The sequence below is a fragment of the Rattus norvegicus genome, chromosome 3 (genome assembly GCF_036323735.1).
Source record: "Rattus norvegicus strain BN/NHsdMcwi chromosome 3, GRCr8, whole genome shotgun sequence".
In the NCBI taxonomy this organism is placed as follows: Eukaryota; Metazoa; Chordata; class Mammalia; order Rodentia; family Muridae; genus Rattus; species Rattus norvegicus.
In genome coordinates, this window is record NC_086021.1 from 90888895 (window position 1) to 91033073 (window position 144179).

Consider the following 144179-nt stretch of genomic DNA (forward strand, 5'->3'; position numbering starts at 1 on the left):
AAGATGGAAAAAAATCTGAACATCTTTGCCTATGCCAAATAACCTCATGCTTAGTTGTTTATAAAATCCATGTTCATATATTGGTAAAAATAAAACATAATTATAAAACAGAGAATCTGATTGCATCTAAATTTAAAGACAACATATACAATGTTACATGAATTAATTCTGTAATAAGACATTGGTCACTATTCATTTAAAACTTTACACTTGTTTTTTATTTGTTTCTCCTAAAACTTAAAAACAGTAAAAATAGTGTCCCTTTATAGAATCATCTATCTATTCAACTAGTATTCTACTAAATTAAAACATTTCATGTAACTTTCTGTGGAATGAGACTGTGAGTTTAATTTACATTGACCTTTGTTATGATTAAACCTTTAACTTCATGGCCACAGATGAAACTTGCTTTTGTGGGCTTCTGGGTTTCTGCTTAGTTGGTGACTGAGTGGAGAGGAAAGGGCAGAAGAACTAACACTCAGCATTCCTCATTGATGACTACAGTCACAAACAGGCATCCAATTGTTGATAAAAGTGCAAGCTTAGACTTGAATGCAAGGATTCATTTTTTTCTTTACAACACATATTGAGAGTCAAGATTAGCAAGTTTGCAATATCCCCACTGATTCTCATATACTTGATGCCTCATAATCCAATGAGCAAATCTGGACATCACCTTATCCATCAGAGTTTGAAAATAACCCACAAGGAGGATAGATTGACAGGCACATGGTGACCATGACCCAAGAGACAACTCCCCATATCACTCAGTCCCATTGCTTAGGCCTTTATAATGCAGAGCATCAAATCCCTGTCTTGATTCACAGCTGATTGGCACTTGATTTTAGAGCATTTGTTGTTGATAATTTTGTCTGTCCTTCTGTGTGCATGTATTTTATGGCACCTCCCTTCCAGCATTGTGAGTTTCTGTCTCTTATGCCATGGGAGAGGAATATTCATGATTATGATATATGTGTGGAGATTTTAACATCCACAAAATGGTCATCTAATAGAGGAAGAGGGTTGATTACACACCTTGTCCAAATGAGGGAGAACGTACCAGAATAACTTGTAGAATTCATCATAGTAACCAGTTTCTACTTTCATATCTTTCTGTTTACTTTTTAGCTAGCCAGGAAAATGACATTAAAAAAAAGGTCAGTACCGAAATACTATACATGGACTGACCCAGGGTTCCAACTGCATATGTAGCAGAGAATAGCCTTGTTGGGGCACCAGTGGAAGGGGAAGCCCTTGGTCCTGCCAAGGTTGGACCCCCAGTGCAGGGGAATATAGGGGGGCAGTAAGGGGGATGTATGGGGGAATACCCGAATGGGGGAGGGGGAGGGGTGGGGATGGGGGCACAGGAAACCGGGAAGGGGAATAACATTTAAAATGTAAGTAAAGAAATATATCTAATAAAAATTTTAAATAAAAGAAAAAATCAGTAAAACTGATTATGAACCAGATTATAAACAAACAGTTTCTACAGAGGCCATTTTTCTTCATACATAACCCCCAAAATGGTGGCTTCAATGGACACATTTTATATACTGATTGTAAATTCATTTGAGATTCTCCAGGGCATGTCCAGCTACCCTGAGCTAACTGCATGCTATCCCCTGAGCTTCATTGTCTGACAACTACTCTGCTAGCCTCCACCAGGCCCACATTAAAAGGAACATCCAGGTCTGCTATACCAAGAACATGCAGTCCAAAGTTGCCCACTGGAGGACTGCTACATGGGGAATATTCACATTAGACTTGCCTTCTGGATACCTGCTATACCAAGGACATCCGAGGACAACCAGATGGCTAAAGACCAACATAAGAACACAAACAGTAAGAGTTAGGGCAATATGACACTAAACCAAAGAGGATGTTGTGGCTGGACCTAGGATGCAGTAGCCTAGGTGTACATGTGTAGCCAATGTGTTACTTGAACTTCATGTGGGTTCCCTTACAATTGGAGATGGGGCTGTCTCTGACTCTGTTTCCTGCCACTGGATTCCTTTCCCCTAACTGGACTACCTCCTTGGGCTTCAGTGGGAGAGGATGCACTTAGGCATCCTGCAACTGGATATCGAGGGTTGGGGTAGTACCCAAAGGGGGGGAGGACTTTCATTTCTCTGAGGAGAAGGGGAAGGAAAAATGAAAGGAGGAAGAATTTGTAAGGGTGGGACTGGGAGGAGAGGAGAGATGGGGCGAGGCTGTGATCAGGATGTAAAAATAAATAAATAGATAGATAGATAGATAAATAAATAAATAAATAAATAAATAAGAAAGTGGAGTTGTTGAATGTACATGAGGTTGTAATACTGGGACCCTAATGAATGAGGACTATGTCCTTATAAATTACATAAAAAGCCTCTATTCCCCTCTCTTCCCTTCCTTTGCTGGTGAAGCTACCATGGGAAGTTTTCAGTCTGCATCTCAGAAGTGAACCCTGCCAGAACCTAATCAAGCTGATGTCCTAATTTCAGGCTTTTACTCTCCAGATCTGTGAGGAACAAATTTCTGTTGCTTAGAAACGACCTAGGCTATAGTAGCTTGTTATAGCAGCCCAGACTCTCTGAGACTGAAATTTTTACACAGAGCGAAGGGCATCTGTTTCAAGTGTTTAAAAATAGGAAAGCAGCTTTGGATGTGGGTAGTGAATAGATGCTGGGCAAATTTTGAGGTGCTGTTTGAAAAAGTAAAACGATTCACACCAGGACTGATAGAGATATGGAAAAATTTTATTTATTCTTGGAGCTTAAGAAACCATGTATTGGCAGAAAAATGATGGCAATGATGTTCATGAAGAAATGCCTCAATGTGAATTTGAAAGGGACAGATTTACCCCCCTAAAGTATTTAGAGGGCAGTGTATGGAGACAAAGGAATTTATTTCCCAGACTTAGGCTACCAGAGCTCACTTCCCTGATTCAATACTTTCTTTGGGTCCATTACCTGTTTCTTATTTCCATTCCTACTGTTCCAGAGAAGGAATTGCAGTATGAATATCATTCTTACCACTGTAGGTGTGTGTGTGTGTGTGTGGGTGTATGGGTGTGTGTGTGCGCGCACGCACGCACGTGTATGTGTGCTCCCACGTGTGTGTATTTATATTTCTGATCTTGTGTAAACCAGCATCTTTATTGGTGTTCTTATTAAGAATATGAGTGAAGCATTACTTACAAAAGGAGGACGACTCAAAGGCAGCTGTGTCACTGCAACATCCTGGTTGTTGCTTCTGGGCAGCTTGGATGGTTCAAGAGCCAAGATGGTTATACCTTTTTTACTTTACCCAGAAATTGTTATTTTGAAAGCACACAATTAGAAGTTTGTCAGATTTATAGTTGGAAAAGCTTTTTTAAAAGAATAAATAATTTATTGAAACTCATCTGGATGTCCCAGGGTGGGGTGGTACTCAAGGTGAGGGGGGCAGACTTTGGCTCCTCAAGTGAGTTCTTCAGTTAAAAGTCAGGTTCTTTCGCTTGCAACTCAAGCACTTTATTGAACTATCAATCAATCCCCCCTCTTTTCCAATTCTGAATGAAGACTTAAGTGCCTATAGTAATATGCAGGAACTGTTGTTGGAACTCATAATTCATGATCTGCCATCATGAGTTTGTTGTAGGTGAGGTCTAGGTAGTACATAGTCTAACTCAATGGACACATTCAACTCTCTGTGTATATGCTTTGTTTACTGATTTTGAAACAACTATGTAAAGGGTATAAAAAATGGCTAAACAGTTTGGAGCACTGGTTGCTCTTCCAAGGACCTGGGTTTGCTTTTCAGCACTGACTTGATAGTTCACAACCACCCACAGTGCTAGTTCCAGAGGATCTGAAGCTCTCTTCTGGCATTATAGGCAACAGATATGCCAGTGGTGTACAGTCTCACATTAAGGCACACATAAAATATAAGAATTAGATTAATGCATGACTGGTAGATTCCTGAAAAGAAATAAACATGGAGGGTATAATAATGAGTATTTTGTCTTAACAGACATTAAATGGTTAGAGTTTTGTATATGTGTCTATAGTAGGCTTATCATATAATTTCATCAAGATGTCTCCTGAAAAACCATTTGCTTCGAGTGACACTCTACTGTTTTGCAGTGGGTTTTTCCTACAGATATTCAGATCACTGGTGTGAGGTACAATATGGTACTAAAGCTTTTCTGCTAATGGTTGATTTTTGACTCAAGGGGTTCTTTGGTTCTACCATAATTTCCACCAAGTTTCTGTAGTTTATAGAGATTTATCTAAGGAAAGAGATTCATATGCCTTCAAACTGGATATTTACCAGTAAGTTTTAAGATGACTTCACTTAAAAATTATTGGAGAGAAATAGGATATGCTCCCAGTAGTTCCTTTCCCAAAGATGGGGATAATTAAGAGGATGATCAATAATAAAAAAGTACTTTCAAGTTTCAGGGAAAATAATACATGTAAATATAGAGCACAGATGATAGTTTCTGTAAAAATGATGTTTTGTAGATAGGAAGGTTTATTTAACATCAAGATTATTTACAATAATTTGAACAGAACTGGCAATGGATATCATAGTAAATAATTTAGAGAACCGTTTAAAGAATGGGTATATAATGATCATTCATTTTGATAATGGCAGTGTACAAGTAGGAATTTTCCATGTACTTAAATACATTTGAAATAAGAATTTTTCAGACAAACATTTACTTCTTGGTATTTGAATAATCTCTGTGAATATACTTCTCATCAGAAGTATGAGATATTTTCAAATGTTCTAGGGAAGGAAGAGTCTCTGGACAGGATTTCAAAGATCAGTGTTTTCAGTTTCAGCATTACTAAATAAGCTACACTGATGGTTTGTGGACATCCTGGATGAATAGTCATCTACTGGATAATATGATGTACTGAATTTTAATAATTTAAATCCAATTTAAGGAATTTTTTCCCTGTGGCTTTTATAGCATCTTTGACTTCCTTGTTTCTCAAGCTGTAGATGAGAGGGTTCAGCATGGGAATCACAATGCCATAAAACACAGAGGCCACTTTCATGTTCTCCTCGGAATTGTCCGAATGAGGCTGTAAGTACATGTAGGCCAGGGTTCCATAGAAAATGGTGACTGCTGTCAGGTGGGAGGCACACGTGGAGAAGGTTTTCTTCCTCCCTGCAGTAGAGGACATCTTTAGGATGGCGGCCATGATGTATATGTAGGATAAGATAACGATCAACACAGTGAATGTCAGGTTAAATCCAACAAAAACCAAAATTAGCATGAAGTTAATATCATTGTTGTAGCATGAAAGAGTGACAATTGGGGGGATGTCACAGAAAAAGTGATTGACCTTTGACTTACAGAAGGACAGTGAGAACGTAAATCCTGTGTGTACTGAGGAATTTATTGATCCCATGAGATAAGAAATAGCTACCAACTGAATACAAACTTGTCGAGACATGATTATGGGGTAGCGAAGGGGCTTACAGATTGCCACATACCGGTCCACTGCCATAACAGCGAGGAGGTAACAGTCACTGGTTGCAAATATAGCATAAACAAAGAGTTGTACTACACATCCCTTAAAAGTTATTGATTTATCTTCTACCATGAAGTTCTGCAGCATCTTGGGAGTGATGGCAGATGTATAACAGATATCAACAAAAGCCAGATGCTGTAAAAAGAAATACATGGGGGTCTGAAGTCTGGAGTCAGTGTTGATGAGAAGGATCATCCCAGTGTTGCCCACCATAGATATCACGTAGATAACAAGAAACACGATGAAGAGGATACACTGAATATCTCTCTGGACTCCAAATCCCAGAAGATAGAAGTCAGTGACTTTGGTGCCATTGTCTTGTGCCATAGCTACCAAGAGTCTATAGGTGAAAAAGAAAAGGAGTAAAATAAGAAAGAATTGTTATCAGATTTAAGAATATTCTCTTATATATTTATTTATTATCAATTTTCACATTCCAGATTTTATTCCCCTCCCGGTCCACCCTTCAACCGTTCCACATCCCATACATTCTCCCTGTGCCCCACATCTCCACCAGATTGTCCCTCCACCCATCCCACCAGACCTTTAAGTTCTCTGGGGTTTCCAGTATCTTGAGGGTTAGGAGCATTTTCTCTGACTAAATCCAGATTGGGAGTCCTCTGCTGCATATGTGTTGGGGGCCTCATCTCAGCTGGTGTATGCTATCTGGTTAGTCATTCAGTGTCTGAGAGATCTTGCAGGTCCAGGTTAATTAAGACTTAATTTTCACTTCATTCTTTACTTTGATATTCACAATAACGACATAGATAAGTTTGTTGCTTTGCACGTGTATTTTAGTAATAGATTCATCTAAATGACTTCATAGAAAAGTCAACTTTGAAAATACAACTATAAGAAACACATATGTCATACTTTTCTACTCCATTATATAGGCATTTGTGTTTGTGCATGGCAATACACAAATAAAATGTTGACTATGTCAAGAAGCCTATATAATTTTTACAAATTTATTTATTTATTTATTTATTTATTTATTTATGTATTTATTTATTTATTTTTGTTGTTGTTGAAACACTTTATTCAGAGGTTTGGGGAAAGGTTGTAGAAGCCCATGCTGTCTGCTGCCTGTACAGGGCAGACTTTAGAGATATCCCCGTGGCTAAGAGCCACATTTATTTTTTATTAGTTTATTAATTGTGCTTCAAACTCTTGAAATTAGCAGACAAACCTTTTTTTGGGACATTTATAAAGTCTACACAATTTTGGTGGCTTCATGATGTTTTTGTACAACTTAGGTGATGATTGAACACTGTAACTTTGTGAAATGTTTCCAGAGGTAGGCTCTGGGGAACACAGTGAGTTTAAAGTAGTTCTCCTTCCTAGTGTATATTTCTTACAGAGTACTTGACGTGACTTATAATTTTGTTGATTTATGTCACTGAATTTTAGGGATTTTCATTTTTATAAGTAGTTTACTTCTTAAAGATTTTTTAGAAGCCCTTGGTCCTGCCAAGACTGAACCCCCAGTGAACGTGATTGTTGGGGGGAGGGCGGTAATGGGGGGAGAATGGGGAGGGGAACACCCATAGAGAAGGGGAGGGGGAAGGGTTAGGGGGATGTTGGCCTGGAAACCGGGAAAGGGAATAACGATCGAAATGTAAATAAGAAATACCCAAGTAAATAAAGATGAAAAAAAAGGTTTTTAAAAATTAATTTTAGTGTGTGTGTGTGTGTGTGTGTGTGTGTGTGTGTGTGTGTGTGTGTGTGTGTTTGCAGAAGCCAGGAAAGAATTTTCAATCTCCTGGAGTTTGAATTACATGCACTTGTGAATTCACAATATAAGTACTGGAAACCATACTCATGCCTTCTGAAAGAGCAGCAAGTGCTTTTAATCCTGGAGCCATCTCTCTAGTCCTGGTCTGTCTTATTTTAAAGTGGTGTTGTTTCAATGAAATGTACAATAAAAGTTTTTGAATTAAAAGTCATAAATATATGATTTTGTAACAACAGTATACATTTGTACCTCAAAAGATGGAATCAGTATTGTTGATTACTGATTTATGAGCATCAAGAAGATCAAATGCTAAGCCAGCTGTAGAGGAAGCTTATGATTGACTACATTTATCTTGTAGAATTCCTAAAGTGTTCAGGGATTGATATTGCTAGTTCTCCCCATAGAGGACCAGAAGAAGTACTAAAACTATCAGCATCAATTCAGAGCCCTCTGAAAAGCAGATCACTCACAGACTATCAGTTACCACAGACAACAGAGCTTCTGTTACTTACCGTGTAAATACTCAGCACTGGTCACTAGATATCCCAAGTCTGAAGACAGAAATAAACACCACGGGAAAAAGCAGGAAGTATGATTAAAAAGCATTATCTTTTGACTCAAACAACTCAGCAAACCATCAACACCTTCTCCAGATAATAAATGGAGATATAACTACTGATGGATATATGCTAGTGTCAAGATAATTACTGAAGAATATATGCTAGTGTTGAATACTATTATTATTTTCATTCTGTAGCATACTCAACAGAGTTTTATTTTGTTCATATAATTATAATTCAATAGACTTTTATTAGTAAAATGTTATCCAATTTATGTAATCAAATAATCATATATTCAAACATATATTTATATTTCTACAATATATTATATAAGTATACTTAATATATAAAATATAATATATAAATATTTATTAAATTTATAATATATAACATAATATATAAACATTTATAGTAAATATATTTACATATACAATATAATTATAAAATTAAAGGAATTCCTTATGAATGAACAAATTTTACTCTAAGTACACAAACACACACACACAATACATAAGTGCAACTGAAATATGTTCCTGCAGAATACATCAAAATTAAGGGTGAAGTAAATATTATGTAGAAATTTGATTTTTGACTTATCTTGAATGACTTATTCCTTAATGTCAGATATAGATAGCATGAAAACAGAAAACTACTCCCCAGAATATCATGTCAATATGAAAGCAAAATATTTAAAAAACCAAAATATCAAAAGTTTAATTTGGACACAGATACAGAATTACATACACAATCAAGTAAGATTTAGTCTATGATTACTCTCTGATGTGGGAACCAATCAGTGTAATCAAATACATTCACAGCAGAAAGAAGAAAAATAATCAAATAAATTTATGGATAAAGACATTTGGAAAAATTCAACACTTCTTCATTATTGTATGTAAAACCTCCTAATATTTCTTACTCAATGCAAAAAACCTACAGAAATTATCACTGATGATTAAAGACTAAATGCCTTCCTCCTAAGATCAAGAACAAGGTGACTATATCCTCACTCCTGTTCTGATATTCATCATATTTCGAAAAGTTCTACCCAGCAACACATTTCAGGAACTACAAAACAGTACCATCCTAGTTGCAAAAGCTACATTGCTCTATGTTAAGGAGCTGAAGAAAGTTTACAATAAAGGTGACCATATGAACAGCAATAGCATTTTTATACTGACAACAGACTTTCTATACTTGCCAATCCCAGTGGCTGCTTGTCAAAGACTGGCAATTTCTGGCTATGTGGGTTATATGCCCTAGTATAGTACCTATCACTGTTATTTGCAGAATTGAAATAGTATTAGAGCAATTTCCAATGGCCTACCATTATACCCTTAGTTTAATGTATCCCAGGTAACTTCTCTGATGGTCAGAGAAGTTTCTTTATTCAGTGGATGGCTAGCAACACATCCAATTGTCAAAGGTCAGAGGATGAGAAATTATAGAACTCTCAGCCCTAAATAACACACCGCCACAATGACCTCTCCTCCCATGGCTCTGGGATTGTCAAGAAAGAGGGAGCAAAAGAGTAAGAGCCAGAGGCAGTAGATGGTAATGAGGAAACTGTTTTGAGACAACGTAACAGTTGTACATACGAACTAACAGCAGTTGTGATACAGAAGCAAAGGACCTGGGGTAGCTTAAGCCAGACAAAGTCCCAGCATGGAAGCAGGGGTTGAACATGAAGTCAACTCTTAGTTGAGGAGCTATTGACAAATGGATGGCTGCTGAGAGCGGGACAGTCAGTTTTCTTTATGGCTGTGGCCCCTAGCAGGTTGACCATATTCTACTAGATGACTGCACATGCACAAGTATTTGGGTAACACAAACTGGATTTAATGAGTTTTACAAGGTGTATGTGTGTGGGGGCAAGGTTAGTAAAAAGAGGTGTGGATTTTGGAGGAGTTGGGGGAGAGGCTAAAATGTTAAAAATACATTGTATAAAATTCTCAACAAATGATTACAAAATGAAGAAAAAATTGCATGCAGCACTCCACTTTTTTCAGGACTTTTTTTTTCTCTAACTCCTCCATTGGTGTCCCCTTGTTCAGTCCAATGGTTAGCTGTAAGCATCTGTATCAGTAGGGTTCTGGCAGAGCCTCTCAGGAGACACCCATATCTGTCTGGCTCCTGTCAGTAAGCACTTCTTGGCATCACAATAGTGACTGGGTTTGGTGGCTACATATGGGATGGATCTCCAGGGAGGGCAGTCTCTGGATGACCTTTTCTTCAGTCCCTGCACCTTTGTCCCTGTGTTTCCTCCTGTGAGTATTTTGTTTTTCCTTCTAAGAAGGAACGAAGCATCCACATTTTGGTCTACCTTCTTGAAGTTCATATGATCTGTGAATTTTTTCTTAGGTGTTCCAAGCTTTCAGGCTACTACACCAGACTTCTCAACAGATCCTGGACAGATGTCATACAGACCCTAAGAGAACACAAATGCCAGCCCAGGCTACTCTATTCAGCAAAACTCTCAATTACCATAGATGGAGAAACCAAGATATTCCATGAGAAAAACAAATTTACACAATATCTTTCCAGGACATTTTAAAAAATGCTGCTATGCTAACCAACACTCCAATATTGGAGGAACAGGCACATAATAAAAGCACATTAGGGCTCCCAAGGGTAAACAACACAGGTGTGTCCATTAGATTTTGATTAAGATGCAAAATCACTGAAAAATAATACTGCTAGATTATTTGACTATCATTAGGATGATGATGTATGCTCAATTGAAACAGCATACTACATAAAAATAACTCCACATACACAATATGTTTAAATATACAAATGCAGTCATGAAAACTTACAAAAGTAGTGTGAGTTTTATGTCCTCCAGCTAATGAAGAATTCCATGACATTCAAAGTAAAATAGATAAACAAAAATAAACAAATAAATCCTCAAAATTTAAAGTTTAACTTTTAAAAAACTTGGTTAAGAAAATGAAAGCTTTAGTGTGGAGTTGCTGAAAAAAGGTTTTATATCTAAGCCAAATAAACCACTATTCCACAGAGAATAAAAGAAAAACCAAACTAGAAAATAGAAGAATATAGGAAAAGACTATTGCACCGGGGGAATATATGTATGAATTCATGAAAACCACTCAGGCTTCATTAGCCATTAAGAAGGTGTGAATTATCAACATGATGGGTATCATACCAGGCATGGAGAGATGTTACTGCTCAGCCATCACCATTGCTAATGTAAAAACAGTGGCAAAACTAAAACTGGCAAAGACTTGGTGCTACGGGTCTTTTATAGATTGTTGTGGGCATGTAAAATGTCATAACTATTCTACAAAAATAACTTGGAAGTATTTAAGGAATCCAAACACACAGTCCAGTCCGTGTACTCACAGCCAATTTTGTTTACACAAAACTTATGCTTATGTCAAAATGTGCAAAAAAATTTTTTTAAAAAGCTTCATTGGCAATAATTTAAAAGTGCCAACAGCTAAAATGTTCTTTAGCAAACTGTTGGTTAAACAAATCTCGTTATATTACTCTATGAAACAGCACTTAGAATCAGAGAGAGAGAAACGTGGACAAATGGTGACTCTCTATGGTAACATCTAATTTGCAAAGGTCCTATAGTATATGATTTTACTTATGACCTTTTCAAGGTGGCAAGATTTTAAGATAAAGATGAGACTAGTGATTGACTTGAATTAGAACTAGTAGGTGGTTGGGGTAGTGTTTTTTAAGTGGCAGATGAGAGAGATCTCTGTTGGATATTTGATGTCTTGGCTAACATGAAGGATCTGGAAATCTATCTAAAGAAGTGAGAAAATGCCATATAACCATATGGACACTTTACCAGCATCAAAGCTCTGGTTATTATGCAAGCCTAGGGTTATTACGTAGGATGAAATCGTTGGGGGAGAATCAGCCAAGGGTATGGGTGGAATTTTCTGAATTATTTTTAAAATATCCTGTGACTCTATCAGCATGTAAAACCTGAAAAGAGAGTTGGTAGAAGAGCATAGAGCCAGCTGTGTTTGTTGTAAGCACCACACAAGCAAATTTATGCAAACTTCTCAGCACAGGACAGGCACTGAGTGAGTTCACCCAAATGGCTGTGATAACACATGCCAAACAGTGATGAGTTGACTCAATTATGTTTCTTTACCTTCTTTCCCAGGAAGTGCTCAGCCAGATGAAAGCAAACCCCTTCACCCCTGATGGAGTGCATCCTCAGAGCTTTGGTGAGACATGCCGGGGCCCTGCCTCCGTTCCGTTGCTTCCTGTTCACACCGCAGTGATCACAGCTGATGTAGAGAAAAATGACTTTTGATTTGTTTTGTTTCGTTTTACTCACACTGGAGTTGCTTCTGGATTTTTCTCTCCACAGTTGTGTGAGGTCACTGTCAACTAAAGCTTCTATGTTTCTTCCTCATCAGGGAGTTTATACCTGAGGCCTAAGGGATCTATACTCTCTTGACAATCTGAGGTCTCCAGGGCTTACTAGGAATTGGATAAACAATAATCATTAGTGATTACAAAAATTAGCATATATTAATCATAATAAAGGATTTCATTATGATAATTTTATATAAACATTTTGATTATGTTTGTTCCCTATTAACCTCTCTTGTCCCCATCGACTCCTTCTGTTTCTCTTTAATTTTTTTAGTCATTTCAAATTTATTTAAGTATTTGCATGATTGTGTGTGTGTGTGTGTGTGTGTGTGTGTGTGTGTGTGTACCTTCGAAGATGCATATGCCAGTTAGTGAGTAGAGAACAAAATGGAGTATCAGGTCCCTTATAGCTTTAGAGTCAAGTGATGTAGACTTCCAGCTTATTATGAAAGGGCAAGACTCTGAACTTTTCTCCTTATGAGCAAGTGAACCTAACTGTTGAACTATCTTTACAGCCCTCTTTTGCTCCTAGATAAGTCATTTTTGACTAGTGATTTTTTTCTGTATAAGGCCTTTTAGTTAATGATACTTTATTTCTAGAGAGGACAAATCTTTCTCATGCTTGTCTTTAACAATAGCTTATAATCTGTGGTTATGAATCAGGTTCAGTATCCTTTCCTGTTCAAGGATCTCTATTTATGAAGATATCAGTGTAGAGATAAAATACTTGTCAATGTAATCAGTGAAAACATATCAAAATCTAATCTAAATCTCTCCATTTGGTCCCCATTGTGACTAAGAAGGAAAGTGCTTTGTAACATCACATTGAATATTTGTATTTATTTTTAAAATCACATTGCTTCTTTCATTTTACCCTAAAAGGTTCTTTTTTTTAAAATTCAGCTTTATGGAAAGACATTTTTCTGCCTGCACTTAAAAAATACTTCTTTTGTGATTTTAATATAACTTCATAACTTCTCCCTTTTTCTCCTTCAAAATTTTTCGCATCATGTACCCCTCAGTGAATTTCTATAGATATTACTTGTCTTGACAGCCATTATCTATATGACTTTCATAAATGCATAATAGTTTCTAGACATTTACTTCTCTATGTACTTTATATAAAGGAAGTTTTCTTCCTAGGGCAAGAAAGAGATGGAATAATAATGAATAATAATGAGGGCAATTATTGAAATAAATAATTGCTCTGACGTGCTAAGAACGTAATACCCATGAGAATGTATTGGGTAGAAAATATTACCTGAACCATAAGATAATATTAAATAATAAATGTATTTATGTGTAGACTTCTGTAGCAATTAGAATCAAATTTATGATGGACTCCATTGTAGAAGATTTAGGAAGATTTTAATATTAATATTGATTATATAGAATCAGATGATTTTTCTGTCCATAAAATATGTGAAACAATATTTTTAAAGTTTTATGTATATTTCTTAAAATTTCAAATAATGTCTATAATATTTTTCCCTGAGAAATGTAAGTTTCTTTTTAAATGATGTTAAATCAATAATAAGTTTTAGGAGTAGGTCTTTGGATATTTTCCACATTCTAAGATATTACATATTGATATATGTAGCGCTGGTTCATAGCTGACCATGTTTTTAGTTGTGAAAACTGACTGTTAATACTCTGTAAATTTTAATTAATGCTGGAAATTAATAAGGTAGCAGTTATTCTTTAACCGGCTAGTACTCCAAATAACCACACAGACCTTTTTTTTTTTTTATGGGTGTTCCCCTCCCAACCCTCCCCCCATTGCCGCCCTCCCCCCAACAGTCTAGTTCACTGGGGGTTCAGTCTTAGCAGGACCCAGGGCTTCTCCTTCCACTGGTGCTCTTACTAGGATATTCATTGCTACCTATGAGGTCAGAGTCCAGGGTCAGTCCATGTATAGTCTTTAGGTAGTGGCTTAGTCCCTGGAAGCTCTGGTTGCTTAGCATTGTTGTACATATGGGGTCTCGAGCCCCTTCAAGCTCTTCCAGTTCTTTCTCTGATTCCTTCAACGGGGGTCCTATTCTCAGTTCAGTGGTTTGCTGCTGGCATTCGCCTCTGTGTTTGCTGTATTCTGGCTGTGTCTCTCAGGAGCGGTCTACATCCGGCTCCTGTCAGTCTGCACTTCTTTGCTTCATCCATCTTGTCTAATTGGGTGGCTGTATATGTATGGGCCACATGTGGGGCAGGCTCTGAATGGGTGTTCCTTCAGTCTCTGTTTTAATCTTTGCCTCTCTCTTCCCTGCCAAGGGTATTCTTGTTCCCCTTTTAAAGAAGGAGTGAAGCATTCACATTTTGATCATCCGTCTTGAGTTTCATTTGTTCTAGGTATCTAGGGTAATTCAAGCATTTGGGCTAATAGCCACTTATCAATGAGTGCATACCATGTATGTCTTTCTGTGATTGGGTTAGCTCACTCAGGATGATATTTTCCAGTTCCAACCATTTGCCTACGAATTTCATAAACTCGTTGTTTTTGATAGCTGAGTAATATTCCATTGTGTAGATGTACCACATTTTCTGTATCCATTCCTCTGTTGAAGGGCATCTGGGTTCTTTCCAGCTTCTGGCTATTATAAATAAGGCTGCAATGAACATAGTGGAGCACGTGTCTTTTTTATATGTTGGGGCATCTTTTGGGTATATGCCCAAGAGAGGTATAGCTGGATCCTCAGGCAGTTCAGTGTCCAATTTACAGACCTTTTTAATATTTCAAAGCTTAGGCCTTAGCTGGCAAGACTCTCCACTAGCTTATTTATGTTAACTCTATCATCTCTCTCCTTGCAACCACATGGCTAGCTATAACTTCCAGGTCCATAGTCATGTTTGTCTCCTGGTGAAAAGGACTTCCTCTTTCTTCTTCCCAGAGTTCCTTTCTCCCTCCCAGGAAGTCCTGCCTTTCTCTGTGCCTAATTAGAGGCTTTAGCTTTTTATTGACCAAATAACTTGGGAAGCAGGGTTTGCACAATATTATGAGAATTTGTTTTTGGAGTAGCCAGATCTAGGGGTGCAGAATTTAGCATTTGAATACCTCATATAAGAGCACCAACCCCAACATTTAGTTTCAGAATTATTAAGTTGTAGAAACACATGTTCATGAGACACTTTTGTGGTCCCTGTATCAAGGATTTGATTTCATTCTTAAGAACCTTCTGCTCATTGCTTTAAAACCTTCTTTGACTTCCTTGTTTCTCAAGCTGTAGATGAGAGGGTTCAGCATGGGAATCACAATGCCATAAAACACAGAGGCCACTTTCATATTCTCCTCAGAATTGTCCGAATGAGGCTGTAAGTACATATAAGAAAGGGTTCCATAGAAAATGGTGACTGCTGTCAGGTGGGAGGCACACGTGGAGAAGGTTTTCTTCCTCCCTGCAGTAGAGGACATCTTTAGGATGGCGGCCATGATGTATATGTAAGAGAAGATAATGACCAACACAGTGAATGTCAGGTTAAATCCAACAAAAACAATAAGTAGCATGATATTAATATCAGTGTTCGAGCATGAAAGACTGATGATTGGGACAACATCACAGAAAAAGTGATTGATATTTTTGGAGTTACAATAAGACAATGAGAATGTAAATCCTGTGTGTACAGAGGAATTTATTGATCCCATGAGATAAGAAAGAGCGACCAACAGTAAGCAGACCTGTCGAGACATGATTATCGGGTACCGGAGGGGCTTACAGATTGCCACATACCGGTCCACTGCCATAACAGCGAGTAGGTAACAGTCACTGGTTGCAAATGTGGCATATACCAACAATTGTATTACACATCCTGTGTATGATATGGAACAGTCTTCTACCATGAAGCTCTGCAGCATCTTGGGAGTGATGGCAGACGTGTAACAGATATCCACAAAAGCCAGGTTTTGTAAGAAGAAGTACATGGGAGTCTGAAGTCTGGAGTTAGTGTTGATGAGGAGGATCATCCCAGTGTTGCCCACCATGGATGTGACATAGATCACAAAAAATACAATGAAGAGGACACACTGAGTATTTTGCTGGACTCCAAATCCCAGAAGATAGAAGTCAGTGACTTCGGTGGCATTTCTTTGTGTCATGGCTACCAAGAATCTGAAGGAAACCTAGATAAGAGGGGAAAATTAGGACTTCCTGAAGTCAAAGGATTCGGATATTTTACATTGCTTTCTAAAAGGCTTTTATTTACTTTATTTTCTATACATGAGTATTTACCTAATGCATGCATGCATACTGTATGCACACAGTGCTCACTGATGCCTGATGAGGGTGTTAGAATCATCAGAACTGGAGTCATAGACAGTTGTGTGCAGATCTTTGCATGCTGAGACCCTAACCCAGGTCCTTTGCAAGAGTAGCAAGAACTCTTAGAAGCTGTGTTCCCAGTCCCTAACATTACTTTTTTGACCTAGGTATTTATGATAAATATCAGCAATTTTGATCTGTATCTAGAATAAGAGGCCATTACATGGTCTATGTATTTGAGCCAGGAATTCATTTTCAAATAAAACATATTTGATAGAAGAATGCTGACTTTTAATGCATAAATCTAAAAAAAAAAATCTAGGTTGACATGGCTTTCTCCTGTAATAAGTAAGTTTTTATGCTTATATAAGTTAATACCAAAATGTTATTTTGTTCTTTTAAAATAGTTTTTCTTATTCCTTTCCTCTTTTAATCATTTAATTCTGCAATTAGAAGGAGTCTATGCAAAGAAAGGTTTTGATACACATTCATGTTCCACATTTTAATGATTTCTATCACAAGATTTATTTTTATCTTTTTCCCAACTATCATCTAAAGAGTTTGCCTCACTAATGGACATAAGATAGATAAATTGACACTTCTTATGGCATTTTCCTTTTAGGTTTAGTGTTATTAAAAAAATCATGTGGCAACAGTTTAGTATTTATGGTACTTTGTTTTAAATAGTAACAATCTTTTTATTCCTCTATTGATCTGTTAAGTATAGAGCCTTCATGCATTCACATAGTGTGAAACTTCAAACTCTGTGATTCAGTGCCATGACACTTTTTTTTTAGTTTTGTTTTGTTTTTTTTTTTTCTTTTCTTTTCTTTTTTTCGGAGCTGGGGACCGAACTCAGGGCCTTGCACTTGCTAGGCAAGCGCTCTACCACTAAGCTAAATCCCCAACCCCAGTGCCATGACACTTAAACTTCCCTTAAACCCTCCTCCCATGCCTGGAGGATTCAGTAATATAAGTCTAGCTGATGCTGTAAGCTTTCCTTATAGCTGGTTCAGTGTTCTTTCTCCTTGTGTTTGAGAAGTCAAAAAGACTTTTGACACCATGTAGTACTGAACTCAGGAATACATATGCTAGACAAACACTTTATCCTTGAGCAATATTCACAACCCCAGGCTATTAAAAACTAGCTATTAAATTACAGCATGGACAAACACATGATTGAATTTTTGCTTCTCCAGTTTGTTATTTTTTTGTACATAGAATGTACATAAAATGTGACACAATGTTTCCTCAGCACATCAGCAGAGTACTCCAATACTTTTCCATCAGTACTCTAAGCAGTTTTGTATCATCACAGAGAAAGTGATCAGGAACAATTTACCCTTAATGATGGAATGTGGAAAACTATGTCAGTGTTCACATTGGCTTCTCTGGTACATTCCTCGGGAAACAAGCACTAGAATATAAAATGAATGAGGAAGGCAATGATACTTTCAGCTCTAGTTTAATGAGGGCTGAGAATGGGTAAATTCTAGGGAATTATTTCCTCATCCAAATGTGTCAGAAAATAAGCAAAATAGCGTCCTTCAAAGATTGTTCCTTGGGAAGAAAAGTCAGGACCAAACATATCTAGACAGGTTTGTTTAAAGTACTCTATAGTCCAGATGGGTGGGGAAGTAGGAAGGAATTGGGAAGAGTAGAGGGAGAGGAAGCCATAATCATAAAATAGTGTGTGAAAAATGTATTTTCAATAAAAGAATAAAATATAAAGCATAATGTAGATAGAGTGATACTGTTTACCACTTTTGTTTTAGTCACTGTGTATTCTAGTAAAAAGATATAAAGTTACAGACACATGTTCAAGGACTAAGACCAGTCTTCCCACCATTTCACTGTTAAGTCATATGGGTCAAGGAACAATAGACCCAATATGAATTATTTATTTTGTGTGTATGTGTGTGATGGAGACATTCTTCAATAGAATACAATAAGAAAATGGGCCATTATCAAAATATTTTAAATAAAGCCAATCTATTACTAATCTTAACACTTAAAAAACAGTGCATATAATTTAAAATCACCCAAAAATGAAATACATAATTTTGTATTTATTTGTGTAGTTTTGGAATGCTGAAAATAGAAAAAATAGTGGGAAAAAAAACCCCTGAAAGATCTAAACACAGAGACAAGCCGCATTCACGTGTTAGGAACTCAATGAAACAACACACCATACTCTGAGACACAAGTATAACACAATTTGCATCAAATCATGCAAGATTCTTTTTGAAATATAGACCAGAATATTTTAAGATGTATGTGGAATAGAAAAGTTGTTAGAATAGCTAAAGTAATTCTGAGAAAGTAGAATTGTGACGATCAATCTACTTGATATAAATATCTATATTCTAGCTATTGTGTCCAGTGTTAATGTTAGTGGAAAGATAGACACATAAAGCAGAACAGAGAGCTAAGGTATATACATTCACAGGTTCAGCCCTCTGACTGAACAAAGCCGCAGAAATCTGTGGGAGAGAATAGTGGTGTTTGTTCATTTTAACACATAACTCTGGAATATCTGGCCATCCACAGGAGATGTGGTGAACTCAATGCAAATATATTACACTATATACAATAATTTAACCCAAATAGTACACATATATAAATGCAAAATATAAAGCCACGAGAATTCTAGAAAGGAGCAGAGGACAGCAAGTGTGTCCCAGGGCTCAGCGCAGAGTTATTAGACATGGCACTAAAAGCAAAATTCATTAAAATAGACAAATACATTAAACCTTATTAAAAATCATATTTTGTCCCAAAGATCTGGTTCAGAGAAGGAAAAGGCATGCTATAGTCTATGGAAGATTTTGTAATACACATATATAATGCTAAACTTCATATTAAGGAACTCTCACCAAAGTTCTTTATGCATCATAAATAAATAAACGGAGTGTTTCCAGTTTCCTATCATGGACTCACAAATTGTGAATATGATAAAATCATCACACTAATAACATCTTGTATCACACATATTATGATTGCCGAAACACACACACACACACACACACACACACACACACACACACACAAACCCACAAGATCAATACAAAGCATGATGCACAATTACTAAATATCTCAGCATTGTTGGTGGGACTGCAACACAGTAAACCACCTGAGGAAAAGTTTAGTAGTTTTCCGGAAGTCTAAATGTATGGTAACCATGTGGCACTGCTTCTGTTTTTCGGGTTTCTTTTGCACAAGACTTACTCCACAGAAAAACACATAAGCAAGTTGTCATAATATGTACTTGTAATGGATCCCGTCAACTCAAATCCTTAATAAAAGACAATTGCAAAGCAAATACTGAACAACCACCGTGTGGAGTAGTACTTAAAAGAAAGAAGTTTTACACTGTTGGTAAATGAAGCGATTTGTATAAACCTCAGTGCTGTTTTACTGAGTCAATGAAAAAGCTTATGCCCAATAGTCACATATTGCATAATTTCAGTTTTATAACATTATAAAAACTGCAAAATTATAGAGGTGAGGAATACATCAGTGATTAGTAGGACTTAGGAATACAGATAGGGAGAGGTGGCATGTCTATGTATGGTAACGAGAATAGTTTGTATGGAATACAAGATCTGTGATGGAATACCCTGTATATTGATCTATATGGTGCTTGTATGAGTTCACTCAAATGAGAATCTGGTAGCCTCATTCACATATATAGCACTGTGGTATCAGAGTGTTGACTACGATGTCATAGTGCAATATACGAGATGTTAACTATTAAAGAGAACCATGGGGTTTGTAGAACTCTCTGCACTAGCTTTGAAACTTTCTGTGCATCTAGACACTTTCAAAATAAGAACAAAACAATAAGAGGGCAAGATTTTTTTAAAGCAGGCTTTACGGGGATGTAAGGTTCATTTGAGCAGGGTATTAAGTTTCCAGAACAGGAGTCCACACCAAATGAATGCTCACCAAATGGCTAAGCTAGCACACACTATTGATTGTTTGGTTAACAAACTGGAAGGTTCACCGTCTTATTCCCTCATGCACTGTCTTTAACGAGTGATACTCAGCCAACTCAAGCCCTCACTGCATTCCATTACGTCACCAGGGATGAGTAGCCTTCTGGACTTGAGAGAATCAGGCTGGACCCTGCGTCTGACTTGTTGTATTTGCAGTTTCTTGCTCACACTACACAGGTTGTGCTGCTGATAGGATTTGCCTACCTTGCTGGCCTGCAGAGTCCTTTTCTGCAGCTGGCTAAGGTAATTGCCCACCTAAGCCTTTCTCTGTGTGTCTTCCCAGCAGGAAGAGAATGGTTTGAGCCTAAGGGATTAGTACTGAGAACGAGGTGAGGCTCCAGGGGCTGAGATGGAAGTGCGTAAACAGCAGTTCTTCTGCTTTTCCCTGCAGAAAATCAGAATGTTCCCGCGGGGACACAGTTTGCTTTTGGGTTACTTTCATTAGGGTCTGTTTGCTTAATTTTCTATTTATTTTGATTTATTCTCCTTTTCCTTCCTCCTTCCCGCCCTCTTTTCCACCCTCCTTCTTTTCCTGTCTTTTTTCTTTAATCACTCCTCTTCTGCTTCATTCCTCTCTTCCCTATCCCGTCTTCTTTTCCTCCTTTTCTTCTGCCATCCTTTCTGCATTCCTTCCAATTTCTGTCACTCTTTCCTTCTTTCTTTCTCTCTGAGTAGCAAGTCAATTTTGAAATGCAAAAGTACATAGAATAAAAACCACACCCTTCTCCAAGATTGATTTCTAGTCTTTTTTTCTTCTTGGAGAGCATCACTGCCCCTACATCTTGTTTTTTTTTTTTTTTTTTTTTATTATTAACTTGAGTATTTCTTATATACATTTCGAATGTTATTCCCTTTCCCGGTTTCCGGGCAAAAATCCCCCTCCCCCCTCCCCTTCCTTGTCGGTGTTCCCCTCACAACCCTCCCCCCATTGCCGCCCTCCCCCCAACAATCTAGTTCACTGGGGGGTCAGTCTTAGCAGGACCCATGGCTTCCCCTTTCACTGGTGCTCTTACTAGGATATTCATTGCTACCTATGAGGTCAGAGTCCAGGGTCAGTCCATGTATAGTCTTTAGGTAGTGGCTTAGTCCCTGGAAGCTCTGGTTGCTTGGCATTGTTGTTCATATGGGGTCTCGAGCCCCTTCAAGCTCTTCCAGTTCTTTCTCTGATTCCTTCAACGGGGGTCCTATTCTCAGTTCAGTGGTTTGCTGCTGGCATTCGCCTCTGTGTTTGCTGTATTCTGGCTGTGTCTCTCATGAGAGATCTACATCCGGCTCCTGTCGGTCTGCACTTCTTTGCTTCATCCATCTTGTCTAATTGGGTGGCTGTATATGTATGGGCCACATCCCTACATCTTGTTATTCAGCAAGCTATAAGCTATACATTGTGTTTTAAACATATTAATATTTATATTTTTATGCTACTACTCACAGATGACTGTTCTTTGAGGTGCTTTGCACCTTGCATTTCACTTATTATTCTGATTGATTTAAGTATGTCAGTACAGAGAGAGGCCTCAATCTCTTTTGTGGCTGCATTATATTTTTCTGAAAACCAAATTTCTGAATCCATTTAATTTGCTCTTTCTCCATTGTCGGACATGTAGACTGTCTCTATCGTTTTACTAAAATAGATGATGATAAATGTCACCGTGCTTCTACAATTTTGATAGCTGTTCCTATATGTCATACTTTTGTATTCCTAATTTCTGTTATTAATCCTTTAAAAATGCATGCCTCGGGGCTGGGGATTTAGCTCAGTGGTAGAGCGCTTACCTAGGAAGCGCAAGGCCCTGGGTTCGGTCCCCAGCTCCGAAAAAAAGAACCAAAAAAAAAAATGCATGCCTCTTTTGTATCTCAGCATTCAATTATCTTATTTTTCTTACAATCAATAGCTATACATATAATAATCTAGTGATAATTCAATTTAAATTATTCTTGACTTTATTTACTTTACTCCTAGACAAATTCCTTCTTTATTTTTCTCAAAACTTCTAGGTTTCATAGGGCTGAGGATTGAACCTAGAGTCTTGTACATACTAAACAAGCATTCTACCACAGAGTTACATCTCATCCCTTCCTCAAACATCCTTACTAAGCTAAGAATAATAATCATTCTCATCAACTCATCAGTCTTTTAGTATCTCCTGTGTGTGCTAAGAACACAAATTTTGTCCCCTTAACATTTTAAAAGACTAATTACTGACTTAAGACATCTATGAGTATAATACCATGTTGCATAATGATGAGGAATGGATCATGAGGTAATTTCACTGTCAGACAAACACCAGACTGCAGTTACACTCCTGTGGCTGGTATAGTTTGCCACATACTTGAGCTACATGGCCTAGCCTACTGCTCATAGGTTACAAAGTCATGTTACTGAACTAAATCCTTTTGTAAACTGTAATACATTATAAAAATTTGTGCATATAAACCTATATAGAAAATACATTAAAATACAATACAAAATCAAACATGATAGTTTGCTGTGATGGCTAATACTGGTTTTCAACTGGAGGAAGGAGTCTTACTTGAAACAGTGTTTCCTTTAGATTGGCCTGTAGGCATTTTCTTGACTTTTAATCTATGTATGAGGGCCAGCCCTCATGTATGTAAGGGTGGGCCTGGTTATTTTAAATGGTCTCTGAATGTGGTCTAGGGTGAAACAATTTAGAAAACATTGCTCCTGTATGGTCTCTGATTCAGCTCTTGCTTGAAGTTCTTCCTTTGGTTTCTGCCAATGGTAAATTGTGAGCTGGAAGTGTCAGTTGAAATAAACTCCTTTCCACTTAAGTCAGTTTGGTTGTTGTGTTTATTATAAGAGCAGGAAATTTATAAATTTATTTAAAACAGAACAGAGCAGTCATCTGTGAGTAGTAGCATAAAAATATAAATATTAATATGTTTAAAACACAATGTATAGCTTTTAGCTTGCTGAATAACAAGATGTAGGGATGTGGCCCATACATATACAGCCATCCAATTAGACAAGATGGATGAAGCAAAGAAGTGCAGGCCGACAGGAGCCGGATGTAGATCGCTCCTGAAAGACACAGCCAGAATACAGCAAACACAGAGGCGAATGCCAGCAGCAATTCATATTTCATAAAATAAATTTAATGTATTTTCTATATAGGTTTATATGCACTAGAATATTTACCATGAAGTTGCTTTAAGTGAGTCATTGAATGTAAAAGTCCTAAATGTTACTCCTACTAGTTCAGAGTTTATAAATATTGTATAATTGGGTGAGATAAATTTCATTGAAAACAATAATAATAATTAATGATAAATTAGCTTACTGTAATTTTTATTTTATAAACTTTAAGCCTCTGCCTCTTATAATATTATAAACATGTTATAGCCAAAAGAAAATTTTTTTATAGATTTTTCTTTTATAAGCCTTTTTCTGTATGTTTTTATCCTTTCAAAACTTTTAATCAAGAACGAATATATGAATTTTGCTTCCAATGTCCATGGAGACTACAAAAGAAGTAAGAGAATAGAAGATATCATGCAACTAAGAGGATGGGAAAGAGTGATATAAAACTTGTTTCTACAAACGCTGTGGCCATTGCAATCATGAGCATGGTGCAGCTGTGGTTACCTGCATAAGACCTGCATGAAAAACTAAGACATGAAAGGGGGGTTAAGGGATAGTTAGGAGGAAAGGAGAATCAGCACAAGGAAGAGACAGACAGACAGACAGACACACACACACAGAGAGAGAGAGAGAGAGAGAGAGAGAGAGAGAGAGAGAGAGAGAGGAATTATTATGAAGATCATTATGTGTTGTTCTACACAAAAACTAAAACTTAAAAGGTGTTCTAAAATTGAACACACACAGGTACACATATGCACACACACCTAAATCGACAGAAGGTAGAAATCATTAATATAGTTGTCTTCTATCTCCACAACTTATTTTCCCTGAAAGATCTTTTTTTTTAAATTGGATATTTTATTTATTTACATTTCAAATGTTATCCCCTTTCCCAGTTTCCCCCGTGGAAACCCCGTATCCCACCCCTCCCCCTGTTTATATGAGGGTGCCCCCCTCATCCACACACTCCCACTTCGCTGCCCTGGTATTTCCCTACACTAGGGCATCAAGCTTCCACAGGACCAAGGACCTCCCTTCCCACTGATACCAGGTAAGGCCATCCTCTGGTTTAGTCCCTGGGAGCTCTGATAAGTCTGGTTGGTTGATATTGTTATTCTTCTTATGGGATTGCAAACCCATTTCATTCTTTAAATCCTTTCCCTAGCTCCTCTATTGTGATCCGTGTGCTCAGTCCAATGATTGGCTATGAACATCTGCTTCTATATTTGTCAGGCTCTTGCAGAACATCTCAGGAGACAGCTGTATTAGGCTCCTGTCAGCAAACACATCTTGGCATCTGCAATAGTGACTGGGTTCGGTGGCTGTATGTATATGGGCTGGATGGGGCAGACTCTGAATGGCCTTTCCTTCAGTCTATGCCCTGTACTTTGTTCCCATATTTCCTTTAGACAGGAGTCATTCTGGGTTAAAAATTTGGAGATGAGTGGGTGGACCCATCTCCCAATTGGGAGCCTTGCCTAACCTCTTGGTATGGTCTCTACAGTTTCTTCCTCCCCTTCGTTGGGCATTTTAGCTAACCTCATTCTCTTTGGGTCCTGGGAGCTTCTTGCTTTCCTGGTATCTGGGACTTTCTAGTGGCTACCCTCAGTTCCCCATTCCGCATTGCTACACACTTCTGTTCAATTTCCTGACCCTCTGTATATCATTCCTGTCTCCTCCCTTACCTGATCATTTATAGGGTTGGGGTCCCATGTCTGCTCTACCACAGGGTTCGGGTGCTCTGGGAGAGAGGATACTGGAAGACTGGGAGAGTGTTGGGCTGTAGGGAAGCCACAGGACACTGCTCCAGGGGTGGGGAAACACAGTCTGAGTTGCTCAGGGACCTCCTGGCCTGTGACAAGGCTTGGGCCATCTGGTTCTCAGGCTCTAGTACACCCAGGCACTGTTGGATCTAGCCCGGGGCAGGGGAGATGAGGCGGGGGCAAGGAGAAGGGAGCTCCAGCTGGTCCTGCCAGGATGGAGTGGGGGTATGTTGGGAGGGTAATGGTGGGGGAGAGTTCTTGGCTCAGTGGTGAGAGGCCATCTCTGTGGCTCCCCATGACAGATCCTGATGAAGAATCAGTCCCTGGTTTTATTGTCATGGAAGAAAGTAGATGAGTAAAACCATTACCCCTTCTCAGGGTGGGCCTGAGCTTAAATACATTTTGCAGGTAGGAGTGTCTGGGAAGGAAAGTTTATTGACTAAGCCTCCTCATTAAAATGGAGATCTGTGTTGAGCCTATGTGACATGTTCTCTAACTGTGGAGGGGCTTGGGACAGTGCAAGGATGGCCACAAATCTATAGAGGGCTGCAGCTAGTAATAGGGACCTGAAGGATCTTAATGGGCAAAATATAGGTGGAACACAACTGTTATTTTACGTGATAACCACACCCTGTTATGGAATACCTCCTTAGAGACCTCCCCAAGAATCTTCATGGGGAGGTGTGATTCTTCAGAAATATCTATCATGGGCTCCCATTTCTCCTCCATCACATACTTGTACTCTGGAGATTCTATTAATGGAATCTAAAATTTCTATTAATGGAAAGATTTTGCTGTTGGGATCCATTTTCCCCACCTCAAGGAGTTTGTTGAAATCTACAAGAAACATCTGATGGGCCTTCAGTGTGAGTCTTTGGGTTATTTTATTCTGCTGTGCCCCTTACTCTCGCCTCTTCTTCAACTGCATGTTCCTGTTTCAGTGCCAACAGCGCCTCGGTCATCAATTCCCTAAGAGCCATACCTAGGAGCTCCTTAGCATCGCCTTCATCCAGGTTCTGGGTAAACGTGTTTGTTACCTGAACTATAGCCTTGATGAGTTTTGGAAGCTCCTTGATGAAAATTCAGAAATTATGAATAAACATCTCAGCATCTTCTTTGGGGAACATTCACATGCTCTTTGGTGACATTAGCAGGAGTCCAAGTAAGGTTCTTGGTGCAGTCACTGATGCAACAATCCTTCCAGAATTGCAGCTATGTTCTTTCTGTGTTGTTCACTTTCAGCAAGGAGTCAAGGCGAAGGACATTTCGGAGAGTATGCTTGGCACATTAGTCCATTTATAAGCAGTGAAATTTGAAGGAATTAAATACTACTTTGATATTAGAATGAAAATCATTAAAATTAAAAATGTGTAGAACATTATGCTTAAATAAAAATTAGAAAGGAATATTACCTTCCCAACAATATTTCTTAGTTTAGTTGAGATAGAAACTTTGAGGAGCATCGTGGAAGAGGATCTGGGTCAGTGCTGTTTTCCTCCTGTAGTATCCATGACTATTTATGGACATGTAAAAGGACTTGAGAGATTTCGTTGTTCCAGATTCCAGAATATCAGTTTGTAGTCTGTAACAATAGCCACAAATACATGTGTCATCTTACTCCTGAAGCCTTGAAACGTGGTATTGCCTTGGTTTCCTCATAGAGGATAGCCCTGCGGGACAGTCATTTCAGCACAGGGAGGTTTCAGCACACTGAAGTATTCCTCTGCTAAATTATTTCCCTTTCAGCAATGCTGCTTTTCAGCAGCACTTGCAGTCATACCCCTCACCTTCACGTTGGGCAACGCACAATAACTGTTGAATGACTGAAACCATTTATCTTAGTAGTGAATTCGATGCCGTGGCCAGACGCAGCCTTTCCAACATCAAACAGTGTTGCTATGGCTGTGACCCCTGTGGTGCTGAAAGAGATAACACACATGTGGCTATGTGTTCAGATCAGCTCTTCACAAGGGTTTTGTATGGATTTAAGCCTTTCCTAACAATTGACTAGTTTTGTTTCCAACAAAGTAAAGCCTTCAATAGTTTCTATCACTTTGTTCTTTCTAAAAAAAGTTTTTCCTTTTACTGAAAACATATTCTTTTTTTCATATGCTATATCCTGATTAAAGTTTCCTCTCCCTCTAATCCATTCAACTCCTCCCCTCTTCCCCTCCCATTCAGATAAACTCCCATACTGTATCTCAGTAAAAAACACAGGCTTCTAAGAGATAACAACAAAACATAGCAAAATAAAACATAATGTCAAAACTAAAAGTACCACATCACTTTTGTGGGTCTATGTAAATTTTAGCAATTGCTTATTTCCTTTTCAGTGAGAAATTCATTGGGGTTTTTATGGTGACATGTGAAAACTGTAGGTCACCTTGGAAAGTGTGGGCATCTTAAAAATATTCAATATTGCAGTTCACAAAAAAGGCTTTCACATGATATTTCTTCCAGACAGTAAAAAAAAAGAAAGAAAGAAAGAAAGAGAGAGAGAAAGAAAGAAAGAAAGACATGCTTTCTTTCTCATTGCCATGGTCACATATTACATACATGTGTATTGCATGTCCACTGATGTGTGTTTAAAATTGTTTTAAATGAGGCTTATCCTTGAACTTCTGTAAGATAAAATAAGTGTTAAAAAATAAAAATGCAATATTGCAGTTATGTATATCTATGTGTGTACATGTGTACATTGTGTATGTATATGTATGTGTGTTTGTGTATATGCTTATGTGTGTATGTGTATATGTGTATGTATGTATATGTGTATGTATGTATGTGTGTGTATGTGTATATGTGTGTGGGCATGTGCATGTATGTGTATATGTATGGTAACCAGAGGTTGACATTATGTTTATATCTCATTATTTTACACTATATTATTTTCTTAAAGTGACATAAAGAACCTCTTATTGAATTTTTGACAAGTGCATGCATATTTGAAGTATACTCTGATTATGGTTGTAGTTCTTTAGAGAAAGTCTTTGTCTGTGTCTATATTTCCAGATGTTTCTTCAGTGTTCTTTTCTATCAGTTTCAGCTATTACATTAAGGATCTGAGCAATTTGTAACTGACTTCTCTATAGGATAAGAGACGGAATCTGATCTCATAATTCCATACGTGACATTCAGTTTTCCCATCACCATTTGATGGTCATCTTCTCTCCAGAATTAGACTTTTGGCATCTTTGTAAAAGACAAAAAGCTGATCTTCCTGGAGAAAGACTATTTGTCAGCATTCTTTACTTCCCTGTAGTACTTTGTCTATCACTGAGGCCTTCTGGTCTCTCTGCCTTCCAGGTAAGAGACATTATAGGAATCAAGCAGGTTTTATATGTATGGTGTGTGTGCGTGTGTGCGTGCTCGCGTGATGAATTTTAGAGAGCAAAGTAGGGATGTGAATCATGGGACTATGGTACATGGGAAGGTTTAGAGGAAGGACAGGGAAGGGAAAATAAACAAATAAAAATATACCAAAAATCAGGTGTCGTTGCTTTACATGGTTATTCCCAGTCCCCTTGAGTATTCTCCTGTTGTACATGCCATGTTTTTCATCATCTCCATACAGTATTGCTACTATAGCTCTGTAGAACATCTGAAACCAGATATTTCATTACTTCAGTACAGTTGTTTTCACTGAGGATTGCTTAGGCTATTCAGCCTTTGTCCTTCCAGATGAATTTAAGGATAGCCTTTTCCACTTATGTGAATAGCACAATTGGGATTTTATTGGATATTTATTTATATTTCAAATGTTATCCATTTTCCTGGTTTCCACTCCAGAACACCCATTCCCATTCCCAGAACCCCTGCTTCTATGAGGGTACTCCCTGCACCTACTCTTGACTCACTACCCTAGTATTCTAGTAGGCTGGAGCATCAAGATTTCAGAGGACTAAGAGCCTCTTCTCCCATTGATGACAGACAAGGCCATGCTCTGCTACATATGCAGCTGGAGCCATGGGTCTCTCCATGTGTATTCTTTGATATCTTCTGTTAGCTTCGCTGTGTCTCTGTTTAATTTCTGCTTCCATGATCTGCCCATTGCTGAAAGTGTGGTGTTGAAGTCTCCCACTATTATTGTGTGAGGTGCAATGTGTGATTTGGGCTTTAGTAAGATTTCTTCTATGAATGTAGCTGCCTTTGTTTTTGGAGCATAGATATTTAGGATTGATAGTTCATCTTGTTAGATTTTTCCTTTGATAAATATGAAGTGTCCTTCCTTATCATTTTTGATATCTTTTGGTTGAAATTCAATTTTATTTGATATTAGAATGGCTACTCTTGCTTGTTCCTTGGGACCATTTGCTTGGAAAATTTTTCCAGCCTTGTACTCTGAGGTAGTGTCTGTCCTTGTCACTGAGGTACATTTCCTGTATGCAGCAAAATGCTGGGTCCTCTTTATGCATCCAGTCTGTTAGTCTATGTCTTTTTATTGCTGACTTAAGACCATTGATGTTAAGAGATATTAAGAAAAATTGATTCTTGCTTCCTGTTATTTTTGTTGTTAGAGGTGTAATTATGTTTGTGTGACTATCTTCTTTGGGTTTGTTGAAGGACGATTACTTTCTTTCTTTTTCTAGTGTGTAGTATTCTTCCTTGTGTTGGATTTTCCATTTATTATCTTTTGTAGGGCTGGATTTGTAGAAAGATATTGTGTAAATTTGGTTTTGTCATGGAATATCTTAGTTTCTCCATCTATGTTAATTGAGAGTTTTGCTGGGAATAGTAGCTTGGGCTGGCATTTGTGTTCTCTTAGGGTCTCTGTGATATCTGCCCAGGACCTTCTGGCTTTCATAGTCTCTGTTGAGAAGTCTGTTGTAATTCTGATAGGTCTGCCTTTATATGTTACTTGACCTTTCCCCCTTACTGCTTTTTATATTCTTTCTTTGTTTTGTGAGTTTAGTATTTTGACTATTATGTGACTGGAGGAATTTCTTTTCTGGTCCAATCTATTTGGAGTTCTGTAGGCTTCTTGTATGATAATAGGCATCTCTTTCTTTAGGTTAGTTTTCTTCTATATTTTGTTGAAGGTATTTACTGACCCTTTAAGTTGGGAGTCTTTGCTCTCTTCTATACCTATTATCCTTAGGTTTGGTCTTTGTGTTCTGGATTTTCTGGATGTTTTGCATTAGGAGCTTATTGCATTTTGTATTTCCTTTGACTATTGTGTCAATGTTTTCTATGGTATCTTCTGACCTTAAGATTCTCTCTTCAATCTCTTGTATTCTGTTGGTGATTCTTGCGTCTACAACTTCTGATCTCTTTCCTAGGTTTTCTATCTCCAGGGTTGTCTCCCTTTGTGATTTCTTTATTGTTTATACATCCATTTTTCGATCCTGGATGGTTTTCTTTAATATCTTCACCTGCTTGGTTGTGTTTTTCTGCAACTCTTTAAAGGATTTTTTGTGTATCCTCTTTAAGGGCTTCTACTTGTTTACCTGTGTTCTTCTGTATTTCTTTAAGGGATTTTATTTATGTCCTTCTTAAAGTACTCCACCATCATCATCATGTGATTTGAAATCTGAATCTTGCTTTTCAGATGTGTTGGGGTATGCAGGACTTGCTATGTTGGGAGACCTGTGTTCTCATGATGCCTTGTAGCCTTGGTTTCTGTTGCTTAGGTTCTTGTGCTTATCTTTTACCATCTGGTTATCTGTGGTGTTAGTTAGTCTTGCTTTCTCTGACTAGAGATTGGCTCTTCTGTAAGCCTGTAATCTTAGGTGTTTCAGCAGTTCTAGGAGACCAATTCTCTCTGGGTAGTAATGGGGTACAGATAATTGTGATATTAGGTATGTCAGCATTCCTGGGAGACCAGTTCTCTCTAGGCGGGCTTTGAGTATAGAGAACTGTCACAGGGTTGGCTCTGGAGCCCTGATGGAAAGTGGAAGTATCCTTTCCCTGGCTGCTTTGCAGTTCCTGCACCCTGTGGGCTCTCGGTGGGTCCCTCTTTGACCGGTTATTGGAGCAAAATGGTGGTCTCTTCTGTGAACTTACGAGTGACAGCACTCCTGGGACACCATCTTTCTCTAGGCAGGCTTTGGGTAAGGAGAGCTGTGATTCAGGCTATGTCTGGGGCACAGATGGAGACTGGAAGGCCATAATTGGGATTTTATGGGGATTGTATTATATCTTTAGGTAACTTTTGGTAATATAGCAATTTTCTATGCACATGAAAAAGATTAAATTTCTTCATTTAATATTTACAGTTTTTTTCTTGGTCTTTCACTTTCTTTGTTTGGTTTGTTCCAATATATTTTTTTCTTTAATTTTTCTTTTATTTATGAGTATTTTGTCTGCATATATATCTGTGTAGCACATACACTACCATTTTTGGTGTCTTCAGAGGCGGGGGAGGAGTGCTGAACTCCCTAGAATCAGAGATAGAGATATTTATCATCTGCCATGTGGGTGCTGGGCTTCTTGCTGGAAGAGCAGGAAGTGCTCTTAACCATGAAGCCATCTTTCCAGCCCCATTTTCCAGCAGTGAGTGAGTGAATGTGTGTGTGTGTGTGTGTGTGTGTGTGTGTGTGTGTGATAATTTGAATGGGTTGTTTTCTTGATTTCTTTCTCATCATGTTCATTATTAGTGTATAGAATGTTACTGCTACTTTGAATGTTTATTTTTGATTTTGCTACAGGAAGTAAGTCATTAGAATCCCTGTGGTTTGGGATCATGTCACCTGAAAATAGATATACTTTGAGTTAGTATTTTTCCCCTATGTTCATTTTATTTTCTTCTTTTTAGCTAAGACTCCAAGTACTATACTGAACAAAATGAAGAGAGTTGACATGCTTGTCTCAGTCTTGATTTTATGGAAGTGTTTTAATTTTCTTTCCATTGACTTTATATTGAAATGTGTTCATTCTAATGCTACTTTGTTCAATGTTTTAAAGTAAAGTGCTACCCTCTTGGATATATCAGAGACCTGGGAAGTGAGAGATGCTCAGGACTCAAAGGTCCTTAAATGAAATGCCCTACAGTGGAGAGAGGGAACTTGTAGAGTCTATCCAGTAGAAAGACAGGGAATCAAATGGAGGGATAGCATTGCCATCCCACAGTCAAAAAACTCTGATCCAGATCTGTTACTGTCTAAAAGAACTGTAGGGACAAAAATGGAGAAGAGACTGAGGGAAAGGCCCAAATTCAGTGACTGACCCAAATTGGGATCCAGCTCAAGGGGAGGCTCCAAGGCCTGACACTGTTACTGATGTTATGGTTTGCATATACACAGGAGCTTAGCATTGATGCCCTCTGAGAGGCCCAACAAGCAGCTGAAAGAGTGAGATGCAGAAACTTACACCCAACCAATGGACAGAAGTTGGGGACCCCGAGGTTGAATTATGGAAAAGCTGGAAGAAACTGAGAAGGGCGACCCCATTGGAAGACCAGCAGTCTCAACTAACCTGAAACCCCAAGATCTCTCAGACACTGAGCCACCAACCAGGCAGCATACACGAGCTGGTCTGAGGCCGCCCACACAGATACAGCAGAGAATTGCCTGGTCTCGCCTCAATGAGAAAAGATGCACCTAACCCTTGAGACACTTGAGGTCCTAGGGAGTGGAGAGGTCTAGCAGGGTGTAGGTAGCGGATAGAGACCTTCTCGTGGAGATGGGGGAGAAGGAATGGGATGAGAAATAAAGGACAGACCAGGAGGAGATAATGACTGGACTATAAAAATGTTTAATAACAGCAGCAGCAGCAGCAGCAGCAGCAGCAGCAGCAGCAGCAGCAGCAGCAACAACAACAACAACAACAACAACACAAAGTTGACTGGACTTTGTCAAAGGTCTGTGTCTATGAGATTATCATGTGATTTCATTCTGTGAATCTATTTGTTTACTTGACTACATTTATTTATTTAGGCACAGTGAATCACCCTTGGATTCCAGAATAAAACTCACTTGGGTATGATGAATGTATACTTTTGAATATGCGGCTGAATTCAGCTTGCAAGTATTTTGTTGAGAATTTTCATGTTTATCTGTCATGGAGGTTTTTCTATAGTTTTCTAGTGTCTTTGTTATTAGGATAAGTCTTTACAATTTTTGTGCCATAATTTACATTTGTTCTTGTTCCAGTATTTCTGCTGTGATGAGATACCATGAGAGAAAGAAACTAAGGGGGAAATGTTTATTTTAGTTCACAGTTCCTTGTTAGAGTCAATCAGTGCAGGAATGAAAGCAAAAGAAAGTCAAATCAATTATTCACTATTCACATCATGTCCACACTCAGGACAAGAGAGAGAGAGAGAGAGAGAGAGAGAGAGAGAGAGAGAGAGAGAGAGAGAGAGAGAGAGAAAATTATGAGTTTTCTATTTGTGTTTAGTCTCCTCTCTACATGTATGTAGCTAGGAACCCAACCTGGAGAATGGCATCCTTTACAATTGGTGGGTCTTTCTACCTCAATTAACACAATCAAGACACTATCCTCCCAGATACGCCCACAGTCCAACCTGATTGGGACAATGCCTCACTAAGATTCCCTTCTTAAATGTTTCTAGAATGTGCTAAAGTAACAAATTAACCATCCATAGATATTTTTGCAGCTGTAGTTATTTTAACTTTTCTCCTAATGTCAAGAGTGAGTCATAGATTCCTATTATAGTAGTGGAATATTCTGTATATAGGCATACACTGCCTTTACCAGAACTGTTCTATATTTCACACATTTTTGTGTTACTAATTGAATTTATTTAATTTCAATCTGAATGAGCCAAATTTTTTGTAAAAAAAAGTCTACCAGTGATGAACTCCATAATTTTTGTTGGTATTGGAAAGTCTTCTTTTTCTCTTGCACTTCAGAAGGACAGATTTCCTAGGTAAAATATTTTTTCTTTTATTGGATACTTTTTTAAATTTACATTTCAAATGTTACCTCCTTTCCTGATTTCCCCTCCAGAAACCCGCTATCTCATCTCCCCTCCCCTTGTTTCCATGAGGGTGCTCCCCCACCCACTCCCTCCAGCCTCCCCACCCTGACATTCTCCTACACTGGGGCATCATCGAGCCTTGACAAGATCAAGAACCCCTCTTCCCACTGTGCGGACGGAGCCATAGACCCATCCCCGTGTTCTCTTGGGATGGTGGTTTAGTCCCTGGGAGTTCTGGGGTTGTGGGGGGACTGGTTGGTTGATATTATTGTTCTCTTATGAGGTCCCCCTCAGCTCCTTCAGTTGTTTCTTTAACTCCTCCATTGGGGACCCTGTTCTCAGTTCATGGTTTGCTGAGAGCATCTGCCTCTGTATTTATCAGGTTCTGGCAGAGAGATGGCTCATCCGTTAAAGGCTAGGCTCACAACCAAAAATATAAGAGGTAAAATATTCTTAATTTGCATTTCCCCTTATAGCAGTTTGCATTTCTCTCCTCATTCTCTTTTGCCCTGCTTCTGCTGAGAATCTGTTGTGGGGGGTTCCTGTATATATGATATACATGTATATATGATAGCTCTTTTTATTACTATTGTTAAAAATATTTGTCTATGATTTCTGACAAATTGATTATATAATATTGGGGAATTTGTATTTGGGTTGTGTGTCCTGAGGGAAATTGAAACTTCATGGACCTTCACATACCTTCATGCCTATATATCTCCCTAGATTTGGGATGTTTTCAATTTTTTCCTAATCACCTTTCTTTCTCTTACTTTCTTCTGACTGACTCTTCAGTAATCCACATGTTAATTCTCTTGATGGCATCCCACAAAATTCCTTAGGCTTCCACTCCTTCACAGTCATTCTATTCTCTCCATTAACAGGGCATCAAACCTATTACTGATGCTATTGTTGTGTAGGCAGACAGGAACCTAGCATGGCTGTCCTCTGAGAGGCTCTACCAGCAGCTGAGTAAGACAGACACAGATACTTATAGTCAATGATTGGATTGAGGTAGGGTAAGGAACTGAAGGGGTTGGCAACCTCACAGGAAGACCAACAGTGTTAACTAACCCAGACACTTGAGAACTCCCAGAGACTAAGCCACCAACCAAAGAGCATACATGGACTGGTCTGAGGCCCCTAGCACATATGTAATAGAGGATCACCTTGTTTGGCTTCAGAGGGAGAGGATGCACCTAATCCTGTAGAGACTTGATGCCCCAGGGAAGGGGGATGCCTGGGAGAGAGAAATGGGGAGGGGGTGAGGGAGTTGGGGGCACCTTCTCAAAGGTGAAAGGATTAGGCAATGCAGTGAAGAACTCTGAAAGTGGGAATTGGTAGGTGGGGCAACATTTTGGATGTAAATAAAACAATTAAAACAAAAGATAAGTTCAGATTACTTATCCACTGCAGTTTTCATTTCATTAGCTGTATTATTCCTCTATAGGATCTTGTGCATTTAAGGACTAGCTCATACATTCAATTATTTTTATGTTTTATGCTTATTGTCATGTTCAATATATATATATGTATATATATATGCACACACATATTTGAACACAAACACACACACTCCACACACATACACACACGTACACACACGTACACACACACACACACACACACACACATATGAATCCATTGTTTGAATATCAAGTGATTGACAATTTTTATTTGTGCTTCTCTTGATTGAATGGTGACTTAACTAATCATTCCCTGGAGGGCCAATCTGGGCTAATATGGTAGGAGAAATTGGCACTTTTCAAACTGTCTTACTGCTTTCAACCATCCTACCAAATCCTATCTCACAGTTCTTTATAAAATTCTCCTATTCTCTGTACTTATTATTACTACAATTATTAATTATTATTATTTTAAAACTACTAAAATAATTATTTTGAGATAAACTGATACCATAATAAGTTTACATGTTCTGCAGTGCTTAAATTAGTATCTTCAACATGTCTTTATTTCATGTACTATACTTAATTTTTTGCAGCGAAAATATTCTAAATTTATTCTTTTAGCAATTAAATGATTTATGACTGTTTTAATGGTGAATATTTTCAGTGCTCTTTTCAATTGGACAATAAATTTATTTTTCATATTGAACTTAAACATTGTCCCCTGAACCATCATCTCCATTTTCCCTACTTATCATTCCTCTGTAGCATCTTGTAATCAACAATCTACTTTCTATTACTATAGATTTAACTTGGATCTTATATATAAAGGAGACTATGTGTTATCTGTATTTCTGTGCCTGGAATATTTCATCTAGCATAATATTCTATAGATTTGTCCACAGAATCCCAATGGACAAAGCCACATAATATTCCACTGTCCAAGTAGACTTGAGAGATGTAGGGTATGTTCACAATTACTCTTTTACTTGGGCATGCTTTAGAATAAATTAAAGTTTTCAATCTTCCTACTGAGCTTGATGGTTCTTTCCCAGTCTCCTTACTCATTGAACTTTTTGAAGTGGTTTTGGAATATCTGTTTTATGTGCTTTCTATTTTCCACCCTGTAGCTATTGTGTCAGTTTATGTCTTTCTTGTTTCTGCTTCTCAATCTTCTTTTCTTTTACCAGGCTCTCTTTTCACAAACATTGACCCTTAAGTGCACAGTTGATGATCTCTCTCCTGATTCAATTGTTTGCATCTTTCCCAAGGTCTCTCAGCATAAGGGTGAAACACTTTTGCCCCGTATGCAGAACCCTTCACAATTTTCCTATTACTGATTGCATTGTTTTTTCTCAAATTAAAGCATTTCTTTTAATGCACTCTGCTTGCTTTCATTTTCATTCTCACCTCTCACCTTATGGTTAATCACTACTTAGCCTTTGATGCTTCATTATTGGAGATGTACATTCCTCACTCTCCATTTATTTCCCATAGATTATAAGCATATCCATCCATAGTTCCTAGGTGATGATTGGTAAGTGAATGATTTAGAATTAGAATTCTAGATTTAGAGTATTTAGATTTAGAATGTTTTAGAATATTCAATTATTAGAGTTGAGTATTATTAGGCGCCTTTCAGGCAAGTAAAGTTTTATGTAACTTTGTGTGCCTGTGGAGCATTGTAGTGTGTCTGCAGCTAGTATCTTCATAGAATAAGAAAGAAAATACATGGTTTGCGATAGATAAATACAAACTGATTTTTAATTTTTGATGATAACAGCTATGAACTAAAAACTAATGCCAATAGTAATAACAGTAAACTTTAACAAGATCTTAAGATTTCAACGTCTTACAATCTGAAATATTTATATGCAATGTTTTGTTTAATACATAAGCCATAGGGTGTCATTCGGACTGCCATTATCTTCATCTTACATATAAGAGATCTGAATCTCAAAGACATTTGAAGGCACCAGTCAAAGGGATTGTTTGTAGTGCTTTAATATGTTAATCACTCTGTATCGTAAGTATTATTTGCATCGGCATTTTATAGATAAGGGAGCTGAGACTCTGACTTGAAGTAACTTGCCTATGTTCACAATGATAGCACACATCAAAGCTAGAATTTAGGAACTTAGCAAACTAATCAACGCTCAAATTTGATAACACTAGAGAAAATGCTCCAAGCAACTGGTGACTGCTGTGAGACAGGTAATTAGCCTTTCTTAAGGAATGGATCCCTTATAGGTTGTCCAAGGCAGAGTGGCCAACCTTGAAGCAATAAACATATAAGCAACAAAATCAGAGCCAGCAACTTGCATATATATATATATATATATATATATATATATATGGATTTTATAGATAAGAGATCAAAGATTCAGAGACATATTAAGGAACCTGTTTGAACGGATTGAATTGTTTTGCCATCTTTAATATATTGACCACTATGTGTCATAAGAACTGCTAGTATCTGAATTTTACAGGTGTTTGCAACAACAATATAAGGCAAAAAAAGAGGCTATTAGATTGGGGGACATGGGAAGAATTCTCAAGAATATAACTGGGAGGGCCTGGAGAAAGGAAAGGGATAGGGAGAGTAATGCAATTCTATTTCAATAAAAAACATAATAAAATAATAATTTAAATAAAAAGCATTCAGATAGCTTCCATTTATCTGAGCAAGAACATAAAGTCAGTAAATCCAAGCTAAATACTTCATGTTATAGCTGGATCTTGAGGTAGATCGATTCCCAACTTACTGAGAAACCACCATATTGATTTCCATACTGGTTGTACAAGTTTGCACTCACACCGAAACTGGATGAGTGTTCTCCTTATTCCACATCCTTGCCAACATTCCTGCTACTTGTGTTATTGATGTTAACCATTCTGATAGGTATAGGGTGGAAACTAAATGTAGTTTTGATTTTCATTTCCCTTGTTAAGGATGTTGAACATTTATTTCAGTGTTTCTCAGCCATTTGCGTTTCCTCTATTGAGAATTCTCGTTAGATCTGTACCCCATTTTTTGTATCTAGGTTTTTGAGGTCCTATAATGGCTGGTTTTGTATCAACTTGACAAACAGAGACACTTGAGTCACCAGAGAAAAAGGCGCCTCTGTTGAGGAAATGTCTCCACAAGATCATTTTTTCTATTAGTGATTAATGGACAAGGGCACAGTTCATTGTGAGTTGTAATATCTTTGGGCTGGTGGTTGTAGTTCTACAAGAAGCAGATTGAGCCAACCAGGAGAAGCAAATCAGTAAGCAGAATCCCTCCATGTCTTCTGTCTCTGCTCCGGCCTCCAGGATTCGGCTGTTTGATTTCCTATCCTGACTTCCTTCAGTGATGGATCAAAATGTGAAAGTATAAGCCCAATAAATCCTTTGCTTTCCAACATGCTTTTTAGTTATGGTGTTTCATTGCAGCAATATAACCCCCAATTAGATAGTTATTTTTATATTTTGAATATTAGCCTTCTATTCGACATGGACTTGGTAAAAAAAAATCTTTTCCCATTCTGTAGGCTGTCACTTTGTCCAAATGATAGTATCTGTTGTCTTTCAGAAGCTTTTTGGTTTTTGAGGTCTTATTTATTAGTTATTGATCTTAATGCCTGCATTATTGGAGTTGTGTTCAGGAAGTCTTTTCCTGGGTCATCGAGTTCAACAGTATTCCCTACTTTCTTTTTATAATGTTCAGTGTATCTGGCTTTATGCTGAAAATTTTCATCCATTTGAAGTAGAGTTTTACACAGGATGATAGCTATGGATCTATTTGCATTCTTTTACATGCAACCATATATGCAAAGGGTGCTGCATCCTACCACAAACACAATTGATCAACCATGTTCATTGCTGCTTTATTCATAATAGCAAGAAACTGGAAACAACTTGGATGTCCCTTAACAGACAAATGAATAAGGAAAATGTGGCACATTTACACAATAGAGTAATTAATATATATATATATATATATATATATATATATATATATATATATATGAAGGCAATCCAAGTAAGTCTCCTAAAAATAGGAGGAGATAAAGTCCCATCTGGCCATCTCTTGTCTCCAAATGAATCTTTAGTACCAGGCTGCATTGTATCCTGTTGAGTTGTTGGCCAAGTGAGTTCCATTGTCTTAAGGATTACTTCATGAAATGGAACCAATACCTGACATTTCTAGAATGATTAAGAATCAGAGACTAGATGGCCAAGAGACCTATGGTAAAATAAAATACTACTAGCCTACAAAAAATATTTCCTATACCCAGATCAGTTCTTTATTCAGTCATCCTCAAAAAAATCTTTCTTCTGCAGCATATAAGAGTAGATGTAGAAACCTACAGGGACAGAGTTCTTGGAACACATAGCTCTAAATAGGATATCAATTCTCTCCCCTCAGAGCTCATGGAACCCCAGGAAAGAGGAGGGAGAAAGACTCTAAGAGCCAGAGGGGATGGAGGATACCAGGAGAACAAGGCCCTCTGAACCAACGGGTCAAGGCTCTTATGAACTCACTGAAATTGAGCCACCAAGCACAAGACCCACACAGGTCTTCACTAGATTCCCCTCCCCCATCTCTCATGTATATTTATAATAGTGTTCAGCTTATTAGTTTTATAGGACTCCTGAATGTGTGAATGTGTAGGCTCTGATTCTTGTGTCTACTCTTTTCCTTCTGTTGGGTTTTCTTGCCCAGCCTTGATGTGGTTGTTTTTGTTTTATATATTACATTTTATGTGGTCCTGTTTGGCTGTTATTTTCTGGAAGCCTGTTCTTTTCTAAAGAGTGAAGAAGGGAGTGGACCCATAGGAGATGAGAGGTGAGTAGGAACTGAGGGGAACAGAGGGCAGGAAAACTATAATCCAGATATATTGTAGGAGAAAAGTATCTATTTTTAATAAAAGTGAAAAATGAACAAAAGTCATGTTAATACAATACATAACAATTATTATTGGTATCAACTATATGCCAGGTACCAGAAGAAGTAGAAGACATGTATGTATGGCCGTGAGTTCTACCGAGTTTGTATTCTATTTTATGAAATAAAATATATAAACAAGGAAAGCTATCATTGGGTATTCTAGTTTGAAACATGTTGCTGTGGTAAAATATGTGACTAAAAATGTCTTAGGGACAAAAAACCTTATCGGGCTTACATCCAGGTCACAACTATCATTGAAAGAAATTAGGATAGTAGGAACTCAAGGCAGAAGGAACCTGGAACCATGGAGAAATGCTGCTTTCTGGCCCATATTATGACTGTCTGTCTATATTTCTCTCTTTCTTTCTTTCTTTCTCTCTTTCTTTCTTTCTTTCTTTCTTTCTTTCTTTCTTTCTTTCTTTCTTCCTTTCTTTCTTTCTTGTTTTTCCTTGAATAGATAGTTTTTTTTAATACAGCTCAGGAATATCTACTGAAGGAATGATATTGCTAACAGTGGGCTGGGGTCTCCTATCTCAATATAACCAGACAATGGTCCATAGATAATCCCATAGACCAACTTGATTTAGGCAATTCCTCAATTGAGCCTTCTTGTGTTAGTAGCTCTAGGCTGTGTAAGTTGATAATTAAAGCTGAGCAGGACACTGGGTTATATAATTTCTGGGAGGTACAAGTTCTGTATTAACAATGATGTGCTATGAAGGATCAGTGATTGAGGAGAGACACAACTGTAGCTAGACTGTAGGGAGGTAGCACACTGGAAAGAGCAAATGTAATGAAGGGGAAGATAACATGAAATAAAGCATAAACTGGATAAGCTTAGTTTGTGTTTTCTCAGGAAAAGCAGACAGGCTTATCATGTACATTGTGCCAGGAACCCAAGCAATGGCTTTCCTGGGAAGGTTGGATGCTATTTTAAGAATGATAAGGAACTGTGTGTAGGATAAGAGAGGGTAAGGACACCAGATAAGTTATTGTGTTGGGGAAACTACTGTTGCTGCTGACTAGAGTGTAGATGTAAGAGCAAACATGGAAGCCAAGATCATTTACAGGACTCAGGCTATCATTTGCTTGAAGAGTATGGCAGCCAGAACTTGAAGAGTATGAAGGACTAGAGACCTGATGGCTGATTACTCCCAGAAGATGGCCTTTATCATTCAGATTAAAGTCAAGGAAAGAGAGAGAGAGAGAGAGAGAGAGAGAGAGAAAGAGAGAGAGAGAGAGAGAGAGAGAGAGAGAGAGAGAGAGAGAGAGAGAGAGAAAGAGAGAGAAACTTTGACTCCTAGATTCTCATTCTAATCATTCATGTGTTAGTGCTCTTTAACTGTACTGGAAAAAATGGAAGGCAGGTCCTGAAGCAAGCGCCCTTCAGAAATCCCAACACAACCAGTGTCTTCAGCCCTTCTGGGAACCAGACTCCAATAACACCTTTGAGGACACCACTGAAGAAAGGGGTGTGAAGCAGCTGGATATTTCTCAATACGGTTGGTGCTCAGAGGTAAAGAGGAGGAGGAAGACTTTAGACACAGAAGTGAGAGAAAAGCCCACCAAGGAAGAGGTGGTTTTTGAAAATGCCACCCCTGACTCTGGGGCTGCACACAAAGGCCCCTTCACAGAGAACTCTGGTCCATCTAGGTGCACAAGTTCAGGAGAAGGGGAGGGAACTCAGGCAGGGATGGGGGAGGGCTGCTTTCACCTTTTCTACTGCTGGTGCTGCTCCTTTCCACCGCTGTTGCTTTAGTTGCTCTGGCCTAGCTGAGCCAGCAGGAGACTGACTAGTGAGGGGTGCAGGGAGCTTCTGGTGTAATTTTGGGAGAGCAGATCTCTTCCCCAAGAAGCGGTGTTACAGCTCTTATGACAGAAGCTCTCAGATGATGGAATAATTCCTGCATACCTTTAATCCTTCTGAACAAAGTTCTTGAATACAGTTTTGGATAAGTCAGCGTCTAACAGCAGGTACTTCCTATTGGTTTGGTCTGAGAGCTTGGGAAGATATCATCTACATATTTGGGGGTGTGGTCCTGCTTCTGCATGACTGATCTGTCTTGAGCCTAAGGTCAGATCCTCACCTGTGGAGGAGGGGCTTGGGGCATTGTCCTATATGATTGATCTGTCTTGAGCCTATGTAACCTGTGGTCACATCCTCATCTGTGGAGGATAAGCTTGGGGTGTTGCCCTACATAACTGATCTGTCTCAAACCTCTCTACAGGAGGTTGTGGGGGGGCTGATGCTACCTGAGAAGGGCCTGATTTCCTAGGAGACTGGGAATGCTCCTGCTATCCCTTTTAGGGTCCCCGAGGATTCAATGTATGGCAACCAGGAATCAGGGTACCTTTCAGAGCTCACCGCCCTACACCTGACTATGCTGCTGGCCTGGTGTCCACACAGAACCTTGGATCTCTGAACAGTGAGACAACACTGCCCTCCACAAGTTACCTGCCCTCTATACCCAGTGTGGTACCTGCCTTGTCTTACATCCCTAGCTCTGAGACTCCCCAAGCTCCACTCTTGAGCCATCCCACCTCCTGAGGAACCCAGTACCCCAAGTTCCACACTGCCAACACAGTTTAAACAAAGGGCACCTATGTATAATAGTGGCCTGAGCCCAGCTATACCAACACCTGCAGCACCTACCTCATCTCTGCATCCACTACTCCTACAGCTGTCACTCCCACTGCTCAGACACCTCCAGTGGTCATGGTGGCCCCACAGATCCAGGCCCCAGCCCCCTTTCAGAAGTAACCCAAGAAGAACCTGTCTCTCACGAGAGAACAGATGTTTTCTGCCCAGGAAATGTTCAAGACAAACAAGGTCACTTGGCTATAGAAGGCCCTCATCCTGGGCTTCATGACTGGCTCTTGAAGTGCATCTAAGCTTGAGAGGTGCCTGACCTCCATGGGTTGGGGGATGGTTTCATTGGGCTTAGCTGGGATGTGATCCAGATCAAGCTCAGAGAACACACAGAGAATCTGCCCAAGGCAGATGGACAGGGCAGTACCACCATGCTAATGGACACAGTGTTCGAGATGAACTATGCCACAGGCCAGGGGATGAGCTTCATGAAGTACAAGCCTATAACCAATGTGTCCTAAGTGCCATCTCTGCTGCTGACCCTTATCAGACCAGAGAACAATGTTTTTTGGTTTTTCTAAGTTTCCTGAGCAGATACCAAAGGATGTGCTTCACCCAGCACCTGTCATCTACAGGCTTTTGGGCCCCAGTCATTTCTCTGGGGAGTTTAGGCTTAATATTTTATATCTTAATGAGTTAGTTTTTTTGTGTGAAAAGATACTTTTTTGGATTTAATATTATGTTTTGAATGCAAACCAAAAGTTACTTCATAATTTTAGTGCCTATTAGACTTTTACCTTTTTTATTTCTTCTTTAAAGAGGCTCAGATAGATGGTTATATAGTATTAGTGGGAAATAATGGTCTGTCTCCTCCATGAGTGGACTAAACTTGATTTAGATATTCTACTCTCTAAAGGAGGTTGTTATATGTGAGATACAATTAAGAGTTGGGTGCCTGAGGCCAGCATCTTGGCAGGGGTGGGGGGGTTCTTGTTTTTGGTTCTTCTTGAGGCAGTGGAGCTGGGAAGAGCATCACAGGGGGTAAGACTTGGTATTTAGAGTTGCTGTATAAGAATAAAATGTTTACCTGTCTTAAGTCTAAGTCATTTAGCTGTCTAGCTGACCTGACTTCTGAGTTCCTATGAGGCTAGAAACTGTTTAGTACCTCAACATAAAACAGCAGGGGACCAAGTGAAAGGATTTATTGTTAGTGATCCTTTCTTAGGTGAGTCAGTCAGAAGCCTTTCTGGCTAAGCTAGTTAACTATTTGTTAACCTGAGAGGAAGGAAAGGAAACAAATTAAGATTCTGTATATAGGTCTTCCGCCAGGGCAGATCATCAGCTTTTCCACCCCTCTGAAGACCACATAATCTGAGAGCTTCACAAGAGATCTGCTGCAGCCAGGACCACAGGTCTTCCAGGAGACCTACAGCAACACAGGCACACAGGAGGCAGGCTTTAGACAGAGACAACTAGGCCAGTTAACACCAGATAAACCAGATGGTGAGAGAGGCAAGCACAAGACCATAAGCAACAGAAGCCAATATAGTTGGCACCATCAAAAACCAGTTCTCCCACCACAGCAAGCCCTGGATACCCCAAAATGCCTGAAAATCATGATGTTGATCTAAAATCCTATCTCATGAAGATAATAGAATTCTTTACAAAAGATATAAATAACTCACCAAAAGAAATACAGGAAAACATGGATAAATAGGTAGAATCCCTTAAAGAGGAAACAAACAAATCCTTTAAAGAAATACAGGAAAACACAATCAAACAGGTGAAGGAATTGAACAAAGTGGATCAAGACCTAAAAATGGAAGTTGGAACAATAAAGAAAACACAAATGGAGGCAACCCTGAAAATGGAAAACCTAGGAAAGTGGTCAGGAGATATAGATGCAAGCATCAACAAGAGAATACAAGAGATAGAAGAAAGAATCTCAGATATAGAAGATTCCTTAGAAGATATTGACACAACAGTTTATGAAAATACAAAACACAAAATACTCCTAATCTGAAACATCCAGGAAATGCATGACACAATGAAAAATCAGACCTAAGATTAATAGGAACAGAAGAGACCAAAGATTCCCAGATCTAAGGACCAGAAAACATCTTCAACAAAATCAAAGAAGAAAACTTCTAAATCATAGAATAGAAGCCTACAGAACACCAAATAAATTGGACCAGAAAATTCCATCAAAACACTAAATGCACAGAATAAAGAAAGGATATTAAAAGCTGTTAGAGAAAAAGGCCAAGTAACATAAAAAGACAAACTTATCAGAATTACACCAGACTTCTCAACAGAGACCGTAAAAGCCAGAAGAGCCTGGACAGAGGTTATGCAGACCCTAAGAGAACACAAATGCTAGCCAAGGCTACTATGCCTTACAAAGCTCTCAATTATCATAGATGGAGAAACCAAAATATTCCAGGACAAAAATAAATTTAAATAATATCTCTCTACCAATCTATCCTTACAGAAGATTCTAGAAGAAAAACCCCAACACAAGGAGGGTACCTATACCACAGAAAAAATAAATTATTCATGCAATAAAATCAAAAGGAGAGAATCAAATACATATATTGCCACCTACAACAATGAACATAACAGGAACTAACAGTTATCTGTCTTTATATCTCTCAATATCAATAATAAAAAAATACCCCAATAAAAAAGACATAAGCTAACAGACTAGATATGTAAGCAGGATCCAGCATTTTTTTACATACAAGAAACACACCTCAATGACAAAGATAGACAGTACCTCAGAGTAAAGGCTGGAAAAATGTCTTCTAGGTAAATGGTCCCAAGAAACAAGTGGGAATTGCCATTCTAATATCCAATAAAATAGACTCTCAACCAAAAGTTATCAAAAAAGATGGGGAAGAGTACTACATACTCAAAAAAGAAAAAAAAATTTACCTGGACAAAGTCTCAATTCGGAACATCTATGCCCCAAAGGCAAGGGTACCATCATTTGTAAAGTCACTAAAGCTCAAAACACATTGAACCCTTCAACAATAATACTGGGAGACTTCAACACTCTACTCTCACCAATAGACAGGTCATTGAAATAGAAACTAAACAGAGAAACAGTGAAACTAATAGAAGTTATTAACCGAATAGATCTAACAGATATATACAGAACATTTCACCTTAAAACAAGAGAATATACCTTCTTCTTAGCACCTCATGACGCCTTGTCCAAAATTGACATATAATCAGTCACAAAAACAAGACTTAACAGATAAAAGAAATTAGAAATAATCCCATGCATTCTATCAGATCACCACAGACTAAGGAAAGAATTCAGTAACAACAAAATCAAAAGAAAACTCACATACCCATGGAAACTGCACAACTCTCTGGTCAAGGATAACTTGGTCAAGGAGTAAATAAAGAAATTAAAGATGGGACTAGGAGGGACCTATATGGGAGAGGGGAGGGGGAAGGGAAAAGGAGAACAAGATCAGATTTGGGGGAAGGAGACCGGGAAGAAGCCATGAGCACCAGCAGAATGAATTGAAATATGCAACCTTGGGGTGGTTGGGAGGTAGGGGAACCCTCTAGAAAGTACCAGAGACCTGAGAGGTGGAAGATTCTCAGGACTCAAAGGAGGGATCTTAGATGAAAAGAAGAACAGTGGGGAGAAGGAACTTGAAGAGTCTACCTCCAGTAGAAAGACAAGAAAGACAGGGAATCAATGGGAAGGATGGGGTTGACATCCCACAGTCAAAAACGTTAATCAGGTTTCCTGGTTATGATCATTCTGATATCACTCTTTTTTTTTTTTTTTTTTTTTTTTTTTTTACAGGTGATTGTCTTGATTTTCTTCTACTAACGTGCTGGTTAATAGTTTTCTCCATTAGAGTGACTAGAATACAAGCTCCCATAATTTGCTTTTTTTTTCACCAGAGTCAATACCTGATCATGCCAATAGATGTTCAAGAAATGTTGCTAAATGAAAGAGAATTATGTAGATATATGCATATATCATATGTATGTAGGTACATATATCATTATAATTATCATATATATAATACATAGATAGACACATGAAAACTTAAACACACACATACACACATACACACACATATATATGAAAGTTTGTGCTGCACTGAGCTAACTGATCCTGCAGAGAAGGCAACTACAATATAAGTTTTTTAGAAGTAACAATGCAATATGATTTTTATGAATTGTTTACTGAAAGAGATAAAATATATTATACTTTCTGAATTACTTGAAACTAATTTTTTTAAAGTAGCCACTGGAAATTTACTTTGAAATACATAAAATAGAATGGGTTTGTGAGTATACTGAGAAGTGGTTAGGTAGAGAGATACAGGATAAAGAAGGTTACTAAAATATTGATGTTGAAATCATGTGATAGCGACAGAGGGGTTCATTGCAAAAATTCTTCCAAGGTTTCTGTTTTCAAACTTTCATAAGCAACTTTAAAAAAGAGAAAGTATTCAAGTATATTCACATTTTCAACAGAATTTAAATTCAAGATTTTGTAATTTCTGTACTTTATTTTTTTAAATATTTTTTATTACATTTCAAATGTTATTCCGGCCATAAGCTCCCTATCTCATGTCCCTCCCATTTTTCTATAAGGGTGTTTCCCTTCCCCAACCATCCCCCCTTCCCGCCCACACCGCTGACATTCCCCTGTGCTAGGCAGGACCAAGGGCTTTTCCTCCTATTGGTGTCCTACAAGGCCATCCTCTGCTACATATGCAGCTGGAGGCACGAGTCTGTCCATGTGTAGTCTTTGGGTAGTTGTTTAGTCCATGGGAGCTCTGGTTGGATGGTATTGTTGTTATTGGGCTGCAAGCCTCTTAGCTCCTTCAATTCTTTCTCTAATTCCTCCAACATGGACCCTGTTCTCAGTTCAATGGTTTGTTGCTAGCATTTGCCTCTGTATTTGACTGAGACTCTCAGGAAACAGCTATTACTGTCACCATTCACTACTTGGCATCAGCATTATTGTCTGGGTTTGGTGGCTGTATATGTGCTATATACCCAGCTGGGGCAGTCTCTGAGGTGTTAAAATCTCCCACTGTTAATGCGTGAGGTGCACTGTGTGCTTTGAACTTTAGTAAAGTTTCTTTTATGAATGTAGGTGTCCTTGCATTTGGAGCATAGATATTTAGGATTGAGAGTTCATCTTGATGGATTTTTCCTTTGGTGAACACGAAGTGTTCTTCTTTATCTTTTTCGATAACTTTTGGTTGAAAGTCAATTTTATTTGGTATTAGAATGGCTGCTCCAACTTCTTTCTTCAGACCATTTGCTTGGAAAGTCGTTTTCCAGTCTTTTACTCTGAGATGTATTTACTGTATGCAGCAAAATTCTGGGTCCTCTTTATGTATCCAGTCTGTTAGTTTATGTCCTTTTATTGGGGAATTGCATCCATTGATGTTAAGAGATATTAAGGAATAGTGATTCTTTCCTATTATTTTTGTTGTTACAGGTGGAATTATGTTTGTGTGGCTATCTTCTTTGAGTTTGATTGTAAGGAGATTACTTTCTTGCTTTTTCTAGGGTGCATTTTCCCTCCTTGTTTTGTAGTTTTTGGTCTGTTATCCTTTGTAGGGCTGGATTTGTAGAAAGATATTGTGTAAATTTGGTTTTATCATAGACTATCTTGGTTTCTCCACCTATGTAAATTGAGAATTTTGCTGGATATAGTAGCTGGGGCTGGCATTTGTGTTCTCTTAGGGTCTGTATGATATCTGCCCAGGATCTTCTGGCTTTCATAGTCTCTGTTGAGAAGTCTGTTGTAATTCTGATAGGTCTGCCTATATATGTTATTTGAACTTTTCCCCTTACTGCTTTTTAACATTTCTTTGCCTTGTGTGTTTAGTGTTTTGACTATTATGTGCTGGGAGGAATTTCTTTTCTGGTCCAATCTATTTGGAGCTCTGTAGGCCTCTTGTATGTTTATGGGTATCTCTTTCTTTAGGTTTGGGAAGTTTTCTTCTATAATTTTGTTGAATATATTTACTGGCCCTTTAAGTTGGGAGTCTTCACTCTCTTCTGTACCTATTATCTTCTCATCATGTCCTGGACTTCTGGATATTTTGGGTTAGGAGTTTTTTGCATTTTACATTATCTTTGATGGTTGTGTCAATGTTTTCTATGTTATCTTCTGTCCCTGATATTCTCTCTTCTATCTCTTGTATTCTGTTGGTGATGCTTGAGTCTATGACTCCTGATCTCTTTTGTAGGTTTTCTATCTCCAGGGTTGTCTACCTTTGTGATTTCTTTATTGTATGTATTCCCATTTTTAAATCCTGGATGGTTTTGTTCAATTCCTTCACCTGTTTGGTTGTGTTTCCCTGTAATTCTTTAAGGAAATTTTGTGTTTCCTCTTCTACTTGTTTACCTGTGTTGTCCTATATTTCTTTAAGGTAGTTAGTTATGTCCTTCTTAAAGTCCTCTATCATCATTATGAGATATGATTTTAAATCCAAATCTTGCTTTTCTGCTGTGTTTGGATATCCAGTGTTTGCTTTGGTGGGAGAATTGGGCTCTGATGATGCCAAGTTGTCTTGGTTTCTGTTGGTTAGGTTCCTGTGCTTGCCTCTTGCCATCAGGTTTTCTCTCTGTTAGTTGGTCTTGCTGTCTCTGACAGTGGCTTAACCCTCCTTTAAGACTGTTTGTCAGCACTCCCATAGACCTGTTTTCTTTCAGCTGAATCTGGGAACAGAGACCTGCTCCTGAGTTTGTATTACCTGAAGCCTCCAAGTGGGTCACTTGGAGAAGAAGAGTTGGTCTTACCTCTCCTCTCAGGCACTCCTGGTTACTGGCTTTCAGCTCTTGGCGCAGGCAGAAACTGAAGAGTCCTACCCCTGACTGCTCTTAGATACCTGTACTCAGAGGGCACAGAGAGCAGTAGGCAAGTTCCTCTTGGGTCAGGAATGTGGGCAGAAGTAGTTGTCTCCTCTGAGTTCTCAGGATTGTTTGTACAGTTGTGCAGAGAACTGTTGACCGGGTCCCTTCAGGTCTGGGTGGTGTCTCTTTTTGAATTTCAAATCCAAAAATAATCTTATATTTCACTGTATGATGGTTGGTGTTTGTACTTGATATTATTTTCATGTTTAATTGTTATTTAGAGGTAGAGAACATAAGCAGTTTTTGCAACTTCTGACCAATGATCACTAAGTTAGAATTTAGGAGACTGATTCTGTAGGTAACTTTATTTCTGCCCTTCATGGGATAGAGATCTGACACATGGGTAAAAAAAGTGAAAGTGGCTTAATTATCATGGCTTCTGAGTCTTTAAATAAAATGACCTTAAGAGCTTTATTAAGCCCTACTGCTTAGTGGATTCCCAGTACACTCATAATAAAGATTATTAGCTCTTCCACTTTGAACCTCTCTAGTGCTTGATTCTGCTAATTTTTTTAAAAGTTTTTATCCTTTGTTCTCTTTCCCCCACAAGGTCTTTTCTTTTTATCTCAGTGTCTGACCTGTTCTATCATCTCACATTTTACCCAGTTGAGCTGTCATTTTCCTCCCTCCTTACCTTGCAGCCTTTCCACAGACTTCCCTCAATCCTCAGTTTCATTTCTATAATTCTTTTGGTTTCTTTTCTAACTAGTCTTATGAATTAGCAGCCAGCACATACTTTAGCGTGTATATTTATGCAACCCACAGAAATACAGAGGATCACAGCAGAACATTATAAAAATTATATGTCAACAAACTGAGTAACTTACAAGATATGTATAAATTCTGACAACAACACTGTTGGGTGGTCTCTTTATGCACTGTGCAAAAACTGTCTTTGTGTTATTCAAATGCTGATTTACATGCAGAGAGTTGATCGCACACCAGTCGTTGACAGTTTTATTCATATGGCTACATCGTATTTTGTACTTTCCCTCTCTTACCTCCTTATTGGTTTATTAAAAGGTTGATGACCTATTACAAAGGAGAAGAGAAAAGGCAGTATAGTGGCTTGGCGTGACGCTGCTTGTATTTAATGCTAATATTGAGTCCCTGAGACCTGGTTGTCCCAGAGATGAGACTGCATTTAGATTCAAGTACTGCTATGTAACCTTGCCCCCAAGTTATTTTTGACTGGTAAATAAAGATGCCCACAGCTAATAAATGGGCAGAAGAGACATGTGTGGGGTTTTGGATTCTTCTCTTAGAGGAGAGCCAATAGAGATGAAGAAGGTAAAGGAGTTGGAGACGCTGCCCCTGGGTTAGGTGAGTCATGAAAACACGGCCCCAATGGCTGGCCAATTGGAGTTAAGAGCAGCCAAAATGAAACATAATAAGTAATAGCTTGGGTTATTGATAGGAAAGTAGATTCTAATAGCATAGAAAGTAGATCTCTACCCAAGTCTTGTACTGTTTAATGCTTATTGTAAATATAAGGTTACATGTATCTTGAACTGAATGATCAAGGTAGGGTAGAAACCTCGGATTGGGATTAAATAATTTCTATACTAAGGCAAGATTTCCAAGACAGATAGGAACTCTAGAATAAAAATCAGGTGCAGGGGAAGATTCGCCAGTCAGACTTGGCAGAAGAAGCAGTCTAGGACTAAAGGAGTGGTAAATAACAAGTCATGTGGCAGAGCATAGATTACTGTATTTGGGTTAATTTAAGTCATAAGCACTAGTTGGGGACAAGAGCAATCTAAGGCTTAAAGTTAAAATTAATAAATATGTAAGTTTCTCAGTCTTTATTCAGAACTAGGGTAGACATAGAAAGTTCATTAAAATTATACAACAAAAGTTAGCAAGATAAATCATGAAGAACAGAATCAGACTAGTAAGAAGCAAAGAGCTCCGAGTAGAGTAGTAATCCAAACCTCCCAGAAAAGAAAAGCTCAGGACTAGCTAGATAGATCTGCTTATTTATTTAACTACTTTTACATTTCTCAGTATAGTCTCTCTACATTGCCTAATATTTCATAGTAATGAAATGTCTGTAGAATTTCAAAATTAGCCATATATTAATACTGACTAGGAATTCCTTTGCGGTAATTAGATTTGTGCAAAATTCTTTGCTATTACCTAGTCCCCTGTACCCCCTCCCCACAAAAGAGCAGAGCTTGAGACCCTACAGGAACTGGATCAGGAACAACTAGAGAAAGTCACCAGGTTGCAACTTCACCCATATGCAAGTCTGAGTCCAGGTAGGAGAAATCACCTGTGTCTCTACTAGCATTAAGAGTAATCACTGAGTAGACAGAGCTCTGCATCCTTCCTATCCTCTGCCCAACTTCCCCTTTGGACATTATGACCATTTTAGCATCTCTTCTCCAGGGAGTTTGTCCTTATTTTCTTAACTTTTGTCTGTGTATTTGTGAAACCTTTGGAACAGTGACTGATTAAATGTTCTGTTCTTTGTCAGCAATTCAATTAAAATGCAAACAAACCTATAGTATTTTTACAAGCTTCGGGACAATGAATGAATATGTACTGAAGACTTCAGGCAACAGATAAATCAACAGGATTGCTTTGTTGAATGCTATGGAAGAAAGCTTTGCTCTTACACATTTACTTCTTGAAAATAAGGTCATGTTTTATTATGCCTTCATGGAATAGCTTTAAAAAAAAAGAAATTAGTGTGGTACTGAAAGTGTTCATCCATCAGTATATGTTTTTAAATAACCCACAGTCAGAATATTCTAAGAGATCACTACAAACAATTACCAATGAATTAGAGAATCTGTGAAATGAAGATACATTCTTTAAAATATGTTGTAGAACCAAGACTGAACAAAAAAGAATGGAAATAGAGATCCATTGTGAAATTTACTCATGAGAGAGAAAATGGCTAAGACCAGCTTAACTTGCTACTAAAAAATGAAAAAAAAAAAAAGACTTGCTATAGCCTATTGTTCTCATTATAGAAAATGGAGCTCTTTCCTTCATTCAAGTAGAATTCAGTAAGAAAAACTGCGAACTTTTGCTCTGCTACATAAGGAGTAGGAAACTTAATTCTATACTCAAGGGACACTATTCTTCAGTTAAATAGAAACACTGTTAAGCAGATCTTTATCAGTTGCTATTTGAGTTGGACTCAGGGGAATTCTTTTGGCTGACTGTAGAAATTCTAATTTCTCCATACAGAAACACTTGCATATGTACACTAACAATACACGTTTTATTTGCAATTCTGCAAGTGCAAAGTGAAGACAAGCATTTGAAGATATTTTAATGTTGATTATAATTATTTTTGAAGTTCACCTATTTGAAAGGAAATAAGCAAAAATTTGTACTTCAACAGGAATGTCTTAAATAAACAATGCTCTTTTAAGAACAACTACACTGACTTCCAACGAGCTCAGTCAGAGGTCTTTACTTTTCTCACTTCCACTTCTGTCCATATCATATTATACCCCTCACAGAAACAATTTCACCAAGGTCTATTGGAACTAAGTCCAAGACCCTAATGAAAATGTGAAAACAGTGAGCTAGTGTCTTCCCTTTGTGATTCTGACAGAAGTCACTTTTCTGTTTCTTCTTCCTCTCAGTTACAGAGAAGACCTTCAGGGAAAGGTTAATATGTGTCCTTGGGACTCACATTCCTGGGACACTCATGTATGCCACTTTTGCCAGTTAATTCTCAGTTAATCAGAGAAAAGCACATGCACAGCCACCACCTTCTTCAGAGATATTAATAAATGCAAGGCTCTGTATCATTCATAGTAAGCATCCATCCAGAGGGCAGCAGACTTCTTCAAGGACCTAGAGAAGAAAACAAAATTGTCAGAAAGTGAAACTCAGTGCAAAGGGATTCTCCATGAAACATTTATCAGATTCACTGCTTCTTTTAAGACAATATAGTTTCTAGTCATATTTGAAAAATGTCACTGTACGTGAACCAGGGAAGAGGAACAAATGCACTGAATTGCTTTTAGCAGATAAATTTGCCTTTCTTTCAGGGAAAAGGTTTAGTTTTCATTTTATTCTTTTCTATACCATATACTTAAATATAAACTCATACCATATTCACCTACCTACCCTATTTCATAATGTTGAACATGTATTTCTAGGATTTAGGAACATAACATCAAAAGAGACAGAAATGAATTCTGGCCATACAGACTCTTCCTCTTGAAAGATAAGCATTAAATAATTGTTTACTTAGCAAGCTGTTTAATTAAGGTTGTGATAAGAACTGTGATAAGGATAGATTTAATCTTGGGATGAATGAAGGCTGACATAAGGGAAAAAATTGCAATGAGCCTTAGAGAATGATTAGGAACCGAGAAGGTGAAAAAATTGTAGTTTTTAAGAATGTTACAGGTATAAGAAAAAGTGGCAAAAGGATAAGATGCTCAGGTACAGGGAGTTTTCAGCAAGTGGAGGTAGACCAGATGTGCATATGACAGAAAGGAAGAAGAATGTAGAGAGTCTGAAGGAGCCAGATAAAATCAGATGTGGCCATGGTGGCCTTCACAATATTCCCCTAATTTTTTTGGGGGGGGTTCTTTTTTTCGGAGCTGGGGACCGAACCCAGGGCCTTGCGCTTCCTAGGTAAGCGCTCTACCACTGAGCTAAATCCCCAGCCCCTCCCCTAATTATTTTTAAAGAGAACATTATTAAACTCAGACAAGTGGTTTTAAATTTGTCCAGTACCATATCCTGCAGGAAAATGTATGTGCATGGATATGTATTTGTTCTTAGATTAGTTACAAATGGCTTATTACCCTGACTGATTCTTGTATTACATACCCCTGCACATTAATGATTTCCCCAATAGATCAGAAGAGTTGATGGTCTTTCATACTATGTTAAATTCTAAAACATGTCCAGAGGTCTATGGGGGAATAAATACAAAGACAAATCTTACATACCTATGATTTCAGGAAATTTGAACTATGGAGGACACTAGAGTACTTCTACTGAGAAATATCCTAGAATCAAGTAGGTAAATGGTAAATATTTGTGTCTTTATTACTGTCGATACTTATGTTTCTTAACAAGAGGTTGTTAGATGAAAGATTCAAAAGCTGCTGAAGTTTAGAAACCGGGGAGAAAAGAAAATGCCAGCCATGAGCAAAGGTAAGTTGTGTTATTACCTGACAATGTCTCCAAATGCCTTCAATATGGGCTTATTTATATACTGCAATCCATGCTTGGTGCACAGTGACTTCACCAGAGGTGCCACTTTGTGGTAATTATGGCGTGGCATTGTGGGAAAGAGGCTAAGAAAACAAACAGCAGATGTGAAACTTAAACATAAAGAGAAATGCAGGAGTTTTATTTCTTTTATTTCTAAATAAAACAGTACTAGGGATGTAGACCCAACCTTGACCTTGTGTAAGCCTTCTAGTAAGCCAAATCTGAAATCTGTTACCCCTAAACGCTTATGTTTTAACATCTCTATAAGCCATCTGGATGGCAAGTATTTGGGAAATGCTAAGAAAATAAATACTAGCCATTTAATATGCTTATTTTGGTCAGGTCAAATGAAAATATGGATAAGGTAGCAATTAAATTAATTATGAATTGCTTAAGAGAGCAGATCATCTCTCCTTCATTACTGCCTCTCTTCTGTTCTTCCTATCTCAAACATACTGTTCAACAGCTAAGTATTCACTTAGGTCTGACTGTTACATTTAAGAAGAAGGTCTCAGATTGGAATTTAAGGGAAGAAGTCTTTTATCCAAGGTTTGGCACATAGCAGCCCAGTAATTTTTCTTGACCTGAATATTTTTTTAATAATATGTAACTCTTCATTCTTCCTTTCTAGGGTGACCAAGCATTTACAAAGAATAAAGAATTAAGAAAACAACATTAAGACCATAAGAGTTCTTTTGTTCTCTGGCTCTTAGATGTAGCTTCACAGAAGGAACCATGAGAACCATCTTGTAAGCATTCTGGGGAGATCAGATGTACAAATGTTACCTTCTATTTCATTATTGTATGTCCACTTCACTGATTAATTGGAAGATTATTTTAAGATTTACTGGTGAATTTCAGAAGTGACTAGATTTCGTTATTGGTTATTTTATGACTTTGGTCCTAACCTGATAGTTACATTAAATTGTACTTAAATTTCAACCAAACTTGGTTATATAAATGCTTTAATTTTTATTTTTAGATTTCCCCATGGGCACATGAACTTCACATTCCACACACCTCTTCCACCCCACCACAGACATCACCTGTTCTTAAAGCTCAGAATATATGGTAACTAAGTTACCATTTCTATGATTCTACTTAACTTTCCACAATAGTTAGGTGTTCCTTCTCACCAACTACCCCAACTATTAGTGCTGATGGACAGCAGTCTTTAGAGAACCCTGGTTAATCTTTTTAATTTTCTGAGATTCATAATTAAATGGTTGTGCCATATTGGATGGTATTAAGGGTCAGCCATTGCTTCATAATAGACCATTTGCATCACTCACTGGTGTTCAATTTGGAAATTCAAATGTCCAGTGAACCAGTCATTGAAAAATGACTGTTCAATATTACAGGTGGCCACAATCTGCAGAAGACAAAAAGCTTGCATTAGTTATAAGTAAGCCTAAGTGTCAAAGAAAATGCTAAATTTTATGTAAATCTATCAACACATATTATTGTTTACTTTTTGTTTTTTAGTAACTATGTAACTTAAGTTACATAGACATAGTTCCAGCCTTCAAGAAGATTATCATTTAAAACATACAAATATATTTTACTAAGAAGTACCTATAAAGGAATAGATGTCAAGGGGTATTAGGATTGAAGGAGAAAAAGCCACAATCATTCCTCAGACACAGAAGGTTGTGTTGTCATGAATGAGGAGTTTGACTGATGCAGGTAAGTTTTTAGGACTGTGGTGGAAAACATATGGTTAGGGTAGAACTTGGTTGAGTGCTTCTGAGTGACATGAAATAATAAAGTATTAATGTAGTCCTTCTAGAGTAAAATTACAGGGTTAAGAACCAAGTAGGAAAATGTTTATAACACATATTATGGGCAATGTTTTAAAAGCCCCACTTTACAAGATGTTATCCAAAAAAATATTTATGCTTACATAAAAAGGTCAAGGGTACTGGGAAACAATTCACGTAAAGTGAAATGTATATCCAATGAGTATGTAGAAAACATGGAATCTAACCGATGACTAAAGAAATGATGAATGAAAACTAAAAGATGTGGAAGTAGCTTTCAGGGCAAACACCCGAGGACCCTTCTTCTTTACTCTAAAGGCTAAGGGCTCTCTGATTGCTAGGGTGCAACTCATCCTATAATTTTAAGTCTTAGATTCACTTGAAAGACTTTGTTATATCGAGTCATTAGAATAGAAAGTAAAAACATATTTTCTATAAATTCCCAGATAATAAACATTTCTTTAGACTATTGTTTTAAATACATAGAGTTACATCACTTTCCCCTCCTTACATTCTTTCCCAAGTATCCTCCTTCAAACTCCACCCATACTTTACACTGTTCTCAAAATGATAGCCTTTTTTTATTACCATAGTTACATATATGTCCATATATACAAAAGTATATAAATATAACCCCTGAAGTGTTTTTATTTTTGTGTGTATATAGTTTCTGGCATGATCACTTTGTATTTAATAAAGGAATGGGTTATAGTTTTAATAGTAAAATCTTTTAATTTTGTCATCAATATTACATTTTGTTATAGCATCAAAGTGGTTATGGATAATATATAAACAAACAAACATGACTATGGTCCCAGTAAACCTTTATATATACAAACAACCAGTGGTTCAGATTTAGCTTTTGAGTTTTAGCTGACTGATTTTACTTTGCGGACAAGACTCTATAACCAAACTGCTTAGGTCTCAAGCTTGGTGCCATCACTTACTAGTTGTGTGGCCATGTACAAGTTACCAAACTTTTTCACAAGTAGGCTTTATAGTGTTGTAAAGTGAGAATAATCATTGTGTCCACCTTGCTTAGTTGCATACAAAACACTCCGAGGTGCCTGTCCTCAGGAAATTGTTTTAGGAAGGTGAGTTATTATTATCATTATAATAGATGTATATTACAGTTAGCAGCCGTAAGCCAGTCAGGTTGGAAGGACTGTCCTCAGGAATGCCATCATCACCTGAGTGCTGAGCCAGTCCAGGTTCTCTTCCCTGCTCATTTTCATCGGTATGTGGCTCATCTGGGTAACATATGCAATCCAGGGGCTCTCAATAAACCTGTGGAGGAACAAAAAGAGGGAATGGCAACTCATTTAATATGTTTTAGGTGCAATCACTGAGCTTGCTTGCATGACCTCTATTTGAACTGGCCAAATCCTGGAGGAAATGAAAGTGGCTCAAAGAGTCTAGCTACTGTCTACTTCCTCTTCAAGTGCTATTTGTTTTTTGTTTTTTTTTTTAAATTTTATTAATTTTTATTAATCATTTGATTTGTTTACATATTAAATGATATCTCATTTCCCGGGTACCCTTCTACCCCCCCATCCAATCTGCCCTGTCCCCCATCCCATTTGCCTCTATGAGGGTGCTCACCCACCCACCCACCCACCCACTCCGGCCATACCACTCCAGCATCTCCCTACACTGGGGCATCAAATCTCCACAGGACCAAGGGCCTCCTCTTCCACTAATGTCAGACAAGGCCATCCTTTACTACATATGTATCTGGAGCTACAGATCTCTCCCTGTACACTCCTTGATTGGCGGTCTAGTCCCTGTAAGCACTGTGGTTCAGCCAGCCAACATTGTTTTTCCTATGTGGTTGTAGTACCTCTCCACTTCTTCAGTCCTGTCTCTAGCTCCCCTATCAGGGTCCCTGAGCTCAGCCTGATTGTTGGCTGCAAGCATTGGGTATCATTTCTATCTAGTGTTGGCACACAAGCATTTGATGATATGATTTGTCCCATTTCCTAATTCAAAGGAGCACTGCCTGCAAATAGACACAATAGTCTAGAGTAGACACAAGCATAAACGATCCTGGGGCTGAGTGCTTGCCTGGCATGCAGGAAGCTCAGTTCAATCCCCAGCATAAGGGGAAAAAACCAAACCAGGTTCTTTAAGGGCATTTGTAAAGTAACTGACAGTTTGTCATCAGATAGAGCTGGGTTCGAGGTGTGTATTGGCAACAGTCTTTGCCCTTACTTGTTCTGTCGCCATAGGCAAGGCATTTAATCTCTCATGCTTCCATTCCTTGAGCAGAAAGAAAGAAGATGATACTATCTACATTGTAAGGCCTTGTGGGGATTACATCAAACAAAACGATGACTGTCAACCCTTAACTGATTGTCTGATCCATAGTTGCTCCCATTATTCTTACAACTAATAGGGGTTTAGTGTAGCAATGCAACTGAATGAAATATAAACAAATTATAAGTTTGGGAAGGGCTATTTAAGCAAAATAGGGCTTTAAAGCCATTTTGGTTTGGTGAAAAAATTCTAGTCATAACAGAGCTTAACATTTTTTCTTGTCCTGTCATGATTCTTGGCAGAGTCCATGATGTCAAAGCAGCTTAAGTTATTCTGGCCTTCAAAAACAACTGACATGGAAATCTAAGAACATGGTGGAAAACTGAACCTGGGCAAATTCTTCTTAGGTGGAATTTGTGTTATTCAATCACTTGAACTGTTGCCTTTCATAGGAATGAACCACATTGCCTTGATATTTTGCTAATTACAAGTAGCTCTAGTAAAAGAGGTTATAGAAATAAGAGAATATTCTTACTTGACCAAATATATGAGCAACACTGTTCCAAAAATTCCATAGAAAGGGCCAAATGTGATGAAATAGCGAATGTAAAAGCTGCTGACCCACACAATGTCCTGCAGGGATAAGCATTACAGTGAGAAGCCTTGAACACGTTTTCAGATCCTGTTCTTTGAGCACTGTCTCGCTCTGATGTCCTGTTACTGACAGAAGCTACACCTAAGAACACTAAGCGCTTTCAACTCATTTTCTATCTGGTCTAGGTTTAGAAAATGGGATGAGTGACTCACCGTCCAGTACTTTCGAAGATACATCACTTGCATGGATTGCAAATTAAAGTAGACAGGCATGAGGAGGGGGAGTGCAACTGAAAAGATTAAAAAAAGGACAAATGAGCCATGTGGACCCCAGTATATGCCAGCAGGTATTGTGGACCCAATACAAGCCAGCTGGTATTTGAGTCTTTTGCATACCCCCCCCCCCCGCCAGAGTGCTGGCCTTGAGAAAGGATGCAAGGAGGACATTCAGAATGACATCCTGGACTTTGAAACCTCAGAGACTGGGGAAGGAATTTGGCCAACAGTTCCAGGTTCAAGTTTCCTGAAGTAGAAAATGAATGCTGAGTTCCTCAGAGTGGGGTTCTGTTATGCTACACTGGTATGACAAGAATTATGCCAGTATACTTATTTCTGAGCTATCCACCCAACTTTCTTACAGTACCTACAAGACCTCCAAGACACATAAAATTTCAGAGAGACCCTTGGGCTTTGAGCAAATACCTTTTCCCTGACCAGATTTTAGTTTTGTTCCTTTAAGCTTTGTTCTCAATTAGATCTCGACCAATGTGGATTGCTAATTGTGAAGGCAAATGATTTCACCCATACCAACTGTAGCAGCTCAACACAGAGCACACCAGCCTCCTTAAAGTTCGTGCTTGGGAAAACCGAGTGATGTTTTTTCTGACGAGAAAAACCTAGCATCACTTTTCTTAGAGAATTACCTTAGTCTACACATGACTGCATATTTCTTTTGAGATTTATCTTCTATAACTCAAAGACCAAAGAGACTTCCTTTGAAATACTATGAAGAAGAAGAAGAGGAAGAGGAGGAAAAAGAAAAGGAATTGGAAGAGGAAGAGGAGAAGAACAAGAAAAAGAACAAGAAGAATAAGAACAGGAAGGCTCATGTTTCCTAGTGGTACCAAAGCCTAGCATTAATAAATACATGTCTGCAAACACAGATGCTCTTATTTTATCATACTCCTTTCTCTTTCTCCCATTCAATACTTTTGAATAATTTTTTTTAGTAGTTTGATGGTTTAGTAGCTCTCACCATTTGTTTCAGCTGAGTTAAGGTCAGTTGGTACTGAAGTTTCTCTCTCATTTTGCATTAATCTAAATAAAATTTCTCTAGCCATGTTTGACAAATGTATGGCTATGTTTTTCTGTAACAATTTGAGCCTGACTTATTGTTACCTGGGAGGCTCTCAGTTGACATTTCAAGGAAAGGTGCACCAAGAAACTGTTGAGTATTTGTGACATAGGCATTCTGGAGTGAACTTATAACCTATACTCATTCAACATAAGCTAAAGGGATACTTCATTACTACAGAGACATGGCATTAAGGCATATTACTTAGTCAAGTTCAGTAATAAAAATATGTGTGTGTCACTCAAACTAATAGAAGAAAAACTAGGGAAGCATCTGGAACACATGGGCACTGGAAAAAATTTCCTGAACAAAACACCAATGGCTTATGCTCTAAGATCAAGAATCGACAAATCGGATCTCATAAAACTGCAAAGCTTCTGTAAGGCAAAGGACACTGTGGTTAGGACAAAACGGCAACCAACAGATTGGGAAAAGATCTTTACCAATCCTACAACAGATAGAGGCCTTATATCCAAAATATACAAAGAACTCAAGAAGTTAGACCGCAGGGAAACAAATAACCCTATTAAAAAATGGGGTTCAGAGCTAAACAAAGAATTCACAGCTGAGGAATGCCGAATGGCTGAGAAACACCTAAAGAAATGTTCAACATCTTTAGTCATAAGGGAAATGCAAATCAAAACAACCCTGAGATTTCACCTCACACCAGTGAGAATGGCTAAGATCAAAAACTCAGGTGACAGCAGATGCTGACGAGGATGTGGAGAAAGAGGAACACTCCTCCATTGTTGGTGGGATTGCAGACTGGTAAAACCATTCTGGAAATCAGTCTGGAGGTTCCTCAGAAAATTGGACATTGAACTGCCTGAGGATCCAGCTATACCTCTCTTGGGCATATACCCAAAAGATGCCTCAACATATAAAAGAGACACGTGCTCCACTATGTTCATCGCAGCCTTATTTATAATAGCCAGAAAATGGAAAGAACCCAGATGCCCTTCAACAGAGGAATGGATACAGAAAATGTGGTACATCTACACAATGGGATATTACTCAGCTATCAAAAACAACGAGTTTATGAAATTCGTAGGCAAATGGTTGGAACTGGAAAATATCATCCTGAGTGAGCTAACCCAATCACAGAAAGACATACATGGTATGCACTCATTGATAAGTGGCTATTAGCCCAAATGCTTGAATTACCCTAGATCCCTAGAACAAACGAAACTCAAGACGGATGATCAAAATGTGAATGCTTCACTCCTTCTTTAAATGAGGAAAAAGAATACCCTTGGCAGGGAAGGGAGAGGCAAAGATTAAAACAGAGACTGAAGGAACACCCATTCAGAGCCTGCCCCACATGTGGCCCATACATATAGAGCCACCCAATTAGACAAGATGGATGAAGCAAAGAAGTGCAGACCGACAGGAGCCGGATGTAGATCGCTCCTGAGAGACACAGCCAGAATACAGCAAATACAGAGGCGAATGCCAGCAGCAAACCACTGAACTGAGAATAGGTCCCCCATTGAAGGAATCAGAGAAAGAACTGGAAGAGCTTGAAGGGGCTCGAGACCCCAAAAGTACAACAATGTCAAGCAACCAGAGCTTCCAGGGACTAAGCCACTACCTAAAGACTATACATGGACTGACCCTGGACTCTGACCCCATAGGTAGCAATGAATATCCTAGTAAGAGCACCAGTGGAAGGGGAAGCCCTGGGTCCTGCTAAGACTGATCCCCCAGTGAACTAGTCTATGGGGGGAGGGCGGCAATTGGGGGAGGGTTGGGAGGGGAACACCCATAAGGAAGGGGAGGGGGGAGGGGGATGTTTGCCGGAAACCGGGAAAGGGAATAACACTTGAAATGTATATAAGAAATATTCAAGTTAATAAAAAAAATATGTGTGTGTGTGTGTGTGTGTGTGTGTGTGTGTGTGTGTGTGTGAAACTACATATGATTTAGGCTGATGGAATATGTTTTGGAATGTGCCTTTTGGAATGTGCCTTTTGGAATGTGTTACAAAAAGGGTCTATTAATGGGTACAGGGTGTAAAGGGTGAATCCAAATGTGGAGGAGAGAACTGGGATGGGTAGCTCCACTTGACAAATAATTCATTCAGTGGCCATTTTCAGCAAGTATGTTACAAGTGGCTACTAGCTGCCTATGTGGGCAAGTGAGAGCCTTTGTTGGTTTCTCAGTCTCAGAAGTTTCAAATTATATGGCTAGGTAATCACTTATTACGATGGGCTACTCTTGTTCATTGTAGGATTTTCGAAATCATCATCATCCCTTCTATACTGAGAGGCAAAAATGTCTCTAGATCTCATTCAAATGTTCCCCATTAAAAAAATATCCTCAGTTGACAACCTCTGGTATACAGGAAGTGTTTGTTTCCTTCTCTGATGTTGGTTTGTTTACCAGATGTACAAGTCTGTTTCACATGAATAGACTTTGGAATTACTTTAACACATGTTCATACGTTACCAGGTTGTTGATTTTGCTTAATGATGATGATGATGGTGGTGGTGGTGGTGGTGGTAGTGTCAGAATTACTCAATTAAATGGTTTTGCTTAGAAGCTTGGCAATACACTGTTCTACCTACCTATCTCTACCCATCTATCTATCTATCTATCTATCTATCTATCTATCTATCTATCTATCTATCATCTACCTATCATTTATATATTACCTATCTATCTTTTAATGTAGTCTGCATTCTATGTATGTATGCATGTATGTATGCAATGTATATATATATCACCTATCAATCTATCAATTGTCTATCTATATTAATTTACCTATCATCTAACATCTATCTATCCATCTACTATATATACCCTGTTACCTATCATTTAAGCATTTGATGTGTGTCCATATGTTACAGCTGTTTGCTGATTTCAGAAGGTACAAGTTTTCTTCCATGTATAAACTTTTTCGATTCTCTTTATTCCTGGGTAAATTTTCTCTCGTATCACACTACATATGTTTTTCAACCACTCTTCTCTCTAGAAAAATGTTATTTTTCTTTTATCTCGATATTGTAAAGATTTGCTAAGACAAGAATGTTTGACAATATGATTAGAAGTCTGCCTTCTGACTTTCTTTTAAGTATATCTTTTCTTTTTTGCCCAATACCTAGTATGATGAACACCTGTTACAAATGCCTATTTACTTTGCCTTTTTCATTTTCATATTTTCCCACCAGCAAGTCTAAGATGGGATCTGTTTATTTTCTCATTAACAAATCAGATATGGGTTGGTTTCTGTGAGACAGTTCTAGTCATGCCTTCCGCTTGACTACTGATTACAGAAGAGTGGCTGCAGGAGACTCACCCATGTAGAAGTACAGGTGCTGCTTCTCATAGTCAATGTATTTTATTTTCTTCTTGCCATACTAAAAGGACAGAGAATAAAAGAGCCATTATTCTGTAGCGTGTGTGTGTTTGTGTGTGTGTGTGTGTATGTGTGTGTGTGTGTGTGTGTGTGTGTGTGTGAGAGAGAGAGAGAGAGAGAGATAGAGAGAGGGAGAGAGAGACAGACAGACAGAGAGAGACAGACAGACAGACAGAGGGAGGGATGAAGATGAAGTATGATTTTAGGACTCCACCTGTCAAACTTGAGACAATAGAAGAACCAGAACAGGCCTGTAAGTAAATAATGTGCTTTAACTGTGGATAAGTCTTGTGCAGGTGGATTATTTTATTTTATCATATGGAGTTTATTATCATTAAAACTTCTAATTTATTAAAATATAAAATTATTTTCCTTGTGTGATTTTTAAAAAAAAACTTTGAAATGTTATTTTCTTCATGTGCAATGTTAATGTCAAAATATATATTTCTGTGGAGCTTTTAAGCTTTTCCTAAATCTGTAGTGCTTAGACTATGGCTTGAATATCAGGTACTATGTCTCTTCCTTCATCTAATGGACGCTCATTGTTTTTTTTTTATTTTTTATTTTTTTTATAAAAGGGATATACATGCTTCCTCCTATCTCTTTTTTCTTTTATATTCCCATTATGGATTTCAGTTTTACTTTAATATTTTTAAGACATCATAATAGTATATATAATATTTTATGAGTATTATATATATATATAATTACTCATGATGTGTAACTATAAGATTCCATTCATAAACTAGAATTTGATTCACTTGCTGGGCTTCTCCTTGGTCAATTTGATCTGTGTTCAGGATATAATGATAGCAATTACTTTCAGAAAGTATAGCATTGATGGTTGTATTTTTCTAGTATGCAGCTGACATTTATTGATAAATTATGTGAGAGAATGATAATTCCCACGCACTCTGTTCTCCTTCTGATTCAGACATCAGAGGATGTGTTACACTCATTTTATTCAGTTGTTCCACCCTCTTTTATATATAGATATCTTCATTTATCTAGACAATGCCATTAATATTTTCTTTTACTTTAAAAATGAAAAATTATGGTGATGAAATAATAGCTATTTGTAATTGCTCTCATGTCTCTAAAAACCTAACTAGTGAGAAACAAGGAAAGGGGATGAGATAGAAGATGCTTTGGACATGGTAAACATAGTCGGACTGGTTGAGAAATACCCTGAAGAACAGTAAGTCTCTCTGACACAGACAGAAGATATAGAAGATTCATTCAATGTGGGTTAAGAACACTCTGGAAAAAGGGTCAGGAAGACTTTTAGGAAAGAGATATGAAAAGAAAAGTTCATAACGCACAGGAAACACCACTGTACAATTGCAGCACTGAGTTTCAGAGGTAGAATAACTGTAAGTCATGCTCTATACTGTAGTGTCTGTGGCTTCTGTATTTGTGATGTGGCATCATGTATATTAAGCACAGCTTTCTAGAAGATGGTTTAGAAGAAGTAAGACTGCTTCATGGACAAACCCCTATGCTCTTTACGGGACATCAGAGACGTCAACATATCACTACCACAATCAAAGATTTTGTAGAACTGTTGTCAAAAGCAATCAATTTGTGATAATAGGTAGCATCTTTAACACATCGATTAGCCAGAAGCTTTGTTTTCTACTTTACTTGGGGCAGAAAATAAATCCCTATAAGGTGAGAAAAGAAAATTTTCTAAAAGTTACATAATCTTTGGGTTCTGTATAAGACAGATTTAGACAACAATCAACAAGGATGGAAACACATTTCCTAACACACCAAAGTTCATCTAGAAGACTGAGACATGTTTAAAAGTATGTGACTCTCAGGAGCTACCTCTCCTAGAGGACGGATAAACCTTTGCTCTAATCAGTATGCCTATTTTGTTTAAGAAACACTCTGTTTCCTATAAAATTCAGTAATTTAAATAGTCTTTGAGATGACAGACTCAAGTTGAGACTTTAAAGAAAAATCAGTGACTGAAAAAATTCGGCATATCACTTCTACCCTCTAGTTTTGTTTGAATGTTCAAATTGTACATGAGGTTACAGGCATCATTGGGCAATGTGGATCATATAAATCAAACACACCAAAATGAACATGAACTAAAATAGCATTGTTTCTTTTAACTAGACAAGAATGAGTTGAGTTAACCAGCATTTAGATGTTTTCAGCCTTGTCTTAACCAATGCAATGTGTTATTTTCTCTCAGTGAACATCTCTACATCTTGCTTTGGAAACTAAAGTTGTTCCTCATTGCCTGATTCTACTGCTTGAGAATCGTTTATGTTGCCATTAGGTAAATAAGCACTAGAAGTGAACCTGTCATTGGGGTTGCTCAAGTAGGGCGACACAGGTTATTATGTCATTTGCTCTAGGAGTCTGCACTGGGTGACCTTTATGGTCAGAGAATCATTATTCTTCTTTTATACTTAAAATTTCAGGTCCACATCTGGACATTAAAAGGGAGAGAGGTTCCGAGATCCTTTGGGATTCCTATCTTTCTATGGTAAGGGGCTACTCCAGGAACATTTTCTTCATGTTGATGGGAGTTAAATGCACCTTGATAGGCTGAGTATCTCCAAGCAGAAAAAGTGGGCCTACATCAATGTCTGGATCCTTGGGGTAGATATTTGGTTTTACATGATGCTGGAAGTGTCGATAATTCCACCAATCAGCTGACAGGCCCTGAGGAGAAGAGAGAATTCATTAACTAATAGAATTTTTTTCCCAAGTAACCGTCAGAGTTAGAGTATACTGTATCTTCAACGTGAGAATAAGAGATTTGGCTTCTCTAGTTGATGGTGATGCTGGGTCACAGGATGACTTATTAAAAAAAGGTGATCAGAGATAAGGAAGAAATACTTTTCTAATTCAAGAACATACTGCAAACTAAAATGAACTCCTGAGAATGGAAACATAATCTATTACTCTGGAATGGTTTTCTAGCCTTCCTTTATAAGAGCCTAATCTAAGAAATTATTCTGAAGGTAAAGATAGAGTGAGTCTTATTCCTATTTGTCATAGGAGCCTCATACCCAAGATTTTAATTAGTTCTGGGGAAAAGCGGGCCCTATGTATGATACTTCAAAGAATCATGAATCTGAAGTATTCTCCCTGGAGAACTCTGCTCAGATCATTGTAAGTCCCAGCTCAATGCTTTCCTATAAAAATAAATGAGAATAAAAACATTTTAGCTGGTGCCAAGTTAGAAACATCTTTGATTAAGCTGTTAGTGATGCTTTCTCTTTTACTGTAAGCTTGAAAGTTTTAATAAAACAAAAGATTTGGAGGTCTCTCAATCTGCTTTCATATACTAGCTTTTAAATGCTGATACATAGGTTTGGTAAACCACTCATCTTCATTGAAGCTCAAGAACAACTGAACATGATGACATTTAGTTCAATGGATAGCTCAAGGAGATATGATATGCTGGATCTAAAATATTGGCTCTTTGAGAAACCCAATTTCTTCTCTTTTGTATTAATTGGTTATAGAAAAATGAATAGTTATATTTTATTGCATATTTACCATCTCTTAATAATTAATGTATACATATTATAGAGCAGCTCTGTCCAATATAGAAGCTACTAACTATATGTGGCTAGATAAATTAAATCTCAAGATTCACATTGAAGAATCAATATAAAACATAAAGACAAAATATTTCACTAATTTTTATGCTGGTTACAGATTTAAGTGATATTTTGATTATCATATTATTGCTATAAGTAGGCATTTTAAGTATGACTATATAAAATTTATGATGAAGTATATCATTAATTTTTTTATTTTGGGAATTTCATACATCAACATTGTATCTATCTACATCATATTAACTCCCTAATTACTCTTGTGCTCCCTACTCTCCCTCCCAAATTCATTCTTTTTAAATTATTATTGTTATATACAAACACATGTACATATATGCACATCCATACATGTATATACTCATATGCATACATATATAGCTTACTCATTCAATTTAGTGTTACTCATATGCACATGTGTTCAGTGCTGACTACTTGGGTCTGAATAACCTATGAAGGAGCTTCTCTCTGTAGGGAACTGATTCTCCCTCTCTCAATAGCCCTTGATCATCTATAGCTCTTTATCTAGGGGTAAGATTTTGTAGAATTTCCCATGTCTATGTTGGCATAGCCACTGGAGTTATCATTATGCTCATCTTGTTTAGGTAACCTTATTGTTGAGAGTCCATCAATTCAATTTTCTTGCTATGCCTAGGGTACACTGTCTAGCAGCAGGTCCCTTGGTCTTATGATATAATTTTAATGTAGCTTATATATTATTTCTGCTGGGAATGCTGGTGTATACACTGTACATCTCAAAGAAGATGAGAATGATTTGAAAAACTTCTTTCTGGAAGCTCTACTATGAGACATAACTATTATCTACCACCCACAAACATAAAGAATGGGATGCGGTTTTCCATTTCCCTCCAACACTTCATAACACTTTTACAGTGGGGTTTCTAGCTCCAATTTATATCTGTTTCCTGACTGCCTTAGCAATCCCTTCTCAAATATTTCCCTCTAGGATAGCTTACAGTTTCTCAGACTTGTGTCCCTTTACACTCTTTCCTACTCTTGTGAAGTTATCCTCTTCAAGCGGTACATCACTCTATTCTTATTCATCCATTTCTTATTTACTCTGAAGCATATCAGATTCTGATCTAGGCAAGTACCTGTGATGCTATGTAAGACATGATGTGAGAAGGTTCCCACACCAGCTATATACAATCTAATGGGAACAGTTGACAGCCAAACTCAACATGATAAGAAATGATTCTCTTTTAAAATTATCTCTTCCCACAGCTGATATTTTGGCCTCTTCTACCAGCTGACTCTACACTTTTAGGCAATGACTACCTGTGATAACTGGTAACATGGGAGACAGGTTTTAATGCATAGTAGATCAGGGAACAGATTTTAATACCACAAAGCCCTAGAGGTTAGAATGGTGGATAACATAATGATGGGTGTGATCTAAACAAGTTCTACCTGAATCCCTATGTCTAGAAAACACTCTTACCAGAGATGACGGAGAGTTCTTTGTGAGCAAGGGAGAATTTTCACCATCATGTGTGGCTACCCTGAGACAGTTCTACATGGGTCCTTCTTAGGCCATTCCTTATTCCTAAGTTATGCCCTTAATTCAGTGCAGAAAAAAACAATCTAGTCTTTGGACTGAAGTGAATTGGAATTTAAATTTTTGCTCGGCCATCTATTAGGAGTGTGACTTTGGAACTCTCCTAAACCAGGAAATGGAGGTAAGCTCTGCAAGTTACAGGAAGTAACTGCCTGGAATCTCTTCTTCCCTCCCACCAAAGGTTTTAGGATATAGTCATGGGCTGTAGTGAGGCCAGGTCTTAATCCCAAGTTTCCTGCCCCATCGTCTCTACTGTCATACTGTATTCTTACTATTTGGAAATGTTCACATGGGAAGATCCTGAAAAATGTTGCATGTCCATCTCCAACATCAATGTCTTTAATTTCATTTATAAACCTCTTTGGAATATTTCTTCATGTACAATGAGATATGAAGATGAGAAGTAAGTCTCAACATAAAACTCATTTGTCTCATATATACCTGCAGATAAATTCATTCAAAATTTTTTATTCCTGGCATCATTTGGCATTAAAAATATTTAGATTTTTTTCTTTTCTATTTTTTGGAGCTGGGGACCGAACCCAGGGCCTTGCGCTTGGTAGACAAGCACTCTACCACTGAGCTAAATCCCCAACCCCAAAAATATTTAGATTTTAGATTTTTAAACATCTCATATTTAGTATTTGGATCTTTAAGTTAAGAATACCTGATCTTTAATACATGAGAATGTAAAATATATGTATTTGATGGTTCATTTTTAGACAGGATATTTGAATGTCTATTTACTGTGTATACTAGAACACACATACTCATACACATACATATATTTATACACATAGGCACACATACACACAAATACATACATGCGCATGTGCATACACATAGACACACACACACAAACACACACTTGAGAGATGCTGAATATTAATTCCAATGCTACCCATGCTTTTCTGAGTTGTAAGGGGAACTGAGGTTAAACCTTGTTTTGAAATTTAGAATTATAATGATTGTAAGAGGTGGGGATGTCATCTCTTTTCCACCCCCTTTACCACCCACAAGTAATTTCTCTCCTGTACGTGTTGAAGCCTACATTTACTTTGTTCATGAATCACTCACTGACTTTGCTTGTAAAAAGGCAAAGCATTCTGGCTCTGCTTTTAGAACTATTTCCCATTTTCTCATTCTAGTCAGGAGTCACCAAAAATATACATTTTGAATCATAAAACAGATCTTTTAGACACATAGTATAGAAAGACTTATGTGCAAATATGGGTTAGTGGAAAAGCATTGGCTTTAGAAGCAGCCAGCAAGGGTGGAACTCACTGGAATTAATTGGTACCAAACCTTGATAATTGGTGCCAATTACCTTGAGGACAAATGACTTTTAATTCCTTTGTCTCCTGAGCACAGGGGAGCAAACACGTACACTTCACTACCTGAAACTCATAGTGATAGGGAAAATGCCTTTATTTTTATTTTGTGACATTTCAAAGTGAATTCAGAGAATTGATCTCCTTAGCAATGGTGGCTACAAGTGAGGAAGAAAATATACCTAGAAATTTTTTGATTAAATAAATCTTTTCATACACTGTAGCAATTACTTATTTATTTTGAGGGACAGACATGTTTTTAGCAGGAACTCAAAGTTCAACTCCATTGCTTAGTATACTTATGGCTCCAGCAGCTGAATTATAGAGACAGTGGCTAAGAATACATGGTTTTGGTAAACTGATCAGTCTGACTTACAGTCTAACCTGTTAGTACTATCATGATCAAACATTTTTCTTATTGAGTCTGGATCCTTATTTTGGTTGTGAAAATATTGTTCCTAATATTAGCAGCAGCTCATGTGACTGTTTCTGGGTATTGTGTTACACATGATACACAAGTATCACATATAACACATAATAATCCCACAGGTCGAAGCTTTTATCCATCCATCTTCATTTTCTAGTCAGTGAAGAAACTAAAGTCCAATCGCATTAAATAACTTGCTCAAAGTGACCCAGTTCACAGGAGGCTGAGTTTCAATGCAAGAAGGTTTGTTGTTGGAACTGTAGTCCTTAGTACTGGCATTAGGTTAGAAGAATCTGAGAAGCTTCCAAAGAGCCTCACCCTTACTGACACCCAAACACCACTGAAAAAAAATAATCAAATTATCTTTAATAGTCTAGGCATGCCTACTTTTACCAAGATTCTCAGTGTCTTCTAAATGCTAGTTCAAACTGAGCAGCCCCACTCTGGTGAGCATTATTCAATACTGTGGTATTAGTTTCTCTAATTAACCACTTTGTAGACATTGGCTTAAATAGTCAAGCTCTTTGAAGACTCATTTTATCTGAAAAATAGGTATAAGGTAATTCCCATCTCATGAGTTTTACATGAGTCCTACAAGAGCCTCAAGGGAAATAGCTCTGTACTTGGTATCTGGCAATTTTCATCATCAAGTTCCTGCCCATCATCCATTATCCCTTGCTGCCCGTGGCTGCTGCTCATTGTTTTCCAATGTTTTGACTCCAGCATTCCTTTACTCTATTAATTAGTTGTCTATTTTTAGTCTGGGAAACCAAGAAGTTATCTTTGGGAAGTAATCTAAAGAGACAGTATGTTAGGAAAGAAAAAGCAATCTTAATGGGTTTCTTGCTTTTCCCAGGAGGCTTTAGCTTGAATAGAAGGTTTTGTTTGAGATGTCTTGATTAGAGGACATTTTTCTCACCTTCTGAGCCAGAGTACACAGTAAGAAAAATGTACATAATCAAAGAAAATCAGAGATGTAGCTTATCTCCTAATGATACAGGATGCTAAAGGTCAGAGACAGACATGATGGTCTTTGGATGGTATACTGAGCACTGTAAGGTCCCACATCCCTCAATACTGCCATCCTATCTCCTTGGTTCCTTTGTTCCTTCACTCCTCTACACACAGAAGCTTAGTGAAGAACTATGTTCAGGAACTTACTAGGTGCTGCATAAAATAACACATCCACCCTTTCAGAAAATAATGTCAGTTTCTATTATCAATTTTTGCTTTTTGCAGAAGTCTGAAGTTTGTTTTTGTTTGTTTGTTTTTTTTGTTTGTTTTTTGTTTTTTCGGGGCTGAGGACCAAACCCAGGACCTTGTGCTTGCTAGGCAAGCGCTCTACCACTGAGCTAAATCTCCAATCCTGAAGTCTGAATTTTGTAATCCTCCTTTTCAATAGCATCACCTAGCCTTCCCCAGCTACTCTTTTTATCTTATTTGGTATTTGTCTTCTGACATTTTAAGTCTCAACATTTCACCTTTTAATTAGGTCTGCTGAACTCTCCAAAGGAAAATCTTCACATCCATTCTAAGAAGATTTCTATTCATGGTTTTACAGTGTATATCTAGATTTGAAGGATTTGTGCACATTCCTTAGGGCAATGTGAATTGAACCAAAATGTTGATCAGAGTAATAAAAATAACAACAATAAAAAACCTTAAACATTTTCCTCTTTAACTTTAAAATTTGATTTTGCTATGTATTTTATGCTGTTATATTAAATATTATATATATATATATATATAACTTAGATTATAAATATAAGTGAATGCTATAACATGTTTTGCTGCTTTGAGTACCTAAGCAAGATAGAGCATTAGGGACAGTACATTCAACAATCTTCATCACACTTCCCCACATCCTTTACCTTGAGATGACACATTACAAATTTATGCATCAGATGGTTCCACTTGGACTTCTTGAACATGGAAAGGTGTCCTATGTCATGTTGTAAAAATGAACTTTGAGCCTGAGAAAGAAAAGGAAGTTAGAGAAGTCACAAAGAAGGAGTATCAAGCACACAAGTAGACTTGCGGGCCTGACAGAGACTACCCAGAGACCTCCTTTGATCTCACCCAAGTTTAGTTTCAATCTCCTTTATACATTACCATCTCCATACCCTCCATCTGCAAGTGGTTTTTCCTGCCTCAAACACTTTCATTGTTACCATTTGATGTCTTCTGTGTTAGAGAATAAAGACCATGAACATTAGTCTCTGTTTAGTTGGGATCTTCAAGAACTGACAACTCTGCTCAAGTTAGACAGTAGTTCTGAGCCTCAGCAAACTGATTCCCCCTGGGTATAATGCCAAACTCATAAGACTATGGTGTACTTTATTTTCTGTAAAGTGTCAAGTTAATGCTAGGCATTGAATGAATATTTGTTTCCAAAAATTACATCCTAAAGAGTAAAGAAGCTTCACTTTTCAAGAAATATATTGATGTAAAAATTCTGGGCTCTGGAAACATTATGCTTCCATCTCTGGAAAGCCTTCCCAAGTCTCTCCACTGAGAATGAATTTTCCTTCCTGTTCCAGGAGCATATGCTTTCTCTTGCCATTGGTGCTTCCCCCCTTTTATGATACAGTATATTCAGCTGAGTGGTTCTCTCAGTCCTGAAGGACTCCTTGATTCAGGACAAGGAGTATGTGAATTTACCTTTATATCTACACACAGACTGGGCTCATATGAAGGCACATATATTTGGACATGCATATAGAACTTAACAAAGATTTATCAAATACTCTGCTAAGTGCCAGTTGCTGATGTTATTTATGCTGAAGTACCTGTGCTATTTATTCTTATACATTAAGATGTAATTTTCCCCTTGAAGAATTCATGGGTTGATGTATTTATAAGTGCTAATGGATTGATTAATGAAAGAGTAAGATTGATTTCTTTTTTATTGCTGAGGATAGAATTTTAGTTATTAAAGTCATTATAAAACAGGATAAATAATATCAATTGCCATTTATTTAACCATTATCATATGATAGATGCTGAGCTAGCTTGTTTATAGATTAACCTGTTTAGTTTTTTTCAGAATAATTTCATATTTATTGTCCTCACCTAATAGATGAGAGAACTGGAATCCAACACTTTGGAAAGCTATTAAAATTCATGAGTAGTATGCCAAGATGTACACCAGCACATCAAAAGAAGATCAGACAATATTACAGTGGAGAGGACAGAAAGAATGTAGGAAATAAAGGATGAACAGGAGAGCTGTGAACTGCTGTTCTCTGGATATGAAATACATGTTACACACACAGCACACAGCAGCTATGGTTAGAGCAAGTACAAGATGAAGCCAGTTAAAAATTACAGCACTACTCTAGGTGCGAGGCTACTGGCTTCTGGGAAAGGGAGAATAAATTTAATTTGTGGGTGTGGCCACTGGTAGTTTTCAAGTGTTCCAGTGGCTGATTCCACACTCCTGTGCATATCGGCAGCACTAACTGGACTTCGTGTGCTAAAAAAGGAGGACCTGAAGTTGACAGGAAGATGCAGTGAGCGGGGACTGAGTGCATATGATCAAGCTCTGTTGAATGCATATGTGACGTTTTCAAGTAAAAAAAAAAGGATAAAAAATCTCAAACTTTCTTCAAAGGCCACTCTAGTAGCTTAGGGCAGTTGCTTACCTGAGAAACTGTAAGAAGAAAGGAAATAAGTATTGTAACAATCCAGCCACTGCTAAAATGACGTAGTATTAGCCATGCTAAGACTTCCAAAATCAAGATCTGGGCAAGGTGGAGAAAGAAGAACCACAGGTTGGCACTGAACATATTCATGTCCTCTAACGTCTTGCGCAATTCACGGAAATCTTCCACCAACTGCGGCTGTGAAGTGAATAGTAAAGGTTGGAATTAGTTCACTCAGGGAACTGGGAAGATAAATGAATCCAAGTAGCCACTTATCGAGTTATTAATAAATTACTTTAGCAATATGAATATATTTGATTAAAATTTAAAACCAATGACCATGAAATTTAAATGAAATGGTAAGAAGTTTGGGGTGCAGTGAACGTGATTGTTGGGGGGAGGGCAGCAATGGGGGGAGGGTGGGGAGAGGAACACCCATAAAGAAGGGGAGGGGAGGGATTAAGGGGATGTTTGCCTGGAAACCGGGAAAGGGAATAACATTCGAAATGTAAATAAGAAATACTCAAGTTAATAAAGAAAAAAAAAGGTTGGGGTGATATGCTTTATGGGCGTGAAAGAATGAGTTGCAATGTGAAAATCTCTCCCCAGCTACTAGGGAGAGCAGGTAAAAGCAATTGTTTTGGGGCTCGGGGATGGCAAAGTGGGAGCAGTTGTGGTATGTGTAAATCCAACAGTTGCTGTTGAAACCACTATTTCAATTGATGACTGAGTTGAACTCTGTTTACATTTGGGAGAACATACTGTTCATGAGAATATGTATTACCGTAGTTTTTGCTACAGTGTACAAGTGATTTTCCAGTCATCTCTGATTTACTGTATACAAGTGATGCACTTATAGATTGAGGTCAAGGCAGAACAATGTGTTCTGGGTAGATTAGCTTGAGGGATAAACTTTCAGAGACCTTCTCAGTGGATTCCCTCCAGAACAAGACTATCAGCTTCAGTGTGTTCGTTGGTTAGCATGGTCTCAGCATGGTCTCAGTACATGCATATTATGCATGTGCAGGAGTAAGATACGAGCACTAGTGTGCAAACTTGCCATTGTACTGGAGGTTGACCAGAAACATCCTTTGGATTAATGAGTATAGTAGCTTGGAAATCAGAACAGTTCAAAATGTGAGTGGGGCAGGAGAATAGTAGCAGGTTTTAGAGATGTATAAATGGAATGTGGAAATGGAAATAAGAGATCTGTAAAGGAAATTCCAGACACCAGAAGTCTCATTTTAAAATCCATTGGTGTAACTTAAAAATACGAATTTATTATTACTGTACACGTGGGACTGGCAAATAGGTCCTATGCCTGTGGAGGTCAGAGGACAACCATCACAGAACTGTTCTTTTTCTCCTTGCACATTTATGCTGGTTCTGAGGATCAAACTCATGTTGTTGGGTTTGCTCAGCAAACTCCCTTGCCTGCTGAGCCACCTTGAAGGCCACCAAAGACATTTCAAGAACCATATTATCTACTTATGTATGAGTAACTGGTGCCTAAAGCCATACCTTTACTATTGGATAGAAATAAACTTGTTAACACTTTTGTTTACTTATGGAAAATTCAATGAAATTCACTTTGAGGTAAAGAGTTAAAATTAAAAGAAAGGATGTTTGCCTAACATTTCATTCACATTATATACCTTTATTCTCATGAAAAATTAACAATCAATAGATTTATATTTCTGATAAGTGTAGGGTTTGGGTTGTGGAATTTTGCAAGGGAGATCTTACTTGTAACTCTTAGAAACGTTTAAGTTGGCCTTAGTTTTCTATTGTGCTACAGCGTTCAGACTTGCATGGTTATCTTCTGTTAAAATTTAGAAGTCAACACATTTCATTCATACACAATGTGCTGTCATGTCAAGAAGCTTCACATTTAAAATTCTTTTTTTCTTACATAAGGAGAAAGAGGAAGATATAAAATGTGGGGAAGAAGGAAGTTGGAAGATGATGGAAGTTTTTAAAGGATTCCGACATGTGTAAATGATTACATAATTGACTGCCTTATCCACAGAGAAAATACTCCAAAATTATCAATGTATATCTGAGATAAAAGATAGTCCCATCTCATAACCAAGAAGACTGTAAACGTATATGTGTAGGTGATCACAATTTGAAAATAAAACAAATAAAGAGATTATTCTTTACATACTAATCAGAGTAAGTGAAGGCATATGCACTTGGGTTTTTTTTCTATAATATTTAGGGAATGTTTGTGAACTTTGATCATGATAGTTCATTGAACTACAGGAAGTGAATCTTGGGTAAACGAGGGGTACTGCACTGTTTTCAGCAACATACAGTATGTACCCATTTCCCTGGTGAGTATTTTTCATCTAGGTATGAAAAGCCTCTTTGTGGGGGAGACAGATAGATGAATAAGAAGTATCACAGAACCTAGGTTCTGGGTTACACAATTACCAAGCTGTGCAATTACCCAAGTAGCTTATGGTGCTTTCTATAGGCCATATTTGTTTAAATATATTTCCTAATTACTTATGGCTATTACATTCTTTTATGCGTGTGGGTGTACTTGTGACCAATGGAACTTTTAAAGGACCCACTGTCAGCCCAAAGTGCTCATAAGCCTATATCCAACTCCCATTAAACTTGGAATTCTGGTGCCCAGGGACAGTTTTAATTAGTCTCTGATATTAATTTGTCTCTAGGATTTTTCCTAGTCTTTTCTTTTTCAGTACAATTAGACAGAGTAGAAGGTCACTGAAATTCAGAAGAGCAACTCCCTCAAAATAATTAGCAAGCCAGTGACAGATGCTGACGTAAAGCCCACACCTCCTGACACTCAGTTTTACCGGCTTTCTATAGTAGTAGCTCCAGTAGTTACACAGATATTACTTCATAGTCAACCTTAGCTCTCATGGAAGAACAATAGTTTAGACAGTGATAATAATCCTTCCGCTCTCAGAAGTCATTTGAATTTGCTTTGTCATTTGGAAACTCTTTAAGAATAACAATTAACCTTTGCTCTTACTTTAAACATAGGTTCACCCGCTGAAAGTGGTGGAAACATTGTGGAGGTTCGTGTGTTTTAGTACCACCATAACTACTATGTTCATGATAATGTTAATATCTTTATTATAGAGCATTTACTATGTTTTAAACAGTATTTCAAAAACTTTTCCCCCAATTATAGTCCCAATAATTCAAAGATGTGGTGGTGGTATCACTATTTTACATGAAAAGATACTGGGCCACAGTGAAGTTTGAGAACTGTACTAAATGGGTCTGAGATGAACAGGGTTAGGATGAGACTCAGGTCATCCAATTTCAGAGTTCAATCTTCTAGACAAAGAGGTTCCACCAGGTACATGGCTGTGTAGGATGCATGTGTGCAAAGTGAAACCAAGCATTACTCCCAGATATGAACAAAGCAACTTTATATCCTTAAAGTAGTCTTGTTTGTTTCCTGAGTCATCTCCTCAGTTCTTTTTTTTTTTTTTTTTTTGAGCTGAGGACCGAACCCAGGGCTTTGTGCTTAGCGCTCTACCACTGAGCTAAATCCTCAACCCCATCTCCTCAGTTCTTAAAGAGTGAATAAAACTTTTTATCTACTTCATAGCACTATATGGCTCAGCACTTTTTATAAATGATTTATTGCATATAAGACAAATTTGTTTCTACAAACATAAATTTCAAAAAGAGTGAACCATTTGTTATTAAATAAAAGCCCTCTATGTTTTATGCAAATACACCTCAGCAAAGTTTTAGTCACAAAGAAACATTAGAAGAGTACATATAAAACAGCCAAACTATTAAAGAAAAAAATAATACCTATTTTGGGGAATAGTTAAGAAAATGGGACTAGAGAGAAGTGAATTCAAGTCTCATTTCTTTGATAACGTAGTTGTATACAGAAAATAATTTATTCTTCATGAATGACAATTTCCCTAAACATAAAAAGGGCAACAGTTAAGATTTCTTTGCATCTTTCATCCAACAGCTAATTGTTGAGATTTTGTTGCATGTCTGATTTTATGTAGGCAGATTGGAGAACACAAGGCTAAATGAAGTCGTCTTTGTTCCCATAAAACTTAGCTTAGCAAGACTTCAAACATGTAATTAAAAGCAGCCACAGAAATAAAGCCATGTCTACGTTGTCTGGCATGAATGAATGCTTAGAGACAAAGAGCTTGAATTGAATGAAGTGCTATAAATTCCATTGCTTTGTTCTGAGAATAAAATATGATCACATTTCATTATATGCACGTATAAAATTATAAAAAATAAAGAAAAGATCTTCCTAAGAAAAATATGAGTTTTGAAATATGTAGAATCTGCTTATTTAGAGATGAATAAGCAAGTCACAGCTCATGTTGGCAAGGATATGGAGTAAGGAGAACACTCCTCCATAGCTGGTTGGAGTGTAAACTTATACAACCAGTAGGGAAATCAGTGTGACATTTCCGCAGGAAGATGGGAGTTGATCTGCCTCAAGATCCAGCTATGCCATATTTGGACATTTGCCCAAAGAATGTTTCATTTATCACAGAGACACCTAATTAGCCATGTTCATTGCTGTCCTATTCATAATAACCAAATGTTGGACATTCTAGATGCCCTTCGACAGAAGAATGGATAACAAAAGTGTGCTACATTTACACAATGAAGCATTATACTGCTGTTATAAAAAAGAACATGGAATTTGCAGACAAATGGATGGAACTAGAAAAAAATTCATCCTGAGTGAAGTAACCCAAACCCAGAAAGATAAATATTCTAAGTACTTACTTATATGTGGATATTAGTCAGCGATAACCAAGCTATAATCTATAGAACCATAGAGGGTAGTATAGAGTAAAAGTTTAGAGAGAGAATATACATATTGCCAGGAAAGGGAAATAGAATAGATAATTATGATTAGTGAGCATAGAGCTGCAACAGGGGGATCAAGAGAGAAGAGCAAAGGGGGTTGTGGGAGGAAATATGGGGAGATACAGCTAAAATTAAGGAATATTTCAAGGGTAGTATGGATATCAATATATGAAGATGATTTAAATGAAATTGTCAAATAATGGGAAAAAAGGTGTCCCAAATGACCATCTCTTGTCATCAGTTAAACTTTCCAGTACCAGGATTGGGTTACTGGGCAAAGGAATCCAATGGAATCTCAAAATAATCATGACTGTTGCCAAGACAATAGGTTGCTCTCTATACACTGACAGCAAGGTCTCATTCCTGAAGAAAATGCCTCCATAACTCATTGAACATGGAGAGGCTGAGCTGGTGCCTATTTTAGAGACTTCATTCCCTACATAGTAGCATCTTTGGTACAGGAAGGTGCTCTGAACACTACCAAAAGAGAAATATAAACATAAAGCTAGTCAAAAAACTTTTGATCTATAATACTGTCCTGCCTGCAAAATATGCTAGGGGCAGTGGTGGCACAGACATTTTGAGTTACCAAGCAATGTCTGATTTGACATAAGGCCCCTTCCACAAGAAGGAACCCACATCCAATACTGCTTGAGTGGCCAAGAACTAGAGGCGATATATCCCAGAGACCTAGAGTAAAACCAATATTATTGATCTAAAACAAAAGCAAAAATATAAAAATATAGTGATAAAATGACTCCTAGTGGTATTCTGCTCTACTCAGATTAGAATCTTGTTCAGCCATAATCAGTGAATCTTCTTCCTCCTTGATATGGGAACAAATATAGAGACCTACAGCTGGATATTACACAGAGAATGAGAGAGGTCTTGGGACACTTAGCCCTAAATGGGATGTTTACACCAAATTCTTCCCCTCAGAGCTCAGGGAACCGTGAGGAAGCAAAGTCAGAAAGTATTTGAGAGTCAGAGGAGATTAAGGATATCAAGAAAACAAGGCCATGTAAAACATTTTAAGTAGAGCTCATATGAACTCACAGAAACTGAAGCAGCATGCACATATTCTGCATGGGTCTGCACCAGGTCCTTTGAATTTACATTATGATTTCTAATTTAGTATTTTATGGGACTCCTGAGTGTGGGAATGAGTGGGTCTCTGACCTATGTGCCTTCTCTTGGGTTCTTTTTCTTCTGTTAGTTTGTCTTGACAATTTTATGAAATGTTTTCATTCTGTCTTATTACATTTACCTTGCTATAATTATTATTATCTCTTAGAATCCTTAAAGAGACAGAAAGGGATTGTATCAGGATGGGAGAGGACATAGGGGAGGACTGGGAAAAATAGAGGGAGGGGAAACTAGAATCAGGAGATATTTTGTGAAAGAATCCATCCTCAATAAATGGAGGAAAAAGAAAAAAGAACAGTGTCCCTGTACTTTATGTGGTTTCACTTTTAGTTATCTTAAATTAAAATAGAAGAAAGTTCCAGAACTTACAATTTATGCATTTTCTGAGCATAATGCTGGAATGTCCTGCCACTGTGGTCCACCTTCTCTTTAATCTGAATTGTTCCTTCATCTGCTGTATACATCATGGATATATGGCATTCTGTGCAGTTAGTTAGCCCCATTCTGATAGTCTACTCTCCCAAGTTTACGCTGCTGCAGATACCGCTCATATTATCCAGTACTTTAGGCGTCTACTTGGGAAAAAGTTTGACGGTGGAAACCTTGAAGACAATAAGGACCTACTGGACTTTACTATGAACTCAAATTCTTACAGAAAACAGTATTCTTGAAATATACCTTATCCTCAATTCTTCTATGTCCTTAGATCCTGAAGCTCTACTTACATTTTTGTTTTTCTCCTGGCTGGGTTCTTCTGGAGAAAGTTCTCCAATGAGAAGTGGTTTAAGATATAGCTGCACAATGCTTGGATCCAGATGCATAGCCCTGAAGGCATCCTGTAAACCAGAGATACTTGTTAGAAGCTTGTAAAAGATGTGTTTACTCTCAGCTAAATACCTTCCTTGCCCATTCTGGGCCCAAACTTGCAACAGCACAGACCCTCCCCACAGAGCATTTGCTTATAATGCCATGTTGATGTTCAAGATGAGGCATCAACTTTATTCTTGAGATCCTTCTACAAGGGTCTAGGTCAGGTACTGCTTGTCGAGGGACAGGCAATTCCTAGAACATTGATTACATCGTTGTTTCTTTTTATTAAGCATTGAAAGGAAGAGCTCCTTGAGTTAATTAGCCATGGTGAGTCTTTTTTAAGTCCAGTATCAAGTTTCATGTGAAAGTTTCTTAAACTATCTAAGGCATGCGGTAAAGAAGACTCTCTACACAAATTACATTTTCTATTGAGGGTTCCCTTTAGTCCTCTTGACTAAGTCTCAGAAGAATGAGGCCACTTCAATTAGTTATTCCAGAGAATAGTAGATTGAACTCGATAGCAACATCTTAAAATAAAGACACGAATTATTGAGGGAGTACAGTCGTTGAGCCGTGGGCTGCATAAAGCAGTATACTCTGGGCTATATTCATCATTGAAGGACTCTCATCACTCCCTACAAATGATGTTGCTAAGTAGTAATTCCACATCATGCAAGACAGTGGATTCTTTTTTTTCTAAGAGAGAAGATGTACATCTTTAATTGAAGACATATGTAACACAGAGACTTGGCCATCTTCTGGAGCAGAGTCCAGCACACCAAGGAAAACGCCTCTCACTGGACTGATGGATACTGAAGTCTGCTACACTATAACCCCACACTCAGGAGGGAAGTGGAGTTAGTATCTAAAGGAGTTACTGGTCATTACTGATCCAGACACATCTTTTTCCCCTTAATTCCCACCCCTAGCTTCAGCATCTTCAAAACACCTTCATTTTCAAGGAGAATGTGTGGCAGAGTTGTAGAGACAGGCCCCAGGACAGATGGAAACGACCCGTCTGGATTTCCTCTGCTCTACTATTGCACTGCCTGTCCCCAGACTGGCACCAAGCAGCAGGCCTGGGAAAGATTTGAGTGCAGAAAGACAGTGGATTCTTATATCTCATGTATGTTTGCAAGTGAAAGACTTTCTTCCAAAGTGTTTTTATAGTTCTTTTGGGGGGTGGGGATTTTACAAGATGGAGATGATTAGCTTCCTGTTGTTATGATATTGATGTTGGACTGATTCAAACTGAAGAAATATAAGAAAAGTTTTACCTTGAATAAATATATATATATATATATATATATTAAAGGGTGGGGTACTGTGGAGCAGTGTCTTTTGCACAGTACTGGTTGTAAAAGAAGGACTCTGGAGCTACCCTTCCTACACTTCAGATCTAGTTTTGCTATTTTCTGACTGCATAACTCTGAGCATTTTGTGTCCTTGCCTTACATGCATTCTATATTTTCTTGACGGTTGCCACTCAATTCAGAAGTCAATATAAAGTTAGGATGAATTAATTGGGATGCTGATTGGCATACACAAACTATACAGTACTTTTAAAAGCAGATTTTATCACTGATTATTTTTATGGATATTTATGGGTATTTGCATATGAGTGTGAGAGCCTGAAAAGGTGGATGAGGAGCATGAGGTCTCCTGGAGCTGGAGTTACAGGCTGTTGTAAACTGCTGGACATGGGCACTAGGAACTGAGTTCTACATAAGCGATAGGTACTTGTAACCACTGAAGCATTTTCTCAGGCTTTATTATCCAGTATTTGCTAACCATCTTTGTATGCTCCTCCAGTGATAAAATCTCACACCTTCTCTTTAATGTGGCAATTCAGGCTTTTATTTAAATATTCTAACCATCAGTAGGCTCTGATTATACAAGTGAATTTATTGAACCCTGGATTTTCAGTGCCATGGAAATTTGCCTAGGCCTTCATGTGATAAGGTACATATATGAAGAATATGGTGATTAGAAGTATGCAATATCAAGTTTGTTGATTGACTTCAGCAAAGGGACCATAGAAAGAATGCTAGAAGCCTCCTGGACTTTCTGTTCATTCTACTGTGCGCACTTCTCACAATACCTTTGAACAACAATGGGCTACATTTTTCAAAGATGTTTTATATTTTTTACATTTTGTGATACTAAAACTTAGCTCTCCTAACCAGGCAAATCATTATTCATTGGAAGGGACTGATTTATGCATCTCATGATGATCTATATTGATTAAATCATCCACCTTCTGTTTCTCAGCAGGTTTGAATGGGAAAGCATACTGGTGGATCAAGTGTCATGGTACAGATGAACATAATCTAATTTCAGAACATGTAGCAAACATTATAATAATGTAATCTAGCATGATTTCAAATTGTGTTGATAATCTACTCTTCTGGTTTCCTTGTCACTTTTGAGCCTGAGGAATGATCTAAAGTCTGTGCTCTGGGGACCAACACTGAGTAGCCACTTAGTTTTAGAGTAAGCATGCCGATTTGTGGAGTTCTTTTCATCATAACATTGAGGGAGCCGAACAAAGGAGTTCATTAATCTTAAAGTACTCAGTGCTTTTCTAATAGAATCCATATACTAAATTGTGAAATCCCTCCTTGGAAGCTAGCAAAAACAGGTTCTGTTACCCACATTCTTGGGCAAGCATGTTCTTGCTGAAGGGTGTGGAGTAAAGAGAAGGAAGCCTGGGAATGCCAGTATTTACAGAATTCACTTTAGTAAAAAGGATCATACTGGCTCGTAGCTACCAGCTTATTCCTGTGAAGATTTATTGCTTCTATTGTACAGAGAGACTTCACGTTTTTAGGAATATGAGATGGAAATGTTTTTCCTACATACTACAATGAACAGCAGAGCTAATGTTTGACCTCGGGGATAAATAGAACAATGACACCCTAAAGATCTAATCCAGCCTTCAATACCTATAATCTTTTTTTCTGGGAGAATACTTTGAGATCATCTTGAAGTAATATTAAAATCAATCAGTGTCTTCTGGACAAATGGTGATGGATTCCTTACTGTAGGCTTTAGTCTCATGAAGCACTTGCCTCTGACTTCAATTTGCCTCCTTAGGCTGACCCTTAATGAAAATCTCTACTGAAACCTTGTATTGAATAAAATTCTGTACCTTTCTAGAACTGAATGGTTACAGATATTATACTCTTCCCTTCAGTTACTTCTTCCATTTTTCTCTACACAAAGGTCTTTCTTAGAATTTGATACCATTATTAGGTATTTGCCACCCCTTGCACATACAGCAAAGCTATTCATGACTATTCCTACAAGTTTATAACATACATATACACATATACATTTGCTTATTTATTATTTGTTTGTTTATTTATCGAGTGTTGGGGTACATGCATAGATGTTAGAGGACAACTTATGGGAACCTGTTCTCTCCTTGTACCTTGTGGTTGGTTCATCACAGGGCGCAAACTTAGGTCATCATGGCTGGCAGCAAATTATCTTTACCTATTGAGCCATCTCATTGACTATAAAGCTTTTTTTTGTATTGTAATAACCCTTGTTTCTTCTTCAGTGAGTTTGTGAAACTAAAGCCATGTACCAGTTATCAATTAATGTAGACCTAACATCTACTATTGTGCCTCAAATACAATGTGTAGTGAATACACCCTTGATGAGTAAGGGAAAGATGAAAAACAGATGGGCAGAACAGTTCTGCATGAGGAATTGGGATGATTGAAGCATGAATAATAATATGCTGCTCCCACTTTTCCTATTCTTGTTTTGACTCCCTCTTCAATCATCTCTGCTCTTTAAGTTTACCATAAATTGCATAACATTGCAGTGCCTCTTGAAACAGATTATTTCCAAAGTCATATCAACAAGACATGAATACTGAAGATTATTTTACATTTACAAGTATTTTGGAAACTGCTAATTCATAGCTATTTTTTACTAGAGGCTGTAGTTGTTAAGAACTTTATTATAAAAGCAATAGAATACCCACTAAAAGAGAAGAGTAAAAGTATGCAAAATCAGAAGACCTTAGACAAAATTCTAATTGTGTAGTTTAGATACTGTTGTCTAGATTGTACCCTGCACAAAGCCACCAGGTCAAACAGGGAAAGGAGGCTTGAAATGGAGCAAGTACTCTGTTTGACAAACCTGGTGTCTAGGGGACTGCAACCACCCAGAGACAGTTTGTTTCTTCACCTCCACCATGGGCAGTACATGACCTCGGAGAGTTGGGCAGCTGCATGTTGGGAGAGCTACTTCAAATTTAACAAGTTATTTGTTGTTGTTATTAATATGAGTAAGTATATGTCTATGTGTGTGAGTCTGTGTATGTGTGCCTGTGCATGTATGATTGTGTGTGCATGAAATGTGCATGATGGGTCAGATATGGAAGTCACAGGACAGCTTATTTCATTAATTTACTAAGGTACTATACAATCTACATAGAGTCTAACCTAATGACTCAGAGCTTAGTCTTTGCAACCAGATAGCAATACATTTATTATTACTATCATCATCATCATCATCATCATCATCATCATCTAGGTATCAAACTTATTATTATTTTATTATTATTTGCAGGTATCAAACCTGGGACCTAGCAGTTAGTTTGATAAGGGTTGAAATTTCCCAAAGGATGTTGATTAACCAACAAACATAAAGTCATGAGATACCAGCAGGCTCACTATCACAGAAGAAGGCATGTGGAATGTGGTTTTTCTCACACAGGAGCTCACAAATGTATAAGGAAAGTCAATACTGGGAAGCTGGGAAGTAGAGCCAAGAGGTTATTGTTAGCTATATAGTGAGTTCCAGATAGCCTGGGATACATAAGACCTACACACACACACACACACACACACACACACACACACACACACACACACGTATATATACACACATATAAGTATATACATATATATATATATATATATGTATATTCCATTGAGTAATTTTCCTTCTCTGTTGCTTCCTTTTCAGAACTTGTATGTGTCTAGGCTGTGCCTAGCACAAGAGTCCTGACATCCAAACAGAGAGTGAGTTGTAAATAGACTGAGCGCATCTTTGGCCTTGCCTTGGAGAGAGCAGCAGCCTGGGAGGGTGCCCACATGAGTCTCCACCAGAGTTTCTAGCCTCACTGGAAGGCCTTCATTTTATGCTTCTAGGTGAACTCCAGCCTTTTCTCCCTGTCTGCATCCCTCTTTCTCTCCCCTCCTCCCTTTCCTTCCATCCTTTCATTCTCCTACCTCACAAACCTTCTGATGTTCTCATCCCATCATGGGCACCTGGCTGGCTTATTGAGGTGCCCATGTAAATTAAGACTTGCATCCTCCTTGTTTATCTGGTTATCCATCAAACATTAAACCATGTCTCCACAGTGTTACTCCCACTCATCTTCTCTTTCCAGTTGTGTTGTTCGTGCTCCATTTGGACTTTCAACATGTTCCTGGGACTCCATCTTGGTTCCCTTCCTTTTGATTGTCTCTTCGTAGTTCCTTACTTAATTGCCACACTGATCTTTGAGAGTGGCAACATTTATCCTTTTATGTTCCATTTTCTTCTCTTTATGTTTTTGTAATTAATTTTTACTAGCAGATGGTAATTATACACGCTAATCAGTATTATTATGGCATTTTCACATAAATACAATTTCTATCTATGTTATTACAAATATATAATTTTAATTACAGTTATCCCTTGTTCTTCTCCCACTCCAGAAGATTCTCTTTGTCTTCCCTCCTGTCTGTCTTTCTCCTTTTTCTCTCTCTTCCTCTCTCTTTCTCTCTTTCTCTCTCCTCCACCCATCTCTCTTTCATTTGATGACCTAATGAATTTCATTAGGATTGTTTTTATGAGTGAGAGATTATTTACAGAAGCCTGGATTCCTTAACTGTGGCTATACTACTGAAGAAAAGATTTCTCTTTATCCCTAGGACTATTAACTTTCTATGGATACTCAGGAAGGATGAGGCCTCACGCACACCTTCTTAGCTGCCATGGTCTATTTTTATCTTCTAGAACCCGGAATGTTTTTGTCTGTTTTTCTAAGACATCAATCAAGTGTGTACTTTGCACAGTATTATGCTAAACAGAGGAAGTGGATGCCCATGATGCTTGGATACTTAATCATGACTAGTCACATATTTACACCTTGTTTTCTCACACTTTCTTCTCTTTGCCCTAGCCTTGCCCCTGGCAGCTGAGTTCATCCTAATCCACATGGTTTCTTCCTTTTGCAGTTGTACATGGTGCATTGTCTCCCCAGCAGCACTCCAAAGAGTTGAGAAAGACTCACTTTTATGTTAACATCTATCATCTCTACCATGTCTATTCCACATTTAATATATAAAAGACTTGACTGAATGTGTTATATTTGTGTGTATGTGTTCATGTGAGTGTGTGTGTGTACATGTATGTGGAGACTGGACATTGAAATCAGGCATCTTGTTCAGTCACTCTCTCCCTCATTCTTGGAGATAGTGTATATCTCTGGATAATACCTCTCCCTGCCTTGGTGACCATTAATTGTGCTAGGCTGGCTGGCCAGAAGCAAAGTTCAGGAATCTGTGAGTGCACTGAGAGTAAAGACTATCATTTGATTTGAAGGTCTCCAGCACTGGGACCACATGCTGCAGTGCCCAGCATTTTAAGTGAGGGCTGAGGATCCAAATCCAAGACCTCATGCTTGAATGACAAGCACTTTACTGACCAAGCCGTAACTTCAGCCCTGTCACTGCTTCTTCTAAGGTGTGATGTTGAGAGATGAACAGACTGACCTGCGCTTGCTTTTATTATTTCAAACGCTGCAGCCTCCGTGTATCTACCATCATGATTATATTGGAACATATCAGTGTGTAGCATAAAACGTATGGACAAGTATTTATTCATAGGTGTGTATTATCAAAATGTTTAGCAATCTTCATTTTAGAAACTGCAAAATAGCCTATCATTATGAAATTAAATGATAACCTTTACAATCTAACTTTTGCAAACTTACTACTTATTGGCTTTTCCTCAGTAAACTCACATACATGAAAAGTCCTGGGCCCTAAGCCGTTTATTGGCACTGTTACATTAGCTTGCAATTACATAGCTTAAGCAACCAAGTAACGCATGCATGCAATAGCAGGAGCTTATATGATTTTGTTTTACTGGTTTATTAAACTACTGTGTGGAGCATTAAAATCCATCTCAGGAGAATGAAGGGATGATCAACTACAATACCATCATTGTTGAATATTTAATCTCACCTGAGCACCATAGTGGCCATTTTATTTAACCTCCACTGATCTTTATAATAAAAACCAAGATTAAATTATTATTCTCTCCTTTAATAAATAAGAAATGGAGACTCCAAGAGCTTAAACAGTCTCCTCAGAACCTCCTTAATAAGTGTGGATGCCAGATGTCCACTGAGTCTATTCCATTCTGAAACCTGTAGTTTTAAACATTAGGCCAGATTCCATGACTTAGGTATCGCTACCCACCTTGTAGGAGGCCTAGAAAATAGTTTCTTTGTAACTGAGAGAAGGGTACCTATCTGGGCAAGTGCAGCCACTAGTCTAGCATCTATAATGCAGAGATTATCCTGTGGTCTTCAGTTGCCAGTCAGGAAAAATTGTGCTAATACTCCTTAAGCTGTAAAGTGAGCATTTGGCCTTGGGCCTTTGGGCTTAATGTTTTGATCCCAAGTAAATGGTACAAACTATAATTAAAATGTCTACGGTGATAGTAAACTATCTGAGAGTAATAATCATACTTCTGAGGATATGCATGCTATAATTTGATGAACTTTGTCTTCAATTATACTCTGCACTATACACACATTCATTCCATTTACCATAGTTTAGGCATTCTTTTGTAGATCACTGAATTGAAACTCTGGGCGTTTCAATAGTTTCCCTAAATTCACACAAGAAATCTCAGCATACGTGTTCTCCATCCTCTGAGTAGGCAGGGAGAATTAGAACTTCCTTGACTCCTATCTCTCTCTCTTACCATTCATTCCTGAACTACCTTCCTCTTGAGAACCTTCTATTTGAATGATTTTGGATATATTTTTCTTGAAGTATATGGTTGACCAAACATGAATTTTTTCTTGATCTGTCCCAATACTAACAAGGTAGTCTTGTTGTCGCTAGTGGTTTCTGTCAGAGTAAACATTTCCTCCTTGATAGCTAGTCTGGGAATGACCACTTCCAGACACCTGTGGTATTAAAAATTATTAGTAGACTTCACATCTATCACCTGGGCTACCACAAACTGAGTGAGACGGTCAGTAATTTTCAATGTGATTGAAAGCTCAAGTCCTGGCCAACATATTTTTGAGGCAATTCTGTGATTTAACCTAGAAAACCCTGACCCAGGCCAAGTGTGATGATGTATGGCTATAATCCCAACATTCTGGAGGTGGAGGTCAAGAGTTCAAGACCAGCTTGGCACATTGGAGATCTTGTTTCAGACAAACAAATAAAGCCATCTATTTCCTGTGTGCTGTAGGAACAAGGGGATGGACTAGCTAGGGAGCTGTGGCTGCTTTACTTTTGTGGTGTTGTCTTTTTGTCATTTGACATTTGCTAATTGTTCTTATCTTATTCTCATAAATACTCTGCTTTGCTCTGAGTGTGCTTTTCTGACACCTATAATACCTCTTCCTTTGCTACTAAGAAAGAGTGAACATTGTTTAAAAAGCACGTCAGGGGCTGGAGAGGTGGCTCAGAGGTTAAGAGCACCGACTGCTCTTCCAGAGATCCTGAGTTCAATTCCTACCAACCACATGGTGACTCACAGTCATCTGTAATGGGATCCTATGACCGCTTGTGATATGTCTGAAAACAGCTACGGTGTGTGTGACACACACACACACACACACACACACACACACACACACACACACACATGAAACCATATCAGCTATAACCATGCCTGATTGGAAAAACATTCATCTTATTGAAGGAGGCATCAAAGCAGGAAGATGACAAAAGATCAAGAGATAGACAGCGAAAAAGGGTGAAAAATCAGGGAAAAACTGAAAGTTATGGGAAAGATGTTGATGACATCAAATCTAAACTTTAAAATCCTTCAGGCATCTACTGAATCCTATTTCTAGAACCTACCATCTGCATACAGATGTCTGTGGTCCTGAGAAGAAACCTGTTTGAGAACTTCTTTCCTCATGTGTGAAATAAGGGCAAAAATATCAGCCCCGGCTTAAATTCCGGGTTTGCCACATACTGATTTTCTGACTTGAGTTTGTTTAGGTTCTCTAACTCGGTTTCTCTGTACTGTGACAGAGAATAGCACTTGCAGAGTGAGTGGGAGTATACACCATGCACAGAATATTTAAAGAGAGATTTTAAAATCATACTATGTAGTTTTGACTGGCCTAGGACTCTCTGTTGTAGACCGGACTGACCTTGAACTCACAGAGATATGCCTGTCTCTGCCTCTTTAGTGCTGAGGTCAAAGGGGTGCATTGCCATGTCCAGACTGAAAAGATCCTTGAGTGAACGCAAAGTATCTGGCAGACTTCCTTATCAAACACTTAGTGAAGTTTAAAATATCTCTTTGCATTACTTATGTATTTACTGTGTGTGTGTGTGTGTGTGTGTGTGTGTGTGTGTGTGTGTGAACTAATGCATGTGGATGTCAGAGGACAACTAGCAGAAGTTGGTTCTCACCTTCTATCAGGCAGTTCCTGGTGGTTGAGCTCAGATTGTTTGGCTTGGTGGCAAGTGTCTTTACCTGCTGAGCTATTTTCTGCCTCTAAGTTTTATCTTATTTTATTTTTAAAGGAACCAGATATACAGGAGTTTATGGTTAAGACTAAGCAACCTGGAGCCCAGAATTATCATCATCAATCCTGCTATGCACATGGCTTGCCTCTTTGAGCATCAGGAACTGTGATGTGGGAATAATGTGCACGCCCCTGGCAATAGTAACTAAGGCAATGCCTTTGAAGGGGTCTCTAAGGGAGAATCGCATCACCCTTGTCAAACTGCTTGAGCTACACTGTGCAGAAGAAAGCTGTGAACTTCCCAAGTCCTAGAAGCTCTTGGCTTTCACTGTTATTAATATTTGTTGTCTGTGAAATGAATTGTTATCTGTAAATTCCTGTTTGAATTAACCACATGCCTTCCCCAGGTATTACCTATTTGTAACTTGCTGTTTATAGGGCAGCTATTCTACTTTAATGAGGATAAATAAAACACTAAACAAACAAACAAAAAACAAACAAAAAACAAACAAAAAAACCCAAAAATCCACAATGCAAAACCACAATCTTCACCATCAACATTGGAAAGTATCCCATATTGGACAGCTAGACCTTGAAGCCCCATCTGCTTCCAGTTTCTTGCTAAATAGGAATCCTAAAAAATTGGTCTTGGAGGAGATAGTGATAGTGGAGCTCAGGCATGTATTTCATGTACTTCAGTGTTTTGGGGGCAAAAGCTAAGATCTCAGGCACCCAGCAGCATTGGGAAAAGAGTAAGGGATGGAGGGAAACAGGGAAGGGAGAACGGAACAGAAGAAGGAAAGGGGAGGGAGGAAGGGGAAGGAGATAGGTCGGAAGAGAGAGGGAGGGAGGGAGAGAGAGAGAGGGAGGGAGAGAGAGAGAGGGAGGGAGGGAGAGAGGGAGAGAGAGAGAGAGAAACAGGAGCTAGCATGTGGGTGTCCTTACCGTTGCATCTTCCCCAGCATAGTGGTTGAGAACCCGATGCCCACCTGGATGCTTGCCTGCCCAGTCAGTCACATTGTAAACCTTGCGATCAATCACCAGCCACTGGTCGGTTTCCTGATTGTGTTTCTGGATCTCCTGCCAGGTGTACAGGTTGAGACATTTCCTGAGCCTGTCACCCTTGCCATTTGCCTCCTGCTTTTCATAGACTTCCACGTTCCCATTTGCTCTCAGATTCCCATTAGCTATATGTTTCCCGTTTGCCTGATGCGTGTCATTGAGACACGGTCGACTTTTTCCAACAAGGCTCTCATTGTGCTCAAGCTTTTCCTCCAACTTCATTGCTCCTGGATCCCTGAGATTCTCTAGGTTGATGCCTAAAATTTCTAGTTCTCTAACTTGGCCATAAAATGACTCCTTTCCTCCTATTTCATTCCACTGCAGTCCTGGTGCCCACACAGCCTTTGGCTAAATTGCTCTTCAGAGCCTGACAGCGAGCACCTGCCCAGCTGGCCCTGTTTTGGTCTGTAGTTAATCTTCTGCACTGAGGACAACTGGACTACATTTCTTTCTTCACCTCTCTCCTTGCAGGCTATTGTCTTAGCCGCATCTTCTTTCAGCATTAAATGTCCCAGAGTACAGAGCCCGAGCCAATCACCCTCTGGATGGAATAGAGCCACTGGGAGGAGGGACTAAGATCTGCTCTCTGATTTTTCCAGTGATTTCAGAGTGGGTTGGGTTTACCTGCTCTCTAAGACACCCCGCCTTCAAATGACAACCTTTAGATCTCTAAATTCAACATATGAACAAAAGCTGTCAGAATTCCTGTATGACTGGAGTCTATTGCTTGTATTAGAGAATTGTTCTCTGGACAGCTGTCATTTCACCAGAGCTTTCAAACAGGTTTTAAAAAAAATTAAGTGTCATTTTCAAAAGAGGGAAGAAAGCTTAAGTACACGATGCAAATGACTCCCGCACCCCACTACACCTCAGTTAAATCTTTCTGAATCTCCAAACACTTCTAAAGGCCACATGAGTGACACATCCTTAGAGTCCCTGTCACATGTTTTATCTCTTAGTCCTGTCATCCCTCTTTCCGGGGGAAGCTTCTTAGTGCCCCATTTTCCAGCTTAGAAAACAAAGAACTGAAAGTCCAGGAAATGTATCACCCCATCATAGCCACCCCGTGGGTGAAAAGCAACCCAGAGGAACCCAGATGTGTCCACCTCTAACTCCAGGTCTTTTTTTGTTTCTCTGCCCACATCTGGATTCTAGATTTGCAGCAACTAAATGAGATTGTTTGGAAGCAAAGCAGAAGAGATTCCCAACTGACTGGCAAGAGTGAATTTTGAAAAAAGTGATAGCACAAAATAACAAGAACACAGGTTTGCGAGACTGAACCAATTCAACACAATTCAAAATTGTCATAAAAGGGGATTTATTCTACTGACATTTGCAGCTGCTAAAATTGTTCTCAGTGGTCAGCTCTAAGAAAGAAGAATCCATCTGTTTTGAATATTGGATGTTTTATTTCTATTTTTATTAATTAATTATTTTGTTTATTTACATCCCAAATGTTGTCCCCCTCTCGATTCCCTCCCACCTCTCCCCTTCCTCTGAGATGGTGCCCCTCCCAAGCACTTCCCTCCTTGGGGCATCAGGTCTCTGGATATAAGCATTTTAAAATCAAAGTTCACAGAACTTTTATTGGTAGGCACTCATGACTGCAATATTATTAATACAAAGGAAAAAGTATTCAACAAATTATACGTTAAAGTAATTTCTACTAAAAAAAATCTAATTTGTATTTGCTAAATAACGAATGATAGGAAGGAGATAGGTTAAGTTGTTGGCCTTGTTATCTTTAGAAACTTATGGCACTTTTCAAATTTTGACAAATTGCTGGGTGCAGTTTTATAATTTTAAAATGAAAAATTTAAAGGAACCAAAGAAAATAAGGTGTAGGTTTGGACACTAGATAGAATCATATTTCATCCATTTCATTTACTAGCTATGGGACAATCCTTAAATGATGTCTTTGCATTTAAGTTTTCCACTGATAAATGAAAGGAGAAGCAGCACATTTCTCATTACTTCATTAAACCAATCCTCATGCTGTGATCTTACACGAACTCATAGTTTCCATGGTTTCTAAGTAGATGTTTCCCAAACCCACAAATGTGTGTGGACTAGTTGCAGATCATATGTATAAATTTAGGAAAAGTCAATAATTTTGGTAATGATTTCGGTATGGAAACAAGCACTTAACTTGAGGCTAGCATGTTTTATAAGATGAAGAAAGTATCATGCCAGGCAGACACACCACTCAGCAAGGTATCTCAAGGCCTGTATAAACTTCATATCCATCCTTCATACTCCTCTCACCTGCCTGGGAGATTCAGAAGGAACTGGTATTAGGGATTTCGTAGCAACAGTTCTCATAAATGTTTTTTTTCTATTTTCAGAGTGGATGTAGGTCTGTCAGTATATGTATGAGGATATTTGAGCTGCTTGAATCCTTTTGAAAATTGGAGGGTCCTGTCCCAGACATACAGAGAACTGGCCCCCTTTTCATTATTGTTCTTGACATTATCATAACATTCTCACCCTCCACTGGGGAACAATTAAGTAAAAGCTTCATCGTAAAGGCAATCCTCAAGTTGATTATGATCATAAAAAGATAGGTACAACACGAAGTCTCCTGTAAGGATAAGATCATGAGAAATTAATCCTATAAAGAGATTTTTGAAAGCTAACATAGTTGTCAGGGGAGGTGAGTCAGTTGTTTATTTTCAAATCCATCCAGCGAGCGAGCGTGCATGAATTGAGCAGCTTCTGTGAGGTAGCATTGTGCTAATCCTGAAAATCAACTGACTCTGACACCATCACTCAGCGGGACATGGCTGAGCAATGCCAGGTTCAGAAAAGGCTCAGATAATATCTCTAAGCTCTTTGGGCTCAACCTTCACAGTACCCATTTTCCTCTCAGCTCAGTAGTCTTTGTTTTTATCTTTATTTTCTGTTTATTTGGAGACAGGGTTGAATGAGTCCTAGTTGACCTTAGACTCCCTATATAGCTAGGGATGGCCTCTAAATTCTCATCAATGCTTCCACCTACCGAGCTAAAGTTACAGGCCTGTGTATGCTGCTGTCTTTTAGTATATGTGGTGAGAGGGATTGTGCACATGACATAATTACTCTACTCAATGAGCCACATCCTCATCCCTTAGCCCAGAGCTCTTTAGAGGCATCAGAAAGTATTTTCCTGCCTTTAAGAAAATTCTCTAATTTATTGAAGATCCTCTGAGAACTTAAGTGTTTTCTAGCTGCCATCTTAGAGTTGAGAAATGAGCCACACTTTCATAATGTTTTACAGACAACTATTTAAAACAGAATAAAACAAATTGAAATAAAGCTTCATTTTTGAACTTCAGCTTCTTTGTAGAGCAATGGATGATCAAATCAAGGACTCCTAATGGTATAAATCTGGAAAAATTCTTTAACTTCACTCTGTCTCAATTTAATTAATTAATTAAGCTTAATTTCCTCACTTTATTTCTTTTTCTTAAATTTTTATTAGTTATTCTATTTGTTTACATCTCAAATGATATCCCCCTTCCCAGTTACCTTTCCAGAACCCCTGCCATCCCATCTGCCCTTTCCCGCTCCCCTTTGCCTTTATGAGGGTGCTCCTCCACCTACCCACCCATTCCTGCTCCACCCTTCCAGCATCTCCTCAGGCTGAGAAGCACCTAAAAAATATTCTACATCCTTAGTGTTCAGGGAAATGCAAATCAAAATGACCCTGAGATTCTAATAAAAAAATGCAGGTGACAGCAGATGCTGGTGAGGATGTGGTCCTCGCTTTAGAACATAGATGATAGAGGTGGAGACATTGCTCAGTGCTTAAGAGCATGTACTGCCCTTCAGAGGAACCTACCTTGAGTGGCTTAACTGCCTATAGCTTCAGCTTCAGGAGATCCAGTGCGTCTATCTTCCTTAGGCAAATATGTGTGCGCATGCACACACACACATACACACACACACACACACACTTCAAAAGAAAAAAAAATTAAAAAAATGGATGAAACTACTAGTGATATTATTTCATAGTTTTTTCTTTGTGGCAGTTAAATATGCAAATTCATGTGAAGTGATTAGAGTACGGCTAGAAATGTTGGTTATTGGTATTCTTTTTTTGCATGTGTATATATGCATGTGTCTGTTGATGTGCAGGTGTGTGTGTGTGTTTGTGAGTGTGTGTGTGTCTGTGTGTATTTGTAATACATAGAGAAATCAAGCAGAAACCAAGCTCAAAACTTCCTCCTAGGTTTCTGTGATATACAATGTTTTAGATCACAGGAGCTGGTGTGACCATTATCCTATACTCTTACATTGCAGAGAAAGTTTAAAGTTCCCCCTACTGACTTTTCTGAAGTACATGATTAACTTTATTCCATTGTAAATACTCTATAGTGATTACTCTAATCTACTTGTATGTGTTTACCCATAAAACACTTTTTCTGTTTGATGCTCCTCACTCCTTCCAGCACCGGTAAGCACCGGTGTGTGTCTCACTTCTGTGTATCACAAAGCATCCTCTAACTTCATCAGTGCTGCAAACACACACGCACGCACGCGCACGCACACACTTTGACACACAAACACAGTGAAGCATCTTGCCTTATGTACTAACATCAATGTATATTTTGTTTGCTTCCACTTCTGTGCTATTGTGAATAGAGTTCCAATGAGCATGGGAGTTCTTTGACCTACTGATTCTCCTTCGTTTGGAGGAATTCCTAGATCATAAAGTAGCTCTATTTCTTTTTCTTTCTTTCTTTCTCCTTTCTTTCTTTCTTTCTTTGCTTTCTTCCTTTCTTCTTTCCCTCCTCCTCCTCCTCTTCCTCCTCCTCCTCTTCCTCCTATTCCTCTTCCCCTTTCTCCTCCTCCTCCCTGCCCCCCTCCTTTTCCTCCTCACACTCCTCCTTCTTCCTTTTGGATATTTTATTTACTTACATTTCAAATGTTATCTCCTCCAAAACCCCCTTATCCCCTCCCTCTCCTCCCGTTTTAATAAAGATGCTCCCCTACCCACCCTCCCACTCCCACCTCACAGGCCTAGCATTCCCCTAAGGGCCTTCCCTCCCATTGATGCCAGATAAGGCCATCCTCCGCTACATATGTAGCTGGAGCCATGAGTCGCTCCATGTGTACTCTTTGGTTGATGATTTAGTCCCTGGGAGCTCTGAGGGGTCTGCTTGGTTGATATTGTTGTTCTTCCTATGGGGTTGCAAACCTCTTCAGCTCCTTAAGTCCTTCCCCCAACTCCTCCATTGGATCTCCCTGCTCAGTCCAATGGTTGGCTGTGAGCATCCGCATTTATATTGGTCAGGCTTTGGCAGAGCCTTTCAGGAGACAGCTACTCCTGTCAACAAGTACTTCTTGGCATTAGCAATAGTGTCTGGGTTTGGGGCCTCATATGGGCTAGATCACCAGGTGGGGTGGTCTCTGGATGGCCTTTCCCTCAGTCTTTGCTCCACTCTTCATCCATGTATTTCTTTTAGATAGGAGCAATTTTGAGTTAAAAATTTGGAGACGAGTGGGTGGCCCACTTAACCAGGGACCATGCCTCACCTCTGGATATTGTCTCTATAGGTTCTCCCTTCCCTTTGTTGGTCATTTCAGTTAATGTCTTCCCTGTTGGGTCCTAGAAGCCTCTTGCTTTCCTGGTATCTGGGACTTTCTGTTGGCTGTTTCCCAGTTCCCCATCCCTCATTGCTATACACCTCTGTACAATTTTCTAACCCTCTGTATATCTCCCCATCTCCTACTATACTGAATCTGCCTCCTTTTCCTGCTTCCCTTCCTCTCTTCCTCCCTAGTCCCTCCTACCCTCAATCTCCTGTGACTATTTTGTTCCCCCTTCTAAGTAGGACTGAAGCAGCCACACTTTGCTCTGTGCTCCTTTCTTTTTTCTTTTTTTCCCTTATTTATTAAATTGGGTATTTTTCCTTTCTATAGTGGCTGTGCTAATTCGCATTCCTACCTGCTACAGATGAATCCTGACCTTCCTCCAAGACCTCAGCTGTATCTACCTCTGAGTTAGCATAGTACACAATGATAGCATATACTTAAAGAACAATTGCTTCTGTCAGGTAGTGAGTCCTTAGAGTAATTTGATTTTCCTACAGGATATGTGAGGATAGACAGCCAAATGAGCAGGACAAAAGAAAAACATGCTCGAGTTTAGTGAATAAATTGATGGAAAGAGCAGCAAGTGTAAGTCATAGACTGGAGGGTTTGTTGTTGTTGTTTGTTGTTGTTTGTTGTTGTTGTTGTTGTTTTGTTTGTTTTTTGTTTATGTTTTGTCACCAACACAGGGTTGGTTTTCTGAACCTCAACAGCATCACTATGAATCACTATGGAGACAGCTTCTCTCTCCTTGCTCCCTTTTCTTTCTTCTTCAGCACATCTTAGTTGTAAAAGATAATGGGCTATACCATGGCATTTCTGTGTGTATTGGCCTGTGGAGACCAAAGGACAAAATCAAATATTATTCCTCAGGTACAGCTCACCTTTCTTTTTTTTTAAAAATTTTTTTATTATATAGATTTCTTTACTTACATTTCAAAGTTTATTCCCCTTCTTTTTAAGGCTGGATCACACTGACTTGGGGCTTACCCATTACTTTAGGATAGCTGGCTAGCACAGGATAGGTAGCTCTCTGTCCCAGGCCAGAACTGTAATTACAAGTGTGCATGGCCACACCCGACTATCTTTTGGTAGGTTCTCTGGCTTAAACTCAGGTCTGCATTCTTGTGTGGCAAGCACTTTACTAGCCAAGCCATCCATCTCCCTTTCCCCCTCATTGTGCCATTTTCAAACATATATAAAATGCATTTTGGTTCTAATCATGGCCCCTTTACCCTCTTAGATTTATTTACTCTTTTCTGGGCTTCCGGCTTTCTCCCATGAGTCCTGCTCCTCTTTCTATTTTACTTTTGTTGTTTAAATGGAGATCAAATCAATATGATTGTTCCCTAGTTCTGCAATGTCCTAAGCCAACCAAAGAGGTGACACTCGTGACACTCTTGTAGTCATGCTTTACAAGTGAGATTATCATTCTTTGGTGTGAAAATGAAAGTCACATCATAACCTACAGGAGATTCAGACACCAGCAAATGCTACCTGTAGGTACAAACTAAACATAGCAGGGGAAAATCTTTAGCTCTTTTATGCCACTTCTTTTTGAAAAGCTACCATGCACAGTTCCAGAAGCTCAGTTTGATTGTGTAGGTTATCCATGATGTCATCCCTAAGGGGTTATTGTGAAGTTCACAAGAGATAATAGAGGTACAGATATGATCATTACATGGTAATCGTAATTTTATAATGAGTGCACAACTTCCTGGTTCTCAGTGAGAATTATTTCAGTAGGGTGCACCATGTCACCTAGAGAAAAATGTAAATATTCTTCTTAACCACAGAACTATAACGAAAGTTGGACCCAGTATAAGGGGATTCCTTCTTCTGTTGATTTATGGTCTATCTACTTTCCTGTTCAGAACTGTGCTTTTAGTACTCTGAGGTCTGTCCTGTATGTCTGAGTGCAACTGTCATTATAACTGGCCAATCTACTTTCCATATGGCTTCCTTTCACCAGGGCACGCCCTGAATCTGTGAATAAGCCACTGTGCAAAGGGCACACCCATTTTCCCTGGGCAATTTTTCAGAAGCACTACTCTATCATTTTAACAAAATATGTTTGAAAAAGACTGCAATTAGCTCTTAGTGCCTGAGGTGAAAACAACGTCATTGTTTTGAGGCTGACATTCAGGATGGACCACTTTAGCTGGTCCCTCTGAGTCTTTCCGTGGACTGGTGAGCCCTGCTACTGCTCAGGCAGGAATCAAATGAGGCAACAATATCCTTTCCTGTTGTAGTCACAGACAATGCCTTATCTCACTCAGGAAAGCAGAAATGAAGGCTTAATCCTGTGAACACCCACAAGTGTGATTAATCATTTAATAAATGTTCAAAGTTGTCAGTATCCCCCATCTACACACTTCCTTATTTTAAGAAACTCCTGATTCAGAATCTCAGGTTTAAGAGACTTTGTGTGATACAGTTTGTCTTCCATAATGCAGTGTCACATTTGAAAGTATTTACACAGCGTCCTCTCCCATCCACCGTGAGCATATAAGGTCAAGTTTGTAAGTAAATATGACTGCAGTGTGATTTCTTGAGACAAAGCCCAACTCCGCAACTGGTGTCTTGATCTGTCTTCTCTCCTTGCTCCTCACTCCTTAGCCTCACCTTTTCCTTCTTTCTCCTTTCTTCTTTGTCCTTATTTTTATTCTTTGTTTTTTTTGTTAGCCTTGGAGAAGATAATAAAGTTTCCTCTATCCTTGTGTTTCTTCAGATAGATGAGAGCACATGTTTCTCAAGATATTAATTCCACTTCCCCTTAACTCATGTGTAAGAGTGGTTCTGGTTTTGCATGTTCATGTATAGTAGCTGGTGAGAGAAAGTGGCAGAAACTGGCCTAATAAGCTGCTCTCCTGGTAAATTCTAGGCAGATATTTGTGTATTAAACAAAGAAACCACTGTGATGATTCATTTGGCTTAAGAGTAGGAGATTTGTATTTATTGGAATATTTTAACTTCCAGTATTTTTGAATCTCATTTTGAGCAGAGTTACTATCTGTAACATAGGGTTGGGGTACAGTGGTAGAGTGCTTGGCTGGCCTGCATAGGGCCTTGGGTTCAACTCCATGATTGCAGACACACACACACACACACACACACACACACACACACACACACACACACACACACACATTCTCATATACACAGATAATTTGTTTCCATTCTTCACAATGCATTGATGAAATCATTTCAAGTAAATTCCTATTCATATTGTTCCTGTAGGAAACATGCCCTGAGTGGGATGTTAAGTCAGAGAGCTTAACTGTTGCAGTTACTGACAGTATATTTTTCAGAAATTGCACTGTCTTTCATCCTTCCAGTAAAGTTTAATAGTAACAAAATCAAAGGAGGAAACCTTCTACGTGTCTTGACTCACCTGCCACTATTCTGCTTTCTAGAATTTTCTGTCTTATTACCACATTTCTTCAATGTTCTCATGAGATCCTGGTGGGTTTGTGTCTAGTGATACTTTGTACATTGCCCAGACTAGATTGAATGGAATAAATGAACAAGGCTTCATTATTTGTTGGCTAGGAAGTTATATCTGGGTGGCATTTCCAAGAGAATACTAGTCAATATGATTAAAGGAACCAATAAGAGAGGACTGGGGAGATGGCTTGATGCACATTGGTGCATAAATCAACAGGAGGTATTGGGTACAGATCCCCAGAACTCACATAAAATCCCAATGCTTCTGTAGATCTAGCATGGAGAGTGGTAGTAACAGTTTGTCCTAGTCACTCTAGCCAGTTGAAGAACATTAAGTTTGGTGAAAGATTTTCTCAGAAATGAAGTGAAGAATGTCCTGTCTTCATTTTTGTTATGGTAGAAAAAATATCTTGGCAAAATCAACTAAGGGGAGGAAGGTTTTTTTCTTAATCACTGAGCTTTCTCTATCTCTAGATGACAAGAGCATTCTGTTTTAAACATCACTGTCATATACTATTGAAACACACACAGAGACTCACTGGAAATGATTTTGGCTGTTTTGTACAAATGTAAATATGCACTTCCTACGAGAATGACCCAGCAAGTACAATCCTACATATTTATCTCAGAAAAAAATTAAAATTTCTTTCACAGAAAAACTGCTGGGGACAGCATATGATAACAGGGACTGCCAGTGGTAGGCCAGAATGGAGACATCTCAGAAGCTGGCAGCAGCTCCTTGTTAAAAAAAAGTTGTTCCCATTTCTCCTAATCTTAGCCCTGAACAACAGCTGTATAGATTCCATTTGTGTGTGACTGTTTTTCAGTTGGCCTTGGTGTACATAATTATTCTATTATATTTGACTTTCCTACTTCTTTCTTCTTCTCTGGTGAACTCTGTGAAATTAGATGTTCTTTAATGTAATGATTCTTAAACAATTGGAAATTGAGGCATAGGGGCACAGCATAGCACAGCCCTAATGGCCTAGGTGCAGGCTGTGTGTTCTCATCTTGGAAACAATGTAATAACTGCACAATAGTAGTTCTAGATTAATAGTAGCTCTTGACTTGCAAAGAAACTTTGAAGAAATTATTAGAAAATGAATTAGAGCCAACGTTGGGACCCCAAGAAAGGAAAAAGTTATTGAAATTTGAAGTTTGGAAATAAGTTTTACATAACATTTGAGAGTGGTTCCTAGATAAGGATGTATAGAATACATAAAATTATATACTAATAAAACTAAAACAAAATACTGGGACTCTTACGAGAGTCATTGTGTGCAATGTAAAGGAACAGAAAGTTAGCGGAATTACTGAGTTAAGGTTTAACTTGATTCTGTCTGGCCACTGCCTGGCAGGTTTGCCCATCATTAGAGCTTCACAGGAAAATGCAAGTAGCTGCCCTCGGAGCTTTGAGGTCTGAAGTATAGTAAGTCAAAACTGAACGTTTAAATAATGATGTTTGCAATTATTATTATTTTGGCCATAGGCTTGGGAATAGGGGAAGCTCGAAACTTTGGGGAACAATTGTAATTCTTAATTATTTTGAATTTGAGTTGGCAGGGTTATACAATGACATTTTTCTAACTGCTTTTGGACTATCAATAAAAGACTGTGACAAGAGAAAGGCTAAATAGTGAATGAGAGAGCACATGAGGGAGTGAATGTGAGAGCAAGTCTGAGAGTGAGTGAGAGAGTAAATGTGTGAGCAAATGTGAGAGTGAATGGGAAAGCAAGTGAAGGAGCGAATGAGGGAGCGGGTGAGAGAACATGACAAGAACCTGGGAAGAGTGAGTGAAGAGAGACTGTGAGGTGTGTATGAAGATTATGTGTGTGAGTGAAAGGAGAGTGCATGTGGTGTGTGAGACATGTGTGAGGTGTGTATGAGGAGCGTGTGTGCGAATGAAAGGGTAATGAACAGAGGTGTGCATGAGTGTGGGAGCTCAAGAAAGGAAAAACTTAATGGAGAAAAGCAGCGTGCACAAGAGAATGCAGAGTGTGTGCAGCCTCAAGCTGCAAGAGAGAGAGAGAGAGAGAGAGAGAGAGAGAGAGAGAGAGAGAGAGAGAGAGAGAGGAAAGAGAGTAACTTTAAGCCTTGAAATCACCTGTCAGTTTGTACCCAAAGAGTAGTCCGTGTATATTTATTATGTGCTTTCCAGATATCCCTGCTTCCAGTTGAGAACTCCGATCCTGTGTTGAGGCTGGACACTGACAAAAAACTTTACACAAAAGCTTGTAAGAAGTTTATTTAGAACAGCCTTAAGTTGGAAACCACCCAGAAGTTTTCCAGGAAGAGAGTGATTGAGTAAATGTAGGACACACATATAAAGGATACTACTTATTGTTGAGAGGCAATAAATATCAACATATGCAGCAAGAAAACTAAATGACATTTTTCTTTTAGGCATTCACCACTATGTCCAGCTTAAAATTACTCTAAGTACATCATGCTGAAAAACAAAACAAAACAAAAAACAAAAGGAAAAACAAAACAAAAGTCTTTCTGCTCTGTAATCCACTTTACATAACATTACTGAAAGGACATTATAGCAGAACAAACACATCAGTGGTCACTGATGAAGGTTGAGGAGGGCATAACTAGCAAGGATTAATGAGAGTTTCTTTGTGATCAGAAACTGCTTCTTCATTATGATGATTAATTGGACAGCTTTAGTAATAATATTTTAATAAATCCCAGCACAGAGTTTCTTTGTGCCTTAGATCACTTATGTCCCCAGATGAAACACACACACACAGCCTTATATTTTAATAAGCCTTAAACAGCATAATAGCTGGGCAACTGCCTAACCTCCATGTTGTTAGAATCTACCTCCTACCAATAACTTGACCCAGTTGAGCAGCCCTTTGGGCTGTGTTCTTTTGGCCTTTTACATAGTGCTCTGGTTTCCCATCCTGTACACCTTCTCAGGCATGGCAGCTTCTGTCTTCTTCCTTGTGGTTCCAAGCCCAGGAATTCTAAATTCCAGGAACCCTAAATCCTGCCTATGTCTCTCTTCCCATTATTGGCTGCTGGCATCTTTATTTACCAAACAGAATTAACTGGGGGCAGGTTTCCAGAAGCTATGTGAAGACCCTCCTGTGCAAACAGTTTTAACATCAGAATATAAGCAGCTACATCTATAATAAGGTAAGGTGTCATTAAATTGTACATCAAAAGGAGAGACATGGCAGAGAAAGATAGTGCATGTCAACACTGATGCAATCCAAATTCTATCAGCACCTGAATTAATACTATCACATCACTGGCTATTTTGATTATTAAATATCTACTATGATTACATTGGATAATTATATGGGTAGCTTAGGGACAAGTACAGGGAGATTCTTTATTTTCAAGTCTTAAACTGTTTTAAATAAAAGGCAATGTTTGAAATCATCTCTGTGTTTAGATTCAAGCTCCCCCCTCACATCTAACATTTGCCTCTGGGATTTCTGTCCCAGTGGTTTTGGGCCAGAAAGGAGAGAGGGCATAAGATTATGATGTTTGTTTTATAGTTGCTCTTAGTGAGGTGACTGCTGTTTTTCTTTGTTGTAATTGCTATTATGTACATCATTGTTTCTCAGCTTGAGCATGATTTACCTTTTGAACAAGATCATTTCTTTTGGTCCCTACTCACTAGATCTTAGTAGAAACTTCTGCCTTCTCCATCCAGCCAAATCACAGTACTTAGACTATTTCTAGATATTTCCAGTTGATCATTTAAGTACAGACATCCATAGTTGAGAATCAATGTATTACATGTGATACAGAAATTGAATAGGAGGCCATACATTGGTCATACTGAACTTGTCTATGAGGCTCAATAGACCAAATCAAAGGGAAATCATTTACGCTAAAAATTTCAGATAGCAAATCAATTCTAAACTGTTTCTCTGTCTTTCTGAGAAATTAGGAGAGGGACTGGAAGCAGCCAGTTTTTCAAAAGGCTTCCTGTACTCAGCATAGAAAGGATGTCTTGCCTGCTTTGCCCTTTTGTGACAGGGAAAGAAAGTCCAGGCTCCTCCATCTTATATTTTTGTTGAAGCCATTTCAGGATTAATTATAATTTGATCTCTTTTATGAAAAATACCCTGAAAAATTACCCAATGCTGTTCTAGGAACCCAAGGTCAAGATACCCTAGCTAACTCAGTTTCTTGTTCAGAACTCCTGCCAGCTATCTGCTTATCTTAGCTTCTGTTAAGCTGCCTGCTTGTGCATCCGATATTTCTGTAGCTCCAGAGCAAGATACCAGTATTTGTTTTTTGCCTTTAAAAGCCTTTTGGTCTAATTGTTTGGGGGCTACATTTAGGAACTGAATACTTGAGTGTAGTCCCAACTGGCTTGAATAAAAATTTCAAATGGCTATGAGCTATGACTGAGTGGTCATCTTTGGAGGATTATCTGTAATAATTTAAAAGAATGTAATCTTGAGGTGACCAATCTAATTTTTGTTCAGTTTCTGATCTCCTTAATTTGCTTCCTTCTGGAAAATCAGTTTCCTTGGCTCACTTCATCAGCATACCCACTCTAAGTTATAAAATGAAGTAGTATTCAGTAACAGAATTACAAAACAGCCAAGTAAGATTACAGGATGTGCTGGTGAATGTCTTTAATCCAATACTTGGGAGGCAGAGACAGGCAATTCTCTATGAAATCTAGGCCAGCCTAGTCTACGAAGCCAGTTACAGGACCTCAAAGAGTACATAGAAAGAATACATCCCCCTCCCAAATGGTATAAGCATGGTTTGTTGTAATTTTGGCATAAGCTTAAATGCACAATGACAAGGTGTGAGGGTAAGTACTGTATGGATGAAAAGACTCCTATAGGCATTAGTGAAGAAACAAGACAGAATCTGACATTTGTCTGCAGCCTTGGTAAACTGATAGCTCATGACAAAGTGATGTCCCTATACTACACTAGTGTGTGCCAAATCTTTAGCACAGAATTTTGTCTCCCTGTCTGATTCTTCTGATCCTTATAGGATTCTTCTTTACTGAAGGGATAGAAGTTGACTGTTTTATTTTATCTTTTTTTCTGTCAATGCCACACCACCATGTTATGTTATAAAAAAAAGTAAAACATTTGTAAGTATAGTGATTGAGGATAAAAATAATAAAAGGTAATCTAAGTGGTAAATTATCAAGTCTATTTTTTCCAAAAATGGTTGTCCCCTGTCACTTCTCTGTGAATCTCTGTTCTTCAACACTCTCTAGGATCTGAGTTCTGCACTTACTCAGTAGTTCCTAACTACTGAATACACAACAAGAAACAAGAATATGGAGAAAGTCAGATGAAACCAAGCAGAATGGGTTCAAGAGACCTCAGAGCAAGCTTTTGGGGGAGTAACTAGTAGACTTAGATATTCCTCTTAATTAAGTGGTGTGTTATTGGTAGATTATTGGCAATATTGTAGATAAAAGACAATTAACTATACATATAGAATCAAGTTCAAATTCTCATTCCATGTTGAAATTTTCCCATATCTGATCTTTATTTACACACTGGACATGAGGACATAATATAGCACTTATTGGGGAGGTTGATTGAGACATTGTATTTGAAATGTTTATGACAGCGCTTGCCTCATCCTAAACTCATGACCATCCTCACTGTCATTTCCTTCTCGTGTCAAGTGTTTTGGAGTTTGGAAAATTCGTTTATGCACATTTAATCTTCTCAACCCACAGGTGGCTTTTTGAAGCAGGTGCTCCTGGTATTTCATAGATGAGGTAACAGTTTCAAAGAAGTAAAGAGACTCTTCTAAACCTACACAACCTTTTAACATGGGAAGCAAACACAGGTCTTCAAAAATGTAGACTTGTGCATCTCCCCCTAGGTTTCCTTGCTCCCAGTTAAGACCTTTCTTTCTTCATTGCTAGCCCATGGATTTGCATAGAGTACATGCTTAATAAATATCAATTCTCCTGTTGTGTCTTGTGGGTTTTTCTATTTTCCTTAACAGCACATTAAGTTAAAAAAATCCTATTATGTAGAAGGAGAAGCCCTTGGTCCTGCCAAGGCTGGAACCCCCAGTGTAGGGGAATGTGGGGGGGGGCAGGAAGAGTGGGTGGTTGGGGTGGGGAACACCCTTATAGAAGAAGGGGAGGGGGATTGGATAGGGGACTTATGTCTGGGAAACTGGAAAAGGGAGTAACATTTGAAATGTAAATTTAAAAAAATCTAATAAAAAAGCATTAGCACTAAATATTAGTTAGTTGACTGAATTAAATATTGTAACATTTGGTTATAAATTAATTTCTGATGACTATCGGACTGAGTACGGGGACGCAATGGAGGAGTTAGAGAAAGGACTGAAGGAGCTGAAGGGGTTTGCAACCCCATAGGAAGAACAACAATATCAACCAACCAGACCCCCTCCGACCCCCGACCCCCCCCAGAGCTCCTGGGGATTAAACCACTAACCAAAGAGTACACATGGAGGGACCCATGGCTCCATATGTAGCAGAGGACAGCATTGTCTGGCATCAATAGGAGGAGAAGCCCTTGATCATGTGAAGGCTTGTTTCCCCAGTGTAGGGCAATGTCAGGGTGATGAGGTGGGAGTTGGTGGGTGGGAGTGGGAGCATTTTCATAGAATCAGGGGGACGTGGGAGGGGGATAGGAGAGGGGGAAAGCAGATAACTTTGAAATGTAAATACATAAAATATCCAATAAAAATAAATTAAGAAAAGAAAAAATCCTATTGTGAAAACATTTTCTTTCTCAGGAAATCAAATAGATCATACACAAATAATTTGGAGTTGAACCAACTGCTTGTTTTACATACATATTTGTTTACATAGAGAAGCTGGAGTAGCCAAGGGGAGTATGATGTAAGCACTGATCCATAGGAGTCTTATTATTCAAAGAACTTCAGAGACATCAAAAACAGATGGAAATGGAGCAAAAACCAGGGAGACAAGGTTGGGTAGATAATTATGAGTCTGGGGTTCAATCTGGTACACAGATTCTGGGCAAACAAAACAACACAAGGCAGTGGGTGAAAGAGCAGAATCCTTGGGATAATGATGATACTTCTACAAGATGTGAAGAGGAATAAACTTTTACCATAATACTAGTGAAAATTATGTTCTGTGTTGGTGCCAGATAAGTAATAGCAAGTAATAAAGTTTCAATGAGGAGTTGAAATTTACATAACCTTTCTATTATTTTTCGAAGGAAGAGTCACATCTGTGCCTTGAGCCAGAGATACGGAAACTGAAAAAAAAAAAAGAAGAAGAAGAAGAAAGAGAAAGGCTTGGTCAGAAGAACTGGAAACAAAGTCTTTGAAGAAGAGTGGGCAGTGGCATGGAAAGAATGAGAAAAGCCAAGATGAAAGATGATGCTAGTACCTTGATGGAGATTGTGTTTAACACTGAATTACTCATTTTTGAGAAGTTGTATGCTTAAAGGAAAGTATTCGATTAGAAAATGTTCAGGTATCATTTATAGTAAATACTGTGCAGGAAGGTCTCCAAGAGGAATTTGAGTAGAGTGAACAGTATGAAAGCTTAGGTGATAGTTGAGGCAAGGGGAGATAGAGAGATTAAAAGGACAAGCCATAGAAATGGCAGATTATTCAATTAAATTAATCATGCTGGATTCTATGTTGAGATATTGAGTTTTTTTGTTTTGTTTTGGCTTTTTTGGTGTGTGTGTGTGTGTGTGTGTGTGTGTGTGTGTGTGTGTGTGTGTGTTTTAATAAGGAAAAAGTGTTTTGAGTAGTCAGCTTCTTGGTACATGTGTGAAACCATGTGGTTCAGTACAGCAAATAGACATAAGCCAGCTGAACATGTACTTGCTGAGTGTCTGCCATACATACATGTCTTGTGCTTGTGTAGTTCATATTACCTTGCATGTATATCTCTGTCTGGATTTGATGTTATACTGGGGATGCTCCTAATCAGAGGCAGAGATCACAACCATTCATTACTGTCAACCACTTGTAGAGTTAGAAAGGACAAAGTAGAAAGTGCTACTTTTCAAGATTGCTCATGTTTTGGAAGGTTGTTCTGGAGGAGAATGGTTAGATTCTGGTTAACAGTCTCCGTGGTCGGGTCCTAGTGAATGATTAGTCGACTTGGCAAGAATGTTTTGCAAAACAAAGTGAATGGCTACCTTGTGATTTTCACCTGGGCCTGCTGCTCTGTGGGATACAGATTTGTCTGAAGTGAGATCACAAAGTGATTTTCTTTATTAATCCTGTGAGATCCTCCATAACCTCACCAGCCACCTGAAGCATGTGATATCTAAACACACACGTACTCTGGGCTAAATCCAAATCAGGATGACGTTAGCATAACAGGAAAAAGAGCAGGCTGTCCTTTCGAAAGTAAGATTGTCTAAATACATTTAGGCACTGTACAAGTATTTGTAATAATGATAAAAATGGTACTGAACAAAGCAGCATTAGCATATCATTTTCTAGTGCTTCAGATGTGCCAGAATGACTGTAAACATTTCAAATGCATCAGGAATGTTAATCTTCACAATAATCCCATGAGCCGAGGAGAGAATATTTTAGGGACTTGCCCATGATTACACAGCCAAGAGTGGTAAGACTGGAAAAACTACTTCCCCTTCTCTATTCAATCATTTCTTTATCCCTTGGCAATGAAACGCCTTTATTCTTGGCATTCCTTGAACTTAATTTTTTGTAGGTTTATTTTCTTTATTTTATGTGTACAGTGTTTTTACTTGTTTTATACATATACACCATGTGTGTACAGTGTCAATGTAGGCCATAAGAAGGTATTGAATCCCCTGGAACTGGAGTTAGAGACAGTTACGAATTCCCAGGTGAATGCTGGAAATTGAACCTGGGTCCTGAGGAAAAGTAGTCAAAGGCCTTAATAGCCACTGAGCCATCTTTCTATCTTCTTGACTTTAATCTTATAATATATATTTTGTATTATATGACATCTTCCACAATGTTACAAATGTAAAACTTTTAAAAATCCATTCAGACCCACTATAGAATTCTATAAGTTTATATAAATTCTCCTTATCTTTCTTTGGTAGTTATCATGTAACTATCATATTAAATTATCACTGTATACTCATATGGTGGCCTTCCTCATTAAACTTTGTTACTTTATGGCCCAGTTCTCTCTATCATCATTTTCTAATGGTATTGCTGCAACATTTCTCCAAGGTTGTGGTTCCATTGGAAAATCCATGTTCTTATAATGCTAGCTTTTTCTACAGCTCACAGGGATCACTCCAGAAAAATCCTGCTCATCAAAAATAGCAAATGGCTATTTTTTGCATTTTTATTGGATATTTTATGCATTTACATTTCAAATATTATCTTATTTCCCATTCTTCCTTCTCCCATCTACCCTCCCCCTGCTTCTATGAGGATGATCCCCTTTCCACCCACCCATGCCCACTTCATCACCCTGGCATTCCCCTATACTGGGGAAAGGAGCCTTCACAGGACCAAGGGATTCTCCTCCTATTGATGCCAGACAATGCCCAATGGCATCCTCATATGCGACTGGAGCCAAGAGTCCCTCCATGTATACACTTTGTTTGGTGTTTTAGTTCCTGTGAGCCCTGGCAGATCTAGTTGGTTGATATTGTTGTTCTTCCTATGAGGGTCGAGCTCATTATTTTAACTAAGAAGTTTTTGCTTTGAGGACCAACTGAGTTTATTTGGCAGAGTAGGTAAGCATCAGTGTTACCTGAAAACATTTTTAAGTGTTTCATTCTGTGCCGAAAGCCTCTGGGAATTCTGATTCAATTAGTTTGGGTTGGGGTTTAAGAGTCTTGCACTTTCCAGAAGGTTCTTAGGTAATTCTGCTGTCAGGCTTGAAGGGTTCCATAAATTTCCACACCCCATAGTTCACTGCTGCTGTGTCTCTAAATTATTTATTGCATTAACTTTATATTCTGGCAGCATCAACGTATTTGTCATTCAATGAATACTTCCTGACACATATATGCATTACACAGCCCAGAGTACCTGCTTGTTCCACCCTTAAGATTTCCTATCTCCTTCCAGTTAATTTGTAAAAGTGATATTTTGTTTATGCTGAGAAGTTTGGGTTTCCATCTCCTTACAGCATACCTAAAAGTCTCTTCTGTAATTATGGAATCACAAGGCCCATGCATGAGTGTGGCAGGAAAAGAAATCTATTTTTATTACCCTAAATTATAGTATATTATTCTGACTTGTTCTACCTGTTTTCTCATGGGTGGGGCATAAAACTAATCCAAGATAAACCAGAAACTGAAACTCTCACCACAAAGCTAATTGCACCATTGTCAGGTGCTAGATGAACTCCAACCTTGGGTCTGTGTTTAAAGACTGGAGAGTGGATAGCTCACTGCTCAGAATAGTAGCTGTTGAACTGTGGTGCATGAAGCATTGATGTGAGAAGCTTGTGTTCTTGTTCACATCTCTGAGTACATGAACACAGTGACTTCCTGGGTCTTTGTAACTTTTTTTCCTATTGTAGATATTTCATAGATATGGAATTAGAAGCCCAAACCAGTCAATTTAGACTATCATTTGATGCCAAGACTTAACAAAACCACAGAGAAAAAACTTGAGTGTTAAAATTATTCAGACCACACAGCGAGTGATGATAATTAGGTGGATTCCCTAACATGTATATTGTTTCTATAATCCTAATGAAAAATTTGATAGAGTAGTTGAGGATATTATGCTAAGATATACTTTATTGGAGAAAAATTATCATGGGAGGCAGAGGGAAGGAGAGAGGGGAGGGGAGGGAAAGGGGGAACAGGATTAAATATGGGGGAAATAGGAGAGAAACCTGGAAGGCCAGGAGAATGGAGGGAAATATGCAGCATCTAGGGATGGGGGTAGGGGTGTGGGGGGACCCTCTAGAAAATCCTAGAGATATGGGATGTGAGAGACTCCCAGAATTCAATGAGGGGGTGACCTTTGTCAGAATGCCCAACAGTGGGGAGAGAGAACCTAAAGAGACTACCTCCAGTAGATAAACAGAGACACAAATGCAGGGACAGCGTTACTGATCCACAGTCAAAATTTCTGACCCAGAATTGCTTATGTCTAAAAAAAATGCAGGGACAAAAAATGGAGGAAAGATTGAAGGAAAGGCTGTCCAGTGACTGGCCCAACTTGGGATCCATCTCATGGGCATCAAAGCCTGACACTATTACAGATGTTATGTTGTGTTTATAGACAGGAGCTAGCATGGCTCTCCTCTGAGAGGCTTTACCAGCAGCTGACTAAGACAGATGCATATACATATAGCCAACCATTAGACTGAGGCCAGGGACTCCTGTGGAAGAGTTAGAGGAAGAGCTGATGGAGCTGAAGGGGATGGCAACCCCAAGGGAAGACCAATAGTCTCAACTAACCAGGACTCCTGGGAGCTCCCAGAGACTAAGCCACCAACCAGAGAGCATACATGGACTTGTTGAGGCCCCTGGCACATATATAGCACAGGACTGCCTTGTACAGCCTCAGATGGAGAGGATGGGCCTAATTCTGTAGTTGCCTGGGAGTGGGAAGAGGGGGAGCACCGTCTTAGAGGCAAAGGGGAGGGGAATGAGGACTGTGGGAGTGGGGACTGGGAGGTTGCAATATCTGGAATGTAAATAAAGATTATAATTAATTAAAAAAGTAGGAAATACTTACTTGATATACCAAAACTTTGAGGACAGGAAAATTTGTCCTCTAGTTTTAGCTATAAACAAAGTCTACACTTTTGAATTTTTCCTTTAAGAGAAGTCTACAAATTACACAGGGTTGAATAAAATGCAGTTATCTCTTAAAAAGTGTTATATGATTAACTCAAGGACTAGGAATTCTTGGAAGACACTGGGGGGACATGAGAATGAGAGAGTGGCGTTGCCCTCCAGTGAACAGCGAGCTCACCATGTCTTTCCTCAGTGGACTCTTCCTCCTGAAGTGTTCCTCTCCATCTTATCAGTCTTCCTAGGAAACTCCTTGCTCAGTATTCCAAACTCAGTGCAAGCAACACTTCCATTTTATAATAAACATTATTTTTGAATTGTCTTGAACTTTGCCACTCATTTTTAAAAATGTAAACTAAAATCGTTTTATTCATCCATTAACAAACTTAAATTGTACATCCTAATGAGACTTCAGGTAGTGTTTTTTAATTTTTACAAATGTATTATTATTATTATTATTATTATTATTATTATTATTATTATTGTGTGTGTGTATGTCTGTGTGTGTGTGTGTGTGTGTGTGTGTGAAGTATGTCTGCCTGTCAAGCCAGAAGGCATGAGATCTGAAGGTAGCGTTTCAAGGCAGTTATGAGCCTTCCCACGTGGGTGCTGTGAACTGAACCCAGGCCTTCTGGAAGATCAGGAGCCATCTTCACAGTCACCTGGCATTTGATATTTGTATACATTATACAATGTTTAAATCAGTTTAAACTAATCTAGGTCCTCAAACATTTATCATTCTTTATAGTAAAAACATTCAAAATTCTTCCAATGTAAAAGCATACACTCTCTTTTTGTTACATCAAGCTATGTACCATGTAGTTATAGGCTAGAATGTACTCTTGTTTGTATCTTACACCCCATTGATCAGCCTGATGCCTACTTCCTTCTTACCTTCTTTGTCCAGCCTTCAGTAACTCTCTACTTCCAACTTCTATGGATTCATGTTTTGGATTGCAGGTACAGGTGAGGTCAATCAGATACAGGTGAGGTCTTTCACGATCCTTCCTGATAAGACTAGAGCAATTTGTTTTCTGTTCTTATTGCTCCTGAGCATGGTGAGATTATGCACCCCCTTCATTTGCATTTGTGTTGCACATTAGAATTAGAATATGAATTGTGAGAGGGCAAGGGCCATGCCTTCTTTGCTTCTGCATTTCTCAAACTGACATTAAGTAATGCTCAGGACTTTATTGCAGAGGGAACTATTAGAGACTGATTAAGATCCTGAATACTCTTCCTCCTCTGACAAGAGGAGGGTCCTGGGTGAAAGAGTGTAAAAGTACTACAAACCCTCAGGCCCCTCTCATCCTTCTCACCAGAGTAATGCCACATCTCCTTCCCTAATCAGAATGATCCTCTCTGATTATTCAGTTCTTTTTCTAATTAGCACTATTCTTAAGCTTGTCATTCCAAACAAGCTTGTCTCTCCCTCATCTGGAACGAATATTTACACATTCCTGCCCTTTGTATAAGATCTGATAATAATTTCAGAGTCTACAAAAATGAATTTTTACAGAGGGGAAAAGGCTTAATAAATCCTTCAAGAGACTAGACAAAGACTCAAATATAGTTGTGTGCTCATGAATATGTGGTACTGTGTGTGTGTGTGTGTGTGTGTATACACTTCTGAGTTCACTCATGTAGGTTTATGTGGAGGCCAGATGTTAACATAAAGGTGTCTTCCTCATCATTTTATTTTTTCTGTAGGCAGCAGAATGCAGGGTCCTCGTTGCGTATCCAGTTTGTTAATCTATGTCTTTTTATTGGGGAGTTGAGGCCATTGATATTGAGAGATATTAAGGAATAGTGATTATTGCTTCCCGTTATATTCATATTTGGATGTGAGGTTATGTTTGTGTGCTTTCATTCTCTTTGTTTTGTTGCCAAGACGATTAGTTTCTTGCTTCTTCTAGGGTATAGCTTGCCTCCTTATGTTGGGCTTTCCCATTTATTATCCTTTGTAGTGCTGGATTTGTAGAAAGATATTGTGTAAATTTGGTTTTGTCATGGAATATCTTGGTTTCTCCATCAATGTTAATTGAGAGTTTTGCTGGATACAGTAACCTGGGCTGGCATTTGTGTTCTCTTAGGGTCTGTATAACATCAGTCCAGGATCTTCTGGCCTTCATAGTTTCTGGCGAGAAGTCTGGTGTGATTCTGATAGGTCTCCCTTTATATGTTACTTGACCTTTTTCCCTTACTGCTTTTAATATTCTTTCTTTATTTTGTGCGTTTGGTGTTTTGACAATTATGTGACGGGAGGTGTTTCTTTTCTGGTCCAATCTATTTGGAGTTCTGTAGGCTTCTTGTATGTCTATGGGTATCTCTTTTTTTAGGTTAGGGAAGTTTTCTTCTATGATTTTGTTGAAGATATTTACTGGTCCTTTGAGCTGGGAGTCTTCACTCTCTTCTATACCTATTATCCTTAGGTTTGATCTTCTCATTGAGTCCTGGATTTCCTGTATGTTTTGGACCAGTAGCTTTTTCCGCTTTACATTATCTTTGACAGTTGAGTCAATGATTTCTATGGAATCTTCTGCTCCTGAGATTCTCTCTTCCATCTCTTGTATTGTGTTGGTGAAGCTTGTATCTACAGCTCCTTGTCTCTTCTTTTGGTTTTCTATATCCAGGGTTGTTTCCATGTGTTCTTTCTTGATTGCTTCTATTTCCATTTTTAATTCCTTCAACTGTTTGATTGTGTTTTCCTGGAATTCTTTTTTTTTTTTTTTTTATTAGCTTGAGTATTTCTTATATACATTTCGAGTGTTATTCCCTTTCCCGGTTTCCGGGCAAACATCCCCCTCCCCCCTCCCCTTCCTTATGGGTGTTCCCCTCCCAACCCTCCCCCCATTGCCGCCCTCCCCCCATAGACTAGTTCACTGTGGGTTCAGTCTTAGCAGGACCCAGGGCTTCCCCTTCCACTGGTGCTCTTACTAGGATATTCATTGCTACCTATGGGGTCAGAGTCCAGGGTCAGTCCATGTATAGTCTTTAGGTAGTGGCTTAGTCCCTGGAAGCTCTGATTGCTTGGCATTGTTGTACTTTTGGGGTCTCGAGCCCCTTCAAGCTCTTCCAGTTCTTTCTCTGATTCCTTCAATAGGGGACCTATTCTCAGTTCAGTGGTTTGCTGCTGGCATTCACCTCTGTATTTGCTGTATTCTGGCTGTGTCTCTCAGGAGAGATCTACATCCGGCTCCTGTCGGTCTGCACTTCTTTGCTTCATCCATCTTGTCTAATTGGGTGGCTGTATATGTATGGGCCACATGTGGGGCAGGCTCTGAATGGGTGTTCCTTCAGTCTCTGTTTTAATCTTTGCCTCTCCCTTCCCTGCCAAGGGTATTCTTTTTCCTCATTTAAAGAAGGAGTGAAGCATTCACATTTTGATCATCCGTTTTGAGTTTCATTTGTTCTAGGGATCTAGGGTAATTCAAGCATTTGGGCTAATAGCCACTTATCAATGAGTGCATACCATGTATGTCTTTCTGTGATTGGGTTAGCTCACTCAGGATGATATTTTCCAGTTCCAACCATTTGCCTACGAATTTCATAAACTCGTTGTTTTTGATAGCTGAGTAATATTCCATTGTGTAGATGTACCACATTTTCTGTATCCATTCCTCTGTTGAAGGGCATCTGGGTTCTTTCCAGTTTCTGGCTATTATAAATAAGGCTGCGATGAACATAGTGGAGCACGTGTCTCTTTTATATGTTGAGGCATCTTTTGGGTATATGCCCAAGAGAGGTATAGCTGGATCCTCAGGCAGTTCAATGTCCAATTTTCTGAGGAACCTCCAGACTGATTTCCAGAATGGTTTTACCAGTCTGCAATCCCACCAACAATGGAGGAGTGTTCCTCTTTCTCCACATCCTCGCCAGCATCTGCTGTCACCTGAGTTTTTGATCTTAGCCATTCTCACTGGTGTGAGGTGAAATCTCAGGGTTGTTTTGATTTGCATTTCCCTTATGACTAAAGATGTTGAACATTTCTTTAGGTGTTTCTCGGCCATTCGGCATTCCTCAGCTGTGAATTCTTTGTTTAGCTCTGAACCCCATTTTTTAATAGGGTTATTTGTTTCCCTGCGGTCTAACTTCTTGAGTTCTTTGTATATTTTGGATATAAGGCCTCTATCTGTTGTAGGATTGGTAAAGATCTTTTCCCAATCTGTTGGTTGCCGTTTTGTCCTAACCACAGTGTCCTTTGCCTTACAGAAGCTTTGCAGTTTTATGAGATCCCATTTGTCGATTCTTGATCTTAGAGCATAAGCCATTGGTGTTTTGTTCAGGAAATTTTTTTCAGTGCCCATGTGTTCCAGATGCTTCCCTAGTTTTTCTTCTATTAGTTTGAGTGTGTCTGGTTTGATGTGGAGGTCCTTGATCCACTTGGACTTAAGCTTTGTACAGGGTGATAAGCATGGATCGATCTGCATTCTTCTACATGTTGCCCTCCAGTTGAACCAGCACCATTTGCTGAAAATGCTATCTTTTTTCCATTGGATGGTTTTGGCTCCTTTGTCAAAAATCAAGTGACCATAGGTGTGTGGGTTCATTTCTGGGTCTTCAATTCTATTCCATTGGTCTATCTGTCTGTCTCTGTACCAATACCATGCAGTTTTTATCACTATTGCGCTGTAATACTGCTTGAGTTCAGGGATAGTGATTCCCCCTGAAGTCCTTTTATTGTTGAGGATAGCTTTAGCTATCCTGGGTTTTTTGTTATTCCAGATGAATTTGCAAATTGTTCTGTCTAACTCTTTGAAGAATTGGATTGGTATTTTGATGGGGATTGCATTGAATCTGTAGATTGCTTTTGGTAAAATGGCCATTTTTACTATATTAATCCTGCCAATCCATGAGCATGGGAGATCTTTCCATCTTCTGAGGTCTTCTTCAATTTCTTTCCTCAGTGTCTTGAAGTTCTTATTGTACAGATCTTTTACTTGCTTGGTTAAAGTCACACCGAGGTACTTTATATTATTTGGGTCTATTATGAAGGGTGTCGTTTCCCTAATTTCTTTCTCGGCTTGTTTCTCTTTTGTATAGAGGAAGGCAACTGATTTATTTGAGTTAATTTTATACCCAGCCACTTTGCTGAAGTTGTCTATCAGCTTTAGTAGTTCTCTGGTGGAACTTTTGGGATCACTTAAATATACTATCATGTCGTCTGCAAATAGTGATATTTTGACCTCTTCTTTTCCGATCTGTATCCCCTTGATCTCCTTTTGTTGTCTGATTGCTCTGGCTAGAACTTCAAGAACTATATTGAATAAGTAGGGAGAGAGTGGGCAGCCTTGTCTAGTCCCTGATTTTAGTGGGATTGCTTCAAGTTTCTCTCTATTTAGTTTAATGTTAGCAACTGGTTTGCTGTATATGGCTTTTACTATGTTTAGGTATGGGCCTTGAATTCCTATTCTTTCCAGGACTTTTATCATGAAGGGGTGTTGAATTTTGTCAAATGCTTTCTCAGCATCTAATGAAATGATCATGTGGTTCTGTTCTTTCAGTTTGTTTATATAATGGATCACGTTGATGGTTTTCCGTATATTAAACCATCCCTGCATGCCTGGGATGAAGCCTACTTGATCATGGTGGATGATTGTTTTGATGTGCTCTTGAATTCGGTTTGCCAGAATTTTATTGAGTATTTTTGCGTCGATATTCATAAGGGAAATTGGTCTGAAGTTCTCTTTCTTTGTTGTGTCTTTGTGTGGTTTAGGTATAAGAGTAATTGTGGCTTCGTAGAAGGAATTCGGTAGGGCTCCATCTGTTTCAATTTTGTGGAACAGTTTGGATAATATTGGTATGAGGTCTTCTATGAAGGTTTGATAGAATTCTGCACTAAACCCGTCTGGACCTGGGCTCTTTTTGGTTGGGAGACCTTTAATGACTGCTTCTATTTCCTTAGGAGTTATGGGGTTGTTTAACTGGTTTATCTGTTCCTGATTTAACTTCGATACCTGGTATCTGTCTAGGAAATTGTCCATTTCCTGAAGATTTTCAAATTTTGTTGAATATAGGTTTTTATAGTAAGATCTGATGATTTTTTGAATTTCCTCTGAATCTGTAGTTATGTCTCCCTTTTCATTTCTGATTTTGTTAATTTGGACGCACTCTCTGTGTCCTCTCGTTAGTCTGGCTAAGGGTTTATCTATCTTGTTGATTTTCTCAAAGAACCAACTTTTGGTTCTGTTGATTCTTTCTATGGTCCTTTTTGTTTCTACTTGGTTGATTTCAGCTCTGAGTTTGATTATTTCCTGCCTTCTACTCCTCCTGGGTGTATTTGCTTCTTTTTGTTCTAGAGCTTTTAGGTGTGCTGTCAAGCTGCTGACATATGCTCTTTCCTGTTTCTTTCTGCAGGCACTCAGCGCTATGAGTTTTCCTCTTAGCACAGCTTTCATTGTGTCCCATAAGTTTGAGTATGTTGTATCTTCATTTTCATTAAATTCTAAAAAGTTTTTAATTTCTTTCTTTATTTCTTCCTTGACCAGGTTATCATTGAGTAGAGCATTGTTCAATTTCCACGTATATGTGGGCATTCTTCCCTTATTGTTATTGAAGACCAGTTTTAGGCCGTGGTGGTCCGATAGCACGCATGGGATTATTTCTATCTTTCTGTACCTGTTGAGGCCCGTTTTTTGACCAATTATGTGGTCAATTTTGGAGAAAGTACCATGAGGAGCTGAGAAGAAGGTATATCCTTTTGCTTTAGGATAGAATGTTCTATAAATATCCGTTAAGTCCATTTGGCTCATGACTTCTCTTAGTCTGTCGACATCACTGTTTAATTTCTGTTTCCATGATCTGTCCATTGATGAGAGTGGGGTGTTGAAATCTCCCACTATTATTGTGTGAGGTGCAATGTGTGTTTTGAGCTTTAGTAAGGTTTCTTTTACGTATGTAGGTGCCCTTGTATTTGGGGCATAGATATTTAGGATTGAGAGTTCATCTTGGTGGATTTTTCCTTTGATGAATATGAAGTGTCCTTCCTTATCTTTTTTGATGATTTTTAGTTGGAAATTGATTTTATTTGATATTAGAATGGCTACTCCAGCTTGCTTCTTCTGACCATTTGCTTGGAAAGTTGTTTTCCAGCCTTTCACTCTGAGGTAGTGTCTGTCTTTGTCTCTGAGGTGTGTTTCCTGTAGGCAGCAGAATGCAGGGTCCTCGTTGCGTATCCAGTTTGTTAATCTATGTCTTTTTATTGGGGAGTTGAGGCCATTGATATTGAGAGATATTAAGGAATAGTGATTATTGCTTCCCGTTATATTCATATTTGGATGTGAGGTTATGTTTGTGTGCTTTCATTCTCTTTGTTTTGTTGCCAAGACGATTAGTTTCTTGCTTCTTCTAGGGTATAGCTTGCCTCCTTATGTTGGGCTTTCCCATTTATTATCCTTTGTAGTGCTGGATTTGTAGAAAGATATTGTGTAAATTTGGTTTTGTCATGGAATATCTTGGTTTCTCCATCAATGTTAATTGAGAGTTTTGCTGGATACAGTAACCTGGGCTGGCATTTGTGTTCTCTTAGGGTCTGTATAACATCAGTCCAGGATCTTCTGGCCTTCATAGTTTCTGGCGAGAAGTCTGGTGTGATTCTGATAGGTCTCCCTTTATATGTTACTTGACCTTTTTCCCTTACTGCTTTTAATATTCTTTCTTTATTTTGTGCGTTTGGTGTTTTGACAATTATGTGACGGGAGGTGTTTCTTTTCTGGTCCAATCTATTTGGAGTTCTGTAGGCTTCTTGTATGTCTATGGGTATCTCTTTTTTTAGGTTAGGGAAGTTTTCTTCTATGATTTTGTTGAAGATATTTACTGGTCCTTTGAGCTGGGAGTCTTCACTCTCTTCTATACCTATTATCCTTAGGTTTGATCTTCTCATTGAGTCCTGGATTTCCTGTATGTTTTGGACCAGTAGCTTTTTCCGCTTTACATTATCTTTGACAGTTGAGTCAATGATTTCTATGGAATCTTCTGCTCCTGAGATTCTCTCTTCCATCTCTTGTATTCTGTTGGTGAAGCTTGTATCTACAGCTCCTTGTCTCTTCTTTTGGTTTTCTATATCCAGGGTTGTTTCCATGTGTTCTTTCTTGATTGCTTCTATTTCCATTTTTAATTCCTTCAACTGTTTGTTTGTGTTTTCCTGGAATTCTTTCAGGGATTTTTGCGATTCCTCTCTGTAGGCTTTTACTTGTTTATTAATGTTTTCCTGTGCTTCCCTAAGTGTGTTCATGTCTTTCTTGAAGTCCTCCAGTATCATGATCAAATATGATTTTGAAACTAGATCTTGCTTTTCTGGTGTGTTTGGATATTCCGTGTTTGCTTTGGTGGGAGAATTGGGCTCCGATGATGCCATGTAGTCTTGGTTTCTGTTGCTTGGGTTCCTGCGCTTGCCTCTCGCCATCAGATTATCTCTAGTGTTACTTTGTTCTGCTATTTCTGACAGTGGCTAGACTGTCCTATAAGCCTGTGTGTCAGGAGTGCTGTAGACCTGTTTTCCTCTCTTTCAGTCAGTTATGGGGACAGAGTGTTCTGCTTTCGGGCGTGTAGTTTTTCCTCTCTACAGGTCTTCAGCTGTTCCTGTGGGCCTGTGTCTTGAGTTCACCAGGCAGCTTTCTTGCAGCAGAAAATTTGGTCTTACCTGTGGTCCTGAGGCTCAAGTTCGCTCATGGGGTGCTGCCCAGGGGCTCTCTGCAGCGGCAGCAATCAGGAAGACCTGTGCCGCCCCTTCCGGGAGCTTCAGTGCACCAGGGTTCCAGATGGTCTTTGGCTTTTTCCTCTGGCGTCCGAGATGTGTGTGCAGGGAGCAGTCTCTTCTGGTTTCCCAGGCTTGTCTGCCTCTCTGAAGGTTTAGCTCTCCCTCCCACGGGATTTGGGTGCAGAGAACTGTTTATCCGGTCTGTTTCTTTCAGGTTCCGGTGGTGTCTCAGGCGCAGGGGTCCTGCCGCTCCTGGGCCCTCCCCCACGGGAGCCCAGAGGCCTTATACAGTTTCCTCTTGGGCCAGGGATGTGGGCAGGGGTGAGCAGTGTTGGTGGTCTCTTCCGCTCTGCAGCCTCCGGAGTGCCCACCTGACCAGGTGATTGGGTCTCTCTCTCACTGGGTCTGGGAGCAGAGAGCTGCTGCCTTCCTGGAATTCTTTCAGGGATTTTTGCGATTCCTCTCTGTAGGCTTTTACTTGTTTATTAATGTTTTCCTGTGCTTCCCTAAGTGTGTTCAGGTCTTTCTTGAAGTCCTCCAGCATCATGATCAAATATGATTTTGAAACTAGATCTTGCTTTTCTGGTGTGTTTGGATATTCCATGTTTGTTTTGGTGGGAGAATTGGGCTCCGATGATGGCATGTAGTCTTGGTTTCTGTTGCTTGGATCCCTGCGCTTGCCTCTCACCATCAGATTATCTCTAGTGTTACTTTGTTCTGCTATTTCTGACAGTGGCTAGACTGTCCTATAAGCCTGTGTGTCAGGAGTGCTGTAGACCTGTTTTCCTCTCTTTCAGTCAGTTATGCGGACAGAGTGTTCTGCTTTCGGGCGTGTAGTTTTTCCTCTCTACAGGTCTTCAGCTGTTCCTGTGGGCCTGTGTCTTGAGTTCACCAGGCAGCTTTCTTGCAGCAGAAAATTTGGTCTTACCTGTGGTCCCGAGGCTCAGGTTTGCTCGTGGGGAGCTGTCCAGGGGCTCTCTGCAGCGGCAGCAACCAGGAAGACCTGTGCCGCCCCTTCCGGGAGCTTCAGTGCACCAGGGTTCCAGATGGTCTTTGGCTTTTTCCTCTGGCGTCCGAGATGTGTGTGCAGGGAGCAGTCTCTTCTGGTTTCCCAGGCTTGTCTGCCTCTCTGAAGGTTTAGCTCTCCCTCCCACGGGATTTGGGTGCAGAGAACTGTTTATCCGGTCTGTTTCCTTCAGGGTCCGGCGGTGTCTCTGGCAGGGGTCCTGCCGCTCCTGGGCCCTCCCCCACGGGAGCCCAGAGGCCTTATACAGTTTCCTCTTGGGCCAGGGATGTGGGCAGGGGTGAGCAGTGTTGGTGGTCTCTTCCGCTCTGCAGCCTCAGGAGTGCCCACCTGACCAGGCGGTTGGGTCTCTCTCTCACCGGGTCTGGGAGCAGAGAGCTGCTGCGGGCCGGGATCCGCGGGTGTGGGACTTCCGGTAAACACAGAACGTGCCCGGTTCTAGAGAAATTCTGCTTCCGTGTGTCCCAAGCTCACCAGGCAGCTTTCTTGCAGCAGAAAATTTTGTCTTACCTGTGGTCCCGAAGCTCAAGTTCGCTCGTGGGGTGCTGCCCAGGGGCTCTCTGCAGCGGCAGCAACCAGGAAGACCTGTGCCGCCCCTTCCGGGAGCTTCAGTGCACCAGGGTTCCAGATGGTCTTTGGCTTTTTCCTCTGGCGTCCGAGATGTGTGTGCAGGGAGCAGTCTCTTCTGGTTTCCCAGGCCTGTCTGCCTCTCTGAAGGTTTAGCTCTCCCTCCCACGGGATTTGGGTGCAGAGAACTGTTTATCCGGTCTGTTTCCTTCAGGGTCCGGCGGTGTCTCAGGCACAGGGGTCCTGCCGCTCCTGGGCCCTCCCCCACGGGAGCCCAGAGGCCTTATACAGTTTCCTCTTGGGCCAGGGATGTGGGCAGGGGTGAGCAGTGTTGGTGGTCTCTTCCGCTCTGCAGCCTCAGGAGTGCCCACCTGACCAGGCGGTTGGGTCTCTCTCTCACCGGGTCTGGGAGCAGAGAGCTGCTGCGGGCCGGGATCCGCGGGTGTCATCATTTTATTTTTTGAGACAGGGTCTTTCTCTTATCTTGATGCTTCCCATGACAGCTAGATGGACTTGGTGCTAGGCCTCCTAGGCTCCTCCTGTCTCTGCCTTCCAAGGCTAGGTTGCATGTGTGCTCTTCTGTGTCTAGCTTTTTTATGTAGGCTCTGGGGATCTGAACTTAGATTTTCATGCTTATGCAGCAAGTAATTTTCAAACACAGAGTCCACTCCCCAGCTCCTCAAAGTTTGTTTTCTAAGAGGTATTGACTATGAGTTTCCTGTCACTGCAAGGTGATATTCAGCAACACATAGTAGGCTCCAAAGTTAGTTTTCACTTGTGTAATCCCTTTACTTTTTGTGTGTTTGTGACAGATTTTTTTTTTCTGTGTAATCCTGACTGTCCTAGAGCTTACTTGCTCTGTAGACTAGGGTAGCCTCCAACTCAGAGATTCACCCGCCTTTGCCTCCACAATGCTAGGGTAATAGGTGTGTACCACCACTCCTGTTTTGTTCCTTTACATTTTACTGCATAACTACAATGCCCCAAGTCTCAGCAGAAATGTTGTAAAGTCTACAAAGGTTCTGTAATCTTGTTTCACAGGAAGGACTCAGAATGACTGGGACCTTAAAAGCTTCCAATGACATATGACTATTACTCTGACCTATTTCTGGTTGGTTTTATGACTGTTACTCTTTATGTTTTGTTATGATATAATACTTCATTTCATTTTATTGTTATTTATTCACTTTACATTTCGCTCACTGGCCCCCCTTCCTGGTCACCCCTTACCCTGGCACATCAAGTCTCTGTGGGGCTATGGAGACAGAAGCACTTAAAAAAAACTTTTCCCCCTTTAGTAAAGAATTTTAGTATATTATTCAATCTTTTTTTCACTTTATATCCCACTCACTGCCCCCTCTCAGTCACCACCTCTTACAATCATCCCCCCATCCTCCTCCCCTTCTTTTCTGAGAGGGTAGGGGCCCCGGATATCTTCCCACTCTGGTATTTCAAGTTTCTATGGGGCTAGGCACATCCTTTCCCACTAAGGTCAAAAGACAGCCTCACTAGAAGAACATACCCCGAGAACAGGCAACAGCTTTTGGGATAGTTCTCCATCTGGTTGTTCAGGAACCACATAAAGTCCACTTGTCCTATGTGTGTGGAGGCATAGGACCAAGTGTGGTACATCTGCACAGTGGAATACTATTCGGCTCTTAAAGACAAAGGCATCATGAATTCAGCAGGCAAATGGATGGAACTTGAGAATATCATCCTGTGTGAGTCCCCAAAGGACATGCAAGGCATGTACTTATTTATAAGTGGATACTAGACATAAAATACAGGATACCCATGATACACACTATAGACCCAAAGAAGTTAAACATGGAGAAAGGCACAAGTGATGGTGCTTGAATTTCACTTAGAAGGGGGAATAAAATAGTCCTAAGAGGCAGATGGAGGGAGGAAACTGGGTGGGAGGAGCATGGAGAAGGAGAATAGAGGTGTTCAGGATCAGATGTGGGGAGGGACAAGAGAGATGGCCAGATGGCCATGAGAATGAATGAAAATCTGCAAGTGATGGTGGTGGGGAGGTAAGGGGCATTTCAAGGACCTTACAGAGACTTGAGATAAATGAGATGCCTAAGAATCAGTGGGGATGACCTTAGCTGTGACTCACACTATGTTCTTTCTGTTTTAACAATCTCATTTAGCTATGGTGAGTTTTATTGACTCTATTATCTGATTGGATCTCAATTAGCTGCCATCTCCCACTCTTCTGTTTGGGCAGAAAATATGAATATTTCATAAAAAATTTCTCTTCAACTTGTAAACTTTTCTCTAGGCACCCAAGAGTGAATACTAAGGATGTGTCAGCCCTGTTTCTTCATCTAGTGAACAATCATTTTACTTCAGCATACAGTTTTGCACTTTAAGAAATGTAAAAATCTACTTCTGCTGTCAGTGAGTTCAGTCTATAATGGGAAGAAAATAATAATAACACAAAATGTCACTTTAAGAATACACCAAAGAGTACAATCAACCTAGTGTAGAGTCAAATTTGGAAGCCTTCTCACTTGCTTGACATAAAGAAGGAAGGAATATATAGAGGAAATGACACTAAGTTGGATCATCAAGGGCAGAGAACTTCCCAAGAGCAAACACATGAGCAGAAGGGAAAGAAGAGGAAAGGCACACATCAGCGAGAGGATAGAGCTTCCAGCAGGAATGATAATCAAATACAGCTTTCTGGCTCGCCATGTGAATTATAACATTTACTGATCAACGAGAATTCTAACGTGAGCAACGGATTGCAAAAGGCTTTCAATGCCAAGTTCAAGTGATTAAATGCTAACATTCTTTGAGACTGTTTTCCATTGCTATAATTTTATTTGATAGGAGATCCTCAGGGTGTTTGAAAGAGAATATTTCTAGAAGAGATAAAAGCTAATACATTGCACAAGACTCTACAGGGATCAGAGAACAATCGGGAGACTTATGCAATGGTTAAAGGTAAGAGGCAATATGACTTGAAGAATGTAGGAGGTGCTGAGAATGGAGAGGAAAGGTCAGGACAGTTCCAAGCTTTTGCATCCCAAACACAGATACTATGCTATAATCCTTTTCTTCAGATGCCAAGAAATAATATTTCCTGCAGAAGCTGAAATGGATAGAAATACAGATGTGAATCATGCACTTTCTCAGATCCAGCTTCTGTCAAGGCGTTTTTCTTTAAAAAAAAATATGGAGCAAGTCTTATCGACAGCTGCCTTCGTCCCTTGAGATGGGAAGAAAATATACACGGAAAAGAATAGTCTTTTGACCATTTTTAATGAGCATTTTAAGAATGAGCAAAATTGTACATTAGTGAGAAGACTGAACTTCTAGCAGGAATGAGAAGCAAATATCTTCGGATCACAGTGTGAATTGTAACATTTAGTGATAAAATGAAAATTATAATGTGAGCAATGGATTGCAAAGGGTTTTAAATGCCAAGTTCACGTGATTAAATCCTAAAATTTTTAGAGATGTTTTTCCATTTTAACTTTAGTTGACCATTTTTAATGAGCTAATTCTTAAAAGAACTGTTAATACATGAAAGAGAGTCACAGGATATGATAGCATCCCATACAGTCCTTACAGTGATTCTGTTTGCATCCAACCATGGCTCTGAGGAAGCCATTTGCTCTCCCAAACCTTACTATCAAATGGTGCAATGGAGGTTCAGTGGCTTCCAACATTACTCGATGTCAGAATTTTGGCATATGTTGATTGTTAGGGGAGTCTACAATGCAAACCAATACATAGGAAATGCAATGATGTGGCCTCTGTGTTCTCTTCAGAGTATTATGGGACATCATCAGACATTCAGAGAACATTGTGAGCTTTAAGATCATATCAGATGCTCCTTTAAAGTCCTTATAATTATTGTGAGTCTTCAAACAGAAGTCATACACTGGTTCCTTTACACTTCTGGCAGTAAAATGGAGAAGTGTCATTCCTTATGAGCTTGTCCTTCAAATGAATCAAGCAACTCAGTTTTGTTCTTGTTTTGAGCCTCTCTTCCGTGTTTCACTCTTTTAAATATCCCCTTTTCCCCAATTCTACTATCTTTCCATCATCAACATCTTCAAACAAAAACACATCTCAAGAATCCTCTCTTCAGAAAAGACTTGCTTAGAGGCTTCTCCTTTGTAATTTTCTCTTCCGAGGACCTGGAAGGGACTCCAGCAATATGCTCATATCATTAAGTGCTTTGATCAATTTTGAAAGACACTTCCGTTATAACCCATGGTGATTACTTTCTCTACTTTCTCTCACTTCCTACTTTGTGGTGTTTCTCTTGTATTGTGTAACCTCTGAAAGCCTTGTGTCTCCCATTCTTCATCCACAAAAATGAGGAATCTCATCTATCTCTCAGTGTAGTGAGATGCATGCTTTCATGATGTATCAAGCATAGTAAATGTTTACTATTTTCTTTTTTACCAGCTCTAGAAATCAAAACAATAGATTATTAGATTAGATTCACATATGGTTGGACTATTGGAGATTGTCAGTAACATAGCTAGCACAAAGATCATGAAAACAAGAACTCATCTTCCTCTGAAATTGATGCAATAAGGCCGTGGGGGAATTTAGGGGATTGTCCACATTTCCCATCTGTGAAGGATTCAAGGTAGAACTGAGCTCTAGGTCTTCTGTAGAAAATGTGTCTGGACATACACTGTTGCTTGTCAATGCTTCACAGGGAAGAAGGTTCCTTAGAGAGCCTAGTCCCTTATTGTCCACCACCCCTTTCATTAGGATTCATTCATTGTGAACATGATGGAGTTCATTAGGACTTTCTCATGGAAGTATTTCATATTACTCAGTTTTCTGCTCCTCACTCAGCCTTCTTCTGCTCCCTTATGGGTCCTGAATGTTTTTCCCTATATGTTCCCATCTCTTTAAAAATATGTCAGATTCTACTTATGAGTGACAATATATATATGAGTTTTTCTTTTTCCTTTTGCTTTTACTTAACAACATGATCTTTAATTGTACCCATTTTCCTAAAATCATTTTTGATACCTAAATAGTGAAGCATATTTTCTTTGTCCATTCATCTGTTAATGTACACCTAGATTGAATATATAAGATTCTGATTGTGGAAAGTACTACACCAAATAAGGATATGTAGGCATCTCTGCGATATGCTGTTCAATCTCATCTTCCTCTTCCTCCTCCTTCTTTTTTCTTTTTACTGACTTTTTCAAAACCCTACATATAAACATCTATTCCTTAAGCTAGTTCACAGAACACTGAGAATTTACTAAAACAGCCTTCCAAGAATCCTATAACATGAAAACCAAAATGATGTTGAAATGCTTAGGTACGTATTTGAGAATTCTGATTAATTTTATTTTGAGGTTACTGTATGACTTTGGGGTACCACCAGAGTATATAATCAGATGTGAATTTATATCCTAGTTCTTGGAAGCTAATTCTATATGTCATTACTATACACAAGGATAAACTCCAGAAGCTAGAATAAAGCAGTTATAAGACATAAAACCAAAGTATTGTTTGTATGCATGAGGGAAGGTTTTTATGATTTTAAAGAATTCCAGCCTCTGTTACTGTTATATATGCGTAAATCCCCTAGGAAAGAAGGGTTGATATATTTGTTCTTCCTAAATACAAAGAGCTCAAACCAATATTCCAGATGGTCAAACTAAAGAAAGCAGCTTAAAACCCACAAAGGCCATGAGGAGAGTCAAAGCTGAGAAAATGTTGCAACTCTAGTCCTAGACAAAAGACTGATTTCCTTAAACATGAAGACAGCTGCCTGAACTTAAGATCCACCTAGAGATACCACTCTTCAATTATCAATGAGGATGCCCATTGTATTAGCAAAGACCTGGAAACAACTTCCATTTTCCTCCACAGAAGGTTGAATACATGAACTTTAGTTTACTACTATGGAGGTGTGGCCAATGGCAGAATGAATTGCTGTGTAGGTATCCCATGGAAAGATCTCCAGTGCATATTTGTCAATGAAGCAAGAAAAATTTTACATTGCTTGTTAGATTTAGATATGGAGGTGGTCAAGAATTATAAAATTCTGTTTTCCTGTAATAAGTACTTGAGAAATATGTAGGGCACCATGTAAAACATTTAATCAATCAATCAATCAATCAGTGTGTGTGTGTGTGTGTGTGTTTGTGTGTGTGTGTGTGTGTGTTTGTGTGTGTGTCTTTGCATTTGCTTACAGGCATGTAGAGGTCACAGAACATGTTTTCTTCTCCCATGTTTACATGGGTTCTAGGCTACAACTCAGGTCACCAGGACTGTGTGGTAAGCACCTTTATCTACTGAGCCACCTTTCCAGCCCCGTGAGTCAACCCCAGAGATTGGAAGTTAACAGTGGAGTGGACTGGGTGAGGAAGTGGGAAGCTAGTCAGTAAATAACTTTTACTGTTCTGATTTAATAGTAACTAGTCAAAAAAGTCAAGATAAGGTTAAATAAGTTCCCATCAATGCCATATTCATATTTCAAAGTAACTTGGAGAAAGTTGTTTGAACTTGATGAGCTTCAAGTTTCCCATCTACAAAATTGGGGAAATGACATCTAAAAAGAACTCCAGCCTCCATAGAGATTGTCAGCAGTTTGTATTTAATTTGACTTCTGATGTTCTCCTAGATTCATTGCATCTTCACTTTGACCTCTTCAAGCACAGTCAGTCAAGGACCATGCCTTCCCCAAGGTGCAGGCTCAGAGTTAAAAGAGCCCTACAGCTGCACGGCCTTGGCATTGGATAATTGCCCCTGATCATTTGCATACCTGATCAGACAGAAGAGTCTAATCATCTTCTCCTTGGCAAAGCCTCTGGAGAGAAAGTTTCAGACCTGTTTTCTTCTCATTTCCTAAGAAGAGTAATAATTTTGAACTCAATTTCACCTTGGAGGAAACCAGCAATGCTAATTTGTATATACACATTTAACTTTTATGCAAATGAATTTTAAACTCTGATTTTTCTGGTTTTACAGATGAATACTTAGATTGGCACAAGGGAGGTTGATATTTCTTATGTACACTGAGGTGTACATAAAAAAAGTCTCTCAATTTACATATCGCTTCTTTGAACTCATTGGAATCTTGATTCTCAAGCTTAGTTTACAAAGTATACTGTCATCTTATAATAAGATAAAATTATATATTCACCCGTGTGTAATTCCAGCAAAATGAGGTGCAGAGATGAGCTATTTTCCAATCATTTTCTTCCCTCTATGTCAGTAGCTTTCTGGCTAATTTCAGGTCTATCAATAACAAACATTAGGTGTTCACTTTCTGGTTCATTACTTCCATTTCTCACTAAATATATATACAGATTAAACTGATGAGGCAAACAAGCCGGAAAACTCATGGAGAATATTGCAAACATCCTGCAAGGGAATCTTTTAACATTTTTCCCTTATACACAGAAGCATGAGTGAGATCTCTCAGATGAGAGTCTGGGGAGAAACACGTTTTCTGAGCATTCATGTGAGCCCCTAACTCTACCTAAGAGCATCCATTTCTTCCTTGGTTGTAGCCCCTACCTCCTCAGTGGGCAAAGCAATGTCTCTGTATGAGGGAGGCTCAGCCAAGGATCAGGGATTTCTAAATGGTGCAGTGGCACATTTCAAGATAAGACATCAGAGACTAACCTTGTAATTTTCCTCAACGAAGACATTCTTTCCCAGTATGAAGTAAATGAGTTTCCGAAGTTTGGGGTGGACTTGTAGCTCAGTGCATAAGTCATCACACAACATACATGAAAGCCTTGGTTTCCATACTTCTAAACTGTAAGAAATGAACAAGGACTTTCATATTCATTTTCTTACATAATCCAAATGCAAGTATTTCTTCTTGTCATTATCCCTGCTATATAATGGCTATTATCCTTGCTTCACTGAGAAAGAAACAGGTTTAAAGAGGTTAGGAAGTAGCTTAGAGCTACAAAGCAGGTAGCTGTTAATGGCTCTGAGGTTTGGTGGCAGCTCTTCGATCTCGAAACTGGTTGTTCTTTCAGTGCTTTACAGGCTTTCATTTATTTCACGGCTGAAAGAAAAACTGCAGGCACACATGGGAGAGTGAGGGAAGGCATGAAGGCCAGGGCCTCACGGTGAGCAAAGCTATCCTGGCAAAGTGGGCCTGGATGGATGAGCCGTGAAGAGCTTCCTGATAAATAGACTATGAATGTTAGATGATAAATTCCACATGAAGCAAAGGGACAGATCTGTTCATATTTTACTCCGATGTACAAGTAGTCTGTATTTAACCTTTTTGATGTTTACAATTTTATTCATTATGATCCTACATGCTACTGAATAGCAAGGGCCACTAGGGTCTGTTAAACGCATGAACTGGTGTTCTTTTACAGGCCTGAGCTTCAGGAATTTCTTTGTTCTATAGATAGGTGTTTCCACAGACACACTAAGAAGGAAAGATGAAAGGTTTTTCTGTTTGTTTGTTTGTTGTGCTTTGTTTTTTTTGACAATGGAATGGGAGCAGTCTCTGGGATTCATATGAATCTTCTGGTTTCCTGGTTTCTGTGATGACTACATTGTCTACCTTATTGTTTTTCACACTTCTGGATTTCCTAGATAATGATTTGATCTTAAGAAGGTAGGATGCTGAGCATACCGTGTGTTGTGAAGGTTCTTTTTCTATGCAGTAGTAGGTGTTATAGGAAGAAGCACACAGAATACAGATGTATTCTGGAGATGTATGAATTCTATCCACAGCACCAGTGTTAATGCAGACTAAATTGCAGTCTAGTGGTCTAGTCAAGAAAGTGGACTCCTTCACCTGCTGCCATGCCTGATACCCACTTTCTCCAAAGCAATTTGAATTGAGAATACAAAGTTGAGGTGAAAAGAATTGGTGTAATAGATTGGCCAGGAGTTCCTCTTTCATTAATATCCAAAAAAGAATCAAGGAGAACACTTCACCTCTGAGCTATTTGTGGTGTGCTCTTCACAGGTAAAATGACCTCATTGTGTTAGACAAATTATAAGGATGCTTGCTTTTGGAGTAAGGCTACATTTTTTTTAAAAAGAAACTTTTAACTTTTATTTATTTATTTATTTATTTATTTATTTATTTATTTATTTATTTATTTATTTACTTACTTATTTTTGCGGTGCTGGAATGGAATCTAGAGTCGTACACACGCTAGGTCAGTATTGTACCACGGACTCCTCTCCTCCTTGCAGCTCCCTGCTTGCCCCCAGGGACGCGGAAGTCCCGCCTGTGCCTTTCTCCCAGCAATTGGCCCAAGGCTTTTTTTACTGACAGATCAGGAACCAATTGGGAAACAGGACCTTTAGCATTAGAACTACCTGCAGTGGAGTGTATCTACAATCCCATCCCTGGGGAGGCGGAGACAGGAGGGCCTTGGCTGGAAGGTGGAGCCTGAACACGTAGTGAAACCTTGCTTCAAAACATCGAAAGCAAAATATAATGCCTTCATCTTTACCCACGGTAACTTTTGCTATCAGTTAGTTATGAATTAGGATGGGCTTCCACTCCAAATTATTATTCTGAAAAGTGTCTTGACATACCTCAAGGAAATTTATTGCAAACTCATAAGTAGAGTAAATACATTATAAGAATATAGTTGAGCAAATGAGTCTTTATTGAGTACCAATGCGTCTGCTGCTATCCCAAGAACTTGGGCAAAAGCAATAGGTTAATGAAGGGAATTAGGAGCTGAAAATAACATGATATGGATCTCAAAAATGTAAATAGTAAGTGAGATAAATATTTAATAACTATTGATATAGAATAAAACAAAGCAAGGAAGGAAAATAGATCCTAAATGTGATATGCCATTTCAGAGTGATCATGAAACATCCCTCAAAGAAACTATCATCTGAACAAAAGCTTAAAAGTGTTGAATAGAGTAGCCATGTGGATAGTGGGGAAAAGAAATTGGTATTTATTAGTATTTTGAAGCAAATATGAGACAACAAATACTACTTTTTTAATGAAAAATATTTCACATGTAATATATTCTGATTATGAATTCTCCTCCAACTCCTTCCAGATCCTTCCCAGCTCTTTACCCACCCTATTCTATTCTATTCTATTCTATTCTATTCTATTCTATTCTCTATTCTATTCTATTCTCTATTCTATTCTATTCTATTCTATTCTTTCTTTCTTTCTTTCTTTTCTCTTTTCTTTTTAGCAAAGCAGTAAAACAGAAAACAAAATAAACCAACCAATCAATAATAATGTTAATAATGATAATAATAATAGAAAACACAAGAAACACATACAACCTAATAAAACACAAAATCAGAAACCATAATGTGCAATCAAAAGACCAGTATGATTAAGAAAAAAGCCCAAACAAAGCAATATGAAACAAAAAGTCTACAAAATAATTATTAGTTCATTTACATTGGCTATTAATTGCTGAGCATAGGGCCTGGCCTTAAATGTGGTTAATATACTCAGTGAGACTTCATTGGAGAAAACTAATATTTTTGCAAGTGGTTATCAATTGGAGATCACTTCATGAACTTGAAACCAGCCATCATCTAGAGATGAACTCTGGAATGTTAATCTCTGTATGATGACTAGTTTCAAGATCATATGTAGGATGTCATACCCACAAAATTAACAATAATGTTTTTAAATCATATATTTTTATACCAATGTTATTTATTGTTTTGTTTTCTCATACATGTTTGACTAATGCTAATACAATTTCAAGCTTTTCTTCTAATTCTTTTTTGAGACAAGGTTTCTCTGTGTAGCCCTGGCTGTCCTGGAACTCACTCTGTAGATCAGTTTGGCCTTGAACTGTGCCTTCTGAGTACGAGGATTAAAGGCTACCACCACCGCTGCCCTGCTAATACCATCTTCTTGTTTCAGTTTGTATTTGTTTATTTTACAATTTTATGAATATATGTATTACATACTGGCCACCCTCACCTGCTACCTTCCCTTCACTATTCCTGGCCACTCTCTACCCTTGCACAAATCTTTCTCACATTTTTATCTATTGGTTTTGTTTTGTGTCCCACTGTGATTAAACAGGGCCATATGTGTGATCACAGATTTGGAGTTGTCTGTTGGAGCCTGGTGAGCTCATAATTTTCCCTTCCCTCAAAATATGTCAATAACCAACAGTTCAGTGTTAAAGAGTAAGAGTCACATGAACCTCTCCCCCATCCTTGACTGAGTAGACTAGGGCTCAGAGCAGGTAAGTACAACTTTTGTGAGTTAGTTATGACAATGGCTGTATGGAGTCTAGAGAATGACATTTTACAGACACCTCCCTATCTTCTGGAATTTACATAATTTCTGCCCCAAGCTTTGGGAGTGGTGGGGATGATGGTATTAATGGCTTGTTTAGGGCTGATACCTCATCACTTTTCTATAACTTGAGCAGCAATGAGTCTTTGCATTCACCATTGTTATTCAAAGGAGGCTTCTCAGATTAAAGCTGAGAGCTGCTTTTGTCAGTGACATAAGTACTGGCATTTAGAAGGGAGTTTACTGCTATGTCACAGTGTTAAGTATCTGAAGTACACTTCCTGCACGGGACTACCTTTTCTTTTCTTTTCTTTTCTTTTTTTTTTTTATTAACTTGAGTATTTCTTATTTACATTTGAATGTTATTCCCTTTGCCAGTTTCCTGGCAAACATCCCCCTAGCCTCTCCCCCTCCCCAAACTCCCCCCATTACCGCCCTCCCCACAACAATCACGTTCACTCAGGGTTCAGTCTTGGCAGGACCAAGGGCTTCCCCTTCCACTGGTGCTCTTACTAGGCCATTCATTGCTACCTATGAGGTTGGAGCCCAGGGTCAGTCCATGTATAGTCTTTGGGTAGTGGCTTAGTCCCTGGAAGCTCTGGTTGCTTGGCATTGTTGTTCATATGGGGTCTCGAGCCCTTTCAAGCTCTTTCAGTCCTTTCTCTGATTCCTTCAATGGGGGTCCCTTTTTCAGTTCAGTGGTTTGCTGCTGGAATTTGCCTATGTATTTGCTGTATTCTGGCTGTGTCTCGCAGGAGAGATCTACATCCGGTTCCTGTCGGCCTGCACTTCTTTGCTTCATCCATCTTGTCTAATTGGGTGGCTGTATATGTATGGGCCACATGTGGGGCAGGCTCTGAATGGGTGTTCCTTCTGCCTCTGTTTTAATCTTTGCCTCCCTATTCCCTGCCAAGGGTATTCTTGTTCCCCTTCTAAAGAAGGAGTGAAGCATTCGCATTTTGATCATCCCTCTTGAGTTTCATGTGTTCTGTGCATCTAGGGCAATTCAAGCATTTGGACTAATAGCCACTTATCAGTGAGTACATACCATGTGTGTTCTTCTGTGATTGGGTTACCTCACTCAGGATGATATTTTCCAGTTCCCTCCATTTGCCTATGAATTTCATGAAGTCATTGTTTTTGATAGCTGAGTAATATTCCATTGTGTAGATGTACCACATTTTCTGTATCCATTCCTCTGTTGAAGTGCATCTGGGTTCTTTCCAACTTCTGGCTATTAGAAATAAGGCAGCTATGAACATAGTGGAACATGTATCTTTTTTATATGTTGGGGCATCTTTTGGGTATTTGCCTAAGAGAGGTATAGCTGGGTCCTCAGGTAGTTCAATGTCCAATTTTCTGAGGAACCTCCAGACTGATTTCCAGAACGGTTGTACCAGTCTGCAATCCCACCAACAATGGAGGAGTGTTCCTCTTTCTCCACATCCTCGCCAGCATTGCTGTCACCTGAGTTTTTGATCTTAGCCATTCTCACTGTTGTGAGGTGAAATCTCAGGGTTGTTTTGATTTGCATTTCCCTTATGACTAAAGATGTTGAATATTTCTTAAGATGTTTCTCAGCCATTCGACATTCCTCAGCTGTGAATTCTTTGTTTAGCTCTGAACTCCATTTTTTAATAGGGTTATTTCACTCCCTGCGGTCTAACTTCTTGAGTTCTTTGTATATTTTGGATATAAGCCCTTGATCTGTTGTAGGATTGGTAAAGATCTTTTCCCAATCTGTTGGTTGCCGTTTTGTCCTAACCACAGTGTCCTTTGCCTTACAGAAGCTTTGCAGTTTTATGAGATCCCATTTGTCAATTCTTGATCTTAAAACATAGGTCATTGGTTTTTTGTTCAGGAAATTTTCTCCAGTGCCCATGTGTTCCAGATGCTTCTCCACTTTTTCTTCTATTAGTTTGAGTGTATGTGGTTTGATGTGGAGGTCCTTGATCCACTTGGACTTAAGCTTTGTACAGGGTGATAAGCATGGCTCGATCTGCATTCTTCTACATGTTGACCTCCAGTTGAACCAGCACCATTTGCTGAAAATGCTATCTTTTTTCCATTTGATGGTTTTGGCTCCTTTGTCAAAGATCAAGTGACCATAGGTGTGTGGGTTCAATTCTATTCCATTGGTCTATCTGTCTGTCTCTGTACCAATACCATGCAGTTTTTATCACTATTGCTCTGTAATACTGTTTAAGTTCAGGGATAATGATTCCCCCTGAAGTCCTTTTATTGTTGAGGATAATTTTAGCTATCCTGGGTTTTTTGTTTTTCCAGATGAATTTGCAAATTGTTCTGTCTAACTCTTTGAAGAATTGGATTGGTATTTTGATGGGGATTGCATTGAATCTGTAGATCGCTTTTGGTAAAATGGCCATTTTTACTATATTAATCCTGCCAATCCATGAGCATGGAAGATCTTTCCATCTTCTGAGGTCTTCTTCAATTTCTTTCTTCAGAGGCTTGAAATTCTTATCGTAGAGATCTTTTACTTGCTTGGTTAAAGTCACTCTGAGGTACTTTATATTATTTGGGACTATTATGAAGGGTGTCGTTTCCCTAATTTCTTTCTCAGCTTGTATCTCTTTTGTGTAGAGGAATGCTACTGATTTATTTGAGTTAATTTTATACCCAGCCACTTTGCTGAAGTTGTTTATCAGCTTTAGTAGTTCTCTGGTGGAACTTTTGGGATCACTCAAATATACTATCATATCATCTGCAAATAGTGATATTTTTACTTCTTCTTTTCCAATCTGTATCCCCTTGATCTCCTTTTGTTATCTGATTGCTCTGGCTAAAACTTCAAGAACTATATTGAATAAGTAGGGAGAGAGTGGGCAGCCTTGTCTAGTCCCTGATTTTAGTGAGATTGCTTCAAGTTTCTCTCCGTTTAGTTTAATGTTAGCGACTGGTTTGCTATATATGGCTTTTACTATGTTCAGGTATGGGCCTTGAATTCCTATTCTTTCCAGGACTTTTATCATGAAGGGGTGTTGAATTTTGCCAAATGCTTTCTCAGCATCTAATGAAATGATCATGTGGTTCTGTTCTTTCAGTTTGTTTGTATAATGGATCTCGTTGATGGTTTTCCATATATTAAACCATCCCTGCATGCCTGGGATGAAGCCTACTTGATCAAAGTGGATGATTGTTTTGATGTGTTCTTGGATTCAGTTTGCCAGAATTTTATTGAGTATTTTTGCGTCGATATTCATAAGGGAAATTGGTCTGAAGTTCTCTTTCTTTGTTGGGTCTTTGTGTGGTTTAGGTATAAGAGTGATTGTGGCTTCACAGAAGGAATTCAGTAGGGTTCCATCTGTTTCAATTTTGTGGAATAGTTTGGATAGTATTGGTATGAGGTCTTCTGTGATGGTCTGATAGAATTCTGCACTAAACCCATCTGGACCTGGGCTCTTTTTGGTTGGGAGACCTTTAATGATTGCTTCTATTTCCTTAGGAGTTATGGGGTTGTTTAAATGGTTTATCTGTTCCTGATTTAGCTTCCATACCTGGTATCTGTCTAGGAAATTGTCCATTTCCTCCAGTTTTTCCAGTTTTGTTGAATATAGGTTTTTGTAGTAGGATCTGATGATTTTTTGAATTTACTCTGATTCTGTAGTTATGTCTCCCTTTTCATTTCTGATTTTGTTAATTTGGACACACTCTCTGTGTCCTCTCGTTAGTCTGGCTAAGGGTTTATCTATCCTGTTGATTTTCTCAAAGAACCAGCTTTTGGTTCTGTTGATTCTTTCTATGATCCTTTTTGTTTCTACCTGGTTGATTTCAGCTCTGAGTTTGATTATTTCCTGCCTTCTACTCCTCCTGGGTGTATTTGCTTCTTTTTGTTCTAGAGCTTTTAGGTGTGCTGTCAAGCTGCTGACATATGCTCTCTCCTGTTTCTTTCTGCAGGCACTCAGAGCTATGAGTTTTCCTCTTAGCACAGCTTTCATTGTGTCCCATAAGTTTGGGTATGTTGTACCTTCATTTTCATTAAATTCTAAAAAGTTTTTAATTTCTTTCTTTATTTCTTCCTTGACCAGGTTATCGTTGAGTAGAGCATTGTTCAGCTTCCACGTACATGTGGGCGTTCTTCCCTTATTGTCATTGAAGACCAGCTTTAGGCTGTGGTGGTCTGATAGGACGCATGGGATTATTTCTATCTTTCTATATCTGTTGAGGCCTGTCTTTTGACCAATTATATGGTCAATTTTGGAGAAAGTACCATGAAGTGCTGAGAAGAATGTATATCCTTTTGCTTTAGGATAGAATGTTCTACAAATATCTGTTGAGTCCATTTGGTTCATGGCTTCTCTTAGTCTGTCTACATCTCTGTTTAATTTCTGTTTCCATGACCTGTCCATTGATGAGAGTGGGGTGTTGAAATCTCCTACTATTATTGTGTGAGGAGCAATGTGTGCTTTGGCTTTAGTGAGGTTTCTTTTACGTATGTAGGGGCCCTTGTATTTGGAGCATAGATATTTAGGATTGAGAGTTCATCTTGGTGGATTTTTCCTTTGATGAATATGAAGTGTCCTTCCTTATCTTTTTTGATGACTTTTAGTTGAAAATTGATTTTATTTGATATTAGAATGGCTACTCTAGTTTGCTTCTTCCGACCCTTTGCTTGGAAAGTTTTTTTCCACCCTTTTATTCTGAGGTAGTGTCTGTCTTTGTCTCTGAGGTGTGTTTCCTGTAGTCAGCAGAATGCAGGGTCGTCATTGCATATCCAGTTTGTTAATCTATGTCTTTTTATTGGAGAGTTGAGACCATTGATGTTGAGAGATATTAAGGAATAGTGTTTATTGCTTCCTGTTACATTCATATTTGGATGTGAGGCTATGTTTGTGTTCTTTTCTTCTCCTTGTTTTGTTGCCAAGGCGTTTAGTTTCTTGCTTTTTCTAGGGTGTAGCTTGCCTCCTTATGTTGGGCTTTACCATTTATTATCCTTTGTACCACTGGATTTGTAGAAAGATATTGTGTAAATTTGGTTTTGTCATGGAATATCTTGGTTTCTCCATCTATGTTAATTGAGAGTTTTGCAGGATACAGTAACCTGGGCTGGCACTTGTGTTCTCTTAGGGTCTGTATGACATCTGTCCAGGATCTTCTGGCTTTCATAGTCTCTAGCGAAAAGTCTGGTGTGATTCTGATAGGTCTGCCTTTATATGTTACTTGACCTTTTTCCCTTACTGCTTTTAATATTCTTTCTTTATTTTGTGCATTTGGTGTTTTGACTATTATGTGACAGGAGGAGTTTCTTTTCTGGTCCAGTCTATTTGGAGTTCTGTAGGCTTCTTGTATGCTTATGGGCATCTCTTTCTTTAGGTTAGGGAAGTTTTCTTCTATGATTTTGTTGAAGATATTTACTGGTCCTTTGAGCTGGGGGTCTTCACTCTCTTCTATACCTATTATCCTTAAGTTTGGTCTTCTCATTGAGTCCTGGATTTCCTGTATGTTTTGAACCAGTAGCCTTTTACGTTTTACATTATCTTTGACAGTTGTGTTGATGATTTCTATGGAATCTTCTGCTCCTGAGATTCTCTCTTTTATCTCTTGTATTCTGCTGGTGATGCTTGTATCTATGTCTCCTTGTCTCTTCCTTTGATTTTCTACATCCAGGGTTGTTTCCCTGTGTTCTTTCTTGATTGCTTCTATTTCCATTTTTAATTCCTTCAATTGTTTGATTGTGTTTTCCTGGAATTCTTTCAGGGATTTTTGTGATTCCTCTCTATAGGCTTCTACTTGTTAATTTATGTTTTCTCGTGTTTCTCTAAGGGAGTTCTTCATGTCTTTCTTGAAGTCCTCCAGCATCATGATCAAATATGATTTTAAATCTAGATCTTGCTTTTCTTGTGTGTTTGGATATTCAGTGTGTGCTTTGGTGGGAGAATTGGGCTCTGATGATGCCATGTAGTCTTGGTTTCTGTTGCTTGGGTTCCTGCGCTTGCCCCTTGCCATCAGATTATCTCTGGTGTTACTTTGTTCTGCTATTTCTGATAGTGGCTAGACTGTCCTATAAGCCTGTGTGACAGGAGTGTTGTAGACCTGTTTTCCTGTTTTCTTTCAGCCAGTTATGGGAACAGAGTGTTCTGCTTTCAGGCGTGTAGTTTTTCCTGTCTTCAGGTCTTCAGCTGTTGCTGTGGGCCGGAATAGTTCCTGTGTGTTCCTGTTAGTCAGAAATGTGGGCCGAGTGTAGTCTCTTCTGGCTTCCCAGGCTTGTCTGCCTCTCTGAAGGTTTAGCTCTCCCTCCCATGGGATTTGGGTGCAGAGAGCTGTTAATCCAGTTCCTTTAGTTTCCAGTGGTGTCTTGGGCGCAGGGGATCTGCAGCCCCAGAGCACCTATCTACCGTTTCCCAGAGGCTGTATACAGTTTCCTCTTGGGCCAGGGATGTGGGCAGGGGTGGGCAGTATTGGTGGTCTCTCCCGCTCTGCAGTCTCAGGAGTAACCACCTGTCCCAGCGGTGAGCTCTCTCTCCCATGGGGTTTGGGAGCAGTGAGCTGCGGGCAGGGCTCAGTGAAGTTTCGGGACTTCCTTTTCTGATTGGAGTAGTTAACCAAGCATTTGTGTCCAACCCCCTTCTATGAAATTGGTCTTAAATCCAAACAGAGAGCAATTGGTTACCTCCCCAACAGTGAAGCCACTGCACTTACATGGATAGGTATAATATTGATTTTCATATAGTTTTGTATTCTATTTATCTCTGTCAGTCCTTTCCCTCATCCTGTATCATCATCTTCTTAGTCACCCTCCCTCCTTGCCTGGCAGTAGCTTCTTGAGCACAACAGTGGCCCAGTGTGATTTCTTATTTTAATCATGTACTGAGAATCTTTGGTTACAGCAAGAGGTAGATTCAGAAAAATCCAGATAATATACTTGGTGAGTAATAGTATTTTCAGTGAGAGAAGTGTTAGTGACATAGGTCAGATTGTTCTCTCTCTCTCTCTCTCTCTCTCTCTCTCTGTTTGTGTGTGTGTGTGTGTGTGTGTGTGTGTGTGTGTGCATGCGCACGGAGAGTAAAAATAAAGAAAGAAAACTGGTTCAGAATCTAATCTTTTGATTTGACAACTAGAAAATAATTTCAATTCCTATATGTGCAGCACATCAGCTTAAGAGAGAAGATGTGGGTAAGCTCTTGGACATAATGATTTAGAAAAATTCCAAGATATTTACTTCAGATGCATTCAGGTTTTGCACATATCACAATCTCATTTATTCCACATCACTGAATAAAATTTCATTGTGTATGTGTACCATGTTTTTATTACCCATTCAACTGCTGACCGACATCTAGGCTGATTTCTGCTGTTATTAATAGAGCAGCACACATGCAACTTTCTTTGGGCAAGATACAGACTTCTTTGGCTATATAGTCTGGTTTCTCTTCAGATTGTTGAAATCTCTTGCCTTTTGCCAGAGGCTTATTAAATTTAAAGCAACACTGTTTATTCTCCACTGCTTCTCTGTTATTTTCGGTGTCCGTAACTAATAGATGATCTTTTGCTTCCATTTTGAGAATTTCCCCCTTCATGTTGGCATCCTAACCCCGGTGTCTTTTGATGTCCTCTCCTGCTCCCTGTCAGCTCTTGCCTTCTATATGATGAACTGCTAAGATATTCTATTCACTATCTGCTCCATCTCCCCGGAGAAGAGTGTGAATCTTGCGCTCTAACTACTTTTCTCATTAGGGTCTGTCTGTTTATATCACTACTAACTGTTCTCTTTGGAAAGAATAAAAGAGAATATGGTTCTGCAATGGTGACAGCTAAGTGCCTTGCCTGAGCTCAAGAGTTGAAGAAGGTTGTAAATCTAATCACAGTGGCTTTCTTTCTCTATGATCCTCTCAGTATTGCCATCATATAGTGCTGTAGAGAAGTGTTCAGATCCAGTTTGCTTCTGTAGCACTTACACTTGATTGAAGTATCTAGAATTGCAATTCTAGAATCGCAGCTGGGCATAGCATGGTTGAATGCACTACATTCCACAAGAAAGCCTTAAACTTGAGTTTGGGGTTTTCAAAAGTTAACTAATTAAAACAGGACTTTAATCTCTATTTCTTTTTTATAATCAGATTCTTTGGTGGGAATAAAGGGGAATGCAATCAACAGATTTTTTGCTTCAGAGTATAGGGATGTATGGCACACTCTCTGGGTTTTCCGGTTAGTCAGAGGGTGAGTTCATGTGCCTTGGTGACTCTTTCATTTCCTTCCTGGCTTTCCAGGATGTTCTGGGAGAACCAGGACGTGCAGTTTCTAACGTGTACTCAGCCTGACAGTGGGGTGGAGAATGCCATTAACTCATCTTGACTTGTAGGAGACTTCTTTGAGTGTCATTCCTCAGTTCTGCATCTTCTTGTGGGTGACATTTGCCTTGTGTGTTTCAAAGTTATGTTTATATTCAGTTAATAGTTCACTCTTTGATATGGAGTAATTTCTGCTGTTTAATAAATGCAGTTTAATAAATGTGGAGCGAAGGTTGCTCAATCACCATCTAAGTTACTTGCTTCTGAGCTTCTGAGTACTAGTCTTTTGTGGTTGGAGAATGGCATGTTACAGTGGCTTTTCAAGTTGGGACTTGATTTGCTAACTTGTTATACAAAATGTGGCTATAGTCCTCCCTAGTTAACCTCATTTCCAGGTGAGTGACTCAGTATGTCAGAGAAACAATATTTTTTTAATGGCAGTGAGTCTATCAAGAATCTCCAGGAAAGGAGATTGAAGGGCACCAATCTCCCTTGAAGGGCATCACAGAAACATATCTATGTTCCAGTAGAGGGTCAGTCATGTGAAGAATTGAGGAAATAAATTATTTCAGAGGGACAATAATTCCATGAGGAAGTAAATTATAGTATTGTCCCCAAAGCTTCACAGGCTACCTTAGTAGACAAAGGCCATAGTATTCCAGCCTTAACTATGGTAAAGAATCAAAGTAGGCTATTGGTGATGGGGAGGGAGACTATTTTCCTACTAGTGCCTGAGAGTAATAAAAACACGAAAGTGGGAGAGAGGATCCATCAGAACCTGAAGCAGAGACAATAGTGGTCAGTTTGAGTGTGATGTGCCAGTTGTTATCACCCTTAGGTCCAGCCTTGATAGTAAAGGTGAGTATTAATATCAGCTTCAGAGAGGAGTAGCCAAGAAGACACCTTCTGATCCCTCCATAGGGCTAAAAGGGCAACAGTGGACTATGGGGAAGGTAGGAACTAAACATATTTTTCCCATGATTCTTTTTT

The 144179-nt window shown here is 38.7% G+C and overlaps 3 protein-coding genes, 1 non-coding gene and 1 pseudogene across 4 annotated transcripts; 1 reads left to right on the forward strand and 4 right to left on the reverse strand.

Moving 5' to 3' along the window:
- Window positions 1–4892: 4892 nt before the first annotated feature.
- On the reverse strand, window positions 4893–5837 carry Or5ak24 (olfactory receptor family 5 subfamily AK member 24). Its single transcript, NM_001000283.1, has one exon. The coding sequence runs from the start codon at window positions 5835–5837 to the stop codon at window positions 4893–4895; it is 945 nt and encodes a 314-aa protein (NP_001000283.1).
- Window positions 5838–15306: 9469 nt separating this feature from the next.
- On the reverse strand, window positions 15307–16254 carry Or5ak25 (olfactory receptor family 5 subfamily AK member 25). Its single transcript, NM_001000284.1, has one exon. The coding sequence runs from the start codon at window positions 16252–16254 to the stop codon at window positions 15307–15309; it is 948 nt and encodes a 315-aa protein (NP_001000284.1).
- Window positions 16255–40392: 24138 nt separating this feature from the next.
- Window positions 40393–43612, forward strand: Nelfa-ps1 (negative elongation factor complex member A, pseudogene 1; annotated as a pseudogene).
- A 9020-nt stretch (window positions 43613–52632) lies between these two features.
- On the reverse strand, window positions 52633–93241 carry Fads2b (fatty acid desaturase 2B). Its single transcript, XM_002729187.7, has 12 exons — window positions 92581–93241; window positions 81809–81919; window positions 75090–75287; window positions 73317–73418; window positions 67081–67206; window positions 64465–64525; window positions 60026–60102; window positions 59754–59851; window positions 58153–58249; window positions 56495–56574; window positions 55160–55285; window positions 52633–53822 (listed from the first exon to the last, which is right to left on the reverse strand). The coding sequence occupies exons 1-12, from the start codon at window positions 92917–92919 to the stop codon at window positions 53774–53776; spliced, it is 1464 nt and encodes a 487-aa protein (XP_002729233.1). The 5' UTR covers window positions 92920–93241; the 3' UTR covers window positions 52633–53773.
- On the reverse strand, window positions 82860–82991 carry LOC120102020 (small nucleolar RNA SNORA55). Its single transcript, XR_005503062.1, has one exon. It is a non-coding gene; the product is annotated as a small nucleolar RNA SNORA55 (small nucleolar RNA).
- Window positions 93242–144179: the final 50938 nt, after the last annotated feature.

What these genes read in the sequence shown, in the direction of transcription:
- Or5ak25 (NM_001000284.1), bottom strand. Translation starts at nt 16,254, where the DNA reads ATGACACAAAGAAATGCCACCGAAGTCACTGACTTCTATCTTCTGGGA.
- Fads2b (XM_002729187.7), bottom strand. Translation starts at nt 92,919, where the DNA reads ATGAAGTTGGAGGAAAAGCTTGAGCACAATGAGAGCCTTGTTGGAAAA. An exon ending in GCACCTGTACTTCTACATGG is followed by an intron (nt 60,103 to 64,464) that starts GTGAGTCTCCTG and finishes TAATCTTTTCAG; the next exon opens with TTGCACTCCCCCTCCTCATG. An exon ending in ATCTTCGAAAGTACTGGACG is followed by an intron (nt 59,852 to 60,025) that starts GTGAGTCACTCA and finishes TTATCCCTGCAG; the next exon opens with GACATTGTGTGGGTCAGCAG.
- Or5ak24 (NM_001000283.1), bottom strand. Translation starts at nt 5,837, where the DNA reads ATGGCACAAGACAATGGCACCAAAGTCACTGACTTCTATCTTCTGGGA.